This window comes from Scyliorhinus torazame, chromosome 14, assembly GCF_047496885.1.
Source record: "Scyliorhinus torazame isolate Kashiwa2021f chromosome 14, sScyTor2.1, whole genome shotgun sequence".
Lineage (NCBI taxonomy): Eukaryota > Metazoa > Chordata > Chondrichthyes > Carcharhiniformes > Scyliorhinidae > Scyliorhinus > Scyliorhinus torazame.
The window spans coordinates 171006790-171128685 of NC_092720.1; the positions used below are offsets into that span (position 1 = coordinate 171006790).

The window sequence follows — 121896 nt, forward strand, 5'->3', positions numbered from 1 at the left end:
AACAGTGTCTGGGAGAGTGAGACAGGGCCAGGAGGGAGTGAAATTAGTCGGACAGGTTTTAACAGTGTCTGGGAGAGTGAGACAGGGTCAGGAGGGGGTGAAATTAGTCTGACAGGTTTTAACAGTGTCTGGGAGAGTGAGACAGGGTGAGGAGGGAGTGAAATTAGTCTGACAGGTCATAACAGTGTCTGGGAGAGTGAGACAGGGTCAGGAGAGAGTGAAATTAGTCTGACAGGTTTCAACAGTGTCTGGGAGAGTGAGACAGGGTCAGGAGGGAGTGAAATTAGTCTGACAGGTTTCAACAGTGTCTGGGAGGGTGAGACAGGGTCAGGAGGGAGTGAAATTAGTCTGACAGGTTTTAACAGTGTCTGGGAGAGTGAGACAGGGTCAGGAGGGAGTGAGATTAGTCTGACAGGTTTTAACAGTGTCTAGGAGGGTGAGACAGGGTCAGGAGGGAGTGAAATTAGTTTGACAGGTTTTAACAGTGTCTGGGAGAGTGAGCCAGGGTGAGGAGGGAGTGAAATTAGTCTGACAGGTTTTAACAGTGTCTGGGAGGGTGAGACAGGGTCAGGAGGGAGTGAAATTAGTCTGACAGGTTTTAACAGTGTCTGGGAGAGTGAGACAGGGTGAGGAGGGAGTAGAATTGGTCTGACAGGTTTTAACAGTGTCTGGGAGGGTGAGACAGAGTCAGGAGGCAGTGAAATGTGTGACAGGTCTTAACAGTGTCTGGGAGAGTGAGACAGCGTCAGGAGGGAGTGAAATTAGTCTGACAGGTTTTAACAGTGTCTGGGAGGGTGAGACAGGGTCAGGAGGGAGTGAAATTAGTCTGACAGGTTTTAACAGTGTCTGGCAGGGTGCGACTGGGTCAGGAGGGAGTGAAATTAGTCTGACAGGTTTTAACAGTGTCTGGGAGGGTGGGACAGTGTCAGGAGGGAGTGAAATTAGTCTGACAGGTTTTAACAGTGTCTGGGAGGGTGAGGCAGGGTCAGGAGAGAGTGAAATTAGTCTGACAGGTTTCAACAGTGTCTGGGAGAGTGAGACAGGGTCAGGCGGAGAGTGAAATTAGTCTGACAGGTTTTAACAGTGTCTGGGAGAGTGAGACAGGGTCAGGAGGAGAGTGAAATTAGTCTGACAAGTTTTAACAGCGTCTGGGAATGTGAGACGGGGTCAGGAGGGAGTGAAATTAGTCTGACAGGTTTTAACAGTGTCTGGGAGAGTGAGACGGGGTCAGGAGGGAGTGAAATTAGTCTGACAGGTTTTAACAGTGTCTGGGAGAGTGAGACAGGGTCAGGAGGGAGTGAAATTAGTCTGACAGGTTTTAACAGTGTCTGGGAGGGTGAGACAGGGTCAGGAGGGAGTGAAATTAGTCTGACAGGTTTTAACAGTGTCTGGGAGAGTGAGACAGGGTCAGGAAGGAATGAAATTAGTCTGACAGATTTTAACAGTGTCTGGGAGGGTGAGACAGGGTGAGGAGGGAGTGAAATTAGTCTGACAGGTTTTAACAGTGTCTGGGAGGGTGAGACAGGGTCAGGAGGGAGTGAAATTAGTCTGACAGGTTTTAACCGTGTCTGGCAGGGTGAGACAGGGTCAGGAGGGAGTGAAATTAGTCTGACAGGTTTTAACAGTGTCTGGGAGAGTGAGACAGGGTCAGGAGGGAGTGAAATTAGTCTGACAGGTTTTTACAGTGTCTGGGAGGGTGAGACAGGGTCAGGAGGGAGTGAAATTAGTCTGACAGGTTTTAACAGTGTCTGGGAGGGTGAGACAGGGTGAGGAGGAAGTGAAATTAGTCTGACAGGTTTTAACAGTGTCTGGGAGAGTGAGACAGGGTCAGGAGGGAGTGAGATTAGTCTGACTGGTTTTAACAGTGTCTGGGAGAGTGAGACAGAGTCAGGAGGGAGTGAAATTAGTCTGACAGGTTTTAACAGTGTCTGGGAGAGTGAGACATGGTCAGGAGGGAGTGAAATTAGTCTGTCAGGTTTTAACAGTGTCTGGGAGGGTGAGACAGGGTCAGGAGGGAGTGAAATTAGTCTGACAGGTTTTAACAGTGACTGGGAGAGTGAGACAGAGTCAGGAGGGAGTGAAATTAGTCTGACAGGTTTTAACAATGTCTGGGAGAGTGAGACAGGGTCAGGAGGGAGTGAATTAGTCTGACAGGTTTTAACAGTGTCTGGGAGAGTGAGACAGGGTCAGGAGGGAGTGAAATTAGTCTGACAGGTTTTAACAGTGTCTGGGAGAGGTTGACAGGGTCAGCAGGGAGTGAAATTAGTCTGACAGGTTTTAACAGTGTCTGGGAGGGTGAGACAGGGTCAGGAGGGAGTGAAATTAGTCTGACAGGTTTTAACAGTGTCTGGGAGAGTGAGACAGGGTCAGGAGGGAGTGAAATTAGTCTGACAGGTTTTAACAATGTCTGGGAGAGTGAGATAGGGTCAGGAGGGAATGAATTAGTCTGACAGGTTTTAACAGTGTCTGGGAGAGTGAGACAGGGTCAGGAGGGAGTGAAATTAGTCTGACAGGTTTTAACAGTGTCTGGGAGAGTGAGACAGGGTCAGGAAGGAATGAAATTAGTCTGACAGGTTTTAACAGTGTCTGGGAGGGTGAGACAGGGTGAGGAGGGAGTGAAATTAGTCGGACAGGTTTTAACAGTGTCTGGGAGGGTGAGACAGGGTCAGGAGGGAGTGAAATTAGTCAGACAGGTTTTAACAGTGTCTGGGAGAGTGAGACAGGGTCAGGAGGGAGTGAAATTAGTCTGACAGGTTTTAACAGTGTCTGGGAGAGTGAGACAGGGCCAGGAGGGAGTGAAATTAGTCGGACAGGTTTTAACAGTGTCTGGGAGGGTGAGACAGGGTCAGGAAGGAATTAAATTAGTCAGACAGGTTTTAACAGTGTCTGGGAGAGTGAGACAGGGTCAGGAGGGAGTGAAATTAGTCTGACAGGTTTTAACAGTGTCTGGGAGAGTGAGACAGGGCCAGGAGGGAGTGAAATTAGTCGGACAGGTTTTAACAGTGTCTGGGAGAGTGAGACAGGGTCAGGAGGGGGTGAAATTAGTCTGACAGGTTTTAACAGTGTCTGGGAGAGTGAGACAGGGTGAGGAGGGAGTGAAATTAGTCTGACAGGTCATAACAGTGTCTGGGAGAGTGAGACAGGGTCAGGAGAGAGTGAAATTAGTCTGACAGGTTTCAACAGTGTCTGGGAGAGTGAGACAGGGTCAGGAGGGAGTGAAATTAGTCTGACAGGTTTCAACAGTGTCTGGGAGGGTGAGACAGGGTCAGGAGGGAGTGAAATTAGTCTGACAGGTTTTAACAGTGTCTGGGAGAGTGAGACAGGGTCAGGAGGGAGTGAGATTAGTCTGACAGGTTTTAACAGTGTCTAGGAGGGTGAGACAGGGTCAGGAGGGAGTGAAATTAGTTTGACAGGTTTTAACAGTGTCTGGGAGAGTGAGCCAGGGTGAGGAGGGAGTGAAATTAGTCTGACAGGTTTTAACAGTGTCTGGGAGAGTGAGACAGGGTCAGGAGGGAGTGAAATTAGTCTGACAGGTTTTAACAATGTCTGGGAGAGTGAGACAGGGTCAGGAGGGAGTGAAATTAGTCTGACAGGTTTTAACAGTGTCTGGGAGGGTGAGACAGGGTGAGGAGGAAGTGAAATTAGTCTGACAGGTTTTAACAGTGTCTGGGAGAGTGAGACAGGGTCAGGAGGGAGTGAGATTAGTCTGACTGGTTTTAACAGTGTCTGGGAGAGTGAGACAGAGTCAGGAGGGAGTGAAATTAGTCTGACAGGTTTTAACAGTGTCTGGGAGGGTGAGACAGGGTCAGGAGGGAGTGAAATTAGTCTGACAGGTTTTAACAGTGAATGGGAGAGTGAGACAGGGTCAGGAGGGAGTGAAATTAGTCTGACAGGTTTTAACAATGTCTGGGAGAGTGAGACAGGGTCAGGAGGGAGTGAATTAGTCTGACAGGTTTTAACAGTGTCTGGGAGAGTGAGACAGGGTCAGGAGGGAGTGAAATTAGTCTGACAGGTTTTAACAGTGTCTGGGAGAGTGAGACAGGGTCAGGAGGGAGTGAGATTAGTCTGACAGGTTTTAACAGTGTCTAGGAGGGTGAGACAGGGTCAGGAGGGAGTGAAATTAGTTTGACAGGTTTTAACAGTGTCTGGGAGAGTGAGCCAGGGTGAGGAGGGAGTGAAATTAGTCTGACAGGTTTTAACAGTGTCTGGGAGAGTGAGACAGGGTCAGGAGGGAGTGAGATTAGTCTGACTGGTTTTAACAGTGTCTGGGAGAGTGAGACAGAGTCAGGAGGGAGTGAAATTAGTCTGACAGGTTTTAACAGTGTCTGGGAGAGTGAGACATGGTCAGGAGGGAGTGAAATTAGTCTGTCAGGTTTTAACAGTGTCTGGGAGGGTGAGACAGGGTCAGGAGGGAGTGAAATTAGTCTGACAGGTTTTAACAGTGACTGGGAGAGTGAGACAGAGTCAGGAGGGAGTGAAATTAGTCTGACAGGTTTTAACAATGTCTGGGAGAGTGAGACAGGGTCAGGAGGGAGTGAATTAGTCTGACAGGTTTTAACAGTGTCTGGGAGAGTGAGACAGGGTCAGGAGGGAGTGAAATTAGTCTGACAGGTTTTAACAGTGTCTGGGAGAGGTTGACAGGGTCAGCAGGGAGTGAAATTAGTCTGACAGGTTTTAACAGTGTCTGGGAGGGTGAGACAGGGTCAGGAGGGAGTGAAATTAGTCTGACAGGTTTTAACAGTGTCTGGGAGAGTGAGACAGGGTCAGGAGGGAGTGAAATTAGTCTGACAGGTTTTAACAATGTCTGGGAGAGTGAGATAGGGTCAGGAGGGAATGAATTAGTCTGACAGGTTTTAACAGTGTCTGGGAGAGTGAGACAGGGTCAGGAGGGAGTGAAATTAGTCTGACAGGTTTTAACAGTGTCTGGGAGAGTGAGACAGGGTCAGGAAGGAATGAAATTAGTCTGACAGGTTTTAACAGTGTCTGGGAGGGTGAGACAGGGTGAGGAGGGAGTGAAATTAGTCGGACAGGTTTTAACAGTGTCTGGGAGGGTGAGACAGGGTCAGGAGGGAGTGAAATTAGTCAGACAGGTTTTAACAGTGTCTGGGAGAGTGAGACAGGGTCAGGAGGGAGTGAAATTAGTCTGACAGGTTTTAACAGTGTCTGGGAGAGTGAGACAGGGCCAGGAGGGAGTGAAATTAGTCGGACAGGTTTTAACAGTGTCTGGGAGGGTGAGACAGGGTCAGGAAGGAATTAAATTAGTCAGACAGGTTTTAACAGTGTCTGGGAGAGTGAGACAGGGTCAGGAGGGAGTGAAATTAGTCTGACAGGTTTTAACAGTGTCTGGGAGAGTGAGACAGGGCCAGGAGGGAGTGAAATTAGTCGGACAGGTTTTAACAGTGTCTGGGAGAGTGAGACAGGGTCAGGAGGGGGTGAAATTAGTCTGACAGGTTTTAACAGTGTCTGGGAGAGTGAGACAGGGTGAGGAGGGAGTGAAATTAGTCTGACAGGTCATAACAGTGTCTGGGAGAGTGAGACAGGGTCAGGAGAGAGTGAAATTAGTCTGACAGGTTTCAACAGTGTCTGGGAGAGTGAGACAGGGTCAGGAGGGAGTGAAATTAGTCTGACAGGTTTCAACAGTGTCTGGGAGGGTGAGACAGGGTCAGGAGGGAGTGAAATTAGTCTGACAGGTTTTAACAGTGTCTGGGAGAGTGAGACAGGGTCAGGAGGGAGTGAGATTAGTCTGACAGGTTTTAACAGTGTCTAGGAGGGTGAGACAGGGTCAGGAGGGAGTGAAATTAGTTTGACAGGTTTTAACAGTGTCTGGGAGAGTGAGCCAGGGTGAGGAGGGAGTGAAATTAGTCTGACAGGTTTTAACAGTGTCTGGGAGAGTGAGACAGGGTCAGGAGGGAGTGAAATTAGTCTGACAGGTTTTAACAATGTCTGGGAGAGTGAGACAGGGTCAGGAGGGAGTGAAATTAGTCTGACAGGTTTTAACAGTGTCTGGGAGGGTGAGACAGGGTGAGGAGGAAGTGAAATTAGTCTGACAGGTTTTAACAGTGTCTGGGAGAGTGAGACAGGGTCAGGAGGGAGTGAGATTAGTCTGACTGGTTTTAACAGTGTCTGGGAGAGTGAGACAGAGTCAGGAGGGAGTGAAATTAGTCTGACAGGTTTTAACAGTGTCTGGGAGGGTGAGACAGGGTCAGGAGGGAGTGAAATTAGTCTGACAGGTTTTAACAGTGAATGGGAGAGTGAGACAGGGTCAGGAGGGAGTGAAATTAGTCTGACAGGTTTTAACAATGTCTGGGAGAGTGAGACAGGGTCAGGAGGGAGTGAATTAGTCTGACAGGTTTTAACAGTGTCTGGGAGAGTGAGACAGGGTCAGGAGGGAGTGAAATTAGTCTGACAGGTTTTAACAGTGTCTGGGAGAGTGAGACAGGGTCAGGAGGGAGTGAGATTAGTCTGACAGGTTTTAACAGTGTCTAGGAGGGTGAGACAGGGTCAGGAGGGAGTGAAATTAGTTTGACAGGTTTTAACAGTGTCTGGGAGAGTGAGCCAGGGTGAGGAGGGAGTGAAATTAGTCTGACAGGTTTTAACAGTGTCTGGGAGAGTGAGACAGGGTCAGGAGGGAGTGAAATTAGTCTGACAGGTTTTAACAATGTCTGGGAGAGTGAGACAGGGTCAGGAGGGAGTGAAATTAGTCTGACAGGTTTTAACAGTGTCTGGGAGGGTGAGACAGGGTGAGGAGGAAGTGAAATTAGTCTGACAGGTTTTAACAGTGTCTGGGAGAGTGAGACAGGGTCAGGAGGGAGTGAGATTAGTCTGACTGGTTTTAACAGTGTCTGGGAGAGTGAGACAGAGTCAGGAGGGAGTGAAATTAGTCTGACAGGTTTTAACAGTGTCTGGGAGGGTGAGACAGGGTCAGGAGGGAGTGAAATTAGTCTGACAGGTTTTAACAGTGAATGGGAGAGTGAGACAGGGTCAGGAGGGAGTGAAATTAGTCTGACAGGTTTTAACAATGTCTGGGAGAGTGAGACAGGGTCAGGAGGGAGTGAATTAGTCTGACAGGTTTTAACAGTGTCTGGGAGAGTGAGACAGGGTCAGGAGGGAGTGAAATTAGTCTGACAGGTTTTAACAGTGTCTGGGAGAGGTTGACAGGGTCAGCAGGGAGTGAAATTAGTCTGACAGATTTTAACAGTGTCTGGGAGGGTGAGACAGGGTCAGGAGGGAGTGAAATTAGTCTGACAGGTTTTAACAGTGTCTGGGAGAGTGAGACAGGGTCAGGAGGGAGTGAAATTAGTCTGACAGGTTTTAACAATGTCTGGGAGAGTGAGACAGGGTCAGGAGGGAGTGAATTAGTCTGACAGGTTTTAACAGTGTCTGGGAGAGTGAGACAGGGTCAGGACGGAGTGAAATTAATCTGACAGGTTTTAACAGTGTCTGGGAGAGTGAGACAGGGTCAGGACGGAGTGAAATTAGTCTGACAGGTTTTAACAGTGTCTGGGAGGGTGAGACAGGGTCAGGAGGGAGTGAAATTTGTCTGACAGGTTTTAACAGTGTCTGGGGGGGTGAGACAGGGTCAGGAGGGAGTGAAATTAGTTTGACAGATTTTAACAGGGTCTGGGAGAGTGGGACAGGGTCAGGAGGGAGTGAAATTAGTCTGACAGGTTTTAACAGTTTCTGGGAGGGTGAGACAGGGTCAGGAGGGAGTGAAATTAGTCTGACAGGTTTTAACAGTGTCTGGGAGGGTGAGACAGGGTCAGGAGGGAGTGAGATTAGTCTGACAGGTTTTAACAGTGTCTGGGAGAGTGAGACAGGGTCAGGAAGGCAGTGAAATTAGTCTGACAGGTTTTAACAGTGTCTGGGAGGGTGAGACAGGGTCGGGAGGGAGTGAAATTAGTCTGACAGGTTTTAACAGTGTCTGGGAGAGTGAGACAGGGTCAGGAGGGAGTGAAATTAGTCTGACAGGTTTTAACAGTGTCTGGGAGAGTGAGACAGGGTCAGGAGGGAGTGAAATTAGTCTGACATGTTTTAACAGTTTCTGGGAGGGTGAGACAGGGTCAGGAGGGAGTGAAATTAGTCTGACAGGTTTCAGCAGTGTCTGGGAGAGTGTGACAGGGTCAGGAGGGAGTGAAATTAGTCTGACAGGATTTAACAGTGTCTGGGAGGGTGAGACGGGGTCAGGAGGGAGTGAAATTAGTCTGACAGGTTTTAACAGTGTCTGGGAGAGTGAGACAGGGTCAGGAGGGAGTGAAATTAGTCTGACAGGTTTTAACAGTGTCTGGGAGGGTGAGACAGGGTCAGGAGGGAGTGAAATTAGTCTGACAGGTTTTAACAGTGTCTGGGAGAGTGAGACAGGGTCAGGAAGGTATGAAATTAGTCTGACAGGTTTTAACAGTGTCTGGGAGGGTGAGACAGGGTGAGGAGGGAGTGAAATTAGTCGGACAGGTTTTAACAGTGCCTGGGAGGGTGAGACAGGGTCAGGAGGGAGTGAAATTAGTCAGACAGGTTTTAACAGTGTCTGGGAGAGTGAGACAGGGTCAGGAGGGAGTGAAATTAGTCTGACAGGTTTTAACAGTGTCTGGGAGAGTGAGACAGGGCCAGGAGGGAGTGAAATTAGTCGGACAGGTTTTAACAGTGTCTGGGAGGGTGAGACAGGGTCAGGAGGGAGTGAAATTAGTCTGACAGGTTTTAACAGTGTCTGGGAGGGTGAGACAGGGTCAGGAGGGAGTGAAATTAGTCTGACAGGTTTTAACAGTGTCTGGGAGAGTGAGACAGGGTCAGGAAGGAATGAAATTAGTCTGACAGGTTTTAACAGTGTCTGGGAGCGTGAGACAGGGTGAGGAGGGAGTGAAATTAGTCGGACAGGTTTTAACAGTGTCTGGGAGGGTGAGACAGGGTCAGGAGGGAGTGAAATTAGTCAGACAGGTTTTAACAGTGTCTGGGAGAGTGAGACAGGGTCAGGAGGGAGTGAAATTAGTCTGACAGGTTTTAACAGTGTCTGGGAGAGTGAGACAGGGCCAGGAGGGAGTGAAATTAGTCGGACAGGTTTTAACAGTGTCTGGGAGGGTGAGACAGGGTCAGGAGGGAGTGAAATTAGTCAGACAGGTTTTAACAGTATCTGGGAGAGTGAGACAGGGTCAGGAGGGAGTGAAATTAGTCTGACAGGTTTTAACAGTGTCTGGGAGAGTGAGACAGGGCCAGGAGGGAGTGAAATTAGTCTGACAGGTTTTAACAGTGTCTGGGAGAGTGAGACAGGGTCAGGAGGGGGTGAAATTAGTCTGACAGGTTTTAACAGTGTCTGGGAGAGTGAGACAGGTGAGGAGGGAGTGAAATTAGTCTGACAGGTCATAACAGTGTCTGGGAGAGTGAGACAGGGTCAGGAGAGAGTGAAATTAGTCTGACAGGTTTCAACAGTGTCTGGGAGAGTGAGACAGGGTCAGGAGGGAGTGAAATTAGTCTGACAGGTTTCAACAGTGTCTGGGAGGGTGAGACAGGGTCAGGAGGGAGTGAAATTAGTCTGACAGGTTTTAACAGTGTCTGGGAGAGTGAGACAGGGTCAGGAGGGAGTGAGATTAGTCTGACAGGTTTTAACAGTGTCTAGGAGGGTGAGACAGGGTCAGGAGGGAGTGAAATTAGTCTGACAGGTTTTAACAGTGTCTGGGAGAGTGAGACAGGGTCAGGAGGGAGTGAAATTAGTCTGACAGGTTTTAACAGTGTCTGGGAGAGTGAGACAGGGTCAGGAGGGAGTGAAATTAGTCTGACAGGTTTTAACAGTGTCTGGGAGAGTGAGACAGGGTCAGGAGGGAGTGAAATTAGTCTGACAGGTTTTAACAGTGTCTGGGAGAGTGAGACAGGGTCAGGAGGGAGTGAAATTAGTCTGACAGGTTTTAATTGTCTGGGAGGGTGAGACAGGGTCAGGAGGGAGTGAAATTAGTCTGACGGGTTTTAACAGTGTCTGGGAGGGTGAGACAGGGTCAGGAGGGAGTGAAATTAGTCTGACAGGTTTTAACAGTGTCTGGGAGAGTGAGACAGGGTCAGGAGGGAGTGAAATTAGTCTCACAGGTTTTAACAGTGTCTGGGAGAGTGCGACAGGGTTAGGAGGGAGTGAAATTAGTCTGACAGGTTTTAACAGTGTCTGGGAGACTGAGACAGGGTCAGGAGGGAGTTAAATTTGTCTGACAGGTTTTAACAGTGTCTGGGAGAGTGAGACAGGGTCAGGAGGGAGTGAAATTAGTCTGACAGGTTTTAACAGTGTCTGGGAGAGTGGGACAGGGTCAGGAGGGAGTGAAATTAGTCTGACAGGTTTTAACAGTGTCTGGGAGAGTGAGACAGGGTCAGGAGGGAGTGAAATTAGTCTGACAGGTTTTAACAGTGTCTGGGAGGGTGAGACAGGGTCAGGAGGGAGTGAAATTAGTCTGACAGGTTTTAACAGTGTCGGGGAGGGTGAGACAGGGTCAGGAGGGAGTGAAATTAGTCTGACAGGTTTTAACAGTGACTGGGAGAGTGAGACAGAGTCAGGAGGGAGTGAAATTAGTCTGACAGGTTTTAACAATGTCTGGGAGAGTGAGACAGGGTCAGGAGGGAGTGAATTAGTCTGACAGGTTTTAGCAGTGTCTGGGAGAGTGAGACAGGGTCAGGAGGGAGTGAAATTAGTCTGACAGGTTTTAACAGTGTCTGGGAGAGGTTGACAGGGTCAGCAGGGAGTGAAATTAGTCTGACAGGTTTTAACAGTGTCTGGGAGGGTGAGACAGGGTCAGGAGGGAGTGAAATTAGTCTGACAGGTTTTAACAGTGTCTGGGAGAGTGAGACAGGGTCAGGAGGGAGTGAAATTAGTCTGACAGGTTTTAACAATGTCTGGGAGAGTGAGATAGGGTCAGGAGGGAATGAATTAGTCTGACAGGTTTTAACAGTGTCTGGGAGAGTGAGACAGGGTCAGGACGGAGTGAAATTAGTCTGACAGGTTTTAACAGTGTCTGGGAGAGTGAGACAGGGTCAGGACGGAGTGAAATTAGTCTGACAGGTTTTAACAGTGTCTGGGAGGGTGAGACAGGGTCAGGAGGGAGTGAAATTAGTCTGACAGGTTTTAACAGTGTCTGGGGGGGGTGAGACAGGGTCAGGAGGGAGTGAAATTAGTTTGACAGATTTTAACAGGGTCTGGGAGAGTGGGACAGGGTCAGGAGAGAGTGAAATTAGTCTGACAGGTTTTAACAGTTTCTGGGAGGGTGAGACAGGGTCAGGAGGGAGTGAAATTAGTCTGACAGGTTTTAACAGTGTCTGCGAGGGTGAGACAGGGTCAGGAGGGAGTGAGATTAGTCTGACAGGTTTTAACAGTGTCTGGGAGAGTGAGACAGGGTCAGGAAGGCAGTGAAATTAGTCTGACAGGTTTTAACAGTGTCTGGGAGGGTGAGACAGGGTCGGGAGGGAGTGAAATTAGTCTGACAGGTTTTAACAGTGTCTGGGAGAGTGAGACAGGGTCAGGAGGGAGTGAAATTAGTCTGACAGGTTTTAACAGTGTCTGGGAGAGTGAGACAGGGTCAGGAGGGAGTGAAATTAGTCTGACAGGTTTTAACAGTTTCTGGGAGGGTGAGACAGGGTCAGGAGGGAGTGAAATTAGTCTGACAGGTTTCAGCAGTGTCTGGGAGAGTGAGACAGGGTCAGGAGGGAGTGAAATTAGTCTGACAGGATTTAACAGTGTCTGGGAGGGTGAGACGGGGTCAGGAGGGAGTGAAATTAGTCTGACAGGTTTTAACAGTGTCTGGGAGAGTGAGACAGGGTCAGGAGGGAGTGAAATTAGTCTGACAGGTTTTAACAGTGTCTGGGAGAGTGAGACAGGGTCAGGAAGGAATGAAATTAGTCTGACAGGTTTTAACAGTGTCTGGGAGGGTGAGACAGGGTGAGGAGGGAGTGAAATTAGTCGGACAGGTTTTAACAGTGTCTGGGAGGGTGAGACAGGGTCAGGAGGGAGTGAAATTAGTCAGACAGGTTTTAACAGTGTCTGGGAGAGTGAGACAGGGTCAGGAGGGAGTGAAATTAGTCTGACAGGTTTTAACAGTGTCTGGGAGAGTGAGACAGGGCCAGGAGGGAGTGAAATTAGTCGGACAGGTTTTAACAGTGTCTGGGAGGGTGAGACAGGGTCAGGAAGGAATTAAATTAGTCAGACAGGTTTTAACAGTGTCTGGGAGAGTGAGACAGGGTCAGGAGGGAGTGAAATTAGTCTGACAGGTTTTAACAGTGTCTGGGAGAGTGAGACAGGGTCAGGAGGGGGTGAAATTAGTCTGACAGGTTTTAACAGTGTCTGGGAGAGTGAGACAGGGTGAGGAGGGAGTGAAATTAGTCTGACAGGTCATAACAGTGTCTGGGAGAGTGAGACAGGGTCAGGAGAGAGTGAAATTAGTCTGACAGGTTTCAACAGTGTCTGGGAGAGTGAGACAGGGTCAGGAGGGAGTGAAATTAGTCTGACAGGTTTCAACAGTGTCTGGGAGGGTGAGACAGGGTCAGGAGGGAGTGAAATTAGTCTGACAGGTTTTAACAGTGTCTGGGAGAGTGAGACAGGGTCAGGAGGGAGTGAGATTAGTCTGACAGGTTTTAACAGTGTCTAGGAGGGTGAGACAGGGTCAGGAGGGAGTGAAATTAGTTTGACAGGTTTTAACAGTGTCTGGGAGAGTGAGCCAGGGTGAGGAGGGAGTGAAATTAGTCTGACAGGTTTTAACAGTGTCTGGGAGAGTGAGACAGGGTCAGGAGGGAGTGAAATTAGTCTGACAGGTTTTAACAATGTCTGGGAGAGTGAGACAGGGTCAGGAGGGAGTGAAATTAGTCTGACAGGTTTTAACAGTGTCTGGGAGGGTGAGACAGGGTGAGGAGGAAGTGAAATTAGTCTGACAGGTTTTAACAGTGTCTGGGAGAGTGAGACAGGGTCAGGAGGGAGTGAAATTAGTCTGACAGGTTTTAACAGTGTCTGGGAGGGTGAGACAGGGTCAGGAGGGAGTGAAATTAGTCTGACAGGTTTTAACAGTGACTGGGAGAGTGAGACAGGGTCAGGAGGGAGTGAAATTAGTCTGACAGGTTTTAACAATGTCTGGGAGAGTGAGACAGGGTCAGGAGGGAGTGAATTAGTCTGACAGGTTTTAACAGTGTCTGGGAGAGTGAGACAGGGTCAGGAGGGAGTGAAATTAGTCTGACAGGTTTTAACAGTGTCTGGGAGAGGTTGACAGGGTCAGCAGGGAGTGAAATTAGTCTGACAGATTTTAACAGTGTCTGGGAGGGTGAGACAGGGTAAGGAGGGAGTGAAATTAGTCTGACAGGTTTTAACAGTGTCTGGGAGAGTGAGACAGGGTCAGGAGGGAGTGAAATTAGTCTGACAGGTTTTAACAATGTCTGGGAGAGTGAGACAGGGTCAGGAGGGAGTGAATTAGTCTGACAGGTTTTAACAGTGTCTGGGAGAGTGAGACAGGGTCAGGACGGAGTGAAATTAATCTGACAGGTTTTAACAGTGTCTGGGAGAGTGAGACAGGGTCAGGACGGAGTGAAATTAGTCTGACAGGTTTTAACAGTGTCTGGGAGGGTGAGACAGGGTCAGGAGGGAGTGAAATTTGTCTGACAGGTTTTAACAGTGTCTGGGGGGGTGAGACAGGGTCAGGAGGGAGTGAAATTAGTTTGACAGATTTTAACAGGGTCTGGGAGAGTGGGACAGGGTCAGGAGGGAGTGAAATTAGTCTGACAGGTTTTAACAGTTTCTGGGAGGGTGAGACAGGGTCAGGAGGGAGTGAAATTAGTCTGACAGGTTTTAACAGTGTCTGGGAGGGTGAGACAGGGTCAGGAGGGAGTGAGATTAGTCTTACAGGTTTTAACAGTGTCTGGGAGAGTGAGACAGGGTCAGGAAGGCAGTGAAATTAGTCTGACAGGTTTTAACAGTGTCTGGGAGGGTGAGACAGGGTCGGGAGGGAGTGAAATTAGTCTGACAGGTTTTAACAGTGTCTGGGAGAGTGAGACAGGGTCAGGAGGGAGTGAAATTAGTCTGACAGGTTTTAACAGTGTCTGGGAGAGTGAGACAGGGTCAGGAGGGAGTGAAATTAGTCTGACATGTTTTAACAGTTTCTGGGAGGGTGAGACAGGGTCAGGAGGGAGTGAAATTAGTCTGACAGGTTTCAGCAGTGTCTGGGAGAGTGTGACAGGGTCAGGAGGGAGTGAAATTAGTCTGACAGGATTTAACAGTGTCTGGGAGGGTGAGACGGGGTCAGGAGGGAGTGAAATTAGTCTGACAGGTTTTAACAGTGTCTGGGAGAGTGAGACAGGGTCAGGAGGGAGTGAAATTAGTCTGACAGGTTTTAACAGTGTCTGGGAGGGTGAGACAGGGTCAGGAGGGAGTGAAATTAGTCTGACAGGTTTTAACAGTGTCTGGGAGAGTGAGACAGGGTCAGGAAGGAATGAAATTAGTCTGACAGGTTTTAACAGTGTCTGGGAGGGTGAGACAGGGTGAGGAGGGAGTGAAATTAGTCGGACAGGTTTTAACAGTGCCTGGGAGGGTGAGACAGGGTCAGGAGGGAGTGAAATTAGTCAGACAGGTTTTAACAGTGTCTGGGAGAGTGAGACAGGGCCAGGAGGGAGTGAAATTAGTCGGACAGGTTTTAACAGTGTCTGGGAGGGTGAGACAGGGTCAGGAGGGAGTGAAATTAGTCTGACAGGTTTTAACAGTGTCTGGGAGGGTGAGACAGGGTCAGGAGGGAGTGAAATTAGTCTGACAGGTTTTAACAGTGTCTGGGAGAGTGAGACAGGGTCAGGAAGGAATGAAATTAGTCTGACAGGTTTTAACAGTGTCTGGGAGGGTGAGACAGGGTGAGGAGGGAGTGAAATTAGTCGGACAGGTTTTAACAGTGTCTGGGAGGGTGAGACAGGGTCAGGAGGGAGTGAAATTAGTCAGACAGGTTTTAACAGTGTCTGGGAGAGTGAGACAGGGTCAGGAGGGAGTGAAATTAGTCTGACAGGTTTTAACAGTGTCTGGGAGAGTGAGACAGGGCCAGGAGGGAGTGAAATTAGTCGGTCAGGTTTTAACAGTGTCTGGGAGGGTGAGACAGGGTCAGGAGGGAGTGAAATTAGTCAGACAGGTTTTAACAGTATCTGGGAGAGTGAGACAGGGTCAGGAGGGAGTGAAATTAGTCTGACAGGTTTTAACAGTGTCTGGGAGAGTGAGACAGGGCCAGGAGGGAGTGAAATTAGTCTGACAGGTTTTAACAGTGTCTGGGAGAGTGAGACAGGGTCTGGAGGGGGTGAAATTAGTCTGACATGTTTTAACAGTGTCTGGGAGAGTGAGACAGGTGAGGAGGGAGTGAAATTAGTCTGACAGGTCATAACAGTGTCTGGGAGAGTGAGACAGGGTCAGGAGAGAGTGAAATTAGTCTGACAGGTTTCAACAGTGTCTGGGAGAGTGAGACAGGGTCAGGAGGGAGTGAAATTAGTCTGACAGGTTTCAACAGTGTCTGGGAGGGTGAGACAGGGTCAGGAGGGAGTGAAATTAGTCTGACAGGTTTTAACAGTGTCTGGGAGAGTGAGACAGGGTCAGGAGGGAGTGAGATTAGTCTGACAGGTTTTAACAGTGTCTAGGAGGGTGAGACAGGGTCAGGAGGGAGTGAAATTAGTCTGACAGGTTTTAACAGTGTCTGGGAGAGTGAGACAGGGTGAGGAGGGAGTGAAATTAGTCTGACAGGTTTTAACAGTGTCTGGGAGAGTGAGACAGGGTCAGGAGGGAGTGAAATTAGTCTGACAGGTTTTAACAGTGTCTGGGAGAGTGAGACAGGGTCAGGAGGGAGTGAAATTAGTCTGACAGGTTTTAATTGTCTGGGAGGGTGAGACAGGGTCAGGAGGGAGTGAAATTAGTCTGACGGGTTTTAACAGTGTCTGGGAGGGTGAGACAGGGTCAGGAGGGAGTGAAATTAGTCTGACAGGTTTTAACAGTGTCTGGGAGAGTGAGACAGTGTCAGGAGGGAGTGAAATTAGTCTCACAGGTTTTAACAGTGTCTGGGAGAGTGCGACAGGGTTAGGAGGGAGTGAAATTAGTCTGACAGGTTTTAACAGTGTCTGGGAGACTGAGACAGGGTCAGGAGGGAGTTAAATTTGTCTGACAGGTTTTAACAGTGTCTGGGAGAGTGAGACAGGGTCAGGAGGGAGTGAAATTAGTCTGACAGGTTTTAACAGTGTCTGGGAGAGTGGGACAGGGTCAGGAGGGAGTGAAATTAGTCTGACAGGTTTTAACAGTGTTTGGGAGAGTGAGACAGGGTCAGGAGGGAGTGAAATTAGTCTGACAGGTTTTAACAGTGTCTGGGAGGGTGAGACAGGGTCAGGAGGGAGTGAAATTAGTCTGACAGGTTTTAACAGTGTCGGGGAGGGTGAGACAGGGTCAGGAAGGGAGTGATGTCAATGGGAGATAAATTAAAATTTCACTTACTGAATTATGAAGCTTCCGGAACAGGGACACCTGAACCTGAGAAAATAATAACAAAAATGGTATAAAATGTAAAAATCAAGGGAATGATATTTTCTATCCTGGACTAAGGATTCCATCAGTATGGACTAATAAACGGACTCACACATGGTAAATAAGAACAGAGACAGACTGGAGGGTGAGCGAGTGCACTGTGAGGGAGTGGAGGGTGAGAGAGTGCAGTGTGAGGGAGTGGAGGGTGAGAGAGTGCAATGTGAGGGGGTGGAGGGTGAGTGAGTGCACTGTGAGGGAGTGGAGGGTGAGAGAGTGCAGTGTGAGGGAGTGGAGGGTGAGCGAGTGCACTGTGAGGAGTGGAGGGTGAGAGAGTGCACTGTAAGGGAGTGGAGGGTGAGAGAGTGCAGTGTGAGGGAGTGGAGGGTGAGAGAGTGCAGTGTGAGGGAGTGGAGGGTGAGCGAGTGCACTGTGAGGGAGTGGAGGGTGAGAGAGTGCAGTGTGAGGGAGTGGAGTGTGAGAGAGTGCAGTGTGAGGGAGTGGAGGGTGAGCGAGTGCACTGTGAGGGAGTGGAGGGTGAGAGAGTGCAGTGTGAGGGAGTGGAGGGTGAGAGAGTGCAGTTTGAGGGAGTGGAGGGTGAGAGAGTGCAGTGTGAGGGAGTGGAGGGTGAGCGAGTGCACTGTGAGGGAGTGGAGGGTGAGAGAGTGCAGTGTGAGGGAGTGGAGGGTGAGAGAGTGCACTGTGAGGGAGTGGAGGGTGAGAAAGTGCACTATGAGGGAGTGGAGGGTGAGAGAGTGCATTGTGAGGGAGTGGAGGGTGAGAGAGTGCAGTGTGAGGGAGTGGAGGGTGAGAAAGTGCACTGTGAGGGAGTGGAGGGTGAGAGAGTGCAGTGTGAGGGAGTGGAGGGTGAGAGAGTGCAGTGTGAGGGAGTGGAGGGTGAGAGAGTGCAGTGTGAGGGAGTGGAGGGTGAGAGAGTGCAGTGTGAGGGAGTGGAGGGTGAGCGAGTGCACTGTGAGGGAGTGGAGGGTGAGAGAGTGCAGTGTGAGGGAGTGGAGGGTGAGAGAGTGCAGTGTGAGGGAGTGGAGGGTGAGAGAGTGCAGTGTGAGGGAGTGGAGGGTGAGCGAGTGCACTGTGAGGGAGTGGGGGGTGAGCGAGTGCATTGTGAGGGAGTGGAGGGTGAGAGATTGCACTGTGAGGGAGTGGAGGGTGAGAAAGTGCACTGTGAGGGAGTGGAGGGTGAGCGAGTGCATTGTGAGGGAGTGGAGGGTGAGAAAGTGCACTATGAGGGAGTGGGGGGTGAAGGAGTGCACTGTGAGGGAGTGGAGGGCAAGTGAGCGCACTGTGAGGGAGTGGAGGGTGAGAGAGTGCACTGTGAGGGAGTGGAGGGTGAGAGAGTGCACTGTGAGGGAGTGGAGGGTGAGAAAGTGCACTGTGAGGGAGTGGAGGGTGAGAGAGTGCATTGTGAGGGAGTGGAGGGTGAGAGAGTGCACTGTGAGGGAGTGGAGGATGAGAAAGTGCACTGTGAGGGAGTGGAGGGTGAGAGAGTGCATTGTGAGGGAGTGGAGGGTGAGAGAGTGCACTGTGAGGTTGTGGAGGGTGAGCGAGTGCACTGTGATGGAGTGGAGGGTGAGAGAGTGCAGTGTGAGGGAATGGAGGGTGAGAGAGTGCCATGTGAGGGAGTGGAGGGTGAGAGAGTGCACTGTGAGGGAGTGGAGGGTGAGAGAGTGCACTGTGAGAGAGTGGAGGGTGAGAGTGTGCAGTGTGAGGGAGTGGAGGGTGAGGGAGTGCACTGTGAGGGAGTGGAGGGTGAGAGAGTGCAGTGTGGGGGAGTGGAGGGTGAGGGACTGCACTGTGAGGGAGTGGAGGGTGAGAGAGTGCAGAGTGAGGGAGTGGAGGGTGAGAGAGTGCACTGTGAGGGAGTGGAGGGTGAGAGAGTGCAGTGTGAGGGAGTGGAGGGTGAGAGAGTGCACTGTGAGGGAGTGGAGGGTGAGAGAGTGCAGTGTGAGGGAGTGGAGGGTGAGAGAGTGCACTATGAGGTAGTGGAGGGTGAGAGAGTGCACTATGAGGTAGTGGAGGGTGAGAGAGTGCACTGTGAGGGAGTGGAGGGTGAGAGAGTGCATTGTGGGGGACCTGAGGGTGAGGGAGTGAAGTGCAAGGGCCTGGAGGGTGAGGGAGTGGAGGGCAAGGGAATGGAGGGTGAAGGAATGGAGGGTGAGGAAGTAGAGGATAAGGGAGTGTGGATGATGGAGTGGACAGTGAGAGAGTGGAGTGTGAGGGAGTGGAGGGTGAGTGAGATAGAGTGAAGCAGTGAAGGTGGAGAGAGTGGAGGCTGAGGGAGAGGACGGTGATGAAGAGAAATGTCTTCTCTCTGATAGTTGTGAATCTTTGGAACTGATTCTGGATGATCTGGCAGTGAGAACGTTCCGCACTGGGATCCAGTGATTCTGGAGCACTGAGGGGCAGCAAGGAATCGGGGAATGATGTGGGAAAGAAGAATTGGAACCGAGTTGAAGTTAAATCCCTGAAAATCACCGAAGGAAACCATTCTGCCCATCTAGCTGTGCTGTCCCTTTGAGAGAAACATCAGGCGGCATTCCCCCCCCCCCTCACCGGGTTGGAGAATCGCCGTGGCGCCACGCGATTCACGCCACACTGCCCCGACCCCCACACGTGATTCTCCCACCCCCCCCCCCGAAACCAGCGGCGCACGAATCGCGCCGGGCTGCTCAGAGAACCGCAGCGAACGGCGAGCGCTGATTCTCCGACGAGCGGCCAAGCAGCCGCGCGTAAACGGCCTAGTACCGCCAGCGCCGCCCACACCTGGTCGCTGCCGCCGGGTACTCGTCACGAAGGCTTGGGGGGCAGCCTGTGGGGGGGGGGGGGGAGGTAGGCTCTGTTCCCGGGGGGGGGGGAGCCTCCGGAGTGGCCTGGTACGCGATCTGGACCAACCGATCGGCGGGCCAGACTCTGTCGGCGGGCCACCTTTCGTCCGCCGGCAAGCCTGGATGCATCCGCCATGTTTGTGCGGGGCAGCCTGGGGGACGACGGCCACCACGCATGCGCTAGTTGGCAGTCTTTTACGCGGCGCCGGCTCTCTGATGCCGCACCGACGCCCCTGCTGGCCCCACGGAGGGGGGAGAATAGGGGTCTGGGAACGGGCACCGACGCCGGCGTATAACACTCCGGTTTTTACTCCGGCGTCGGCACTTAAGACTCCCGTTGGGAGAATCCCGCCCATCATGCTTTGTCCCTGATTCTCACTTTTTGTCTTTATCCCAGCAATTTCCGCATCTTCAATATCTGTTCAACTCCCTTTTAATATTATTGATGGAATCAGCTTCTACCACATTGCCAGCTGTAACATTCCACATCCCGACATTCCCAGAGTGAGAAACATTTCTCATCTTCTCCTCTCTGGATCACTCATCAATGATTGGAAATCTATAACCACTAGATGTCGATCACTCGGCAGAGAGAATGATTTTTCTCTATCTCCTCTTCAAAACCTATCATCACCCGGACACCCTCAATTCAATTCCCTCTTAACCTTCTCTGTTCCAGGAGAACAGTTTCCAATCTCCCTGTTGCTATTGAGATTCAGTCAGGTTCTTATTGAGGGTGGAATATGGCCCCTTCCTGCTGCTGTTTCTAATCTTCATGTCCCTGACTCTGCGAGTGGAGGGTGAGGGAGTGAAGGGGGAGGGAGAGAAGGGTGAGGGAGTGAAGGGGGAGGGAGTGGACGATGAGGGAATGGAGGGTGAGGGTGTGGAGTGAGAGAGTGGAGGCTGAGGGTGTAGCGCACAATGACTTACGCGAGACGAGAAGCGATGAAGTCGATCTAGGCTTTATTAAGCGAGACTTGTCCCCAGCAGCTCAGCAACAGAATGAGGCTGCGGGGAGAAGCTCGGGCTCTTATACTCCGCCTTCAGGGCGGAGCCAGAAGTCGGCAGATCCAACCAGGACCCGGGACCTGTCAGCCAATAGCATCTCGGCTTCACCGGTCCCACATGACCCCTAATACATACCACCACATTCACCCCTTGTTAAAAAGGAACCCGGCGGGGCGGTGGTTCGCATGGTGGTAGGGGTTTACAAGGCTGGCCCTGGAACAAATTTCGGACTGTGTTAATACAGCTTTAGCCCCACACTGGGCTATGTACAAGTTTGTGAGAACTATTTACAATATGAGCAAAAAAAAATTTTTTTTGTTACAACAACATTCTTGCTTTTCTCGGTGTCATGCGGATTCCACGAGTCGAGCGGGCGGTCTGGTCTTCCTCGTCGATCGCCTCAGCCCCGGTGGTGGTGCAGGTGCTTGCTTGGGCGTTGTCGTCTCCGGGAGCGTTTCGCTGTTTGTTCCTGTTTTACTCCTGGGCGGGCACGGGAGGAGGACCGATCCTCCCGGGAAGGGGGCGGTCGCGGGGTGCGCCGGTGGCAGGGCGTGGATGATCGGTGTCGGGGGTGTGTGTGTGTTGCCGGCGGGCGCCAGGTCCCGCAGGGAGAGCATGTCCTGTCGGCCGTCGGGGTATGCCACGTAGGCGTACTGCGGGTTCGCGTGGAGAAGGTGAACCCTCTCGACCAACGGGTCCGATTTGTGCGCCCGCACATGTTTCCGGAGCAAGATGGGTCCTGGGGCCGCCAGCCAGGTCGGCAGCGACGTTCCGGAGGAGGACTTCCTGGGGAAGACAAGGAGGCGCTCATGAGACGTTTGGTTAGTGGTGGTACACAGTAGCGACCGGATGGAGTGGAGAGTGTCCGGGAGGACCTCCTGCCACCGGGAAACTGGGAGATCCCTGTACCGTAGGGCCAGTAGGACGGTCTTCCAGACCGTGCCGTTCTCCCTCTCTACTTGCCCATACCCCCGGGGGTTGTAGCTGGTCGTCCTGCTCGAGGCTATGCCCTTGCTGAGCAGGAACTGGCTCAGCTCGTCACTCATGAAGGAGGACCCCCTATCGCTATGGATATACGCGGGGCAACCGAACAGTGTGAATATGGTGCCAAGGGCTTTAATGACTATGGCCGCTGTCATGTCGGGGCAGGGGATGGCGAAGGGAAACGGGAGTACTCGTCCACCACGTTCAGGAAGAATGCGTTGCGGTCGGTGGAGGGGAGGGGCCCTTTGAAATCCAAACTGAGGCGTTCAAAGGGGCGGGAAGCCTTGATCAGGTGTGCTCTATCTGGCCTAAAAAAATGCGGTTTGCACTCTGCACAGATGTGGCAGTTCCTGGTGACTGTACGGACCTCCTCCACAGAGTAGGGGAGGTTGCGGGACCTTACGAAATGGTAGAATCGAGTGACCCCCGGGTGGCAGAGGTCCTCGTGGAGGGCTTGGAGGCGGTCTATTTGTGCGTTTTACCGTGTCTGGGTGAATAAAACTTTCAGTGCTCCCGGAGTCGATCAGGCAAGGCGTCTCGTATCCGTTGACCAGCACCGTTGTTGTCGTCGTCTGGAGGGTCCGGGGCCGCGATTGATCCAGTGTCACCGAAGCCAGTCGTGGTAGTAGTGTCATGGCGTCTTCATCGGACCCCGTGGAGCCGTCGATGCTGGGGTCCTTTGTTGTCAACCAAGATGGTGGCGTCCATGAATCGCACGCGGCCGGGGGTGGACAAAATGGCTGCCCCCATGGGTCGCACGTGGTCGGGGGTGGACAAAATGGCTGCCCCCATGAATCGAACGTGGCTGGGGGGTCACAAGATAGCGGCGCCCATCCTCCCCTCGTGGTGCCCGGGACCCAAAATGGCGGCACCCGCGGGTCGCACATGGGGCGCTGGGGGGTGTTTGGGATGTGCTGTCCTCGTTCTTCTCCGGGGATTGCGGAGACCCCCCGGACCGGCACGCTGCCAAGTAATGGCCCTTTTTGCCGCAGCTTTTACAAATAGCTGCGCGGGCCGGGCAGCGCTGCCGAGGGTGTTTCACATGTCCGCAAAAATAGCAGCGGCCCCCCCCCAGGATGGTCTGGCGCTTTAACCACACAAGCTTGCGAGGGGGGGTGGTGCCGGGGAGTTGGTCGCGACGGGGGTTCACGGAGCCCAAGGGGCTGCCGCGCAGTCGGGGCCGTAGGCGCGGGCGTTTTGGGAGGCCACATCAAGGGAGGCTGCAAGGGCCCGTGCCTCTGAGAGTCCTAGCGACTCTCTTTCTAAAAGTCTTTGACGAATTTGGGGAGAGTTCATACCTGCCACAAATGCATCACGAATTAGCAGGTCCGTGTGTTCGATCGCGTTCACCGGCGGGCAGCTGCAGCCTCGTCCCAAAATTAGCAGCGCGCCGTAAAATTCCTCGAGCGATTCTCCGGGAATTTGCCGTCTCGTCGCGAGTTGGTGGCGCGCGTAGACCTGGTTTACGGGCCGAATGTAGATGCCCTTCAGCAATGCGAGCGCCGTCAGGAAATCCTCTGCGTCTTCTATTAGAGAGTAAATTTCCGGGCTTACCCTCGAATGCAGGACTTGCATTTTCTGCTCTTCCGTGATCCGGCCGGGGGCCGTTCGGAGGTAGCGTTCGAAGCATGCTTGCTAGTGTTTGAATACGGCCGCCGAGTTCGCTGCGTGGGGGCTGATCCGCAGGCACTCCGGGGCGATCCGGAGCTCCATAGTCTTTTAAGCTCGCTTAATAAATTGTAGCGCACAATGACTTACGCGACACTAGAAGCGATGAAGTCGATCTAGGCTTTCTTAAGCGAGACTTGTCCCCAGCAGCTCAGCAACAGAATGAGGCTGCGGGGAGAAGCTCGGGCTCTTATACTCCGCCTTCAGGGCGGAGCCAGAAGTCAGCAGATCCAACCAGGACCCGGGACCTGTCAGCCAGTAGCATCTCGGCTTCACCGGTCCCACATGACACCTAATACATACCACCACAGAGGGTGTCCCCTGTGTAACCCTGAGTTACTCCCAGGAGAAGTAAGTTGACAATTTCCAATCCCGTCTATTTGTTTCCCAACAATCTGTCCCTCAGTCACTGACTGGGAGCTGTTGTGTAGATCACACTCGGTGAATCTGCAGAAGTAAAATAAATGTCAGTTAGAATGGGGAATAATCCATTATCAGAGAGTGAGAACACAACAAGTGTGAGGGAATGGAGATTGTGTGAGAAACACTCATTCCCACACTCCCCTCCATCCTTACACTTTATAGAGATCCTGTAGATCTCTTCCATTCCATCCATATTCAGTAGGTGAGGCTGTGAGTGTGTGTGGTGGGTTTAATGATCAATCTTAGATCTGGTCCGGGCTGATCACACAAAGGAAGATCAGACCAGGAACAAGATGTGTTTATACGTGTATCTGTGTGTGGGAATTCAATCAGTTCATTCAACACAGTGTCCTGTGATGTGTTGGGTGTTCTGGTGCACTAACAGGCCAACAATGCTGGAAGTGGTGCAACGCTATTTTATTATCTGTTCAACTATATTAACATACTGTAACTGTGGGTATATGCATTACCAGCTTAACTGTAGACCCTTTCCTATCACTAACTAGGTGAGGCACTCAGCACATGGTGAATGTCTTTGATGCAGGCTGCGTGCTCTGTGCTCAGAGCTGGCTGCTGCTAGAATGAACGGGAAGTCTCCTGTCCCCTGTCTTTATAGTGCGTGTGCTCTCACTGGTGATTGGCTGCGGTGTTATGTGTGCTGGTTGTTCCTACTGCATGTCCATCAGTGTGTGTGTGTGATTGCATCATAATGTACTGATGTATATTATGACATCCCCCCTTTTTACAAAGAATATGTGCTTCTGTGAGAATAAATAACATGTACTGAATGTACCTGACCATGTGTGTGCAGTATTTACATAACTATGTGCATGAGGCTAATCTATATACACGGGAAGGTGCCTGGTGCAGAGAAACAGGGTGTTACACCAACAACAAAACGAATGTTATGTACAAACTAGTGAAACGCTGAAACAGATGACAGAACAGAACAGTGAGTCCAACATTGTAAGGCTCATAAATCAAGTCTTTGAGGTGGGTAACGAATTTGGGGTGACCGTCAGGGTGGCACACCACTCGTCGTCCGGATCAATGCTGTGCACCAACAGCGGCTGGTGCTTTCGATTCGGGGACAGCCTGTTCTTGGTTATGACAGCGACTCAAAAAGGCTCCCTGTCCTGGGAGTCACTGGGCTGCATGAAGTCAGGATTGAACTCGGTGAACGTGGGTTGAATTACCCGAACATTCCTGCGAGGCTGGTTAAATCGTTGCAAGTTGGCAGGCTGAGCTGCTCGACAGCAGGCAGCATAGTGGCCAAGTCTGCCACAGCGTACGCATTGTCGCGATTTTGCAGGGCATTGCCGCTTTAAGTGGGCGGAGCCACAGTTGCCGCACATTGTGACGTCAGTGCGTTCATTGCGCCTCCGCGCATGTGCGGTGCGGTCTTGCATGGTGCGCGCCTGCGCATCGCGTTCCTCCACGTCACCGTCCCCTCGTTTGGCGCGTACAAGCGCGGGAGGCTTCGGAAAGCACGCAAAATGGCCGCCCTCCTCCAGGCTGCGGCCCAGGAGGTGTTCGATCATTTGGACCCGTTCTGCCTCATGGGGCCCTTGCCACGCCGTTTCGGCCGCCTGTATGTGGGAGTACCGGCTGGTGGCGTCCTCATGCAGGACACAGGTCTCGATGGCAGTCGCCAGGGTGAGTTGCTTAACTTTAAGGAACTGCTGACGCAGGGTGTCCGACATGACCCCGAAAACGATCTGGTCGCGTATCATGGAGTCAGAGGTGGGCCCGTAGCCGCAGGACTGCGCGAGGATGCGGAGGTGTGTTAAATAGGATTGGAAAGGCTCGTCCTTACCCTGCAAGCGCTGCTGGAACAGGTACCTTTCAAAGCTTTCGTTGACTTCAACACTGAAGTGTGTATCGAATTTGAGGAGAACCGTCTTGCACTTGGTCTTGTCCTCGTTGTCCGCGAATGTCAGGGAGTTAAAGATGTGGATGGAATGTTGCCCAGCCGTAGAGAGAAGAAGGGCTATCTTACTGGTGTCCGATGCATTCTCCCTGTCCGTGGCCTCGAGGAAGAGCTGGAAGCGCTGTTTAAATATCTTGCAATTTACCCCGAGATTGCCGACGATGCGGAGCGGCGGCAGCGGATTGATGTTCTCCATGCTGCAGGATGCCGGAATGCTGATAGGTTGCAGGTAGGTCTCACACGTGCTAGATTGCGGCCACTCCTTGTACCATGTTGTGTTGGGTGTTCTGGTTCACAAACAAGCCAACAATGCTGGAAATGGTGTAACCCTATTTTATTAACTGTTCAACTATGTTAACATACTGTAAACGTGGGTATAAGCAATACCAGCTTAACTGTGAACCCTTTCCTATCACTAGCTATGGTGAGGCACTCAGCACATGGTGAATGTCTGTGATGCAGGCTGTGAGCTCTGTGCTCTGAGCTGGCTGCTGCTAGAACCAGCAGGAACTCTCCTGTCCCCTGTCTTTATAGTGCGTGTGCTCTCACTGGTGATTGGCTGTGGTGTTCTGTATGCTGGTTGGTCCTACTGCATGTCCATCAGTGTGTGTATGTGATTGCACCATAATGTACTGATGTATATTATGACAAGCAGCTTAGATTAGTGGAGTGTCAACCCACAGCGAACTGTGTACAATACTCAGCAAGTTCAATAAAACAGTGTTGAACCATCTACAGAGTTGGAAGCCTGTTTTCAAGTTATACTGCATCCAATTGCAGTCCGTGTTAATCTAACTTCTATAACACGACAGCCCGAAGTGAGGACATCCCACAATCCGCAGTTTGTTGATGGTCCCCCTTTACAGGCCTTCCCATGCACCCGTGTTCCCCCCCCCCCCCCCTTCCAGGACACCACCCTTCACCCTCGCCAACCTTCCTGAGGATCCTCATACTGGCCCTTCACCCTCCCACCCTCCATACCTCCCTCAGTCCTCTTTTCATGGGCACAGCCTCCCCTCAGGCCCTGACCCTTAGCAGTGCCACCCTGGCAATCTGGCCCTGGCACCCTGGTAGTGCTAATTTGCCAACCTGTTAGTGCCAGGGTACCAGGGGGAAGCCAGGCTTCCACCCTGCCCGATCACTGACCACCCAGGGACCTCCAGTGGCCTTCCCCCCGCCCCCCCACCCCCACCCTCCCCCTCGGGTGCCAATCCACCTGGTCCAAGTTTGTGTTGGCCAGCAATAATTGACACCCAGCTGGGATCTCCCTGGGGAGGCCATTAGTTCCTGGGAGACTGTTAGATCCAATCTCAGCACGCTTATATGGGCTCTGAAAGCCACTTAAATGTGCAAAACTTGGTCCCGCTCATTGTGGGTGGGATCATGATCACGATGCCTCGAGGGATCTGGTTAGATCCCACACGATGTACCAGCCTTTGGGAAGCTCGCAAGTGGCTCTCCCAGGATCTACAGGCCAGTTCAGGAGGGACGCAACTTGTAGTCCGCATTCAAGAAGGTGAAGGTGAAGGTGTTTGTCATGTTGAGACACCAGAACATTCCTCAGTTCTGGAATGAACACCTCTCCCACCAGAGGGTCAACATGGGGCTGATGTGGTCCACATGTCACTGAAGGACACGGAGCCAGTACTTGAACCATTGCAGGTTCCCCACCAGCCGACAGATCAGACCGGGTTTCTCACACACATCCTCCCAGTAACCCCACCATCATCTTCATGGCTGTCCTAATCCCTCACTCACATCAAGAGAGGCTCGGAGATGGTGAGCTGGTGATCTGAGTATCGTCCCAGACTCGGGATACACCTCACATTAACACCCTGAAGGGGCAGCGTGGGGACGGAGCGACAGGGTCACTTCCCCTGCCCTCCCACCCAGGGTGTTGACCCTCCCGTTGGTCTGAATGTCCCTCCCCTTCCCCCTCCAGCTCAGTTAGTGTCTCACATCCCTCCGTGGGCCGGGGCTCAGTGTCCTTTCCAGGTCTCCTTTCCACCCCCTGGGCTGCTGTCACTGAGTCCCCACCACCTCCAGCCGCTGTGTCCAAAGACGGCATCTGTCAGGAGACAACATTGACAATGAGGATTCCTCTTCATTTCTCACATCACAGAAGCTGCTGTGCTCAGACCTGGTCTAAACATTCAGCTGGTGAATCTCCCCTTTCCTCAGTCCAATATCTGCTTGGTCAGCACTCAGTGAAGTATTCCTGATTCCCAGCAGCTGCCTTTCCCTCTCTCCATCCTCATTCCGATCCCTCAGAAAGACCACTCCACCCCCCTCCCCCGGGTAATGAACATAAAAGACGACAGCTTTTTACAAGTGTTATACAGCCTTGAGGTGCCAATTGGTCTCCTCCTTGTGCATATGTTCGTAGTAGAGCTGTTCACACTCACAGGGCGCCATCAAATGGAAACATTTCTTGGACGCAATTTAATAGCTGCTTAAGTGAGAGCTCAATGCGGCTGTTAGATCGCGGGAGATTGGGGCAGAGCAGACTTTAGTAAAATAAGCAGGTTCCGGCCAAGGTAGATTGGAACAAGTTACTGGTGGGAAGATCTACAGAAGAGCAGTGGGGGGTGTTCAAACAGGAAATGGGGAGGGTACAGACCCAACATGTTCTCTCTGGGGTGATAGGACGGAGCAACAAACCCAGAGAACCATGGACGACCAGAGATATTCAGGATACAATGAGAAGGAAGAGAGAGGCTTTTAATAAGTACAAGGGGAGCAAATCAACAGATGCATTAATGGAATACAGAAAGTGCAGGGTGACGTTGAAGGAAGCAACAAGGCTTAAAAGTGTAGAAATCTCCAAGTCCGAACGAATTGTGTCCCAGGTTGCTGTGGGGGGTGAGGGAGGAGATTGCAGGGCCCCTGATCCAAATTTTTACTTCTTCTCTGGCCACGGGAGAGGTGCCAGAGGACTGGAGAACCGCAAATGTGGTCCCACTATTTAAGAACAACTGTTCCAGGTAGTTGAAAGGTTCGTTACAAGGGGACACAAGTTCAAGAGGGGTCAGAGGTTCGGAGGGGATTTGACAAAAAACGTTTTGACCCAGAGGGTGGTGACGGTCTGGAATGCACTGTCTGGGAGGGAGACAGAGGCGGGTTGCCTCACATCCTTTAAAACGTACCTGGGTGAGCACTTGACCTGTCTTAACATTCGAGACTATGGGCCAAGTGCTGGCAAATGGGATTAGGCTTGGCAGATCAGGTGCCTTTCCTGCAGCGGTGCAGACTCGATGGGCCGAAGGGCCTTTTCTGCACTATATTTTTCTGTGTTCCTGATTCTCTTGTAAGCCATGGTTTGGCCACGTTTGGCCAAAATCAAGAACCATGCCGGACTCCGATCCGTTTGCAATCAAACCAGCCCGCTCCGTTGCCGAAATCAGAATGCTGCCGCACTGTGGCAAGAAACCAATAATTACCACTTAAGTCCAATCTCCATATAATTAACTGGAGTGAACCCGATCGAATGGCTTCTCGTGCTCTAACTGCCTCCCCAGCAAGTGGTCACACAGGCGCCGATTAGTGCTCCTTTTTAAAAACGTCGTAAGGGCTGCTACGGGAACCTGAGGAGGTTGGTAGCCATCTTCGCTCACAGGCAAAGAGCCCAGCTGCACTGCAGTTGTTGCCGGCGCTCGGAGTGGGGGGGGGGGGGGGGGGGGGGGCAATGGGGAGGAAGCCTCAATGGTGGTGGGCCGCTTTCGGTGGAGAATGGGGGCGGGGGTTGGCCCAATGCTCCACCATGCCACCACCTGGATCATGTTTACTCGTTATGGGGCCGCCTCAGCCCCTGCTTGTTTGTCTCACTGACCACCCATACCTCTCACTGACCGTGGAGGCCTCTGGCCGCACGGCTGAAGGCTATTGCTAATTGGATATTGGCAACCGTAATTAAGTGAGTACTTTTCACAGTAACTTCATTGCAGTATTAATGTAAGCCTACTTGTGACACTAATAAAGATTATTATTGTGACTTCACACATCCCAAGTGGTTTCCCATGGTTAGGCGTGACATGTAGCATGTGGGAGTTACTGCCTAGCATCGCAATCAGACCCTGATGCCTGGACACTGCGGGAGGCAACACCACAGACGTAGCGGCCAAGATCTAAATAACCAGGGGCTGGGCCCCAACACCAGGAACATTTCCATGACCAGAGGGTGGGTGTGTGAACTGAGGAGGGGAGCAGCGCTCAGTCCAGATCAGGTCACGTGCGGGTGTCTGGGGGACAGGGTCTGGGGTCCGGTGGCAATGGGCCCCCCCCCCACTGCAGCCAGAGGCGTAGGCAGGGCACGTCGACTGGCAGGGGATGTGGGGGGGGGAGTACTAGGGGAACGGAGGATCCTGGTGTGGAAGACACCGCTGGTTGTCTTCCTTAGAGATATCATATGGGACGAATGATATCTTGGACCCTGCGAACGCTGCCCTCGTGGCGGTGCTGTCAGGACAGGCAACCAGATATCGGAGCAGGCAGTGGCAGCAGGGTCCACAGTGGTTCAAGGTGCCGTCCCCACAAGGAGATGGTGCGGCATCTGTGCTATGTCCTTGTGGACTTGGCACCACGTGGAGGAGGACTACACCTGCTCCCGGTGGCCATGACGGTCACCGCAGCCCTGAACATCTATGCCTCAGGATCATTCCAGGGCTCGAGCGGAGACCTCTCGGCATCTCACAAGGTACAGCCCACAGGTGCATCCAAGAGGTCGCGGATGCCCTGTTTGCGCGGGCAACAAACTATCTAAACTTTGAAATAGAGCAGGCCCAACAAGATGATCGGGTAGCAGGATTCTCCTCCATCGACTGGATGCCCCAGGTCCAGGGGGTATTAGATGACACGCATGTTGCCTTGTACGCACCGGGCTGTCGGGGAGTACCGTACATCAACAGGACGAGGTTCCACTCCCTGAATGACCACCACATGAAGATCATGCACGTGTGTGCACGCTTCCCAGGGAGTGCACACGACAGCTACACCTGGGGCAGTCAGACATTCCCAGCCTCTTTGAGGATCAGCCCAGGATGGCCGGTTAGCTCTTGGGGCATAAGGGGTACCGAGTATCTGGCTAATGATGCCTGTATGGAGGCCAGACACCGATGCAACGAGGACAATGCTGCCACTCGGGCTGTCATTGAGCTGTGCATCGGACTCCTCAAAATGCAGGACCGATGCCTCGACCTTTCTGGTGGTGCCCTGCATTGCACCTCCCAGAGTGTCGCCTGCTTTGTGGTGGTCTGCTGTGTCCTCCACAACCTGGCACAGCAGTGGGACAATGTGCTGGAGGTGGAATGGGAGGAATATGTGGCCACTCCGAGGATGAGGATGAAGAAGCACCGGACCAGGAAGTGCTGGAGGACGAGCCTGGGGAGGACCCACCCGACTAGCCAAAGGATGGAGGACAGGCGGCAGTGGCAACGGCGCGGGTCCGGCAAGCCTGGAGGGCCAGGGAGGCCCCCATGCTGGGCCGGATCACATGGGTTGTGACCTCGTCCATCATCCCACCCTCTCCCCTCCCTCCCCCTACTTTCCCTGTCCATACCCCCATTCACCCACCCCCCACCACTCTGTTGCACCCTCCCAGGGTCTGTGTAACATCACTCAGAGTGATGGGACTGTGTTGGCATTGTCAACGTGGCAATATTGAGGGCAGGGGGTGACGATAACCCACTGAGAGCTGCTGGCGTTCCTCCAACTATGATATACTCTGACTCCAGCCTGTCTGCTGAGTGCTCGTTCACACCCATCACCTGCATGGGGTGTGCCTGGGTGATGTGAGGCAGGGGGAAGCAGGGGGAAGGGGGGGCGGGGGGAGCTGGAATCCAGGATCTCCAGGCCTGGGTTGGGAGAGGTGGGGGGAGGCGCTGGGGCAGGGAGCCCACAAGGTGAAAGAAACATTTCTCGAGTGCAACGATTTTTAATGCTGTAAATATCTGTCCCCAACTGCCCCGGCCCCCGGTCCCCAACATGCCCCACTGTGCCCTGTGGGTGCTGGCTCCGAAATGCGCTGTTGTCAGGGGGGTGGAACTTGGGGGAGCTGGTGGCCACCGACGCCTCTCCATAGGGTGGCTCCGGGTTGGCAACCAGCACCCGTCCTCCAGGTCACCGCTCGTTGGGTTTACCTCGGGGCGAAGGAGCAGTCTGGGTTAAGCCCCAGGTGCCCCTGCGTCACCTGGCTCTGCCGGCCCTGGCAGATCCCCATTGTCTGCACCATGGTGTCGACGCCATCGGCGATGCTCCTCAGAGATCGGGAAATGCTCAGGAGCGCTCCGGCAATGCCCATTCCGGCAATGCAGGGGTGAGGTGGCGATGCAGGAGGGGGATAGGGAGATTAGGAGTATGTGGGTGGATGGGGAGTGTGAGGGGGAATGGGGAGTATGCGGGGTGATGGGGTCAGCCTGGGCTGCACTGATGGACATGGGTGCGCCAGGGAACAGTACGGTGCTGGACACTCGCTGGTGGGGGTGGGGTGTCGGCTGGTGGGGCAGTGCCAGGGTGCTGGTGCCAACTCACCCATATGGCCCAGTTGAGGTAATTGATCTTCTTTCGGCACTGATGGTCCTCCTGGCGACGTTCCCCAAGCTGACGGTCACTGCCACTTCCTCCCAGTTGGCACTGGCTGCCTAGCCCCTCAGGGAACAGGCCGTCCTGTCTCGTCTCGGCCTCGTCCAGCAGTCTGGCCTGGTCTGGCCCCCGAATCATCGGGTTGGTCTCCTCAGTGGCCTGGCTGTGACGTGTGTGGGGTCTGCTCTATGGGAGTGGTTAAAGTGCTGTTCTCCATTGTTAGCAGGGAACTGGCGGGCGTAGTCCCGGTGAATCAGCCAGCGGAACCAGCATTTGCGGCATGAAGCCCGTGGGGCCTCATTAAGTGGACCAATTAACTTTTGACACCAGTGACGGCCACGCCGGGAGGAGTGTCGCGATGCTCACGGCAGTTCCCACGCGCTACCACACTTAGAAACATTTTCATGTGTGGTTGTCGCAGGCTGGGCCGGCATTTATTGCCCATCCCTGAGGGCACTTCAGAGTCAGCCACATCGCTGTGGATCTGAAGTCACATGGAGGCCAGGCCAAGTAAGGACGACTAATTTCCTTCCCTAAATGGAATCAGTGATCCAGATCGCACAATTCTGGTCGCCACACTACCAAAAAGATGTGGAGGCTTTGGAGAGGGTGCAGAGGAGGTTTACCAGGATGTTGCCTGGTATGGGGGGTGTTAGCTCTGCGGAGAGGCTGAATAGACTCAGACTGTTTTCATTAGAGCGACGGAGGTTGAGGGGTGACCTGATAGAGGTGTATAAGATTATAAGGGGCATGGATAGAGTGGATGAGCTAGCACTCTCCTAGGATGGAGGGGTCAGTCATCACAGGGCAAAGGTTTAAGGTCTGTGGGGCAAAATTTAGAGCAGACACGCGAGGCAGGGTTTTTGCACAGAGGGTGGTGAGTGCCTGGAACGTGCTGCCAGGAGGTTGAGGAAGCAGATACATTAACGGTGTTCGAAAGGCATCTCGCCAAATACATGGATGGGATGGGTATAGAGGGATACGTCACAAGGAGGTGCTGAGGCTTTTGCCAAGGGTGGTATCATGACCAGTACAGGCTTGGAGGGCCGAAGGGCCTGTTCCCGTGCTGTATTGTTCTTTGTTTGTGTTTTTACGACAGTCGTTTCATGGTCATCATTAGACTTTTAATTCTAGATTTTTATCGAATTCAAATTTCACCACGGCAGTGTTTGAATCCAGGTCCTCAGAGCATGACTCTGGGTCTCTAGATTGCTAGTCTCACAACAATACCACTACGCCACTGCCTCCCTTGCCAAGAAACATCAAGCTAGCCAACAGCCATTCGGGTAGATTGGGGGTTTCAACGGAGAACTCTCTCAGCCGAGGCCGCACTTAGTCCCATTTTCTGCCCTGAGGATCTCCGCTCGCCGGAACTCTTCAGTGCAGGATGGGATCGCGTCCTGATCTCTCGACCCCCTCGACATGACTCTGAACACCCCGGACGGGATCCTCCGCCCCCCCCCCGCCGGGTCGGAGAATCGCCGCTCCGACGCCAGCTGCCGAATTCTCCGGTGCCGGTTTTCGGGTGGGAGCGGGGTTCAGGCCGGGGGCCGTTGGCAGCGCCCCCCCCCCCCCCCCGGCAATTCTCCGGGCCCCGATGGGCCGGGTGGCCACCCGTTTTCAGCCAGTCACGTCGGCGTGAAATGGACATGGTCCATCACGGCAGGACTTGGCTGGTAGGCCATCTACCGGAGTCCTCGGGGTGGGGGGGGCGTGGGAGGGTCCGGCCCCGGGCGGGGGCCCCCACGGTGGCCTGGCCCGCGATCGGGGCCCACCGAACTGCGGGCAGGCCTGTGCCGTGGGGGCACTCTTTCCCTCCGCGCCGGCCTCTGTAGGGCTGGCGCGGAGAAGAAACCTCCTGCGCATGCGCCAGAACACGCTGGCGCTTCTGCGCATGCGTGGGACCACGGCAGCCGTTCGGCGTCGGCCTAGCCCCCAGAAGTGCGGAGGATTCCACAACGTCCGGGTGGCCCGAGTCCGGAGTGGTTCGCGCCGTTCTTGGCGCCAGCATCGGGACATCCCACCAATTGCGGGAGAATCCCTCCCAGTCCCATCTCACCGAAAAGTAGATCCTCGGCACCCGCTGCTCCTGTGCAGGGCACCCTCGGATCCGATCCCTGGCAGGGGAGAAAAGTCAGTCTGGCACCTTGGCACTGCCAGTCTGGCACTGGTTAGATCATGGGAGGACGTTAGATTGGGCTTCCACTTCGCTTATGAGATGGAGAGTGCGCTGAATTGGCTTCAATTAGCTGTGTGTCGCGTCGAGGCATGATCCAGATCCTGCCAAAGGGAGCGGGCCAATTAGATCACAAACTATGCAACGCCCAGCTTTGGGCCTCTCCCATGATCTAACTGGCCCGCCCAGATCCTCGCTGGGTGTAATGAGGCAGCAGTTAAATTACGCCCACAGTCTCTGTGACCTCCTTCCTCACCAAGACACTAACTTTCTGAGGTTCTCCACACTTCTCATTACTGAGAAGCTGGTGACACTTCACCCTCACCTCATTGGGAAATGTGTTGGAGTTTGATTCACTAAAGTTAGGAGACGCCTTCCTCTCCTCTGTCTCTCGCTGTCATCTTCTTTTCTGTGAACAAGTGAATCAATGCTGATGGGAAGCAGTGAATGATGCTGACATTTGGTCTGAACTCAGCCAGTTCACATTGAATTGAACTTTAACAAGTGCCCATTCCAAGAGTCACAAGCTGCTGAGTGAATGAATTAAACCTTTCTTGTGAAATCAGTGAAGAAGAATTCAGGCAAGTCAAACACCAACAATTATTTATTGACTAGAAACCACAATTCTCAGCTCTCGCAGAGAAACATTGATGATATGAATATTAGCAGACTTTCCTACATAAATATATTTTAGTTATAAATGTTATAAAAGGTACATTATACAACAGTTCAAATACAACATTATATAAAGGGGAATTGGAACCGAGTTGAAGAGAAATCCCTGAAAATCACAGAAGCTTTCAGCACAAAAGGAAACCATTCTGTCCACCTAGCTGTACTGGCCCTTTCAGAGAACCATCATGCTTTGTCCCAGATTCCCATTTTCTGTCTTTATCCCGTAATTTCTTCTTACTGAGGGTAGAACATGGACTCTTTGTGCTGCTGTTTCTGATGTTCATCTTCCTGAGTCAGTGACTCCAGGATTGGAAGGTGAGGGAGTGGAGGGTGAATGACTTGAGCAGAAGGGAAGGGAGGATGAGGGTGAGGATGAGGGTGTGGTCGGAGGGAGTGGAGAGTGAGCATGTAGAGTGTGAGCAAGTAGAGGGTGAGGGAATGGTTGGCGATGGTCTCTCCTGTATAACGCTGAGTTATTCCGAGGAAAATGTAATTCTACAACTTTCCAGTCCCGTCTCTTTGATGCCCAACAATCTGTCCCTCAGTCACTGACTGGGAGCTGTTGTGTAGATCACACTCGGTGAATCTGCAGAAGTAAAATAAATGTCGGTTAGAATGGGGAATAATCCATTATCAGAGAGTGAGAACACAACAAATGTGAGGGAATGGAGGTTGTGTGAGAAATTGGGGCAGCATGGTGGCACAGTGGTTAGCACGGCTGCCTCACAGCTCCAGGGGCCTGCGTTCAATTCGGCCTCAAGTGTCTGTGCGGAATTTGAACTTTCTCCCCATGTCTGCGTGGGTCTCCTCCGGGTGCTCCGGTTCCTCCCATAATCTAAAGATGTGCAGCTTAGGTAGATTGGCCGTGCTAAATTGCCCCTTGGTGTCGAAAAGGTTAGGTAGAGGTACTGGGTTACGGAGATAAGGTGGAGGCATGGCCTTAAATAGGGTGCCCCTTTCAAAGGCAAGTGCAGACTCGATGGCCCGAATGGCCTCCTTCTATACTGTAGGGATTCTATGAAATACTCATTCCCACACTCCCCTCCATCCTTACACTTTGTGGAGATCCTGTAGATCTCTTCCATCCCATCCATATTCAGTAGATGAGGATGTGAGTGTGTGTGGTGGGTTTAATGATCAATATTAGATCTGGTCCGGGCTGATCACACAAAGGAAGATCAGACCGGGAACAAGATGTGTTTATCCGTGTATCTGTGTGTGGGAATTAAATCAGCTCATTCAACACAGTGTCCTGTACTCCCAGTACTGGAGATTCCCCACACTCACTGTCCCCTCAGTTCTACATTCCCCTCTCTCTCACTCTCCCCTCTCAGTGTCCTGTATTCCCAGTACTGGAGATTCCCCACACTCACTCTGTCCCCTCAGTTCTACATTCCCCTCTCTCCTCTCCCCTCTCAGTGTCCTGTACTCCCAGTACTGGAGATTCCCCCACACTCACTCTGTCCCCTCAGTTCTACATTCCTCTCTCTCCTCTCCCCTCTCAGTGTCCTGTACTCCCAGTACTGGAGATTCCCCCACACTCACTCTGTCCCCTCAGTTCTACATTCCCCTCTCTCTCACTCTCCCCTCTCAGTGTCCTGTACTCCCAGTACTAGAGATTCCCCCACACTCACTCTGTCCCCTCAGTTCTACATTCCCCTCTCTCTCACTCTCCCTCTCAGGGTCGTGTACTCCCAGTACTGAGATTCCCCCACACTCACTCTGTCCCCTCAGTTCTACATTCCCCTCTCTCTCACTCTCCCCTCTCAGTGACCTGTATTCCCAGTACTGGAGATTCCCCACACTCACTCTGTCCCCTCAATTCTACATTCCCCTCTCTCTCACTCTCCCCTCTCAGTGTCCTGTACTCCCAGTACTGGAGATTCCCCACACTCACTCTGTCCCCTCAGTTCTACATTCCCCTCTCTCTCACTCTCCCCTCTCAGTGTCCTGTACTCCCAGTACTGGAGATTCCCCACACTCACTCTGTCCCCTCAGTTCTACATTCCCCTCCCTCTCACTCTCCCCTCTCAGTGTCCTGTACTCCCAGTACTGGAGATTCCCCACACTCACTCTGTCCCCTCAGTTCTACATTCCCCTCCCTCTCACTCTCCCCTCTCAGTGTCCTGTACTCCCAGTACTGGAGATTCCCCACACTCACTCTGTCCCCTCAGTTCTACATTCCCCTCTCTCTCACTCTCCCCTCTCGGTGTCCTGTACTCCCAGTACTGGAGATTCCCCACACTCACTCTGTCCCCTCAGTTCTACATTCCCCCCTCTCTCGCTCCCCTCTCAGTGTCCTGTACTCCCAGTACTGCAGATTCCCCACACTCACTCTGTCCCCTCAGTTCTACATTCCCCTCTCTCTCACTCTCCCCTCTCAGTGTCCTGTACTCCCAGTACTGGAGATTCCCCACACTCACTCTGTCCCCTCACTTCTACATTCCCCTCTCTCTCACTCTCCCCTCTCAGTGTCCTGTACTCCCAGTACTGGAGATTCCCCACACTCACTCTGTCCCCTCAGTTCTACATTCCCCTCTCTCTCACTCTCCCCTCTGAGTGACCTGTACTCCCAGTACTGGAGATTCCCCCACACTCACTCTGTCCCTCAGCTCGACATTCCCCCCTCTCTCACTCTCCCCTCTCAGTGTCCTGTACTCCCAGTACTGGAGATTCCCCACACTCACTCTGTCCCCTCAGTTCTACATTCCCCTCTCTCTCACTCTCCCCTCTCAGCGTCCTGTACTCCCAGTACTGGAGATTCCCCACACTCACTCTGTCCCCTCAGTTCTACATTCCCCTCTCTCTCACTCTCCCCTCTCAGTGTCCTGTACTCCCAGTACTGGCGATTCCCCCACACTCACTCTGTCCCCTCAGTTCTACATTCCACTCTGATGCACAATCAATTACTCTCGAGACAAGGTGAGTCACATCTAATCGGCTTTAATCAGCTAGAACTGTACCCAGCAGCTTCGATACAGAAAGTGAAGGCTGCTGGAACAGCATGGGTTCTTATACCCCGCCTCTCAGGGCGGGGCTATGTACGTTAGCCAATGGTAGACTCCTAGGTCTAGCCAATGGTCATTCACCTCTCAGGTACTGCAATACCTGGTATTACCACATTCACCCCCTGTTAAAAACGAACCCAGCGGGGTGATGGCCAGCTTTACTGTTGCCTTTTGCATGGTAGGAGTAGGTATGGAGGTACTGTGATGTCGAGGGTAACAGAAGAAGTGTTTATGGTGCAGCAATCAGACGATCGGGTGGCCTGGTCGTCCTTCTGGAGCGTCTGAGTTTCGGCGATGATCCTTGTGGGGGCCCCGGCGGTTGTGGCTCAGGGAACGTGGTGTCTTCCTCCCAGGCTGCTTTGTCACCCCTAGGCTGTTGGGGCGAAAGGTGGGCAGGGGGAGGGGTGCCTGTAGGGGGCGTCGGTGCCTGTTCGGCGCTGGGTAGGGGCGGCGGCAGTACTGACCCTCCGGTCAGGTGCTGCGGAGAGGGTGGGGGCAATGGTGCGGGTGCGTGTGGGGCTCCGGCGGGCGCCAGGTCCCGAAGGGAGACCGTGTCTTGGCGGCCGTCGGGGAACGCTACGTGGGCGTACTGGGGGTTGGCATGCAGCAGGTGGACCCTCTCGACCAACGGGTCCGTCTTGTGTGCCCTCACATGTTTCCGCAGCAGGACGGCTCCGGGTGTCGCTAGCCAGGTGGGGAGCGAGGTCCCGGAGGAGGACTACCTGGGAAAAGCAAGGAGACGTTTGTGAGGTGTCTGGTTTGTGGTAGTACAGAGCAGCGACCGGATGGAGTGAAGGGCCACTGGGAGGACTTCTTGCCATCGCGAGACTGGGAGATTCCTGGACCGAAGGGCCAGCAGGACGGTCTTCCAGACCGTTCCATTCTCCCTTTCTACCTACCTGTTTCCCCGGGGGTTGTAACTGGTCGTCCTGCTGGAGGCGATGCCTTTGCTGAGCAGGAATTGACGCAGTTCGTCGCTCATAAAGAAGGACCCCCTATCACTGTGTATGTATGAGGGGAAACTGAACAGTGTAAAAATACCTTGGAGGGCCTTGATGATGGTGGTTGCGGTCATGTCGGGGTAGGGATGGCGAATGGGAACCGGGAGTACTCGTCAATCACGTTCAGGAAATACGTGTTGCGGTCGGTGGAGGGGAGGGGCCTTTGAAGTCCATGATGAGGCGTTCAAATGGACGGGAAGCCTTTAGCAATTGCGCTCTCTCTGGCCGGTGAAGTGCGGTTTGCACTCCGCGCAGTTTCGGCAGTCCCTGGTGACGGACCTGACCTCCTCGATGGAGTAGGGCAGGTTGCGGGTCTTAATGAAATGAAAGAAACGAGTGACCCCCGGGTGGCAGAGGTCCTCGTGGAGGGCTCGGAGGTGGTCCACTTGCGCGGTGGCACAAGTGCCGCGGGACAGGGCATCAGGAGGCTCGTTCAGCTTCCCGGGACGATACAAGATCTCGTAATTGTAGGTGGAGAGTTCTATCCTCCACCGCAAGATCTTAATCTTGCCCCGCTGCGCATTATCGAACATGAAGGCCACCGACCGTTGGTCGGTGAGGAGAGTGAATCTCCTGCCGCCCAGGTAATGCCTCCAATGTCACACAGCTTCTACTATGGCCTGGGCCTCTTTTTCGACCGAGGAATGGCGAATTTCGGAAGCATGGAGAGTGCGGGAGAAGAAAGCCACGGGCCTGCCTGCTTGGTTGAGGGTGGCCGCCAGAGCTACGTCGGACGCGTCGCTCTCGACCTGGAAGGGGAGGGACTCGTCGATGGCGCGCATCGTGGCTTTTGCGATGTCCGCTTTGACGCAGCAGAAGGCCTGGCGGGCCTCCGTCGACAGGGGGAAGGTTGTGGACTGGATCAGGGGTCGAGCCTTGTCTGCGTAATTAGGGACCCATTGTACATAATAGCTAAAGAAGCCGAGGCAGCGCTTTAGGGCCTGGGGCAGTGAGGGAGGGGGAACTCCATGAGGGGGCATGTGTTCATGGTCGGGGCCTATGACTCCATTTCCAATACGTAGCCTAGGATGGCTAGACGGTCGGTGCTAAACACGCATTTATCCTTATTGTTGGTCAGATTAAGGATTTTCGCGGTCTGGAGAAATTTTCGGAGGTTGGTGTCGTGGTCCTGCTGGTCATGGCCGCAGATGGTGACGTTTTCAAGATACGGGAACGTTGCGCGTAAGTCGTACCGGTCAACCATTCGGTCCATCTCACACTGGAAGACCGAGACCCACTTCGTGACACCGAAGAGAACCCTTAAAAAGTGATAGAGCCACCCATCTGCTTCGAAGGCAGTGTACTGGCGGTCAACATGACGGAGGGGTAGCTGGTGGTAGGCAGACTTGAGATCCACCGTGGAGAAGACTTTGTATTGCGCGATCCTGTTTGCCAGGTCGGCTGTACAGGGGAGAGGGTACGCGTCCAGTTGCGTAAACCTGTTGATGGTCTGGCTGTAGTCTATGACCATCCTATGTTTCTCCCCGGTCTTTACCACCACTACTTGAGCCCTCCAGGGGCTGTTGCTCGCTTCGATAACCCCTTCCTTCAGCAGCCTTTGGACCTCGGACCTGATGAAGGTCCGGTCCTGGGCACTCTACCGTCTGTCCTGGTGGCGACGGGTTTGCAATCCGTGGTGAGGTTCACAAACAGGGAAGGCGGGTCGACCTTAAGGGTCGCGAGGCCGCAGACAGTAAGGGGGGTATAGGGCAGCCAAATTTAAAGGTCGGGCTTTGTAGGTGGCACTGGAAATCCAGCCCAAGAAGGGTGGCTGCACAGAGGTGTGGCAGAACAGGCAGGCGGAAATTGCGGAATTCCCTGCCTTGGACAGTGAGGTTCGCTAGGCAGAACCCCTTTATCTCCACTACGTGTGACCCGGAGGCCAGGGAGATCCGTTAGTTTACGGGATGGGTGACAAGAGAACAGCGCCTTACCGTGTCGGGGTGGACAAAGCTTTCCGTGCTCCCGGAGTCATTCAGGCACGACGTCACGTGGCCGTTGATGGCGATCGTTGTGGTGGCTTTCGCTAGCGTTCCGGGCCGACTCTGATCCAGGGTAACGGAGGCTAGCTGCAGCAAGGGGGAGTTCTGGTCGGGCAGCGTGTAGTCGGCTGTGCTGGGGGCTTGAGGCCCCATCCAAGATGGCGTCAGCCATGGGTTGCACATGGAGTCTGGGGATGCCGAAGATGGCGGCGGCGAGGGACAAAATGGCGGCGCCCACCCATCCAGCATGGTGGCCGGGAGGCAAAATGGCCGTGGCCGTGGGTCGCACGCTGCCTGGGGATAGAAGGGCGGCGGTGGGCCTTAGATGGCAGGGACCGGAAAGAAAGGCTGCTGATAGTCGCTGGAGACCGCGGCCACATCACGGGCCTGGCAGACCGCGACATATTGGCCTTTCTTGCCGCACCCTTTGCAGGTGGCGGTGTGGGCCGGGCAGCGCACGCGCGGATGATTCGCCTGGCCGCAGAAGAAGCAGCGTTGGCTGGCGGTGATAGGGGGCCGTCTTGCCGCGCAGGCCTGCGGGGTTAGCGGGAAAGTCTGGGGAGCTCCCGCGACGGGGTGCCACGCAGCACAGGGGGGCGCCGTGCGTGCGGGGGCAAAAGCCAGTGCGTTTTTGTACGCAACGTCCAATGACCCTGCCAGGGCCCGTGCCTCAGTGAGGCCCAGCGTGTCCATTTCAAGGAGCCTTCGGTGGATGTCGGGGGAAGTCATACCTGCCAGGAAAGCATCCCGAATAAAAGTTCCGTGTGCTCATTCCCCGTAACTGCTGGGCAGCCGCAGTTTCGGCCCCATTAGTACCCGATAGAAGTCTTCCAGTGTTTCTTCTGGGCTCTGCCTACTAGTTGCCAGCAGGTGACGGGCGTAGACCTGGTTTAGTGGACGGATGTAACGTCCTTCTAGCAGCTACATAGCTGCAGCATAGTTCGCCGCCTCTTCGATCAGAGGGTAGATCGCAGGGCTGACCCGCGAGTGTAGAAGGTGCATTTTCTGCCTTTCCGTGGGGGTGTCGGCGGCCGTGTCGAGGTAGCTCTCAAAACACGCCAGCCAATGCTTGGAAATAGCAGTGGAGTTGTCTGCGTGGGGGCTGAGCTGAAGGCACGCCGGCTTGATGCGGAGATCCATCCTTTCAGAAGTAATGGCTGATTAAATTGATGCACAATCAATTACTCTCGAGACATGGTGAGTCATAACTAATCGGCTTTAATCTGCTACAACTGTACCCAGCAGCTTCGATACAGAAAGTGAAGGCTGCTGGGACGGCATTGGTTCTTATACTCCGCCTCTCAGGGCGGAGCTATGTACGTTAGCCAATGGTAGATTCCTAGGTCTAGCCAATGGTCATTCACCTCTCAGGTACTGCAATACCTGGTATTACCACACCATCCCTCTCACTCTCCCCTCTCAGTGTCATGTATTCCCAGTACTGGAGATTCCCCACACTCACTCTGTCCCCTCAGTTCTACATTCCCCTCTCTCTCACTCTCTCCTCTCAGTGTCCTGTACTCCCAGTACTGGAGATTGCACAAACTCACTCTGTCCCCTCAGTTCTAAATTCCCCTCTCTCGTCTCTCCGTGTCCTGTACCCCCAGTACTGGAGATTCCCCACACTCACTCTGTCCCCTCAGTTCTACATTCCCCTCTCTCACTCTCCCCTCTCAGTGTCCTGTACTCCCAGTACTGGAGATTCCCCACACTCACTCTGTCCCCTCTGTTCTACATTCCCCTCTCTCACTCTCCCCTCTCAGTGTCCTGTACTCCCAGTACTGGAGATTCCCCACACTCACTCTGTCCCCTCTGTTCTACATTCCCCTCTCTCACTCTCCCCTCTCAGTGTCCTGTACTCCCAGTACTGGAGATTCCCCACACTCACTCTGGCCCCTCAGTTCTACATTCCCCTCTCTCTCACTCTCCCCTCTCTGTGTCCTGTACTCCCAGTACTGGAGATTCCCCACACTCACTCTGTCCCCTCAGTTCTACATAACCCTCTCTCACTCTCCCCTCTCAGTGTCCTGTACTCTCAGTACTGGAGATTCCCCACACTCACTCTGTCCCCTCAGTTCTACATTCCCCTCTCTCTCACTCTCCCCTCTCAGTGTCCTGTACTCCCAGTACTGGAGATTCCCCACACTCACTCTGTCCCTCAGCTCTACATTCCCCTCTCTCTCACTCTCCCCTCTCAGTGTCATGTATTCCCAGTACTGGAGATTCCCCACACTCACTCTATACCCTCAGTTCTACATTCCCCTCTCTCTCACTCTCCCCTCTCAGTGTCCTGTACTCCCAGTACTGGAGATTCCCCACATTTACTCTGTCCCTTAGTTCTACATTCCCCACTCTCTCACTCTCCCCTCTCAGTGTCCTGTACTCCCAGTACTGGAGATTCCCCACACTCACTCTGTCCCCTCAGTTCTACATTCCCCACTCTCTCACTCTCCCCTCTCAGTGTCCTGTATTCCCAGTACTGGAGATTCCCCACATTCACTCTATCCCCTCAGTTCTACATTCCCCTCTCTCTCACTCTCCCCTCGCTGTGTCCTGTACTCCCAGTACTGGAGATTCCCCACACTCACTCTGTCCCTCAGCTCTACATTCCCCTCTCTCTCACTCTCCCCTCTCAGTGTCATGTATTCCCAGTACTGGAGATTCCCCACACTCACTCTATCCCCTCAGTTCTCCATTCCCCTCTCTCTCACTCTCCCCTCTCTGTGTCCTGTACTCCCAGTACTGGAGATTCCCCACACTCACTCTGTCCCCTCAGTTCTACATTCCCCTCTCTCTCTCACTCTCCCCTCTCAGTGTCCTGTACTCCCAGTATTGGAGATTCCCCACACTCACTCTGTCCCCTCAGTTCTACATTCACTCTCTCTCACTCTCCCCTCTCAGTGTCCTGTACTCCCAGTACTGGAGATTCCCCACACTCACTCTGTCCCCTCTGTTCTACATTCCCCTCTCTCACTCTCCCCTCTCAGTGTCCTGTACTCCCAGTACTGGAGATTCCCCACACTCACTCTGTCCCCTCTGTTCTACATTCCCCTCTCTCACTCTCCCCTCTCAGTGTCCTGTACTCCCAGTACTGGAGATTCCCCACACTCACTCTGGCCCCTCAGTTCTACATTCCCCTCTCTCTCACTCTCCCCTCTCTGTGTCCTGTACTCCCAGTACTGGAGATTCCCCACACTCACTCTGTCCCCTCAGTTCTACATAACCCTCTCTCACTCTCCCCTCTCAGTGTCCTGTACTCTCAGTACTGGAGATTCCCCACACTCACTCTGTCCCCTCAGTTCTACATTCCCCTCTCTCTCACTCTCCCCTCTCAGTGTCCTGTACTCCCAGTACTGGAGATTCCCCACACTCACTCTGTCCCTCAGCTCTACATTCCCCTCTCTCTCACTCTCCCCTCTCAGTGTCATGTATTCCCAGTACTGGAGATTCCCCACACTCACTCTATACCCTCAGTTCTACATTCCCCTCTCTCTCACTCTCCCCTCGCTGTGTCCTGTACTCCCAGTACTGGAGATTCCCCACACTCACTCTGTCCCCTCAGTTCTACATTCCCCTCTCTCTCACTCTCCCCTCTCAGTGTCCTGTACTCCCAGTACTGGAGATTCCCCACACTCACTCTGTCCCCTCAGTTCTACATTCCCCTCTCTCTCACTCTCCCCTCTCAGTGTCCTGTACTCCCAGTACTGGAGATTCCCCACACTCACTCTGTCCCCTCAGTTCTACATTCCCCTCTCTCTCACTCTCCCCTCTCAGTGTCCTGTACTCCCAGTACTGGTGATTCCCCCACACTCACTCTGTCCCCTCAGTTCTACATAACCCTCTCTCACTCTCCCCTCTCAGTGTCCTGTACTCTCAGTACTGGAGATTCCCCACACTCACTCTGTCCCCTCAGTTCTACATTCCCCTCTCTCTCACTCTCCCCTCTCAGTGTCCTGTACTCCCAGTACTGGTGATTCCCCCACACTCACTCTGTCCCCTCAGTTCTACATTCCCCTCTCTCTCACTCTCCCCTCTCAGTGTCCTGTACTCCCAGTACTGGAGATTCCCCACACTCACTCTGTCCCCTCAGTTCTACATTCCCCTCTCTCTCACTCTCCCCTCTCAGTGTCCTGTACTCCCAGTACTGGAGATTCCCCACATTTACTCTGTCCCTTAGTTCTACATTCCCCACTCTCTCACTCTCCCCTCTCAGTGTCCTGTACTCCCAGTACTGGAGATTCCCCACACTCACTCTGTCCCCTCAGTTCTACATTCCCCACTCTCTCACTCTCCCCTCTCAGTGTCATGTATTCCCAGTACTGGAGATTCCCCACACTCACTCTATCCCCTCAGTTCTCCATTCCCCTCTCTCTCACTCTCCCCTCTCTGTGTCCTGTACTCCCAGTACTGGAGATTCCCCACACTCACTCTGTCCCCTCAGTTCTACATTCCCCTCTCTCTCTCACTCTCCCCTCTCAGTGACCTGTACTCCCAGTATTGGAGATTCCCCACACTCACTCTGTCCCCTCAGTTCTACATTCACTCTCTCTCACTCTCCCCTCTCAGTGTCCTGTATTCCCAGTACTGGAGATTCCCCACACTCACTCTGTCCCCTCAGTTCTACATTCCCCTCTCTCTCACTCTCCCCTCTCAGTGTCCTGTACTCCCAGTACTGGAGATTCCCCACACTCACTCTGTCCCTCAGCTCTACATTCCCCACTCTCTCACTCTCCCCTCTCAGTGTCCTGTATTCCCAGTACTGGAGATTCCCCACATTCACTCTATCCCCTCAGTTCTACATTCCCCTCTCTCTCACTCTCCCCTCGCTGTGTCCTGTACTCCCAGTACTGGAGATTCCCCACACTCACTCTGTCCCTCAGCTCGACATTCCCCTCTCTCTCACTCTCCCCTCTCAGTGTCATGTATTCCCAGTACTGGAGATTCCCCACACTCACTCTATCCCCTCAGTTCTCCATTCCCCTCTCTCTCACTCTCCCCTCTCAGTGTCCTGTACTCCCAGTACTGGAGATTCCCCACACTCACTCTATCCCCTCAGTTCTACATTCCCCTCTCTCTCACTCTCCCCTCTCAGTGTCCTGTACTCCCAGTATTGGAGATTCCCCACACTCACTCTGTCCCCTCAGTTCTACATTCCCCTCTCTCTCACTCTCCCCTCTCAGTGTCCTGTATTCCCAGTACTGGAGATTCCCCACACTCACTCTGTCCCCTCAGTTCTATATTCCCCTCTCTCTCACTCTCCCCTCTCAGTGTCCTGTACTCCCAGTACTGGAGATTCCCCACACTCACTCTGTCCCCTCAGTTCTACATTCCCCTCTCTCTCACTCTCCCCTCTCAGTGACCTGTACTCCCAGTATTGGAGATTCCCCACACTCACTCTGTCCCCTCAGTTCTACATTCCCCTCTCTCTCACTCTCCCCTCTCAGTGTCCTGTATTCCCAGTACTGGAGATTCCCCACACTCACTCTGTCCCCTCAGTTCTACATTCCCCTCTCTCTCACTCTCCCCTCTCAGTGTCCTGTACTCCCAATGTGGTAGTATGCATCGGGGTCATGTGGGACTGTGAAGCCGTGATGTCATTGGCTGACAGATCCCGGGTCCTGGTTGGCTGTTGACCTCTAGCTCCGCCCTGAAGGCGGAGTATAAGAACCAGGAGTTCTCCCCCGCAGGCCAGTCTGCTACTGAATTGTGGGGAACAAGTCACGCTTAATAAATTGTAGCGCACAAAGACTCACGAGAGACGAATAGAGATGAAGTCGATGAGGCTTTATTAAGCGTGACTTGTTCCCCGCAGTTCAGTAGCAGACTGGCCTGCGGGGGAGAACTCCTGGTTCTTATACTCCGCCTTCAGGGCGGAGCTAGAGGTCAACAGCCAACCATCTATGGAGCTCAGGATCATCCCGGAATGCCTGAGGATCAGCCCCAATGCAGTGAACTCAGCAGCAGTTTTCAAACACAGGCAGACTTGCTTCGAGGCCTACCTCAGAACGGCCCCCGGCCGGGTCACAGAAGACCAGAAACTACAGGTCCTGCACGCGAGGATAAGCCCGGAAATTTTCCCTCTCATCGAAGACGCTGAGGATTACCAGATGGCGTTCACAGCTCTAAAAAGCTTCTATGTTCGCCCAGTGAACCAGATCTACGCACGCTACCAACTCGCAACGAGACGGCAAAGTCCCGGAGAATCGATAGATGATTTCTACGCCGTGCTACTAATTTTGGGACGGGCCTGCAGCTGCCCGCCGGTAAACGCGATGGAACACACGGACATGTTGATGCGTGATGCTTTTGTTTCTGGTATGAACTCTTCCCAAATTCGCCAAAGACTTTTAGAAAAAGAGTCGCTAGGACTCTCAGAGGCACGGGCCCTTGCAGCCTCACTAGATGTGGCCGCGTGAAACGCCCGCGCCTACGGCCCCGACCGCGCGGCAGCCCCTTGGGCTCCGTGGACCCCCGTTGCGACAAACCACCTCCCCCCCACCCCACAGGCTTGCGCGGTTCAGACGGCAAGTCGTGCCGGGGAGCCCGCTGCTATTTCTGCGGCCAGGCGAAACACCCCCGGCAGCGCTGCCCGGCCCGCGCAGCGATTTGTAAGAGCTGCGGGAAAAAGGGCCATTTCGCGGCTGTGTGCCGGTCCCGGGAGGTCGCCGCTGTCCCCGGCGAACAAGGATTCCTGCGCGCTTCTAACGCTCCCCAACCCCCCCAGCGCCCCATGTACGACCCGCAGGCGCAACCAGTTTGGGTCCCGGCCACCGCTGCCCAGCGCCCCATGTACGACCCGCAGGCGCAACCATTTTGGGTCCCGGCCACCACGAGGGGAGGAGGGGCGCCGCCATCTTGGGATCCCCCAGACCTGAGCGACGCATGGGGACGGCCATTTTGTCCACCCCCGCCGCCATCTTGTGACCCCCCAGCCATGTGCGATGCATGGGGGCGGCCATTTTGTTCACCCCCGCCGCCATCTTGGACGGCAACAACGGACCCCAGTGTCGACGGCTCCACGGGGTTCGAGGAAGACGCTCAAGCACTACGATCACGTCTGGCCTCAATGACGCTGGACCAAACACGGCCCCGGACGCTCCAGACGACGACAACAACGGTGCTGATAAACGGGCACGAGACACCATGCCTGGTCGACTCCGGGAGCACGGAAAGCTTCATCCACCCCGACACGGTAAGACGCTGTTTTTTGACCATCCGTCCCAGTGCGCAAAAGATTTCCCTAGCTGCAGGATCCCACTCCGTACAGATTAAAGGCTTCCGCATAGTGACCCTAACGGTGCAAGGGAGGGAGTTTAAAAACTACAGGCTCTACGTCCTTCCCCAACTCTGCGCGCCCACATTACTGGGATTAGATTTCCAGTGCAACCTACAGAGCCTAACATTTCAATTCGGCGGCCCAATACCCCCACTCACTATCTGCGGCCTCGCAACCCTCAAGGTTGAGCCCCCATCCTTGTTTGCAACTTACCCCGGATTGCAAACCCGTCGCCACTAGGAGCAGACGGTACAGCGCCCAGGACCGGACATTCATTCGGTCCGAAGTCCAGCGGCTACTGAAGGAAGGCATAATCCAGGCCAGCAACAGTCCCTGGAGAGCACAGGTGGTAGTAGTAAAGACAGGGGAGAAGCAAAGGATTTCATAGAATTTACAGTGCAGAAGGAGGCCATTCGGCCCATCGAGTCTGCACCGGCTATTGGAAAGAGCACCCTACCTAAGCCCACACCACCCTATCCCCATAACCCAGTAACCCCACTCAACCAACACTAAGGGCAATTTTGGACACTAAGGGCAATTTTAGCATGGCCAATCCACCTAACCTGCACATCTTTGGACTGTGGGAGGAAACCGGAGCACCCGGAGGAAACCCACGCACACACGGGGAGAACGTGCAGACTCCGCACAGACAGTGATCCAGCCGTGAATCGAACCTGGGACCCTGGAGCTGTGAAGCAATTGCGCTAACCACTATGCTACCGTGCTGCCCATGGTCATAGATTATAGCCAGACCATCAACAGGTACACACAACTAGATGCGTACCCTCTCCCCCGCATATCCGACATGGTCAATCGGATTGCCCAATTTAAGGTCTTCTCCACCGTGGACCTCAAGTCCGCCAAACCATCAGCTCCCCATCCGCCCAAGTGACCGCAAGTACACAGCCTTCGAGGCAGACGTGCGATTATACCACTTCCTAAGGGTCCCATTTGGCGTCACAAACGGGGTCTCGGTCTTCCAACGAGAGATGGACCGAATGGTTGATCAACACGGGTTGCGGGCCACGTTCCCGTACCTCGACAACGTAACCATCTGCGGCCACGATCAGCAGGACCACGACGCCAACCTCCAAAAATTCCTCCAGACCGCTAAAGCCTTGAACCTCACATACAACGAGGACAAGTGCGTGTTTAGCACAAACCGGCTACCCATCTTGGGATATGTAGTGCGCAATGGGATAATAGGCTCCGACCCCGAACGCATGCGCCCCCTCATGGAATTTCCCCTCCCGCACTGCTCAAAAGCCCTAAAACGCTGCCTGGGTTTTTTTTCATATTACGCCCAGTGGGTCCCCCAGTACGCAGACAAGGCCCGCCCCCTAATACAGACCACGACCTTCCCTCTGTCGACAGAGGCTTGCCAGGCCTTCAGCCGCATCAAAGCGGATATCGCAAAGGCCACGATGCGTGCCATCGACGAGTCCCTCCCCTTTCAGGTCGAGAGCGACGCCTCCGATGTAGCTCTAGCGGCCACCCTTAACCAAGCGGGCAGGCCCGTGGCCTTTTTCTCCCGAACCCTCTACGCTTCAGAAATCCGCCACTCCTCAGTGGAAAAGGAAGCCCAAGCCATAGTGGAAGCTGTGCGACATTGGAGGCATTACCTGGCCGGCAGGAGATTCACTCTCCTCACTGACCAACGGTCGGTAGCCTTCATGTTCGATAATGCACAGCGGGGCAAAATTAAGAACGACAAGATCTTAAGGTGGAGGATCGAGCTCTCCACCTTCAACTATGAGATCATGTACCGTCCCGGAAAGCTGAACGAGCCGTCCAACGCCCTATCCCGCGGCACATGTGCCAACGCACAAATTAACCGCCTCCAAACCCTCCACGAGGACCTCTGCCACCCGGGGGTCACTCGGTTCTACCACTTTATAAAGTCCCGCAACCTCCCCTACTCTGTGGAGGAGGTCCGTACAGTCACAAGGAACTGCCGCATCTGCGCAGAGTGCAAACCGCACTTTTTCAGGCCGGATGGTGCACACCTGATCAAGGCTTCCCGTCCCTTTGAACGCCTTAGTCTGGATTTCAAAGGGCCCCTCCCCTCCACCGTCCGCAACATATACTTCCTGAACGTGGTGGACGAGTACTCCCGTTTCCCCTTCGCCATCCCCTGCCCTGACATGACAGCGGCCACAGTCATTAAAGCCCTTAACACCATATTCACACTGTTCGGTTGCCCCGCATACGTCCACCGTGACAGGGTCACCTTTATGAGTGACGAGCTGCGCCAGTTCCTGCTCAACAACGGTATAGCCTCGAGCAGGACGACCAGCTACAACCCCCGGGGGAACGGGCAAGTAGGAGGGAGAACGGCACAGTCTGGAAGACCGTCCTACTGGCCCTACGGTCCAGGGACCTCCCAGTTTCACGGTGGCAGGAGGTCCTCCCGGACGCTCTCCACTCCATCCGGTCACTGCTGTGTACTATCATTAACCAAACGCCTCATGAGCGCCTCCTTGTCTTCCCCAGGAAGTCCTCCTCTGGAACGTCGCTGCCGACCGGGCTGGCGGTCCCAGGACCCATCCTGCTCCGAAAACATGTGCGGGCGCACAAGTCGGACCCGTTGGTGAGAGGGTTCGCCTCCTCCACGCGAACCCGCAGTACGCTTACGTGGAGTACCCCGACGGCCGACAGGACACGGTCTCCCTGCGAGATCTGGCGCCCGCCGGCAACACGCACACCCCCCCGACACCAATCACCCCCTCCCTGCCACCGGCGCACCCCGCGAGCACCCCCTTCCCGGGGGGATCGGTCCTCCTCCCAGGTCCGACCAGAAGTGAAGCGGAAGCAGAAACCGTAAGGCTCCCGGAGACGACAACACGGGAACAAGCACCACCACCGGGGCCAAGGCGATCGACGAGGACGACCAGACCGCCCGACCGACTCATGGCATCGATGTAACACTACTATATTGTGGACTGTAACGAGAACGTTTTCCTTTTTCCCTCTTTTACTGAAAATAGTTCAAAACAAAACAAAAAAACCTCTGTACATGCTGTGATGACATGCAAAAGTTTTCCTCCCAGGACCAGCCTTGTAAACCCTTACCACCATACGAAGCACCACCCCGCCGGGTTCATTTTTAACAACGGGTGAATGTGGTAGTATGCATTAGGGGTCATGTGGGACTGTGAAGCAGTGATGTCATTGGCTGACAGATCCCGGGTCCTGGTTGGCTGTTGACCTCTAGCTCCGCCCTGAAGGCGGAGTATAAGAACCAGGAGTTCTCCCCCGCAGGCCAGTCTGCTACTGAACTGCGGGGAACAAGTCACGCTTAATAAAGCCTCATCGACTTCATCTCTATTCGTCTCTCATGAGTCTTTGTGCGCTACACCCAGTACCGGAGATTTCCCACACTCACTCTGTCCCCTCAGTTCTACATTCCCCTCTCTCTCACTCTCCCCTCTCAGTGTCCTGTACTCCCAGTACTGGAGATTCCCCACACTCACTCTGTCCCCTCAGTTCTACATTCCCCTCTCTCTCACTCTCCCCTCTCAGTGTCCTGTACACACAGTACTGGAGATTCCCCACACTCACTCTGTCCCCTCAGTTCTACATTCCCCTCTCTCACTCTCCCCTCTCAGTGTCATGTATTCCCAGTACTGGAGATTCCCCACACTCACTCTATCCCCTCAGTTCTACATTCCCCTCATCCTCACTCTCCCCTCTCTGTGTCCTGTACTCCCAGTACTGGAGATTCCCCACACTCGCTCTGTCCCCTCAGTTCTACATTCCCCTCTCTCTCACTCTCCCCTCTCAGTGACCTGTACTCCCAGTACTGGAGATTCCCCACACTCACTCTGTCCCCTCAGTTCTACATTCCCCTCACTCGTCTATCAGTGTCCTGTACCCCCAGTACTGGAGATTCCCCACACTCACTCGGTCCCCTCAGTTCTACATTCCCCTCTCTCGACTCTCAGTGTCCTGTACCCCCAGTACTGGAGATTCCCCACACTCACTCTGTCCCCTCAGTTCTACATTACCCTCTCTCACTCTCCCCTCTCAGTGTCCTGTATTCCCAGTACTGGAGAATCCCCCACACTCACTCTGTCCCCTCAGTTCTACATTCCCCTCTCTCTCTCTCTCCCCTCTCAGTATCCTGTACTCCCAGTACTGGAGATTCCCCACACTCACTCTGTCCCCTCAGTTCTACATTCCCCTCTCTCTCACTCTCCCCTCTCAGTATCCTGTACTCCCAGTACTGGACATTCCCCACACACTCTGTCTCCTCAGTTCTACATTCCCCTCTCTCTCACTCTCCCCTCTCAGTGTCCTGTACTCCCAGTATTGTGGATTCCCCACACTCACTCTGTCTCCTCAGTTCTACATTCCCCTCTCTCTCACTCTCCCCTCTCAGTGTCCTGTACTCCCAGTACTGGAGATTCCCCACACTCACTCTGTCTCCTCAGTTCTACATTCCCCTCTCTCTCACTCTCCCCTCTCAGTGTCCTGTATTCCCAGTGCTGGAGATTCCCCCACACTCACTCTGTCCCCTCAGTTCTACATTCCCCTCTCTCTCACTCTCCCCTCTCAGTGTCCTGTACTCCCAGTATTGTGGATTCCCCACACTCACTCTGTCCCCTCAGTTCTACATTCCCCTCTCTCTCACTCTCCCCTCTCAGTGACCTGTACTCCCAGTATTGGAGATTCCCCACACTCACTCTGTCCCCTCAGTTCTACATTCCCCTCTCTCTCACTCTCCCCTCTCAGTGTCTTGTATTCCCAGTACTGGAGATTCCCCACACTCACTCTGTCCCCTCAGTTCTACATTCCCCTCTCTCTCACTCTCCCCTCTCAGTGACCTGTACTCCCAGTATTGGAGATTCCCCACACTCACTCTGTCCCCTCAGTTCTACATTCCCCTCTCTCTCACTCTCCTCTCTCAGTGTCCTGTACTCCCAGTACTGGAGATTCCGCACACTCACTCTGTCCCCTCAGTTCTACATTCCCCTCTCTCTCACTCTCCCCTCTCAGTGTCCTGTACTCCCAGTACTGGAGATTCCCCACACTCACTCTGTCCCCTCAGTTCTACATTCCCCTCTCTCTCACTCTCCCCTCTCCGTGTCCTGTACTCCCAGTACTGGAGATTCCCCACACTCACTCTGTCCCCTCTGTTCTACATTCCCCTCTCTCACTCTCCCCTCTCAGTGTCCTGTACACCCAGTACTGGAGATTCCCCACACTCACTCTGTCCCCTCAGTTCTACATTCCCCTCTCTCTCACTCTCCCCTCTCAGTGTCCTGTACACCCAGTACTGGAGATTCCCCACATTCACTCTGTCCCCTCAGTTCTACATTCCACTCTCTCTCACTCTCCCCTCTCAGTGTCCTGTACTCCCAGTACTGGAGATTCCCCACACTCACTCTGTCCCCTCAGTTCTACATTCCCCTCCCTCTCACTCTCCCCTCTCAGTGTCCTGGACTCCCAGTACTGGAGATTCCCCACACTCACTCTGTCCCCTCAGTTCTACATTCCCCTCTCTCTCACTCTCCTCTCTCAGTGTCCTGTACTCCCAGTACTGGAGATTCCCCACACTCACTCTGTCCCCTCAGTTCTACATTCCCCTCCCTCTCACTCTCCCCTCTCAGTGTCCTGGACTCCCAGTACTGGAGATTCCTCACACTCACACTGTCCCCTCAGTTCTACATTCCCCTCTCTCTCACTCTCCTCTCTCAGTGTCCTGTACTCCCAGTACTGGAGATTCCGCACACTCACTCTGTCCCCTCAGTTCTACATTCCCCTCTCTCTCACTCTCCCCTCTCAGTGTCCTGTACTCCCAGTACTGGAGATTCCCCACACTCACTCTGTCCCCTCAGTTCTACATTCCCCTCTCTCTCACTCTCCCCTCTCCGTGTCCTGTACTCCCAGTACTGGAGATTCCCCACACTCACTCTGTCCCCTCTGTTCTACATTCCCCTCTCTCACTCTCCCCTCTCAGTGTCCTGTACACCCAGTACTGGAGATTCCCCACACTCACTCTGTCCCCTCAGTTCTACATTCCCCTCTCTCTCACTCTCCCCTCTCAGTGTCCTGTACACCCAGTACTGGAGATTCCCCACATTCACTCTGTCCCCTCAGTTCTACATTCCACTCTCTCTCACTCTCCCCTCTCAGTGTCCTGTACTCCCAGTACTGGAGATTCCCCACACTCACTCTGTCCCCTCAGTTCTACATTCCCCTCCCTCTCACTCTCCCCTCTCAGTGTCCTGGACTCCCAGTACTGGAGATTCCCCACACTCACTCTGTCCCCTCAGTTCTACATTCCCCTCTCTCTCACTCTCCTCTCTCAGTGTCCTGTACTCCCAGTACTGGAGATTCCCCACACTCACTCTGTCCCCTCAGTTCTACATTCCCCTCCCTCTCACTCTCCCCTCTCAGTGTCCTGGACTCCCAGTACTGGAGATTCCTCACACTCACACTGTCCCCTCAGTTCTACATTCCGCTCTCCTGGACTCTTACCTCTCCGATGTCTTTTCCAGATGATTATTCCGATTATGCCGAATATAACAGTCAGTGCTAGGATCACTGATCCGACTCTAATTCCAAGATGGGAGCGTCCCCCACTGTTTTCCAGGATTTCTGAAACACATGTGAATAATGTGAGGAGTGTATCCCTGTTCCCGGATCCATTCCCAGTTCTGTGTTAATTGGGGACAATTTGAACTGAAGTCGCCCATTGGGAAGTGATGGGATTGGTTGAAACGTTGGTTTTACACTCGCCCGATTTCACTCTCCAGTGAAGTCACTGAAGATTCCCATTGATGGGAGTGTCAAATCCGTGTTGTCCCAATCCCGTGGGTTACCTTCCCGGCCAGTTCAGTTCTAATTCCCACCAATGTCTCTGTGTCCTGTCCTTGCTCATTCTCCAGGGTTACATTGTACGGCCCAGGAGGCAGCATCACTGATGGTTTTCACATCAAACTTCAAAGGGATGAGGAATAAACTGACCACAGGAAACTGGGCAGAGCTGATAATGAGGAAAACGACAGAGAAACAGAGCAAACGCTTCAAAAGAAGCACTTGGTACAACCCAACAGCAGAACTTAGTCCTAAATGACTGCACACGGAATAAGGGAGAGAATCCAACTCAAAGAAAAGGCTGAACAAATGTCCAGCGATTGAGTTCCAGGCACTTAGACAAGAATCAGCTGAACACAGTGGTTAGCACTGCTGCCACACAGCGCCAGGGACCCGAGTTTAATTCCGGCCTTGGGTGACTGGGTTTGCACTTCCTCCCCGTGTCTGTGTGAGTTTCCTCCGGGAACTCCAGTTTCCTCCCACAGTCCAAAGATGTTCAGTTTAGGTGGATTTGCCTCGCTAAATTGCCCCTTAGTGCCCAAAGTACGGGTGCGATCACAGGGACGGGAAGCGGGCCTCGGTAGGGTCAGTGGAGACATGATGAGCTGAATGGCCTCGTTCTGTACTGTAGGGGTTCTAGAACTTGCTGGGAAGGTGGGCTTGAATGATCAGTTCCAGTTCTCATTCCTCATACTCATGAATGGAACTGAGGGCTAAATAATCTATTATCTCATTGAATGGTAAAACAGACTGAATAAACTGCACCTGTTCATATTTTGCATGTAGACGTACACACACAAACACACACACAGTTGCATGCACATACATAATCACACACAAACACATATATCCAGTCCAGTTCCTTACCCCACTGATGGACCTTGGGCTCTGCCAGGCTGCTGTGTTCAATTTGACAGGAGTATTGATCCTCATCCCCAGCATTTATTTCAATCTCTTTCTGGATCTGATGGCTCCCATCGTGGTTCGGTCGAACCCCCGAGGATAGTGTCTCAGATATTACCTCTCCATTCCTGAGCCAGGTCACCTCGATGTCTACAGGATAAAACCCAGTGACCAGGCAGGAGAGAGTGAGCGGCTTGTACTGACTATTGGGCTCACTTCTGGAGATGAAGACTTCAGGCTGAACTGTAACGGGAAAGGGTGAAAACACAAACAATAGACAGACACTGAATGGAATGGGAGAACGGTTTGATAGATCAGTGAAGTTAGATCAGAACATGGATCAAACTGAAATCAATACCTTTCCGTTCAAAATAATCCTTTCCAGCTTCTAAATATTCATTTAAATGCTGAACATGAACTTCTTCCAGATATGCTTTCCAGTGCTTGTTCCAGGATTGATCCGAATCCCATTTCTCTTTGGTCTTCACTGCGATGGGATTAGATGCGACCCATCTCATTCTGTCTGGTTCTAAACTAATATAGTCCTTTCCATCAAATCCAACTCTCATCGACCTCCTAATGGAGCCGTCTTCAGTGACCTCGACAGACCACATCCATTGAAGAATGTGGATTCCTATCAGTGACCAAACAGGGATCAATAATCAATATTGAATAGTTAATAGACCATCACAAACGTACTGATCAGAGGGGAAGGTGTCTGAATCATCCCAGATTTCACAAAGGAAGTTTTACCCATCAGCCACTTTTCTTGCCGTTTGATCCCATTCCCACCTCATTAATTATTCATCCCTGGGGAACACACCGGATCGCTGGTGGGCCCACTCAGCTTCTCCTGGCCCATCATCATCTCAGGCCTTCAGTAAACCTGATGCCATATTTAAAGGGTGCTCCTGCTCAGAGCTATCTCTCTATGCAATAGGAAGCTGCTGGAACATCATGGCGGCCAAGGGTAAGAACATGCAGCCCCCAAATTTAGCGACGCCTCCTTCATGCCCACTGAGCATTGCAGACACCCACCGGAACTCCTCTACCCGCGCGAAGGCGAAGACCATCCAAGAAGGTCACTAATCCAGCAGGGGAGGGGTGGCAATGCTGGTCAGTGCCAACGAACTCCATTAGAGGACAGACATCCAGTGATGAAAGAGAATGGTCAATCTCCTCCGTCCTGTCAGTGCTGCATTATAGCCGTGTTAAAGCTCTATTGTAGATGTGCTACAGCTGTTTCAGAGCTGCAGTGTCCTGTGGTCAGTGCTGGGAGATGGACTAAGTGCAGTGTCCCAGGGGTCAGTGCTGGGAGATGGACTGAGTGCAGTGAGCCAGGGGTCAGTGCTGGGAGATGGACTGAGTGCAGTGTCCCAGGGGTCAGTGCTGGGGGATGGACTGAGTTCAGTGTCCCAGGGGTCAGTGCTGGGAGATGGACTGAGTGCAGTAAGCCAGAGGTCAGTGCTGGGAGATGGACTGAGTGCAGTGAGCCAGGGGTCAGTGCTGGGAGATGGACTGAGTGCAGTGAGCCAGGGGTCAGTGCTGGGAGATGGACTGAGTGCAGTAAGCCAGAGGTCAGTGCTGGGAGATGGACTGAGTGCAGTGAGCCAGGGGTCAGTGCTGGGAGATGGACTGAGTGCAGTGTCCCAGGGGTCAGTGCTGGGAGATGGACTGAGTGCAGTGTCCCAGGGGTCAGTGCTGGGAGATGGACTGAGTGCAGTGTCCCAGGGGTCAGTGCTGGGAGATGGACTGAGTGCTGTGAGCCAGGGGTCAGTGCTGGGGGATGGACTGAGTGCAGTGAGCCAGGGGTCAGTGCTGGGAGATGGACTGAGTTCAGTGTCCCAGGGGTCAGTGCTGGGAGATGGACTGAGTGCGGTGTCCCAGGGGTCAGTGCTGGGAGATGGACTGAGTGCTGTGAGCCAGGGGTCAGTGCTGGGGGATGGACTGAGTGCAGTGTCCCAGGGGTCAGTGCTGGGAAATGGACTGAGTGCTGTGAGCCAGGGGTCAGTGCTGGGGGATGGACTGAGTGCAGTGTCCCAGGGGTCAGTGCTGGGAAATGGACTGAGTGCAGTGTCCCAGGGGTCAGTGCTGGTAGATGGACTGAGTGCAGTGAGCCAGGGGTCAGTGCTGGGAGATGGACTGAGTGCAGTGTCCCAGGGGTCAGTGCTGGGAGATGGACTGAGTGCAGTGTCCCAGGGGTCAGTGCTGGGAGATGGACTGAGTGCAGTGTCCCAGGGGTCAGTGCTGGGAGATGGACTGAGTGCAGTGTCCCAGGGGTCAGTGCTAGGAGATGGACTGAGTGCAGTGAGCCAGGGGTCAGTGCTGGGAGATGGACTGAGTGCAGTGAGCCAGGGGTCTGCACTGGGAGATGGACTGAGTGCAGTGAGCCAGGGGTCAGTGCTGGGAGGTGCACTGAGTGCAGTGTCCCAGGGGTCAGTGCTGGGAGATGGACTGAGTGCAGTGAGCCAGGGGTCAGTGCTGGGAGATGGACTGAGTGCAGTGTCCCAGGGGTCAGTGCTGGGAGATGGACTGAGTGCAGTGAGCCAGGGGTCTGCACTGGTGGATGGACTGAGTGCAGTGAGCCAGGGGTCAGTGCTGGGAGATGGACTGAGTGCAGTGTCCCAGGGTCCAGTGCTGGGGGATGGACTGAGTGCAGTGAGCCAGGGGTCAGTGCTGGGAGATGGACTGAGTGCAGTGTCCCAGGGGTCAGTGCTGGGAGATGGACTGAGTGCAGTGAGCCAGGGGTCGGTGCTGGGAGATGGACTGAGTGCAGTGTCCCAGGGGTCAGTGCGGGGAGATGGACTGAGTGCAGTGTCCCAGGGGTCAGTGCTGGGAGATGGACTGAGTGCAGTGAGCCAGGGGTCAGTGCTGGGAGATGGACTGAGTGCAGTGTCCCAGGGGTCAGTGCTGGGAGAGGGACTGAGTGCAGTGTCCCAGGGGTCAGTGCTGGGAGAGGGACTGAGTGCAGTGTCCCAGGGGTCAGTGCTGGGAGATAGACAGAGTGCAGTGTCCCAGGGGTCAGTGCTGGGAGATGGACTGAGTGCAGTGTCCCAGGGGTCAGTGCTGGGAGATGGACTGAGTGCAGTGAGCCAGGGGTCAGTGCTGGGAGATGGATTGGTGCAGTGTCCCAGGGGTCAGTGCTGGGAGATGGACTGAGTGCAGTGTCCCAGGGGTCAGTGCTGGGAGATGGACTGAGTGCAGTGTCCCAGGGGTTAGTGCTGGGAGATGGACTGAGTGCAGTGAGCCAGGGCTCAATGCTGGGAGATGGACTGAGTGCAGTGTCCCAGGGGTCAGTGCTGGGGGATGGACTGAGTGCAGTGTCCCAGGGGTCCGTGCTTGAAGATGGTGTCCTTGTGTGTTTGAACAAAAACACAGTCAATCTACCCAGAAAGAATTTGCAGCAAAAAGCAATCTCTGTATCTCTGTCACCGGAACAACATTTAGCAGAAGCGACTATTTTTTTTGATAAAATAATTTTTATTAAAGGTTTTCATAAACTATCAATAACAAAATGAGAAAGAAAAAAGAACCCAACAGGGTTAAGTACAAAACACAATCTAAAAAAGCAAACCCGCCAAACCCCTCCCCCCCATACCTAAATAATAAATTAACATTAACACCCCGACTTAACACAACAGGTGTATACACCCCCTCAGACCCTCCAGTGTAAATAACAAAAACAAAAATAAAGTAACCCCACCCCCCGAGCTGCTGCTGCCATTGACCAATGTCTAGCGTTCTGCCAGAAAGTCTAGGAACGGTTGCCACCGCCTAAAGAACCCTTGTACCGACCCTCTCAAGGCGAATTTCACCCTCTCCAATTTAATGAACCCTGCCATATCGCTGATCCAGGATTCCATGCTTGGGGGCCTCGTATCTTTCCACTGAAGGAGAATCCTTCGCCTGGCTACCAGGGACGCAAAGGCCAGAATTCCGGCCTCTTTCGCCTCCTGAACTCCCGGCTCCTCTGCCACCCCAAATATTGCGAGCCCCCAGCCCGGTTTGACCCTGGATCCTACCACTCTCGACACCGTCCTCGCTACGCCCTTCCAAAAGTCCTCCAGCGCTGGGCATGCCCAGAACATATGGGTGTGATTTGCTGGGCTCCCTGAGCACCTAACACACCTGTCCTCACCCCCAAAGAACCTGCTCATCCTTGTCCCGGTCATGTGTGCTCTGTGCAGCACCTTAAACTGTATGAGGCTGAGCCTCGCGCACGAAGAGGAAGAGTTCACCCTCCCTCGGGCATCTGCCCACGTCCCCTCTTCGATTTCCTCTCCTAACTCCTCCTCCCACTTACCTTTCAACTCCACCACCGAGGCCTCCTCCTCCTCCTGCATCACCTGGTAAGTTTCCGAGATCTTCCCCAATCCCACCCACCCCCCCAAGAGCACCCTGTCCTGTACTGTGTGTGGCAGTAGCCGTGGGAATTCCATCACCTGCCGTCTGGCAAACGCCCTTACCTGTAAGAACCTGAAAGTGTTCCCCGGGGGGGAGCCCGTACTTCTCCACCAGCTCACCCAAGCTCGCGAACTTCCTGTCCACAAACAGATCCCCCAGCTTTCGTATGCCTGCCCTGTGCCACCCCGAAAACCCTCCACCTGTTCTTCCTGGGGCGAACCGGTGGTTCCCCCGTAATGGGGTCCACGCCGAGGCCCTAACTTCCCCCCTGTGCCGCCTCCACTGCCCCCAAATTTTGAGGGCCGCCACCACCACCGGGCTCGTGGTATACCTCCTTGGAGGGAGCGGCAGCGGCGCCGTTGCCAGCGCCCCTAGTCTCGTACCCACACAGGACGCCGTCTCCAGCCTCTTCCATGCAGCCCCCTCCCCCTCCATCACCCACTTGCGCACTATTGTCGCATTGGCGGCCCAGTAGTACCCACAGAGGTTGGGCAGCGCCAGCCCCCCCCCATCTCTACTTCGCTCCAGGAACACCCTTCTCACCCTCGGAGTCCCTCGCGCCCACACAAACCCCATTATACTCCTGTTAACCCGCCTGAAAAAAGCCTTCGGGATAAACACGGGGAGGCACTGGAACAGGAACAAAAACCTTGGAAGCACCGTCATTTTGATTGACTGCACCCTACCCGCCAGGGACAGCGGCAACGCGTCCCACCTCTTGAACTCCTCCTCCATTTGCTCCACCAGCCTTGTAAATTTAAGCCTATGCAGGGCCCCCCAGCTCCTGGCCACCTGGACCCCCAAATATCTGAAACTCCTCTCCGCCCTTTTTAATGGGAGCTCGCCAATCCCCCTCTCCTGGTCCCCTAGCTGAACTACGAACAGCTCGCTCTTCCCCATATTGAGCTTGTACCCCGAAAAGTCCCCGAATTCCCTAAGCATCCTCATTACCTCTGGCATTCCTCCCTCCGGGTCCGCCACATACAGCAGCAGGTCGTCCGCATAGAGCGGCACCCTATGCTCCTCCCCACCCCGCACCAACCCCCTCTAGTTCCTCGACTCTCTCAGTGCCATAGCCAGGGGTTCAATCGCCAGTGCGAAGAGCAGGGGGGACAGGGGACACCCCTGTCTCGTCCCTCGGTGCAACCGAAAGTACTCGGACCTCCTCCTATTTGTGGCCACACTCGCCATCGGGACCTCATACAACAGCCTAACCCACCTGACAAATCCCTCCCCAAACCCGAACCTCTTCAGCACCTCCCACAGGTACCCCCACTCTACCCGATCGAAGGCTTTCTCAGCGTCCATCACCACCACTATCTCCGCCTCCCCCTCCCTCGCCGGCATCATGATAACGTTCAAAACCCTCCGCACATTCGCGTTCAACTGTCTCCCCTTCACAAACCCCGTCTGGTCTTCATGGATGATCTGCAGCACACAATCCTCAATCCTCGTGGCTAAGACCTTCGCCAGCACTTTGGCATCTACATTTAGCAAGGAAATCGGTCTGTAAGACCCACATTGCAGGGGATCCTTGCCCCGCTTCAGGATTAAGGAGATCAGTGCCCGGGACATCGTCGGGGGTAAAGCCCCCCCCCCCCCCTCCCTTGACTCATTGAAGGTCCTAACTAACAGCGGGCCCAACAGGTCCATATATTTTTTATAGAACTCGACCGGGAAACCGTGCGACCCCGGTGCCTTCCCCGCCTGCATGCTTCCTATCCCTTTGATCAGCTCCTCCAGCCCAATCGGGGCCCCCAGTCCCACCACCAGTCCCTCTTCCACCTTTAGAAACCTCAGTTGGTCCAGGAAACGGGCCATCCCTCCCTCCTCCAGTGGGGGCTCGGATCGGTACAATTCCTCGTAGAAGTCCCTGAAGACCCCATTGATGCCAACCCCACTCCGCACCACGCTCCCTCCCCTGTCCTTAACTCCCCCGATCTCCCGAGCTGCGTCCCGCTTCCGAAGCTGATGCGCCAGCATCCGGCTTGCCTTTTCCCCATACTCACAGACTGCCCCCTGGGCCTTCCTTCACTGCACCTCCGCCTTCCTGGTGGTCACCCCAAGTACTATATCTAATTGTTTCTGGGAAACATACAATATGTTTTTACTAAGCTACTTCCTGTGGTAACAAATTCCACAGGCTGACCACTCTCTGGGTGAAGAACATTCCCCTCATCTCTGTCCAAAATGGTCTTCCCCAAATTCTAAGAATGTGACCTTTAGTTCTGGACATCCCCACTGTTTGGGGCTGTTTAGCACAGGGCTAAATCGCTGGCTTTGAAAGCAAATCAAGGCAGACCAGCAGCACGGTTCAATTCCCGTAACAGGCGCCGGAATGTGGCGACTAGGGGCTTTTCACAGTAACTTCATTGAAGCCTACTTGTGACAATAAGCGATTTTCATTCATTTCATTTCATTTCATTTTCATTCATTCATTTCACCATCGGGAACATCCTTCTTGCATCTATCCGGTTTAGTCCTGTTAGAATTTGGAGGTTTCAATACAGTTCCCCCTCATTCTTCTGAACTCCAGTGAATACAATCAGGATTGACTCAATCTTTCCTCATACTTCCATCCTGCCTTCCCTAGAATCAGTCTGCTAAACCTTCACTGCACTCCCTACATAGCAACAAGATCCTTCCTCAGACATGGAGACCAAAACTGCACACAATATTCCAGGTGTGGCCTCACCGAGACATCCCTGCTCCTGTACTTGAATCCTCTCACAATTAATGCCATCATACCATTTACCTTGTTTACCACCTGCTGCACCTGCACGCTTACCTTCAGTGACTGGTGTACGAGAACACCCAGGTTTCTTTGCACATTCCTTAACCTAATTGATCCCCTCATTCTGCCATCCCGGTTTTGCTACCAATGTGGATAACCTCACATTTCTCAAAATTATACTGCACCAGCCATTAATTTGCCCACTCACTCAACTTGTCCAAATCACACTGAAGGATCTCTGCATCCTCCTCACAGCTCACCCTCCCACCCAATTTTGTGTCATCTGCAAAGTTGGAAGACTGATTTGTATATTTTTTTACTTTTACCTGGATCTTGAAGTTCTCATTTCTAATCAGTGTGAGTATTGTGTTTGTATTAATTTCCCAGGATTTTACTAATAAACTCATTCGTTCTTTGATTTGAGAAAGCCTGCTTAAATTGGCCCCTTCTAAAAAGTAAATATATTTGGACAGAGAAAGGTATCTACGGGTGAAGGGATTCCTTTACAATTAACCTTGTTGTGACCAACCAAGGTTCGGTGTAATAAAGGAGAGCTCATTAATTTGTCCCCAGCCGGGGGCATAACAAAATTGAGGCCTAATTTGCGAAGGTGACAAGTTAGGGGACATTGCTCGGGGACAGGCTGTGACATGGGGTAAAGTGACACGTTTCTACATGACAGAATTTACCAGATGTCTCGTTTACCATCTTCATTGCTGCATTCAGATTCTCCTTTGCCGTGTTTGAATGTTCGATGTCCGAATCGGTGCTATCATCCCAGAATTCCTTATCGAAAAATTCTGCTATGAACTGCTGCCTGGGGATGCAGCGACGGATATTACTGTCATAGTAGCCAGTTTGGACACCATTCACCATCGCTGCACTAATCACCTCAGGAAAATCTTTAATCCCAGAGACGACAGTGTATATCACAGTGTGTGTGTTCATATCTGTAATAGAAACAGTCAACGGGACTGGTTAACAAACATCAATTTGATCATCAGAATAATCTAGCTGGACGTCACTGACCAAAATAATAGCAGAAAACTGCGAAAAGCACAGTAAATGAGTTAGTGTCTGAAAAACAATTAAAGTGACAGGTTAATAAACATTTGCACACACTACCAGCTGATCAAAGTGAGGTCCATCCTCACAGTGACAATCTCCAATAATCCACCATTTTATTACAATGTCAGAATCCTGTTAGGATCTCCGCTGTCCTTCACATAACTTTTTAATCTCCCCTTTATAAATGCTCACTGGGATGTTGGTGGTCTGAGATAACCTGACCTATTCAACCATGAGGGCATCACAGCTGATCCTGGGGTGGGTGAAACATGGATTATCCTTCTCGTCCCCGCAGTGTTTCGAAGACGTTAGACCAGGGGTGATGAAGCTGTTTTGCTTCTCCCAATCAATGTCAAATGGTCAAAATCCTGGAACTCCCTCCCTACCAGCACAGTGGGTGTACCTACAACACATGGACTGCAGCGGTTCAAGAAGGCAGCTCACCACTACCTTCTCCAGGGTGATTCGGGATGTGAATAAAAATGCTGTGTTAACCAGTGAAGTGTCCACGCAGTGAAAGAATAAAAGAATGTGAAACATTTTCTGTCTGTGTTCAGTGTCTTGAAACAGGAGGAGATCATTGAGCCTCCTTTGCTCTATAATCCTCAATATCCTGACCTTGGAAAAATCTATCAATCACAAGACACGAATATTCCGGTTTAAATTTCACTCCCAGCCTTGGCTCACCGGAAACACCCTCACCTCTGACTCAGAATGTTCTGGATTAAACTCCCATTCCAGAGACTTGATGACAGGAACTAGGCTGCACACTCAGTGTGTTACTGACAGAATGCTGCACTGTCACAGGATCAGTCCCGAGGGAGAGCTGCCCTCTCAGATTCATGTAAAGACCTTGGGACACTATTTCAAAGCAGAGCACGGTGATTATAAACTGGATCCATATTGATCCCTGAGACATCATTAATGTTGAATGTCTAATCACAGGGACATCGCTGTCTGTGGGATTGTGCTGTGCACAGAATTAGCTGCCGTGTTTCCTGAACCACAACAGTGACTGCTCCACAAAAATTATTTCATTGGTTTGAAAGAGCTTTGGCTCGTCCTGATGTTGTGAAAGATCAAAGTCTTTCTCTGCTCACTTTCTCTGTCCCAGCTTTTGTAAATAAACATTGTAAACTTTAGAACCTAACAGCATTATTCCCAAATCAAGCTCATGGATTTTAATTTGTTCTGTACCGCTGATATGTCATCTTCTTTCCCTGCAGTGATAAAGGATCCAAAATTCTTGGTTAATAAATCTTCCATGTTTTGTACAGCCCTGTCTGTTTTTAATTGTTCTGTGTTTCTCAGAATCACTCATTTAATGTTAATATAATTATATAAACTTTCATGATTTGTCTTTATATTACCTGAACCTTTGCGCCAATATCCCTTGTGCAAACCTCAATTTAATCCTTCTGTTCCTTTGTTGTTCGCTCTATTTCTGGAACTTTTTTCCCCCCTCGTCTCTGTATTTGTGTGAACCATTTCCTGAATCTTTACACTCCACTTCCCGGACTTTGGCTGCCTGACTGCAGACGTTTGCTGCTCTTTAGGGGAATGTTTTGGTCTTGTCCTGTACTAAATACCCCCTTAAATACTCCATACTGTTTCTCTGTAGGTGCATCTGACAGCTGGGCCTAGTTTAACAGGTTCATCTCCATTCTCCTTCCTTGGCAGTCACAGCCTTTTACTAAACTTAATTCCTCGGTTTGAATCTTTCTCCACCTCGAGCTAAATATCAAACTCCACCATGGGATGTTCACTGTTTCAGAATTGTTCCCTTTGCTGCCCTGATTTAAATTAATTATGGTTCATTTCCTCGTTTCCAAATCGAGTGCAGCCTGCTAACTTGTTACTTTATAAAACATATTGAAAACTGCTCAGGAAACACGATAGAAATACACCGTCTTCACAGCCAGACGTCTTTTACTTCTCCCAATCGATGTGAAAATTAAAACTGTCCATTTGAACCATTTTCCATTTGTTCCCAGTTTCCTCTGATCCGTGTGTTGTGAACATAGAAACTGGGAGCAGGAGTAGGCCACTCGGCCCCTCGAGCTGCTGCACCTTTTGATAAGATCAAGGCTGATCAGATTGTGTCCTAACTCTACTTTCCTGACTACCCCACCCCCAAACCATCACCCCCTTCCCACCATACATTCTTGACTCTCTTATCTTTTTTAAAAAAAAATTATTCTCCTTTTTCACATTTTCTCCCACATTTACATCCATCAACAATAAACAATAATCAGCAAGATATATCAGTCCCCATAATAACAACGATCCCATCCGCCCACCAACCCCCAAAACCTCAACCCGCATGTTTACATAAACAAATGACAAAAAGGAATCAGGGATTACCCGTAGTCAACCTTAATCTTACACAGCTCCCCCCCCCCCCCCCCCCCCCCACACCCCACCGCAGGTCTCCAGCTCCTCCCGTCCACTGCCTCTTGTAAAACCCCTCCTCCCAACCTCGGTTCCTTCCCCCCAACTTTCCACTCCGGCTAGACCACTCGGACCCTGTTCTGCCAGGCTCCGATGGCCGCAGCCCCTCCCCCCACCTCACTCCCGTCACTGGCCGGCTTAAACCGGCCAGCGTGGAGGCCCCCCGCCCGGGTCCCTTTCCCACTTGTCCAGCCCTAGGAAAGCCCAAAGATCCCCTTTTAGCACACAAACCCCGCCTATCCACCTACACCCCAAAGAACTCTCATTTCGAGTGAAAGTCCCATCCCTTCCCTTGTCCAAATATATACCGTACGAAGTCTGTGCTCACCCCAGTCCAACGCCGGCATCTCCACATCAAATATATACCACATTAGCTAATTTAATCTCTACACCCGTGCGCAGTGATACAAAAAAGAAGAAAATACAGTCATGAGGTTACATCGGCACATGGCCATTTCTCAATTTCCCAGTTCTGCCACAGTCCTTCTGCTTTCGCAAACTCCTCCGCTGCTTCCGCCATTCCAAAATAAAAGTCCCTGAGCTTGTAAGTCACCCTCAGCTTCGCTGGATTTACAATGCCGCACTGCACCTTGCTAATGTACAGTGCCCTCTTCACCCGGTTGAAGGCAGCCCGCCTCCTTGCCAGCTCCACCGTAAAGTCCTGGTATACACGTATACCAGCTCCAGCCCACTGCACCACCCGCTTCTGCTTGGCCCAGCTCAGGACCTTCTCCTTCACCCTGTACCTACGGAAGCACAGAGTCACTGCCCTCGGCGGCTCACTCGCCTTTGGTACAGGCCTCCACAACCGATGAGCCCAATCCAGTTCATATCGGGAGGGATCCTCCCCCTCCCGCAATAATTTTGCCAGCATCGCGGCAAAATACTTAGTCAGCTTCGGTCCTTCAACTCCTTCAGGCAGCCCCACAATCCTCAAATTCTGTCGCCTGGATCTGTTTTCCAGGTCTTCCATTTTTCCTCGCAGATCCTTGTTAGTATCCATCACCTTCCGCATCTCTTTCCCCATCGAGGCAAGTTGATCACTGTGCTGCAATAGCGTCTCCTCCACTTCCTTCATAGATTATCATAGAATTTACAGTGCAGAAGGAGGCCATTCGGCCCATCGAGTCTGCACGGCTCTTGGAAAGAGCACCCTACCCAAGGTCAACACCTCTATAAGACATAGGAGCGGAAGTAAGGCCATTCGGCCCATCGAGTCCACTCCACCATTCATGGCTGATTTCAACTCCATTTACCCGCGCTCTCTCCATAGCCCTTAATTCCTTGAGAAATCAAGAATTTATCAACTTCTGTCTTAAAGACACTCAACGTCCCAGCCTCCACCGCCCTCTGTGGCAATGAATTCCACAGATCCACCACTCTCTGGCTGAAGAAATTTCTCCTCATCTCTGTCCTAAAGTGACTCCCTTTTTATTCTAAGGCTGTGCCCCCGGGTCCTAGTCTCCCCTGCTAATGGAAACAAATTCCCTACATCCACCCTATCTAAGCCATTCATTATCTTGTAAGTTTCTATTAGATCTCCCCTCAACCTCCTAAACTCCAATGAATATAGTCCCAGGATCCTCAGACGTTCATCGTATGTTAGGCCTACCATTCCTGGGATCATCCGTGTGAATCTCCGCTGGACCCGCTCCAGTGCCAGTATGTCCTTCCTGAGGTGTGGGGCCCAAAATTGCTCACAGTATTCTAAATGGGGCCTAACTAATGCTTTATAAAGCTTCAGAAGTACATCCCTGCTTTTATATTCCAAGCCTCTTGAGATAAATGACAACATTGCATTTGCTTTCTTAATTACGGACTCAACCTGCAAGTTTACCTTCAGAGAATCCTGGACTAGGACTCCCAAGTCCCTTTGCACTTCAGCATTATGAATTTTGTCACCGTTTAGAAAATAGTCCATGCCTCTATTCTTTTTTCCAAAGTGCAAGACCTCGCACTTGCCCACGTTGAATTGCATCAGCCATTTCTTGGACCACTCTCCTAAACTGTCTAAATCTTTCTGCAGCCTCCCCACCTCCTCCATACTACCTGCCCCTCCACCTATCTTCGTATCATCGGCAAATTTAGTCAGAATGCCCTCAGTCCCGTCATCTAGATCGTTAATATATAAAGAGAACAGCTGTGGCCCCAACACTGAACCCTGCGGGACACCACTCGTCACCGGTTGCCATTCCGAAAAAGAACCATTTATCCCAACTCTCTGCCTTCTGCCTGACAGCCAATCGTCAATCCATGTTAGCACGTTGCCTCGAATACCACGGGCCCTTATTTAACTCAGCAGTCTCCCGTGAGGCACCTTATCAAAGGCCTTTTGGAAGTCAAGATAGATAACATCCATTGGCTCTCCTTGTTATCTCTTCAAAGAACTCTAACAGGTTTGTCAGGCACGACCTCCCCTTACTAAATCCATGCTGACTTGTCCTAATCCGACCCTGCACTTCCAAGAATTTAGAAATCTCGTCCTTAACAATGGATTCTAGAATCTTGCCAACAACCGAGGTTAGGCGAATTGGCCTATAATTTTCCATCTTTTTCCTTGTTCCCTTCTTGAACAGGGGGGTTACAACAGCGAGTTTCCAATCCTCTGGGACTTTCCCTGACTCCAGTGACTTTTGAAAGATCATAACTAACGCCTCCACTATTTCTTCAGCTATCTCCTTTAGAACTCTAGGATGTAGCCCATCTGGGCCTGGAGATTTATCAATTTATAGACCTCTTAGTTTCTCTAGCACTTTCTCCTTTGTGATGGCTACCATATTCAACTCTGCCCCCTGACTCTCCTGAATTGTTGGGATATTACTCATGTCTTCTACTGTGAAGACTGACTCGAAGTACTTATTTAGTTCCTCAGCTATTTCCTTGTCTCCCATCACTAGATTACCAGCGTCATTTTGGAGCGGCCCAATGTCTACTTTTGCCTCCCGTTTGTTTTTAATGTATTTAAAGAAACTTTTACTATCATTCCTAATGTTACTGGCTAGCCTACCTTCATATTTGATCCTCTCTTTCCTTATTTCTCTCTTTGTTATCCTCTGTTTGTTTTTGTAGACTTTCCCAATCTTCTGATTCCCACTACTCTTTGCCACATTATAGGCTTTCTCTTTTGCTTTGATGCATTCCCTAACTTCCTTTGTCAGCCATGGCTGCCTAATCCCCCCTCTGATAACCTTTCTTTTCTTTGGGATGAACCTCTGTACTGTGTCCTCAATTACTCCCAGAAACTCCTGCCATTGCTGTTCTACTGTCTTTCCCACTAGGCTCTGCTCCCAGTCGATTTTCATCAGTTCTTCCCTCATGCCCCTGTAGTTACCTTTATTTAACTGTAACACCTTTACATCTGATTCTACCTTCTTTCTTTCAAATTGGAGATTGAATTCGACCATATTATGATCACTGCCTCCTAAGTGCTCCCTTACTTTAAGATCTTTAATCAAGTCTGGCTCATTACACAACACTAAGTCCAGAATGGCCTGTTCCCTCGTGGGCTCCATCACAAGCTGTTCCAAAAAGCCCTCCTGTAAACATTCAATGAATTCCCTTTCCTTGGGTCCACTGGCAGCATTATTTACCCAGTCCACCTGCATATTGAAGTCGCTGTCCGCAGCCGGGCCAACGGTTCTCCGGCCCGAATGGGCCAAGCGGCCGCGCGGAAAAGGCAGTGGCCGGCCGGTGCCGTCCACACCTGCTCACACCCGGCGGGAACTCTGGTCGCAGGGTCGGGGGGCAGCCTGTGGGGGGGAGGGGGCTCCGTCCCCAGGGGGGGGCCTCCGATAGGGCCTGGCCCGCGATCGGAGTACACCGATCGGCGAGCCGGCCTCTCCCTCCCCGGGCCTACTTTACTGCGCGCATACCCCTGAACCACTGCGCCATGTTACGTTGGGGCCGGCACTTTCAGTGAAGCCACTGCACATGCGTGGGTTGGCGCGGTGCCCAGTTGGCGCCGGGAAGGGAGGCTGGAGCGGCGTGAACCGCTCCAGAGTCGTGCTGAATCGGTAGTCCCCGGGGCCAGTTCACGCCGTCGGAAACGCCGTCGATGGGGAGAAGCCCACCCTGTATCCCCCAATTCTAGTTTCTCCCACAAAAAGAAACATCCGCTCAGAATCCATCCTCTCAACTCCCCGAAGCATATTATGGCTGAGATTCTCCAATTCGCGGCCAAGTTCTGACGCCGGCGTGAAAAACAACGGGAACCACTCCAGCGTCAACGGTCCTCAATTGTCAGGTATTCACCCCTTCCTAAAGGGAAAGGTCGGCGCAGGAGTGGTCTTCGCTGCTCCAACTGGTGCAGCACGGCCGGTGCAAGTTTGCGCATGCACGTGGCTTCCCGTCTCCGCGCCGGCCCCCGGGCAATATGGCGGAGCCCAACAGGGGCCCGGCGCGAAGGATCATAGGCCCCCACGGAACCAGCCCGCCCGCCGATCGGTGGGCCCCAATCGCGGGCCAGGCCACCATGGAGGCCGCCCCCCCCCCCCTGGGATCGGATCACCCCGCTCCCTCCCACCTGGACGTCTCCCACAGACAGAACGTCCAGGTCCCGCCATGTGGGACCATGCGTGACTCGTGCCGGCGGGACTCAGCCGATCTCGGCGGGCACTCGACACGTCGAGGCCCGGAGAATCGCTGGGGGGGGCTGCTTTCAACAGCCCCCGACCGGCGTGACAGCGATCCTGCGGGCACCGGAGAATCGGTGCCGGAGAATCGGCGTGCCAGCGTCGGGGCGGCGTGGCTCGATTCTCGAGCCCCCCCCCGGGGATTTTCTGACCTGCCGCGGGGTCGGAGGATCACAGCCTACATGTTTCAATAAGATCACCTCAGACTCCATAGCTCCAATGGATACAGGCGCGATCGTTCCTCGGAAGACAACTGTAATGACCTCCAATTGGCATTATTGGTTGGCCAATTGGAGTATGAGCTCCCTCAATGATAGTTCATTGAGGGGGCCCATATAAGCACCTGTGTAGGCTTTGTGAGGGAGTTTTAAGTTGACTGGAATGCTAGCAGCACTGTTTGGAGCTGCTCTTGTATATAAGTTACTGCAAATAAATACTGGTGTGGTGACGGAACCCCTGCCTCCTGTGGATAATTACAGTGGCGACGAGGTAAACAAAGAACCTTGCGGAGACCAGCTGCCGCACTCGGAGGGTAAGCCTTGCTCTTTCAAAAATGCCTCTTTTTGGGAAGTTGGATGCATTCGACCCGACTATTGAGGACTGGTCCCAGTATGTGGAGAGAATGTGTTACTTTTTCCAGGCCAATGAGATAACGGAGGACAGAAGGAAACGGGTTATACTGCTGTCGGCGTGCGGTCCCTCAGCCTTCACCATCATACGTAGTCTCACTTACCCCGATACGCCGGACACGATACCTTTCCAAGAATTAACAAAATTGGTGGAAGAGCACTATGACCCAAAACCACCCCTCTTTTTGCGTAGGTACAGATTCTACACAATCTCGGGAAGACAGAGAGTCAGTCACGAATTTCTTGACCCGCCTGAGAAGGCGGATGGAAAAATGTGAGTTTGGCCCGACACTAAATGAAATGCTTCGGGACTGGTTAGTGTGTGGCATAAATGACCTCCAAATACAGAAGTGCCTGTTGGCGGAAACGCAGCTAGACTGCAGGCGGGCGTTACAGCTCGCACTGTCCTGAGAAAAGGCAGCAAGTGGGGCACAGGAACTACAGGGCACGCCAATGGAGGTAGATTCCTGGGAGAGGGACAACCACAATGGGTCCAGCTACCAGATAGCCGCCCTCAGGAAAAGCCTGAGGAACAGAGGGCCAAAGAAAAACCCCAGAACTGCCGCCAAGTCTGCTAGGACTAACTGGAGACAAAGGGAACTACCGGCTGAGGCTCCCCCAACAGAGAAGGACCGTTTCTGGCACCAGACAGAGTGGGGTAACAGCATCAGAAACCCTAGAAGGAGGTGGCAAAAGAAGAATAGCAGGTGGAGACGCAGGGAAGTACACAACGTAGATGCCCCATCCTCCTCCGAAGGGGAACAGTAATATAATACGAAGACGAAGAAAGCAGAACCTATTAAGATTACCCCACAGGTGAACAGCCGGCCGACAATAATGGAAATAGCACAGGTGCGGCCGTATCAGTAATGGGAGTGGCAGCATTTAAAAAAATCAAAGATGGACTCCAGCCACTAACCCTAACAAAAACATCGGCGAAACTTAAAACCTACACGGGGGAACTCCTGGAAGTTCTAGGCACGACTCATGTACCCGTGGAATATGACAAACAATTGCTCAGATTACCATTGACGATAGTAGAGGGCTCCGGACTGAATTTAATAGGACGGAACTGGCTGAAAGACCTAAACTTAGATTGGATGAAAGTTTTCCAGAGTGGAAGCGGGCAGTTGAGTGGAGTACTCCAAAAATACCCGGAGGTCTTCCAAGAAAGTTTTGGGGAAAGTTTAGGCGCCAAAGCAACTTTGCACGTGGACCCAGAAGGCCTTCCGAAATTTTGTAAGGCCAGGCCGGTACCTTTTGCATTAAGGAAGAAAGTAGATGTCGAAATAGAAAGGTTACGGCGCGACGGCATTATCAGACCAGTACAGTTCTCGGAATGGGCAGCGCCGGTGGTACCAATTTTGAAGCCAGACGGCTCGATACGTCTCTGTGGAGATTTCAAACAGACGGTAAACAAATACGCACTGCTGGACAAATACCCGATCTCGAAAATAGACGACCTATATGCCAAATTGGCAGGTGGGCTTTTGTTCACGAAACTGGACATGAGCCACGCCTACCTGCAGTTAAAACTGGACAAGGACTCCCAGAAGTTCGCTGCGATCAACACCCTGAAGGGACTTTTTCGTTATACTAGGCTACCCTTTGGAGTGTCATCAGCCTGCGCTATATTCCAGCGTACGATGGAAAATATTCTGCAGGGACTACCGCAGGTGGCGATTTATTTGGTCGATGTCTTAATCACGGGTAGGACAAACAGGGAACACTTAAGGAACCTGGAGGAAGTGCTCAGGCATTTCGCAAAGGCAGGCGTACGGCTGAAAAGAGACAAATGTGTTTTTCTGGCCCCACAAGTGACGTATCTGGGATATAAAGCAGACGAGTCGGGCTTACACCCATTGGAAGACAGAGTAAGGGCAATAAAAGAAGCCCCAGCTCCCACCACGGTCCAGGAGCTACGATCATTTCTAGGATTGGTAACATATTATGGCAAATTTATTGAAAATCGGGCGTCCATCCTAGAACCCCTCCACCAGCTACTAAAAAAGGGACAAGAATGGAAATGGTCCGCCCGCCAAAACCGAGCATTTAGGGACATTAAGGAACAGCTGTCATCCGAAAATGTCCTAGAGCATTATGACCCAAGGAAGGAGTTGGTGGTCACGTGTGACGCATCACCTTATGGGGTAGGAGCCGTCTTAGGCCATAGAGGAAGGAATGGGGAAGAACGGCCAATAGCCTATGCTTCGAGGACCTTGGCGATGGCTGAGAGAAAGTACGCCCAAATCGAGAAGGAAGGACTGGCGGTGATATTTGCAGTAAAAAAATTTCACCAGTATCTGTACGGGCGGAAATTCACCATTGTGACGGACCATAAGCCGTTATTAGGGTTATTAAAAGAAGACAAGTCAATACCCCCCGATTGCATCAGCTAGAATCCAACGCTGGGCGTTGCTACTGGCGGCGTATAGATACGTTCTGGAGCACAGACCGGGAACGCGAGTAGCAAATGCAGATGCTTTGAGCAGACTTCCCCTCCCAGACACCCCGCCGCTAATACCGAAAGTAGAGGAGACAGTAATGACTCTAAATTTTTTAGACACCCTACCAGTGGATGCACAACAGATTCAGTTGTGGACGCAAAAAGACCCAGTTTTAGCCAAGATGAAGCATTTACTGCTAACAGGGGAACTGGAGAGACCAGTGGAGCCCCAGATACACCCATACTGGAGCAGAAGGGACCAAATAACCGTAGAAGACGGTATCCTATTATGGGGAGCCTGGGTAATAGTCCCAGCTCAGGACCGTCGGGTAATCTTAACCGAGTTACATCACGGACACCCAGGGGTGTCTAAAATTAAGATGCTAGCTCGAAGCTACGTTTGGTGGCCGGGATTGGACACAGACATAGCAGCCTTGGTACGTCGGTGCCAGGAGTGCCAACAGGGGCAAAGAGTGCCACCAGCTGCGCCACTGCACCTGTGGGAATGGCCAGGCAGACCGTGGACCCGCCTGCATATTGACCACGCCGGCCCTTTCATGGGCTCAATGTTTTTGGTGATAGTGGACGCCCACTCCAAATGGTTGGATGTCCACCGGGTAAAAGCGACAAGCACAGCATCGACAATTGAAAAGCTCAGGGCCTCTTTTGCAACACATGGACTTCCGGAGGTATTGGTGTCGGACAACGGAACGGCATTCACAAGTGGGGAATTTGGAAAATTCCTAAAGGGAAACCGAGTCCGCCACATCAAAACGGCCCCTTACCATCCAGCGTCCAATGGCCTGGCAGAGAGAGCGGTCCAGACACTAAAAGCGGGACTCGAGAAGCGGCCGGCAGCGTCAATGGACACAAAGCTCTCCCGCTGGCTGTTTGATTACAGGACCACACCGCATTCCACAACGGGCATACCGCCAGTTGAACTCTTAACGGGAAGGCGGCTGCGAACGAGGCCGAGTCTCCTTTTCCCAAATTTAACGGGGAAAGTGGAGAAACAACAGGAGGTCCAACGCAGGGGGCATGATAATAGTCGGCAGCAGAGACATTTCCAGGTGGGAGCACCGGTTTGGGTCAAGAATTATGGGAATGGACCAACGTGGGTCAAAGGCGCGGTAGAGTCCCAAACAGGGCCCATATCATATAAAGTTTTGATAGGAGGTAAGGTGCTGAAGAAACACCTAGACCCAATAAGGGCAGCGGAACCACACCTGGAGGCAGTCGAAGCAGGACCGCCTCAAGCTGGGATAGCTCAGACTGGAAAGATACCCACACCCCAGCCCCGAGCAATTTCTCCAGACCCCGTCATCCAGTTGTCAGAGTCGGAGATGGACACATTCGACGAGGCCGCCGCGACACCTCTCCCCGAGGAGGAAGTACAACTTCCAAGGAGGTTGTCAAGGAAAAGACGGGCACCTTTTTGGTACACCCCACCCATGCTGGAGAACGACCCGGCGGACGACACAGAGGTGACAGGCCCGGACAGGAAGAGCAGGAAGAAGCTCCGAGGAATGCCAGCTGGCAGGAATTCCTCGGACCTTTGGGGGGGGGGGGGGGGGGTAATGACCTCCAATTGGCATTATTGGTTGGCCAATTGGAGTATGAGCACCCTCAATGATAGCTCATTGAGGGGGCCCATATAAGCACCTATGTAGGCTTTGTGAGGCAGTCTTAGGTTGACTGGAATGCTAGCAGCACTGTTTGGAGCTGCTCTTGTATATAGTTATTGCAAATAAATACTGGTGTGGTGACGGAACCCCTGCCTCCTGTGGATTATTACAACAACCCACTTCATTCCGGGAACCAGCCCTTCGTGTTTCTACCTGTCCCAAACACAAATCCCATCAGAGTCTGACACACTGTGCGGACTTCAATGGTGTCAGATATCAGGCTGGCTGGATAACAGGCGTCTGATCAAATATCACCCATTTCAAACTCTCCCCAAAAGATTCACATTAACCCCAGAGAGAGAGAGAGTGAGAGTGAGAATGGAAGAGTGAATTCTGTACTTACCGGGAGAGACCCAGGAAAAACACAGGGAGATGGAGAAAAGGATCAGGAACATTCTGGAATTCCACTGTTCCTGTTCAATGACCGGGAATAAAACTCTCGAAGGAGGAAACAACTTTATAGACTGGCGAAAACAAGAAAAATAACAAAAGGTTTATCCAGACTCCATTTTACTGTCTGATTTAAACTTTGATCATTTCCTGAATGCTGAACCAGAGGATGGCTGATTGGTTAATCTCAGAAAAACAGCCAATTAAAGAGATAAACAGTCGGGCTGTCACTAGTTACCAGGAAGATCAAACTCAGACAGGTTGGGATTCAGCCTGAAAAACAATTAATCTCTGTACAGCACCTTTCACAAACTGAAACCTCCCCTCGGGCAGTATTTATAAAACAAAGATTGACCCTGAGAGACACACACAGGCCAATGGCCAAAAACTATCTCACAGTAGTTATTCAGGAGTGTTTTCCAGAGAGGCTGCAGTGAGGTGGAGGGAGGGAGTTGCAGAGTGAAGGACCGAGGCTGCTGAAGACACAGTCCCCAGTGTGGGCCAATTATAATCCCAGATACCGAGATATCAGAATTAGAGGATCGCAGAGGTCACACAGAGTTTGTGGAGCTGGAGGAGATTACAAAAACAGGAAGGGGCAAAGATATGGAGGGTTTATAATTTCTTTAACAAGTATTTTTATTGAAGTTTTTCATTTTAACAAATAACCCACAAAACTACAGGAAAGCTACAGCTCAGCAAATATGTCTCGACGTACATGGAGAGGGAGGGGAACAGCAACAAGGCTGACTCAATATAATTATTGGACTAAACTTGGTGCCTCTATACGCACCACCAGAGAACAAGGGAGACAAGGATGAGGCCATGAAAACATGGTAAAAGTTTCACCCCTTCCCATACAGCGATTGTCCACAACCGGCACGAGAATTCGGGATAGGTTCATCACGCCATGTTCGGATGGGCCCGGTACATACCTCCCTCAACACCAGCAACATCAGAGGCACCAATGACACACTGTAACCCCCTCCCCTCGGATACCAGACCCGGCTGTACCCCTGCAGGAGCAAATCAAGGATTCTTTACCCCGTCATAACGAAAGTAACAAAGTAAATTTGTGAGAACTCCAGTTCCAGGAGGATTTTTTACATAAACCACAAGATGCAACATAATCCCAATCTCAGGCAGAGTTTAGAACGATCATCAGTCCACATATTTGTACAGAGAGGACCGGGAGCTATAGATTCAGATTATAGACAGTATGGTCAGCTCCTCCCAACAACTTCATCCCAACAGGAAAGTAGAAAACAGGAAAACTACCAAGGGCGGAGGGTCTCCATACAAACACGGGTCCGTATTCCTCTGGCACAAACCCAACACCAAATGAAGAAGAGACAAGGCTGCTTGTTCAGACTAGGCAACGTCCCAGCCATAAGGGGGGGGGGGGGGCAAAGAGGGCAACAGGATATCGAGCACCAAGCTGGACCCGGCTCAACCCCACACCCTCGAGCACTACGGTGTCAGTGAACCAGACACTCAAAACACATTAAAACTCTGCCTCTCAGGGTATCCCCAATGAGTGCCTTCGAGAAGGGATGTCTTAAAAAAACATCAGGGGACAACAGGATACCAGCCACAGCACCGGGCCTAATCTGGCACAAACTTAAACAAAGGAGCCAGTACCCCCAGCACGCCCAGCACACGTCAAGACCTACCACCTAGCCAGCCCCACCCTTCACTAACCACATCCAGGGCTGCGCACCAACCCCACCGACACCAGAGAAATCACATCTGCCTCAACTGAGGAGACACCACTACTGAAGAGAAGGAGAATCATCAAGCACCCATTAATTGGATGTCTTGGGAGGGAGCTGAGTGTGGCTATCCCCCCCCTCCCCTCCGCCCCCTCCCCCTCCCCCCCACCGATATGATAAAGGAAACCCAAAAGACAGAAACAGGGCCCATAACAGCATGGAATGCCTGAGTTAGCCCAAGGACATCAGATACAGACCAGCACAAGGAGGATACTAGGGACCGGGGAGCACTGCCTCAAGAGAGACAAAAACACTGTGTCCCCATGGAAGACCCAACTACAACGAGGAGGATTCTCAAGAAACCATTATATAGGATCACTTAAAGGAGGGCACTTAACTAGCCCCATCAAACCTACGGCCAAACTGAAGAAGGGCTCTGTAATATCTTGGAAGGTGTAGTGACTGTAGTGATCTCTGTATATCAATATACATGATCAATGTATGTAAATGTAGTACAGTAATTTCAACACTAGATGCCTCACTGTCAGATGGTGTAAGAATGACTTTCCCGCTCTTTCTCAGGGAGTGAGCTTTAGGATAGTGAACAGACAAGACATAGAATAGCTAGAGAGAGAGAAGTTATGTTATTTCATTATTACATTGTATAGTTAGTTAGTTACCTTCATTGTTTTTATTTCTTTTACTAGTTGAGTATTGAGTACAGGGGACTCACAATTATTATTTATATTACTCAATAAATAGTTCATCTTTTACAAGAAGACTATTGGTCATTTCATCAACTCGGCTGGTTCAAAGAGTAATATATATATTACGTAAAGTAATTTAACATTGGTACCAGAGTAATTAAAGCTTTTAAGAAAGACTAGTGAAGATTTAGAATCAACAGAAAGAAAAAAATAAAATAAAAATAAAAAATCGGAATCCACTATTCGACTATAGAAGTCATCGCAACATCGAAAACTTAGATAAAAACAACCTCGCAATTGACCAAATTCAAGCACCAAGACATCTTAAGACCACTGGTAATTTAAATTTGAATTTGAAATTGTTCAAACAACAGTTTCAACTCTATTTAGAAGCTAGTGACTTAAGTGCTGCACCAGAAGCTCGAAGAATTACTTTACTTCTGTCCCTGGCAGGACAGCAAGCAATTGAAATCTTTAATTTCTTTAATTTTAATGCTGGTGAAGATAAAACAAAATTTGATCAAGTTATGGCAAAGTTCGATGAACATTGCAAAATGCAGACCAATGAGATTTTAGAACGATTAAACTTTCACAGAAGATTTCAAGAAGTTGGTGAACCGGTGAATAATATCATCACAAATCTCAAACTCTTCGCTAAAACATGTAACTATGCAGATTTACATGATTCGCCTGTAAGAGATCAAATTGTGTATGGCATACTTGATGATTCTGTCAGAGAAGCACTAATTCGTCAAAATTATTTAACTTTACAAATCGCGATTGACAAATGCATATCCATGGAACAGACCAAAAGTCAGTATTTAGCATTTTATCTCAAGGAAAAAAGCATAAATCTCTACCACGAAGCAGAGAAAATCAAAATGGTGTCGCAGGACAAAGCAGAAGACTGTGAGGAACTGAAGCTATCTTTCACAAGCATTTTCGGGCTCTGCACATGCGCGTTACGCACAGACAGCGAAGTCTGCGCATGCACGTACGTCACAAATACGTCAAGACGACAACGTGATTACGAGTCACAGGTGTGGCTGTGGGAAACTGTCCTGCTTTGGTAAACGCTGTTTAAAGTGTGAGAAGTTAAACCACTATGCTTCTCAGTGTTAGTCATCCGCAAGTTACATTCCTCCTGTACACAAAAAATACTACAAAGTGAGAGTTGTGGACAAACAAGAAGAAATCAATGCACAAGAAGATTTCACGGAAGTTGATGATATTTTCTCATTAGAAAATATTTTCTTCATTGGTGTAGTTGAATCATCAATCAAGAATGATCTGCAAGCAAGCAAGAATCTTCTTAAAGCAACAAAGCCAGCTCATCAAGAATACGAACAGGATCTTTAAGCAACGAAAGATCAAAGAGTCAATATCGTTAGCAATGAATGGATGACTACTGTGTACATTATCACAATTTCAATTACTTTCAAACTGGATACCAGCGCCTCGGCGAATCTCTTGAATTCCAAGGACCTGTCCAAGATAAAAAGTCATTATGAAATGATACCTTCAGAATGCTCATTACATGATTATAATGGCAATCCCATTTTCTCTCATGGTTCATGTTACCCGAGACCCGAGTGTTACAAACAGGGACATTCAAAAACAAGTAAGGTTTGAAATAGTGAATGATACTTATTCATCTTTACTTGGAGCTCAAACCTGCAAAGATTTGCAGCTCATACAAAGAATTTTTCTGAATACCTGTCAATCAACTTCACTCACAGATGACATTCAACAACTCTTACAGGAATACCCTGATGTATTTCAAGGTATGGGTACGTTACCTTTTCAGTACAAAATTCAACTGAAGAAGGATGCCAAATCGGTAATCCATCCACCTAGATGTCTTAAAGACACTCCTCTTAAAGACAGACTAATGGCTGAACTGTCAAGACTGCAAGTTCAAGGTATCATATCGAAGATTACTCAACCTACTGACTGGGTTAGCTCCCGAGTCTGCATAAAAAAACCTACAGGTGAAATAAGAAGCTGTATGGATCCAAAGTATCTCAATCAAAGAATCAAGAGAGAACATTATCCAATACCGATGAAAGATGATATCACAGCAGAGATTGCCAATGCTATTTACCAAGCTTGATGCATCTCAAGGGTTATGGCAAATACAACTAGAAGACTCCAGTAAACTTCTCTGTATTTTTAATACATCTTTCGGAAGGTACTATTTTAATAGGATGCCTTTTGCAATTATATCCGCTTCCGAAATTTTTCATAGAACGATGGAACAAATGACCGTGAACATAGAAGGTGTTCAGATTTATGTTGACAACATCATCGTCTGGTCAACAACACCTGAAGAGCATATCAAACGTCTTCTGGAAGTATTCAAAAGGATTCATGAATATGGTGTTAGGTTAAACAAAGCCAAATGCATGTTTGCCGCCTCCTCTTTAAAATTCTTAGTTGACAATATCACAGCTGAAGGATTTAAACCAGATCAGGATAAAGTGCAAGCTATTAAGGCAATGCAAATTCCTAATGACAAGAAGGCAGTCTTACGCTTTCTTGGATTTGTCAACTTTCTTGGAAAGTTCATTTCAAATCTATCCGCGAGAACAACTGCTCTACGTCAATTGATTAGAAAGAACACAGAATTCACCTGGACTGAAAAACATACTGAAGAATGGACAGATTTAAAACAACAATTGATACAAGCTCTGTGCTTATCATTTTTTGATCCTACAAGACCAACTAAAATCTGAACCGGTGCAAGTAAAAATGGCTTAGGTGCTGTTTTACTTCAATAAGACCATTTCAATAATTGCACTCCTATTGCCTATGCATCAAGATCCATGACTGAGACTGAGTGTAGGTATGCTCAAATTGAAAAGGAGTGTCTCGGGCTAGTTACGGGGATTTCCAAATTCCACAACTATGTCTCTGGTCTACTCAAATTCACAGTAGAAACTGACCATCGCCCACTAGTACACATTATTGAACAATACTTGAAGTCTGGGAGTCATATCATTCAACGTCTGATGATGAAATGAAGAAGATATGATTTCACACTAAAAGACACACCAGGTAAAGAATTAGTAATTGCTGATACTTTATCTAGGTCAGTCAACACTGAAGTTTTACAAGAAGAATCGATAAATGATGTTGATTCTCAATTGAAATTCTTCAGAGTTACTTCCTGTCTCTGATATCAAATTTCAACAAATTTGCATTGAAACACTGAAAGATGCTACTTTGATGAAAGTCATACATCATCTTCAACAAGGATGGCCTAAAGGTAATCGTCCGCAATATCAATCCATCCAGTCAGAACTGACTATTGGAGATGGTATACTGCTGAGACAAGATCGCATTGTGATTCCACAAAGCATGAGGTCTGAAATGCCTTTGAGACTTCATGAGGGTCATTTAGGCATTGAAAAATGCAAACGTCGTGCCAGACAATCGATCTATTAGCCAGATAGCAACAATGATATCTCGGACATGATATCATCATGTTCAACGTGTCAGTCACATCAAAATCATCAATGCAAAGAACCACTGCAACCACATGATCTAGTAACATCGCCATGGATCAAGGTTGGTGCTGATCTCTTTCATTTATTTGGTAAGGACTATCTCGTAGTTATTGACTATTTTCCCAATTTTCCTAAACTAGTGAAATTGAACGACTTCACATCCAATACTGTCATAAAGGCATGCAAGGAAATATTTGCCAGGCATGGTATTCCTCTTATCATCACGTTTGACAATGGTCCTTGTTTCTCAAGTCATGAATGGCAAGATTTCTCATTGAAGTACAATTTTCAACATGTTACTTCAAGCCCTCATTTTCCACAGTCCAATGGAAAAGCAGAGAAAGGCGTTCATATTATGGAACAGCTACTTAGCAAATCAAAGGATTCACAATCTGATTTTTATCTAGCTTTACTCAATTACAGAACATCACCTCTATCAACAGGATTATCTCAAATGTTATACAACAGAATGTTGAGGGCAATTTTACCTCTGTTACATTTTCCTGTACTGAACAACATTACATTGTGAAGAAAATTCAACAACAGAAAATGAGTCATAAAAGATATTTTGATCTACATTCAAAAGAATTGTCGACTCTATCTGAGAATTATACTGTTAGATTAAGACTTCCTGAAGGAGGTTGGTCTGACATTGCTCGAATAATTAGGCAATTTTCTCCACGATCTTATCTGATAAGAACTTCAGATGGAAACATTCTGAGAAGAAATAGAAGAGATCTACTTCAAGTCACAGATACTGCGAAGAACTGTCCGGGAGAGCCCGTCCTCAACCCCATAATTCATACACTGTGTCCTGATTGGCCGAATGGGTCACAGACCCTCTGAAACCCTGCGACTACATTCCTCCCCTTTAAGTCCCTTATTCACACAAACCATCAAAAGTTAAACTATTTACATTAAACATCACATAGGAATTCTTTAGCACAGCCCATTATAAAGTCAGTCTGTCAGGGGATTTCCTCTCCCATTTGGAATCACACAGCTCAACAGGAGATGCCTCAACAGCCGAGGCAGATTCAGTTTCACTCCCAGAAATGGGACTTCCATCTTGTAAAAGTGCATCAGTGCCGATCACGTCTCCAATTCCCACAGGAACACTCCTCAACCCTTCCTCAGGCTGACTTGTTTCCATACTACTTTCAACACAACAACATCACTGGGGGGTGTACTCAGAGTGGACTGCCCTGCCGGTTCTCTCGGTGACTCCCTTCTGCTCAAGTAATCCAGATGTTTCTTCAGTCTTTTACCTTAAACTTTGGCTTCATAAAATACCGGGCCCTTCCTGGCCACGACAACACCTGGAACCCAACTGTGACCCATCCCAAAATGTTTACCGTATACTAGATCATCCAGCTCGAATGTTCTCTTGGGCTTTGTCAAATCATGGTGTTTCTCTGCTTTGTCTCCACTCTCCCTGACCACATTTGGAAGCACCAGGTCCAACCTGGTCCGATTCAGCAACTGGACCGGAATTACTCCGGTGGTCCAAAGACGTGCAGGTTAGGTGGATTGGCCATGATAAATTGCCCTTCGTGACCAAAACAAAAAGGTTAGGAGAGGTTATTGCGTTACGGGGATAGGGTGGAAGTGAGGGCTTAAGTAGGTCGGTGCAGACTTGATAGGCCGAATGGCCTCCTTCTGCACAGTATGTTCTATGATCTATGGTTGTGTGGGGCGTCGTTCTATCGGTAATAAGAAAACATGCTAACTTGGTCTGCAGGGATTCCGGTGGTTGCTTTGTCATGGCTGTTTTAAAGGTTTGTATAGCCCTCTCCACCAATCCACTCAAGGAGGGAGGTTACGGGCGGTACACAAATGATTAATGCCATTTGACAACATGAAATGCTGGAACCCCTCGCTGATAAATGCTGCCCCATTGTCCAAAACCAATTCCTCCGGCAAACCATGGTTGGTGAAGGTTTGCCTTAACTTTTCCACTGTTGCTAAAGATGTGGACTTCAATTCATAGATGTCTAGACATTTTGAATGTGCATCCATATAAGTAGGAACATGGTGCCCATGAATGGACCTGAAAAATCAGCTTGGAATCACACTCACGGCCTACCTGGTCACTGCCAAGGGTGTGTCGGGGCTGTTGGTGGTAATTTCTGTTCTACCAGGCACTGTAGCAGTGTTTAATCATGCTTTTTTCAAAAATCAAACTAACTTTATTTAAAAACAGTATTTACCCTGAAATTAACTCAATAACATTTACTAAAGTTTCCCAAGATTCCTTATACTACCCTTAAAGATGACTTTGGTTTAGCCGTAGGTCCGATTCTCTGAGTCTCTCAGGTCCATCGTTGCGAAGGTGGGTCTCACACGCTGTTTTCTTCCGCCTCTGGTCAGATGTCGCGATTGCCTCTGCATGAAGTCTTAGCTTGTTTATCCATACTTTCTATGTCTGTGTCTAACACGGGCCACCACACATAACTGCGAACCAACATTGAACATTCCTGGGTGGGCAATGTGTAATTTCCCCAGTAATGTTTCCTGCTAGCTGTGGGGATGACCATTCTCGTTCCTCACAGAAGGACGCAGTTTGTTCTTCCTTCTTTGAAATAGTTTTATTTGTTCGGACATTCCCTGGTAACACCAGCCATTAAGAACCGTCCCTGGACAATACTGGATCCTTCTGAGGACAATATTTGACCTGTTGTGACGCCACGGGTAGTGTCGAGGAAATTCCAGGCAAGGACAATTTCTTGTGGGCGGGGGGGGGCGTACTTCCCGCCAGTGGGAGACAGCTCAAAGCGTCTGCGTTTGATATTTGTGTCCCTGGACTGTGCTGGACAGTATATTTATAAGTGACTGTCAATAAAGCCCAACGCTATTGGAGGGATGGCTTTATCTTTTCGAAATAAACCGAACAGGGGTTTATGATCAGTATTTACGGTGAAATGCTGTCCGTAAACATATTGGTGGAATTTCTTTATCCCCAAGATTACGGCAAACCCCTCTTTCTCAATCTGTAATTGTGCCATTTCTGCATCAGTTAGGGTTCTTGAAGCATAGACCAAAGGCTCTTTCTAACTCGTCCTCCCTTTTATGTGACAAGACAGCTCCAATTCAATAAGGAGATGTGTCACAAGTGAGAATGATTTCTATGGGTCAAAATGGATTAAAATGCAGAACAACAGAAGGACTTGCTTCACTTGTCTGAAGGCTTGGTTTGCCGTGTCTTCCAGAACCATCTCTGGTGTTTTTTTAATAATCATGTGGCGGTGCCACTTTGTGGACAAATTTGGAATAAACCTTCCGTAATATTTTCCATTCCAAGAAATGATTTTAACTCTGACACATTCTTTGGGGCTGGTGCTTGTTTAATGACCCAAACGTTACCTTCCATCGGGTACAACACTTGTGCATTTTCTCTAAACCCTCAATACGTCACTTCTTTTGCCTTAAAGGTGCACTTCTCTCTCTTTAATCTCACTCCAAATGACAGTCTGGTGGACTGGTATCGGCCCTTATGTGTGTTGTCAGTGACAAACTCTCTGGATGCCTCATCCAGCTCCAGCTGCTGGTGTGTATGACTCATGTCTAACTCAGAGTAAGGTACCCCTCCGGCTGGCTTGGTGTACAGCTACTCTATGTTAGATATCCGATACCTGTCCACTTGACTGACCGTTACTTTATATTCCCACATATTTGCACAGTCTTACCTGGATTCAGTATGGACACAATGGGAGCTTCCCACTCGGTGAACTGCACATACAAATTTTCTAACCGTCTAAATTCAGTTTCCACCTTCTGACACAGGGAATAGGACAAGGGTTTTTCTCTGTAAAATTTGGTGTAAACTCTGGACGTACATGAATTTTGGCTTTCAAGCGATGTATTTTGCCTCGTTCTTCTCGAAATACCTCCTGATATCTCCGGAGGACATCATGTAGATCCCCTTCATTCATTTTGAACATTTCTAGCCAATTCAATTTTATTTGCTGAAGCCCATCTCATCCGATCAAACTTGACCCTGAACTACAATTAAAGGGAGTTGGGCAGACTGCAGCCTGTAACTAACAGGTGCTGCAGTTGTTTCCAAAATCCATACGCCCTCACCCGTACACATCATCAGCCAGATCTCTCAAAGTTTCCATCGGGCGAAAGATAGACAAGTCTCCTGGCCCTGATGGAATGTTGGCGAGACATCTGGATTGAAATTGCCTCATTGGGCAGACGCAGCATGGCTTCATGAAAGGCAGGTCATGTTTAACTAATTTATTGTAATTCTTTGATGATATTATGAGCATGGTGGACAGTGGGGAACCGGTGGATGTGGTGTATTGGATTTCCAGAAGGCATTCATCAAGGTGTCGCACAAAAGGCTGTTGTAGAAGATAAGGGTGCATGGTGTTCCAGGTAATGCATTAGCATAGATAGAGGATTAACTGACAGAAAACAAAGAGTGGGGATAAATGGATGTTTTTCTGGTTGGCGATCAGTGGCTAGTGGTGTGCCTCGATTTGTGATTTGGCATTGGGGCCCAAGTGAATGTGTCAAAGTTCGCAGATGGCACTGGGATAAGTAGTAGAGTAAAGTGTGCAGAGGCCATTGAAAGTCTGCAGACGGCTATAGATAGTTTAAGTGGGTGGGCAAGGATCTGGCAGATGGAGTACAATATTGGTAAATGTGAGGTCATCCATTTTGATAGGAATAACAGCAAACTGGACTTTTATTTAAATGTAACAAAATTGCAGTATGCTGCTGTGCAGAAGGACCTAGGTGTCCTTGTGTGTGAATCGCAAATAATTGGTTTGCAGGTGCAACAGTTAATTTGGAAGGCAAATGGAATTTTGTCCTTGATTGCTAGAGGGATAGAATTTAAAAGCAGGGAGGTTATGTTGCTGCTGTATAGGGTGCTGGTGAGGCTACACCTGGAGTACTGTGTGCAGGTTTAGTCTCCTTACTTGATAAAGGATGTACTAGCACTGGAGTGGGTGCAGAGGAGATTCACTAGGTTGATTCCGGAGTTGAGCGGATTGGCTTCTGAGGAGAGACTGAGTAGACTGGGATTATAATCATTGGAATTTTGAAGAATGAGGGGGAATCTTATGGAAACAAATAAAATTAGGAAGGAACAGATAAAATGGAAGCAGGGAGGTTGTTCCCACTGGCAGGTGAAACTGGAACTCGGGGCATAGCCTCAAAATAAGATACAGAACTGAGTTAGGGAGGAACTTCTTCACCCAAAGGGTCGTGAATCAGTGGAATCTGTGTAATTCCCTGCCCAGTTAAGCAGTTGGGGCTATCTTGTTAAATGTTTTTAAGGCAAAGATAGATTGATTTTTGAACAGAAAAGGAATAAAAAGTTACAATGAATGGATGGGTAAGTGGAGCTGAGTCCACAAAAAGAGCAGCCATGATGTTATTGAATGGTGGAGCAGGCTCGAGGGACCATATGGCCTACTCCGGCTCCTAGTTCTCATGTTCTTATGTTATTGAATGAATTTAGCAGGTTGGGATCCTGGGGCGAAATTCTCCCCCAACGGTGCGATGTCCGCCGACTGGCGCCAAAAACGGCACCAATCAGACGGGCATCGCGCCGGCCCAAAGGTGCGGAATGCTCCGCATCTTTGGCGGCCTAGCCCTAACATTGAGGGGCTAGGCCGACGCCGGAGAGATTTCCGCCCCGCCAGCTGGCGGAAATGGCGTTTGTTGCCCCGCCAGCTGGCGCGGAAATGCGGCGCACAGTTGGAGGAATCTTCAGGGATGCTTTTTCCCTTGCACTTTCTTATCTTCAACAACTTGTTTGGGTCGAGTGATTAAGTGCGGGAGCGGCAGCGGCCGCTGTCAGTTTCCCGCGCATGCGCAGTGGGGAGAGTCTCTTCCGCCTCCGCCATGGTGGAGGCCGTGGCGGAGGCGGAAGGGAAAGAGTGCCCCCACGGCACAGGCCCGCCCGCGGATCGGTGGGCCCCGATCGCGGGCCAGACCACCGTGGGGGCACCCCCCGGGGTCAGATCGCCCCGCGCCCCCCCCAGGTCCCCGGAGCCCGCCCACGCCACCTGGTCCCGCCGGTAAATACCAGGTTTGATTTACACGGGCGGGACAGGCAATATCTGGGCGGGACTTCGGCCCATCTGGGCCGGAGAATCCAGCGGGAGGTCCCGCCAACCGGCGCGGCCCGATTCCCGCCCCCGCCCAATCTCCGGTACCGGAGACTTCGGCGGGGGAGGGGGCGGGATTCACGGCAGCCAACGGCCATTCTCCGACCCAGCGGGTGGTCGGAGAATGACGCCCCTGATTCTTCAAGTGAGACTTTCTCAAGTAGCGTTTCCATCCAATTTTAGCAATATGGCACCCCGCACAGTTGGAGGAATCTTCAGGGATGCTTTTTCCCTCGCACTTTCTTATCTTCAACAACTTGTTTGGGTCGAGTGATTAACCTGAACTGTGTAAATGTAGTGAGGAAACTCAAGAGAGCCACATTTTATATTGATGGAAACCAGTCTATTTTGAACTTTATCTCAAGTGAAATCAAATGTTCTATAATACAACTTAATACATTTTATAACTAATATGTATTTGTGGAGAGAAAAACAATTCTGGATTTGTTCAATGTTTCACGACAATATTGATCATTGTGGTTTGTAATCATTAAATAATTATCAGTGTTCATCTTTCCTGATTTCACAAGAAAGGTTTAATTAATTCATTCAGCAGCTTGTGACTCTTGGAATGGACACTTGTTGAGGTTCAATTCAATGTGAACTGGCTGAGTTCAGACCAAATGTCAGCATCATTCACTGCTTCCCATCAGCATTGATTCACTTGTTTAGAGAAAAGATGACAGCGAGAGACAGAGGAGAGGAAGATGTCTCCTAACTTTAGTGAATCAAACTTTAACACATTTCCCAATGAGGTGAGGGTGAAGTGTCACCAGCTTCTCAGTAATGAGAAGCGCTGGGCGTCAGGCTGACGCAGTGGTTAGCACTGCTGCCTTCCAGCGGCGAGGACCCTGGTTCAATCCTGGTCCTGGGCCACTGTCCGTGTGGAGTTTGCACATTCTCCCACGTCGGCATGGGTCTCACCCCCACATCCCAAGGATGTGCAGGATAGGATTGGCCACGCGAAGTTGCCCCGTAATTTAAAAAAAGTAATGAAAAGTGTAGAGAACCTCAGTAAGTTAGTGTCTTGGTGAGGAAGGAAGTCACAGAGACTATGAGTGTGAACAGCTCCAGGTGCGAACATATGACCAAGGAGTAGGCCACTCGGCCCCTCGAGCTTGCATAACACTCGGAAACTTTTTGTCTTTCATCTGTTATATTCTACAATCTGACTCCAACAATCTCTCCTGTGATTTACCTTGGACACACAGATGCAGCTCCACAGAAATATAAATCATACACTGATCATCACACCACCCTGTCCAGACACTCCACATAAGAAAGCCCACCTGTAATATCCTGCACGTGACCTACGGGGTGGGAATGATTGACTTTCCTCGTTCCTTGCAGAGTATGAGCTCTCGCACAAGGGGCAGGCGATTCCTATTAATCATTGTATAATAGGTCGGACTGTAAAACACCAGCTAATAGAGGAACCCGGTGGGGATCTACTGGGCAGTATACATAACCATATTGTAAATAAATCAGTTCATTATTTCACTTGGCTTGGGCTCCAGTGACCTTATTAAACTGGCGATTAAATTGGTTTGGTGTCGACTCTGCAACCTACTTGGCTGAGCCACCCCCCTAATGTTATGGACCCAAGTTGGAAACCCACCTATTTCGCTACACAGCTGTTCGGGCATGCCTCTGAGGGAGGAGCTGGCCAGAGTTGATTGGAAGGGGAGCCTAGCAGGGAAGACAGTGGAACAGCAGTGGCAGGAGATTTTGGGGCGTTATTCGGGAGGCACAACAGAAATTCATCCCGAGGAGGAGGAATCATGCCAAGGGGAGGACAAGGCAACCATGGTTGACAAGAGAAGACAAAGACAGCATAAAAGTAAAAGAAAAAGCATACAATGTGGCGAAGATTAGTGGGAAACCAGAGGATTGGGAAGCCTTAAACGCGAGCAGAGGACAACTAAAAACCAATCGGGGAAGAAGATGAAATATGAGTGCAATCTAGCTAGTATTGGTAAGATTTTAGAGTCCATTATTAAATATGAGATTGCGGAGTACTTGGAAGTGCATGATAAAATAGGACTGAGTCAGCACGGCTTCGTCAAGGAGAGGTCATGTCTGACAAATCTGTTAGGGTTTTTTGACGAGGTAACAAGGATGTTAGACAAAGGAGAACCAGTGGATGTGATCTATTTAGATTTTGAGAAGGCCTTTGACAAGGGTCCACAAATGGGACCTCTCCAGTCTGGTGGAGGTGAAAAGAGTCATACAAAGATGGAACTCGCTCACTCCTTTGCTGTCCATAAGGGTACAGAGGGTCAAAATAAATGTGCTGCTGGGTTCCTCTTCATCTCCAAATCATTCCTCACCAGGGCCAACAAACTAATCACGGGCTTCGTCTGGCAGGGGGCGGGGGTGGGGGCGAAATAGTTCCTAGTGGACGTAAGTCTATTTTTCAAAGACGGCGGTAAGTGGGAGGACTAGCTCTACCAAAACCGTCTATTCTACCACTGGGCGGCCAATGCAGAGAGGGTGAGGGAGCCGGAGGCAGACTGGATCCATATGGAATCCTGCCACCAACGAACGGGGCACAGCTGAGAAATACGCGGCTGGTGGCCCGGAGAATGTAGCCCAGAATGCTATTTATTTCACATGTCTGTTTAGAGTGTGATGTTTGATAATATCCGGGAGAGTTCATTACCCGGGGAGGAGGTGGAGTGGTCTTTCTGAAGGATCGGAATGAGGATGGAGCAAGGGTCAGGCAGCTGCTGGGACTCAGGAATGCTTCAGAGGGAAGTGAGACACTAACTGAACTGGAGGGGGAAGGGGAGGGACATTCAGACCAACAGGAGGGTCAGCACCCTGGGTGGGAGGGCAGGGGAAGTGACTCTGTCACTCGGTCTTTGGGGTGTTAATGTGGGGAGTGTCCGGAGTCTGGATGCAGCTTCTCCTCAGCAGCTCCCCAGTGAGCAATTATCAGCTGCTGGACAGGTCTCTGCCACTAGAGGGGGCAGGACACGGGTACGGGGAAGATGCAGGGGGCATTAGGGGGGCAACTCTTGCAGAGTGGACGTCTTTATCTCCCCCCCCTGCCCACTTTGTGACAGAGACCCTCAGGCTCATACAGCGGGGATTTTTAATGTTTAATTTTGACGAAATGTTTATTTTCTCTTATTTAATGAGAATTCTATCTCTAAATTATGAATTGTCTATGTTCTGTTTGAGGTTGTTGTATTTATGCTTCAACCAGGAGTCATTCTAAATGATTTCAACAGTTTTCAAAGTAGAAAAATATCTCATCAACACAAATGTTCTGAAATGTATTGGACATTTTCCTGAGATTTCCATTGTTCAGCAATGACTATCACAAAGTTGTACAATGTCTATTTGCTGCTGTAATAAAATCTCTCTTGTTTCACTCTCCATCCACACTGTTCTTTCCTCTGATTTCCTCGGGGGAGGGAGTGGGGTTTTCTCACTCTCAATGTCCAAATCTACCAGCTCCCAGCTGCTCTGCAGCCTGCCTGACAGCTGCAGTCGGCGTTTCCTCAGCTTCTCCATGAGGCCTGACTCCAGGGACATCCATGTTGGCATCCTCCATTCCATCCATTTCCGGAACAATCTGCAACTGGATTGTCCTCTCCACCCACTCACATGTTAAATATCCTTCAATCTTCAGTCAGGTAACATTTGATCAAGTAACATTTGATCAACATGATTTACACTTAATGATTTCTAAAGTCAGATCAAACATGTCAAATTATATTAAATTGCATCAGATGATGTTTGCCCAGAAGTCATAAGCATTTAAAACGTTTTAATAACTTGTTCATGTGTGGAATGCATATAAAATCTAAAATATTTAATTATCAACAATCTGTCCCTCAGTCACTGACTGGGAGCTGTTGTGTAGATCACACTCGGCGAATCTGCAGAAGTAAAATAAATGTCGGTTAGAATGGGGAATAATCCATTATCAGAGAGTGAGAACACAGTAAGTGTGAGGGAATGGAGATTGTGTGAGAAACACTCATTCCCACACTCCCCTCCATCCTTACACTTTATAGAGATCCTGTAGATCTCTTCCATTCCATCCATATTCAGTAGGTGAGGATGTGAGTGTGTGTGGTGGGTTTAATGATCAATATTAGACCTGGTCTGGGCTGATCACACAAAGGAAGATCAGACCAGGAACAAGATGTGTTTATACATGTATCTGTGTGTGGGAATTAAATCAGCTTATTCAACACAGTGTTCTGTACTCCCAGTACTGGAGATTCCCCACACTCACTGTCCCCTCAGTTCTACATTCCCCTCTCTCTCACTCTCCCCTCTCAGTGTCCTGTACTCCCAGTACTGGAGATTCCCCCACACTCACTGTCCCCTCAGTTCTACATTCCCCTCTCTCTCGCTCTCCCCTCTCAGTGTCCTGTACTCCCAATACTGGAGATTCCCCACACTCACTCTGTCCCCTCAGTGCTACATTCCCCTCTCTCTCACTCTCCCCTCGCTGTGTCCTGTACTCCCAGCACTGGAGATTCCCCCACACTCACTCTGTCCCCTCAGTTCTACATTCCCCTCTCTCTCACTCTCCCCTCACAGTGTCCTGTACTCCAAGTTCTGGAGATTCCCCACACTCACTCTGTCCCCTCAGTTCTACATTCCCCTCTCTCTCACTCTCCCCTCTGTGTCCTCTACTCCCAGTACTGGAGATTCCCCACACTCACTCTGTCCCCTCAGTTCTACATTCCCCTCTCTCTCACTCTCCCCTCTCAGTGTCCTGTACTCCCAGTACTGGAGATTCCCCCACACTCACTCTGTCCCCTCAGTTCTACATTCCCCTCTCTCTCACTCTCCTCTCTCAGGGTTTTGTACTCCCAGTACTGGAGATTCCCCACACTCACTCTGTCCCCGCAGTTCTACATTCCCCTCTCTCTCACTCTCCCCACTCAGTGTCCTGTACTCCCAGTACTGGAGATTCCCCACACTCACTCTGTCCCCTCAGTTCTACATTCCCCTCTCTCTCACTCTCCCCTCTCAGTGTCGTGTACTCCCAGTACTGGAGATTCCCCCACACTCACTCTGTCCCCTCAGTTCTACATTCCCCTCTCTCTCACTCTCCCCTCTCAGGGTTTTGTACTCCTAGTACTGGAGATTCCCCACACTCACTCCGTCCCCTCAGTTCGACATTCCCCTCTCTCTCACTCTCTCCTCTCAGTGCCCTGTCCTTCCAGTACTGGAGATTCCCCACACTCACTCCGTCCCCTCAGTTCTACATTCCCCTCTCTCTCACTCTCCCCTCTCAGTGTCCTGTACTCCCAGTATTGGAGATTCCCCACACTCACTCTGTCCCCTCAGTTCTACATTCCCCTCTCTCTCACTCTCCCCTCTCAGGGTTTTGTACTCCTAGTACTGGAGATTCCCCACACTCACTCCGTCCCCTCAGTTCGACATTCCCCTCTCTCTCACTCTCCCCTCTCAGTGCCCTGTCCTTCCAGTACTGGAGATTCCCCACACTCACTCTGTCCCCACAGTTCTACATTCCCCTCTCTCTCACTCTCCCCTCTCAGTGTCCTGTACTCCCAGTACTGGGGATTCCCCCACACTCACTCTGTCCCCTCAGTTCCATGTTCCAATCTCTCGGATTCTTACCTCTTCGATGTATGTACCCGATGATCATTCCAATTATTCCGAATGTAACAGCCAGTGCCAGGATCAGTGGGACCATTATAATTACAAGTTGATGGTGTCGCACACTGTTATCCGGTATTTCTGAAACATTGGAAAAGGATCAGGATTTTCTCCTTGTACCCGGACTCCTTACCTTCTGGAATTCCACCTGGACCAGGTCCACAGACACTCCCTTATCCGCCTGTGAGGTGAGTCAGACAAGAGCTCCCCTCCACAAATCCATCTCCTAATATCTGCCAATTCTTGTGCGATCCACCCAATGGGGACAGAGTCCTGGAACGCACAATTAGCCGGGTGTTGCCTGGTGCTCGGAGGGTCGTGCAGCACCCAACTATCAAATGCCCATTGGGGCGAACGGGGCCCACAGCGGGGATTGCATGGCTCAGGCCGTACTTAGCCCCATTCCCTGTACTGAGGTACTCGGCTCTCCGGAACGCCTCAGATCATGGAAAGATCCTGACCCCATTTTCAATTCCCATCTCTTGAGCCCCAATTCAACCCCCAAACCCCTCCCAATCCCGAGTCATGTATACGAGGGTCCTGGGCAATGCCAGGCTGGCACCAGTAGTGCCAAGACACCACCCTACCCAGTGGGAATGTATCTGGGTGTCTCTGAAACCCTGGGAGACCCCCACGAGTGCTATTCCATCTAGTCTCCATTTGTGGGGACCAGCACTGAACAACTCTCGTCTGAGGTCGCCAAGGTTAGGGGGTTAGATTTCGGGAACGCATATTAAAGTGTGACTAGGGGGCAGCACGGTGGCGCAGTGGATTAGCACTGTTGCCTCACGGCGCCGAGGTCCCAGGTTCAATCCCGGCTCTGGGTCACTGTCCGTGTGGAGTTTGCATATTCTCCCCGTGTTTGAGTGGGCTTTGCCCCCACAACCCAAAAATGTGCAAGCTAGGTGGATTGGCCACGCTAAATTGCCCCTTAATTGGAAAGGCGTGGGGGGGTAGACCCCGTGGGTGATACCCCGCGGCATCTACCGGTTGTGCCGCGCTGCATTTCGGACGCAATGCAGCCGGTAGATCTCGGCCAAAGGGTCGGGAATTTAATCTCTGGACATATGTGAAGCCTTTTCTTTGAGCTGGATTCTCTCAGTTCTGAGGACAGGTTATATAAAGCGGACATGTCCTCAGAACTGAGAGAATCCAGTATTGTATTTCCTTGTGTTTAACAGGGTGAAGGAGGATCTGATCCAGATGTTTAAAATGATAAAGGGAGTCGATAGGGTCGATACAGAGAAACTATTTTCCCTGGTGGTGGAATCTGGAACAAGAGAGCATCATCTTCACATTAGGCTGAGGACATTGAGGAGTGAGATCAGGAAGCAATTCCTCACAAAAAGGGCAGTGGAAATCTGGAACTCTCTCCACCAAAAGGCTGTGGGATCTGGGGATTAACGGACATCTTCCAGACTGAGATAGAGAGAGTTTTATTGGGTCAGAGCAGCGAGAGATATGGAGCAATAGTGGCTAAATGGAGCTGAGGGACAGATCAGTCAGGATGTGAATGAATGGTGGAACAGAGTCAAGGGGCTGAATGGCCTCATCCTGTTACACACACAAATATCCAGTCCAGTTCCTTACCCCACTGATGGAGCTTGGGCTCTGCCAGGCTGCTGTGTTGAATTTGACAGGAGTATTGATCCTCATCCCCAGCATTTATTTCAATCTCTTTCTGGATCTGATGGCTCCCATCGTGGTTCGGTCGAACCCCCGAGGATAGTGTCTCAGACATTACCTCTCCATTCCTTAGCCAGGTCACCTCGATGTCTACAGGATAAAACCCAGTGACCAGGCAGGAGAGAGTGAGCGGCTTGTACTGACTATTGGGCTCACTTCTGGAGATGAAGACTTCAGGCTGAACTGTAACGGGAAAGGGTGAAAACACAAACAATAGACAGACACTGAATGGAATGGGAGACCGGTTTGATAGATCAGTGAAGTTAGATCAGAACATGGATCAAAACTGAAATCAATACCTTTCCGTCCAAAATACTCCTTTGAAGCTTCTAAATATCTGTTTAAATTCTGGACACCTACTACTTCCATACTCCACTCCCAATATTTGTTCCAGGATTGATCCAAATCCCATTTCTCTTTGGTCTTCACTGCGATGTGATTGGATGCGACCCATCTCATTCTGTCTGGTTCTAAACTAATATAATCCTTTCCATCAAATCCAACTCTCATCGATCTCTTCATGGAGCCGTCTTCAGTGACCTCGACAATCGTTATCCATTGATAAATGTGGATTCCTGTCAGAGAGTGAATGAGCAATGTTCAGTGAACTGATCATTAAAGTGAAGAACGTACATTGCTTGTTGGCAAAACCTGAACCCATGGAATAAGATAGGCAGCAGCAGGATGTAAACTGAACTGGATAAGAGGTAGAAATCAGAGTTAAGAATATAAGATGATGCAGCAAGTAGGCTACATACATCCTCAAACATACTGCACCATTCAATATGATGATGACTGAACTTCATTTTCCCATCCTCTCCCAATGGATATTGTTACCAAGGCCTGGTCAGATCCCAACAGTGGCTAAGATACGAGAACAGAACCTCAATGTATTTTTGATTAGTTTTACTGTGCGGAAAGATCGATTCGCTCCAGGAGTGATTGCATAAGAAATGGGGCTTGGTTATTTTTTACAAACAAAAACTTTATTAAAACAAAAGAAACAATATTTAAACTTTTAACCTTCAAACCTGGAAAGAACTTGTATCTTTTAGCAGCAACACACAATATTGCATTGAACAGCATTTAAAATGAACTTACAGCTCTCAACTCCACTTATACAGGCAGGCAACAAAGATACTTGCATGTACAGATTATATTCCTGTTGCTCGAGTAGCTGTAGCTCCTGCAGACCCCTTTCTGAAAGCCTGTCTCTCTGGCAGCGTTTTATGACCTCTCTTGGTGGCTTTCCAAATCCTTCTGTCTCCATCTGTTCAAAAATAATTATTTTCTCTTGCTCAGCTCTGTTCAGCATCTCAAACCATGGTTCTGTCCTGGGGTGTCCAGACTTGAACTCACCATTGCTATCTGGACTTTTGATTGCCCGGTCCCGTTTCAACAAATAAATAGGACCATGCTATGAATATGCAATTAACCTCCAACTTACAGACAAAAGAGGCAATCAGGCTCTGTAATGGGCTAATAGCTGGTCAGGTCAGAGTCTCCCTATCATAACAATATCTTCCATCACACTGCTGATTTGTGCCTTGTAGATGGTGGACAGGCTTTGGAGAGTCAGGAGGTGAGTTACTTGCTGCTCTTTTAGCCACAACATGTATATGGCTAGTCCAGCTCAGTTTCTGATCAATGGTAACCCTCAGGCTGTTATTACTGGGGAGTCAGTAATGGTAATGCCGTTGAATGCCAAATAGGAAATAGTTGGATTCTCACTTGTAGGAAATGGTCATTGCCTGGCACTTGTGTGGTGCAAAAGTAACTTGCCACTTGTGAGCCCAAGACTAGATGCTATCCAGGTTTTGCTACATTTGGACATGGACTGTTTCAGCATTTGAGGAGTAGTGAATGGTGCTGAATATTGTGCAGTCATCAGCCAACATCCCCACTCCTAATCTTACGATGGAAGGAAGATCACTGATGAAGCTGCTGGCAGTGGTTCGACCTAGAACACTATCACAAGGAACTTCTGCAGTGATGCTCTGGAACGGAGATGACTAACCTCCAACAAACACAACTATCTTCCTTTGTGCTGGGTATGATTCCAAACAGTGTCTTCTGCTATTTCTTGGTATCACGTGGAGGCCCCGCCTTCTGAACCTTGCCCCTCGTCTGAGATGTGGTGACCCGGAGGTTAAATCACTATCAGTCAGCTCTCCCCCTCAAAAGGGAAAGCAGCCTATGATCATCTGGAACAATCTGACTTTACTAACGCTAATTTCACTGACTGCTTCAGCCCTCATTAACATGTTCTGTACAGTGCATCATAAGGACATGGTGACACGAAATTCATATTCCCGCAGAAATATTCAATTCTTACAACCCAGATAAACTGCACGATCTTTTCCATTCTGTCAAAGAAGTCGAAGACTTTTTCCTGCCCGACTGCATGACGTTACTTAAACTAATAGGCGAGATCTTCCTGCTGTTCACCTCGGCGGGATCTTTTGGTCCCACCAATGGCAGACCTACGCCATGGGTTTCCCGGCGGTGAGGGGTGCATTCAACGGAAAACCCCTTTGGCAACAGCGGGAGCAGAAGATCCAGCCACTAGCCGATGGCGAGCTTCCTCTGCCGCCATGAAACACATGGCAGGTTGCATGGAAAAGTCCGTCCTCGGATTTCATAAAGACGTGCAATTGGGTTCTCTTTTATCAACAGCCGCCTGAGAAACAACAAGGAATAGTTGAACGACATCATTCTTCACTGGTAGTGAGAAGAGTTAGAGCCCTCAGGTATCTGTGTGTGGCACAATTTGTGCGGCACAATGGCACAGTAGTTGCTTCATTGTTGCTTCACAGCGCCAGGGACCCGGGTTCAATTTCCGGCTTGGGTCACTGTCTGGGCATATTCTGCACGTTCTCCCCGTGTCTGCATGGGTTTCCTCCCACAAATCCCGAAAGACGTGCTGCTAGGTGAATTGGACATTCTGAATTCTCCATCAGAGCACAGGTACCGGAGTGTGGCGACGAGGGGATTTTTACAGTAACTTCATTGCAGTGTTAATGTAAGCCTCCTTGTAACACTATTAAAGATTATTATTATTAAGAGGCCAGAGCACAGAGATTGAATGCAGTTGCATCTGTGTTTTCCTTGATCGACAAATCTGAAGATTCCATTGATTGTTGCTTCTCACGACAATATATTTCCGATATCAATGATGCAACACAACTTTATCACAATATTTCAATCCCTCAACAATCTGAAAAAGCACCAAGATAGGGTGCAATAATAGACAAGTAGACAAATGACAAGATTAAAGTCAATGGAAAAGTCTTTTCAGCATCATGTGCCATGTAAAACAGGTTACTGATTCACTAGGAGTTCATTCCGCACTCCCGTCCTGGTAATTTTGCCTCACAAAGGCTGTTCAATAAACTTCCATTAACAACAAAATAAACAGAACACCAGACTCTGTTCGCAAGCTAATTATGGATGACAAAGGCCAAACAGCCCAGCTCATCTCATCCATCAAATTACATGCAAACCTGTGTATTAGGAGCAGGAGTAGGCCATTCGGTCCCTCAGGACTGCTCTCTCATTTGATATTGTTGCCCACATTACAGCAGTGACTGCTACAACTCAAAAGTACTCAATTAGTTGGAGGCCCAATGCTGATTCTCTCAGGATAATTAATGACATAGCAATCAACTGATGTTAGGAAAGTGGCTACAAAGGAATCACTACAGTTACAAAACATTGCAACTCTGTAGCAGATACAACCCTACCAATCATACTTTTCTGGTACCACAATATACCATAAATGGCATCTGCCCATTTTACACTCACGACATTATCCCCAGGATTTGGCAATAAGACGTGAGCCAGCAGTTCAGTAAAAATTGTTGATCTGAATTTTCCTGAGAAGATTCATACATGGTACAAAAACTCAGTAAGGCCTGAACTCAAGAACAGGATTTCTTCCCTTTCCCCGAAGCTGCCATGCAATTTGCATTGTACACTGTGAATTTACAGTCAATCTGGGGTGAACCTAAGACCGTGCAAAGATTTATAAAATCTTTCTTTCGGTAATCTCAGGGTGAAAAACAGGGCTTTATTTCCCAGATTTTTTAAGGATAATAAACAGGGTGAGAGGGGAGTCAACATCCTGTTTTACATCAATCTCCATGTTCAGTTCCTTACATTTATATTGATGAGTCCAAGATTCTCGAGCCTCTGGTACACCCACACAGAATGTTATCAGAATTGTGTCTCCTTTGGACATAGTGACAATTTAGAAACTGCTGTTTATACACTACTTTAAATACAAATAGGAATTTTGAGGCAGCGTACCAGGTTTAATTTTGTTGTGCTAAATCTTTAAGTGATGACCCACCCCAAACCCCCAGCCCACCTCACATATTATACCCCTCTGCCCCATAAAACCCCAACCCCTCACCTCAACCCTCATCCACCACTCCTCGCGAAGGTCCCATTAGATCACGCGAGGCGTGGCGAGCTGGTATAGAACATAGAACATAGAAAATACAGCACAGAACAGGCCCTTCGGCCCACAATGTTGTGCCGAACCTTTGTCCTAGATTAATCATAGATTATCATTGAATTTACAGTGCAGAAGGAGGCCATTCGGCCCATTGAGTCTGCACCGGCTCTTGGAAAGAGCACCCTACCCAAACTCAACACCTCCACCCAACACCAAGGGCAATTTTGGACACTAAGGGCAATTTATCATTGGCCAATTCACCTAACCTGCACATCTTTGGACTGTGGGAGGAAACCGGAGCACCCGGAGGAAACCCACGCAGACACGGGGAGGACGTGCAGACTCCGCACAGACAGTGACCCAAGCCGGAATCGAACCTGGGACCCTGGAGCTGTGAAGCAATTGTGCTGTCCACAATGCTACCGTGCTGCCCTTATTGTATATCCCGGAAGAGACCTCTCCCGTCACCGACTTTCCTAGTCGCTCCCCATTTCAGGCGGGACGTGGCCAGTAGATCACACCCAGAGCTTCTGACGTGTTCCCAAATCCAGTATCATTCAACGGTTAATCACTATAACATTGATGCAGTGAATGCACAACCACAATTCCACTCTCTTCAGTTAGTGCGGCAGTACAAATGGTTAATCAGTCATGGTGTGAGCAGGAATATCACAATCTCCTCCCACATGCACTTGTGCTCAGTCGTGTTAATATGTTGATAATTCTCCTCACATTCCCCATCCACGAGTGACTGCTTCTGTCCTCGATAATCTTCAATCCCTTATCTCACGGAGAGATTTCTTGCAGAGATTCCCATTCCCCTTTCACACTGTCTCCTGGATTCATATTGTCCGTTCTGTAATCCTGGAGAAGATCAATCTCACCCCATATATATCAATACACATTGAGACACAAGAAGTCAGCAAATTCCCAAAAGGTTGCCCTTTCCTGGACGATCTCAACCGTCTCACCATATTCTCAACTTGTTCATTCACAAACCCATCTCTTCATCTTCATCAACGTCAACACAACTTTGTAACAGTCTCAATCAGAATAGGGAGGAGGAACAGACGAACCCTCCATGTCCTTGATTCATGGTCCCACTGTACACCCCAGTGTCACAGTCTACAGTATGACTGTGGCTGGGTACCTGTCTGACACACATTAAACAGGAGAGTTACTGGGAGATTCCACATCGCTGATCTTACCGGATGTCTGGTTTGTGTTCTTCATCATTATACTCAGACTCTCCCCCGCCATGTCGGATTGTTTGTTGCTGAGATCAGTGAGACGCTCCCAGAATTCCTCATTGATAGTGTCTGCCACAGTTTGCAGCCTGGGGATAGTCCGTCGACTGTTACTGTCATGATAATTAACTTGAACTCCATTGATCATCGCAGCTTTTGAAACCTGGGGAAAACCTCTGATTCCGGAGACCGCCGTGTATATCACAGTCAATGAGTTAGTGTCTGTAAAACAAACAATTAAAGAGCAGCTCAGTGAACATAGAACATAGAACATTACAGCGCAGTACAGGCCCTTCGGCCCTCGATGTTGCGCCGACCTGTGAAACCACTCTAAAGTCCATCTACACTATTCCCTTATCGTCCATATGTCTATCCAATGACCGTTTGAATTCCCTTAGTGTTGGCGAGTCCACTACTGTTGCAGGCAGGGCATTCCACGCCCTTACTACTCTCTGAGTAACGAACCTACCTCTGACATCTGTCTTATATCTATCTCCCCTCAATTTAAAGCTATGTCCACTCGTGCTAGACATCACCATCCGAGGAAAAAGGCTCTCACTGTCCACCCTATCCAATCCTCTGATCATCTTGTATGCCTCAATTAAGTCACCTCTTAACCTTCTTCTCTCTAACGAAAACAGCCTCAAGTCCCTCAGCCTTTCCTCATAAGATTTTCCCTCCATACCAGGCAACATTCTGGTAAATCTCCTCTGCACCCTTTCCAATGCTTCCACATCCTTCCTATAATGCGGCGACCAGAATTGCACGCAATACTCCAAATGCGGCTGCACCAGAGTGTTGTATAGCTGCAACATGACATCATGGCTCCGAAACTCAATCCCTCTACCAATAAAAGCTAACACACCGTACGCCTTCTTAACAACCCTCTCAACCTGGGTGGCAACTTTCAGGGATCTATGTACATAGACACCGAGATCTCTCTGCTCATCCACACTACCAAGAATCTGACATTAGCCCAGTACTCTGTCTTCCTGTTATTCCTTCCAAAATGAATCACCTCACACTTTTCTGCATTAAACTACATTTGCCACCTCTCAGCCCAGCGCTGCTGCTTATCTATGTCCCTTTGTAATTTGTAACATCCTTCCGTACTGTCCACAACTCCACCGACTTTAGTGTCATCTGCAAATTTACTCACCCATCCTTCTACGCCCTCCTCCAGGTCATTTATAAAAATGACAAACAGCAGTGGCCCCAAAACAGATCCTTGTGGTACACCACTAGTAACTGGACTCCAGTCTGAACATTTCCCATCAACCACCACCCTTTCTCTTCTTCCAGCTAGCCAATTTCTGATCCAAACTGCTAAATCACCCTGAATCCCATGCCTCCGTATTTTCTGCAGTAACCTACCGTGGGGAACCTTATCAAATGCTTTACTGAAATCCATATACACCACATCAACTGCTTAACCCTCATCCACCTGTTTGGTCACCTTCTCAAAGAACTCAATAAGGTTTGTGAGGCACGACCTACCCTTCACAAAACCGTGTTGACTATCTCTGTTGCAAAACCGTGTTGACTATCTCAGGTCACAACAGTTGCAAAGATTCCGGGGATAAAGAACTGTAGCTGTGAGGATTGATTGGAGAGGTTGGGTCTGTTTTATTTGGAGAAATGAAGGCTGAGAGGAAACCTGATGTAGGTAATCAAGATGCTGAGGGGCACGGACAGGGTAAAGAGTGGAAAATGTTCTCACTCAAGAGAACATCAAGAATGAGAGGGCACGGATTGAAAATAATGGACAAAAGGAGTAGAAGTGATGTGAGGAAAATGCTTTCACCCAGAGGGTGGTTGACGTCTGGAATGAACTTCCTGAGGGGGTGCTGGAGGTTTTATTGAGGTGTACAAAAGGAAATTGGAATTCTATCTGAAAAGAAAGAATGGACAAGATTACAAGGATAAGGCAGGGGAGTGGGACTAGGTACAATGTACTTTCAGAGAGCCTGTTCAGACTCGATGGGTCAAATGGCCTTCTTCTGCACTGTAAAGATTCTGTGACACACACTGTTACGGACAGGGTGAGAGAATTTCTGAAATCTCAGTTCCCTTCCCAACCTTCTGTAATCAGTGAACCTTTAACAACAACAGGTGTGGACAATCTATACAAGCAGCAGCAAGCTTCTTGTGAGTTTAAAGAAAGAAAGATGGTTTCATAATTTACCACTCACCATGAAATGCACTCACTCTAGAGGGAATACAAATAGACTCAAGCAAAGTCTAGTTAAAGAAAATAATGCAAGTTTACATGTTATCAGCAAAAGGAACAGTTCATAACTCATGTGATTCTCATGCTCTGGAAAATATGCATTGTAGTTGTGATGAAAAGATGTCCTCACACCTGAAGATATATAGTTTGGGTGAATCAACAGTTGAAGACGAATATCACAGTCATTGCCAGGGTTCTCTCAAGGGCAGCACGGTGACACAGTGGTTAGCACTGCTGCCTCACAGCGCCAGGGACCCGAGTTCAATTCCGGCCTTGAGTGACTGTCTGTGTGGAGTTTGCACTTGCTCTCTGTGTCTGCGTGGGTTTTGTCCGGGTGCTCTGATTTCTTCCCACAGTCCAAAGATGTGCAGGTTAGGTGGGGTTACGGGGGTAGGGCAGGTGGGTAGGATGCTCTTTCAGAGGGTCAATGCAGACTCGACAAGCTGAATGGCCACCTTCTGTAGGAATTCTATGTTTCTAGGTCAGTTTCCAAAGATTTGCAGGTTTGTGGGGTTACAGGGACATGGTGGGGGAGTGGGCCCAGGTAGAATGCTCTTTTGTCGGGTCAGTGCAGACTCGATGGGCAGAACATCCTCATTCTGCACTGTAGGGATTCTATGGTTCTATGACTTTCTGCAGGTCACAAAGCTTATAGTCTCAGTACCGGGAGTTCAGTCTGCTGTATTATTGTCCTGAAGTGGCACAGGATTGGAGACCTTACATTATAGCCTCCGGGTCTAAAGGCATTGATGTTATTGTCCTTTCTATCCTAGCTTTCTGCAGACAGCATTTAGAGATTAAAAGGAGACAAACATGGCTCCTTTCTCACAATTCCTTTTTGAAATTGTGGTCACATTGGGACAATCAGCCACATCCTGGTTTATTGTTTTCACACATTCATCCTGAGGAGGTTATAATGATGATCTTCCTTATTTCAAAAAAGGCCCATTCAAATCGGCAATGTCTTTCGATGGTCTCAGCATTAGTGTGGTTGGCAGCTGTTTACCAGTGATAGAACATTTTGTCTATTAGACAGTGAGTCACTTTTTAAATTCCCAGGGCAGGTCATCTGACCTTGAGTGATCGATCACCTTTGTAGCACATTGCTCACTTTTTAAAGGGAATGCCAACTCCTAAATATCCACATTGGATAAAGCTCGTGCAGGAGGCAACATCTGTCATGGATTGAAGATTGGCTAACAGGCAGAGAGCAGGAATAAGCGGGTCATTCTCATGTAGACAGGCTGTGGCTAGTGGGGTACCGTAAGAATCAGTACTTAGGGCCCAGCTGGTCACAATATATATCAATGATTTGCATAAGGAGATGAAATATAATATTTCCAAGTTTGCAGGTGACTCAAAGTTAGGTGGGGATGTACATTGTGAGGAAGATGTAAAATGGCTACAGGAGGATTTAGACAGACCGAGTGAATGGGCAAGAACATGGCAGATGGAATATAATGTGGAATAAAGTGAGGTCATCCATTTTGGTCGAAGTAACAGATGTGCAGAGTATTTCCTAAATGTTAAGAAATTAGAAAGTGTAGACGTACAAAGTCACTGAAGGCTAGCGTACAGGTGCAGCACGCTATGAGGAAGGCAAAGGGAGTCGTACGGTGGTACAGAGGTTAGCACTGCTGCCTCACAGCGCCAGGGATCCAGGTTCGATCCCGACCTCGGGTTACTGTCTGTGTGGAGTTTGCACTTTCTCCCCGTGTCTGCGTGGGTTTCCTCCGGGTGCTCCGGTTTCCTCTCACAGTCCAAAGATGTGCAGGTTAGGTGCATTGGTCATGCTAAATTGCCCCTTAGTGTGCAAAAAGGTTAGGTGGGGTTACGGGGATAAGGCAGGGGTGTGGGTGAATTGCTCTTTTGAAGGGAGTGCGCAAACTGGGCTGAATGGCCTCCTTCTGCACTATAGGGAATTCTATGAATGTTAGCATTGAGCGCAAGAGGATTTGAGTACAGGAGTAGTGATGATTTGCTTCAACGGTATCGGAGCTTAGACTCCACCGGGAGTACTGTGCAGCTTTGGTCAGCCTATCTCACAAAGGATATTATTGCCACAGACAAAGAGCTGTGAAGATTAGCCAGACTTGTTCCGGGGATGGTGGGACTGGTCTAATAAAGAGAGATGGGAAAACTGGGCCTGTATTTCCTGAGCCACTCGGGATCGTGGGGAGGAGAAATTTCTGCACACAGAGGGTTGTGAATTTTTAGAATTCCCTACCCCAGAGGGTTATGGAGCTTCAGTCATTTAGTGTGCGTAAAGTAGAGATTGATAGATTTCTGATTGACAATAATGTGGAGGGATTTTGGGCATAAAAGACATTGAAGTGTCTGATCAGCCACGATCGTATTAAATGGCAGTCAGGCTCGACGGGCTAATGACCTCCTCTTGTTACTATATTCCCTGTGTTCCTCTATTGAAAGTTAGGAATATAACATGTATGTACTGGGCTCACACCCCCCCACTGCTGGGGAATAATGAAACTGGGATTACAATTCCTTCCATTGTTTCTCTTGGAACCATGAAGAGCTCAACCCACTATCTCCACTCATTCATGATATAGCTGGATCGCAGGTGGGAGTGATGCCTACTGTGGTTGATAAGCCAGTGGAAAATCAGACAACTGAAGTGTTGAAGGACGAATATCTTGGGATTTTTCCGGATTGTGTAGTAACAAGATTGCAAAGTCACAGGTTAAGACAAGAGGAGAAATCAAAGAGTGAAGATAAAGTTGAAGTGCAATTATCAGAAACGATTTTTGATCAGATGGTTGGAAAAGAACAAGAACAGGTGGAGATGAGGCGGCTATTCTTAGTTCAGGAAAATTGGCGGAGTTACAAAAGAAAGATATAGAAATAAAACGGATGTATCAGAAAGCGTACACGGAAGAGGAATCTGAGTGCATACCAGAATGTTAGTACCGTAAAAATGATGTCTTGATGAGAAAATGGACTTACATATTCAGTCATTGGAAATTGATTTTCTTTTTACATGATTACCGCACGACACTGAACTAAATCCCTTTCTTCACCCCCCCTTATAATGCATCATGCATGAGTGACCTTTCTCAAGATGAATCTGATTTTATTAATAAAGATGAAAAATGGGCAGAGGTTCATCAAGTGGTACTGCCAGCAGGGTATAGAAAGGAGGTGATGCGAGTAGCACATGAGGTACCAGTGGGAGGTCATTTGGGAATAAGGAAAACCCAAGCTAAAATCCAAAAACATTTTTATTGGCCTGGACTACATAAAGATGTAGTTACATTTTGTTGATCATGTCACACATGGCAAGTGATAGGGAAACCTCAAGCAGTGATAAAACCAATGCTCCGAATAACTATTCCAGCATTTGAGGAACCTTTTACAAGAGTCTTAATTGATTACGTAGGTCCGCTTCCTAAAACGAAAAGTGGGAATCAATATCTTTTGACTATAATGGATGTGTCTACTAGGTTTCCAGAGGCCATTCCAGTACGTAATATTACAGCTAAAAAGATTGTGGAGGAGTTACTTAAATTCTTTACTATATATGGACTACCCACAGAAATACAATTGGATCAAGGATCAAATTTACCTCAATGTTACTCAAGGAAGTTAAGGATAGCTTAGGAATAAAACAATTTAAATCAATTGTGTACCATCCAGAATCACAGGCAGCATTCGGAAGGGGGCATCAGACATTAAAGACAATGTTGAGGGCTTATTGTCAAGATTATCCAGAGGATTGGGATAAAGGAATTCCATTCGTACTGTTTGCAATTAGGGATGCACGTAATGAGTCAACCAAATGCAGTCCTTTTGAACTAAATGTTGGTCATGAGGTAAGAGGACTACTTAAATTGATTAAGGAAAAATTAGTGAGTGAACAGTCGTAACTTACATTATTGGATTACATGTCAAATTTTAGGGAACGATTAAATAGAGCAGGTGAATTGGCTAGACAACATTTAAAAGTTGCACAACATGTGATGAAATGGGCAGCAGATAAGAAAGCAAAAGTTCGTAATTTTGCCAGTGGAGATAAAGTTTTAGTATTGTTACCAGTGGTAGGTGAACCTTTAAAAGCAATATTTTGTGGACCTTATCAGATTGAAAGGAAATTAAGTGAGGTGAATTGTGTGGTAAGAATGCCGGATAGAAGGAAAACTCACCGAGTGTGTCATGTGACTATGCTTAAAAGGTACTTTGAAAGGGAAGGAGGGCAAAAGGAGGTTTTAATGATTCTAACTCAAAGTGAAGAACCAAATCCAGATGACTCTGAATTTGGCATCCCTCAAATTAAATTGGAAAACAAGGATGTTCTTAAAAATTGGGATAAATTGTTGAGTTACCTTCCAAAGGAAAAACAAACTGACTTTAAGAGTTATTGATATCACATGGGCAGGTTTATGGAGATAAGTTGGGAAGTACTAAAATGGTTATACATGATGTAGATGTGGGAAATGCTGTTCCAATTAAATAACATCCATATAGACTTAACCCTTTAAAACTGGCACAGGTTAACAAAGAAATTGAAAGTATGCTTAAAAATGGCATAATTAAAGTGGGTTGCAGCTGGGTTGCAGTGGGGCTGGTTTAGCAAGGGGATGGTTTAACACAGAGGGCTAAACAGCTGGCTTGTAATGCAGAACAAGGCCAGCAGCGCGGGTTTAATTCCCATACCGGCCCCCCCAAACAGGCGCCGGAATGTGGCAACTAGGGACTTTTCACAGTAACTTCATTGAAGCCTACTTGTTACAATAAGCAATTATTATTATTATTTCTCCCCAATTCACTTTCATGTGTTGGAGCCAGTCGCGCCCCATTAAGTTTGGACCCTGACGACCTACGCCGACAAGTGGGAGCTGGGTCGACTGCCGCCCATATGCCACCAGAGACACCGTGGTCCCCTTGACTTTTAGCACCTCTCCTGTGTAAGTGGCTAACTAAGCCACAGTGTTCTTCAACCTCAATGTCTGGACCCAGTCTTGCAAGTAATGATAAACCTGGTCCTTTGTAACAGTCGTTGGAGCCCCGGTGTCTACTTCCATCTTTAAAGGAGGTCCGTTGATAAGTAGTACTGAGGTTATTGGAGCTGCTCTGCCAATGTCAATGTAGTTCATCGTCAACACGTTCCACTCAGTTCACTAGTATTCCTCCACACTGTGAACAGCTGCCAGTTTTATTCCCCTTCCTGAGCCGGGCAGGCTTGGCTGGTCTCTGCATCTATGCCTCAAGTGACCTCTTTTACCGCACCAAAAACACTCAGCCTCGCGGAAGCTGCACCCGCCTGGGAGCTAGCTTCCTCCACAATGAAAAAACTCGTTGAAACTTGGCCTCGGATCAAGCTGGTGGGTCCTGCCCCAGCTCCCTCTGTGGGTGCATCTTCCCCTATCTGCACCGTAAGCTTCATTCCTGGTGCTGCTACTTGCTCTAACTGATGGACTTCACCCTGAGGGACGTTTTGCAATTCCTGTGTGCCTTTCTCAGCCCCCTCCATGAATAAAGCTATTTCCATTGCCCCTTTTAGGTCCAGTTCCGGCCCCGCCAGCAACCTCTGAATCCCTGGGTTATTCACCCCACACACCAGCCTGTCGTGTGACAAATCACTCAGGGACATCCCAAAAGCACAATATTCCACCAACGTCCTGAAGCCGGGAATAAAACCCACAACGGATTGACCTGGGGCCTCCCCATTGAATTGAACTTATCCTGCTGAAGGATGATAGAGGGCTTCAGGTGTTAATGACCTTTAACTAATTCCACGAGGCCATGAAATGATTTTGAATCAGGTGCCTCGGAGCCGGTCAAGCTTCTTATTAGACTGTCGGTCTGGGTGCCACAGGCCGTAATTAAATAGTTTTTTGCCTTTTGTCCCGTTCTATGCCGTTTATTCTCAAAAAGAAGCGTATACGCTCCACAGATTGCACCCAATCTTCCTCAGCATTCAGACTCACAGAAAAGCTGTGGCTAGTATTTGGTAACTAATTAAACATAATAACTTAATTATAATTTAGAGGGATATCTAAGCCAGAGATCGGAGAGTACTATAGTTAGCTATCGCATTTCTATTAGAAATCTAGTGCTAGGAAACAGATAGTGACAGTAACTTTGAAATTTTTTTTAAAATATTTTTTTTTAAAAAGACAAATTTTAATTTTAATTTTAATTAATTGACGCAATGTCAGTTAGAGGGGTGCTGTGCTCTGACTGTGAGATGTGGCAGGTCCGGGAGGCTTCCAGCGTCCCGGATGGCTTCATCTGCAGAAAGTGCACCCAACTGGAGCTCCTCACAGACCGCATGGTTCGGTTGGAGCAGCAATTGGATGCACTTAGGAGCATGCAGGTGGCGGAAAGCGTCATAGATCGCAGTTATGTAAATGTGGTCACACCCAAGGTGCAGGCAGAGAAATGGGTGACCACCAGAAAGGGCAGGCAGTCAGTGCAGGAATCCCCTGTGGTTGTCCCCCTCTCGAACAGATATACCCCTTTGGATACTGTTGGGGGGGATAGCCTATCAGGGGAAAACAGCAGCAGCCAGAGCAGTGGCACCACGGCTGGCTCTGATGTTCAGAAGGGAGGGTCAAAGCGCAGAAGAGTAATAGTAATAGGGGACTCTATAGTCAGGGGCACAGATAGGCGCTTCTGTGGACGTGAAAGAGACTCCAGGATGGTATGTTGCCTCCCTGGTGCCAGGGTCCAGGATGTCTCCGAACGGGTAGAGGGCATCCTGAAGGGGGTGGGCAAACAGGCAGAGGTCGTTGTACATATTGGTGCTAACGACATAGGCAGGAAGGGGCATGAGGTCCTGTAGCAGGAGTTCAGGGAGCTAGGCAGAAAGTTAAAAGACAGGACCTCGAGGGTTGTAATCTCGGGATTACTCCCTGTGCCACGTGCCAGTGAGGCTAGAAATAGGAAGATAGAGCAGCTAAACACGTGGCTAAACAGCTGGTGTAGGAGGGAGGGTTTCCATTATCTGGACCACTGGGAGCTCTTCCGGGGCAGGTGTGACCTGTATAAGAAGGACGGGTTGCATCTAAACCGGAGAGGCATAAATATCCTGGCCGCGAGGTTTGCTAGTGTCACACGGGAGGGTTTAAACTAGTATGGCAGGGGGGTGGGCACGGGAGCAATAGGTCAGAAGGTGAGAGCATTGAGGGAGAACTAGGGAATAGGGACAGTGTGGCTCTGAGGCAGAGCAGACAGGGAGAAGTTGCTGAACACAGCGGGTCTGGTGGCCTGAAGTGCATATGTTTTAATGCAAGGAGCATTACGGGTAAGGCAGATGAACTTAGAGCTTGGATTAGTACTTGGAACTATGATGTTGTTGCCATTACAGAGACCTGGTTGAGGGAAGGGCAGGATTGGCAGCTAAGCGTTCCAGGATTTAGATGTTTCAGGCGGGATAGAGGGGGATGTAAAAGGGGAGGCGGAGTTGCGCTACTTGTTCGGGAGAATATCACAGCTGTACTGCGAGAGGACACCTCAGAGGGCAGTGAGGCTATATGGGTAGAGATCAGGAATAAGAAGGGTGCAGTCACAATGTTGGGGGTATACTTCAGGCCTCCCAACAGCCAGCGGGAGATAGAGGAGCAGATAGGTAGACAGATTTTGGAAAAGAGTAAAAACAACAGGGTTGTGGTGATGGGAGACTTCAACTTCCCCAATATTGACTGGGACTCACTTAGTGCCAGGGGCTTAGACGGGGCGGAGTTTGTAAGGAGCATCCAGGAGGGCTTCTTAAAACAATATGTAGACAGTCCAACTAGGGAAGGGGCGGTACTGGACCTGGTATTGGGGAATGAGCCCGGCCAGGTGGTAGATGTTTCAGTAGGGGAGCATTTCGGTAACAGTGACCACAATTCAGTAAGTTTTAAAGTACTGGTGGACAAGGATAAGAGTGGTCCGAGGATGAATGTGCTAAATTGGGGGAAGGCTAATTATAACAATATTAGGCGGGAACTGAAGAACATAGATTGGGGGCGGATGTTTGAGGGCAAATCAACATCTGACATGTGGGAGGCTTTCAAGTGGCAGTTGAAAGGAATACAGGACCGGCATGTTCCTGTGAGGAAGAAAGATAAATACGGCAATTTTCGGGAACCTTGGATGACGAGTGATATTGTAGGCCTCGTCAAAAAGAAAAAGGAGGCATTTGTCAGGGCTAAAAGGCTGGGAACAGACGAAGCCTGCGTGGAATATAAGGAAAGTAGGAAGGAACTTAAGCAAGGAGTCAGGAGGGCTAGAAGGGGTTACGAAAAGTCATTGGCAAATAGGGTTAAGGAAAATCCCAAGGCTTTTTACACGTACATAAAAAGCAAGATGGTAGCCAGGGAAAGGGTTGGCCCACTGAAGGATAGGCAAGGGACTCTATGTGTGGAGCCAGAGGAAATAGGCGAGGTACTAAATGAATACTTTGCCTCAGTATTCACCAAAGAGAAGGAATTGGTAGATGTAGAGTCTGGAGAAGGGGGTGTAGATAGCCTGGGTCACATTGTGATCCAAAAAGATGAGGTGTTGGGTGTCTTAAAAAATATTAAGGTAGATAAGTCCCCAGGGCCTGATGGGATCTACCCCAGAATACTGAAGGAGGCTGGAGAGGAAATTGCTGAGGCCTTGACAGAAATCTTTGGATCCTCGCTGTCTTCAGGGGATGTCCCGGAGGACTGGAGAATAGCCAATGTTGTTCCTCTGTTGAAGAAGGGTAGCAAGGATAATCCCGGGAACTACAGGCCGGTGAGCCTTACTTCAGTGGTAGGGAAATTACTGGAGAGAATTCTTCGAGACAGGATCTACTCCCATTTGGAAGCAAATGGACGTATTAGTGAGAGGCAGCACGGTTTTGTGAAGGGGAGGTCGTGTCTCACTAACTTGATAGAGTTTTTCGAGGAGGTCACTAAGATGTTTGATGCAGGTAGGGCAGTAGATGTTGTCTATATGGACTTCAGTAAGGCCTTTGACAAGGTCCCTCATGGTAGACTATTACAAAAGGTGAAGTCACATGGGATCAGGGGTGAGCTGGCAAGGTGGATACAGAACTGGCTAGGCCATAGAAGGCAGAGGGTAGCAATGGAGGGATGCTTTTCTAATTGGAGGGCTGTGACCAGTGGTGTTCCACAGGGATTAGTGCTGGGACCTTTGCTCTTTGTAGTATATATAAATGATTTGGAGGAAAATGTAACTGATCTGATTAGTAAGTTTGCAGACGACACAAAGGTTGGTGGAATTGCGGATAGCGATGAGGACTGTCTGAGGATACAGCAGGATTTAGATTGTCTGGAGACTTGGGCGGAGAGATGGCAGATGGAGTTTAATCCGGACAAATGTGAGGTAATGCATTTTGGAAGGTCTAATGCAGGTAGGGAATATACAGTGAATGGTAGAACCCTCAAGAGTATTGAAAGTCAAAGAGATCTAGGAGTACAGGTCCACAGGTCATTGAAAGGGGCAACACAGGTGGAGAAGGTAGTCAAGAAGGCATACGGCATGCTTGCCTTCATTGGCCGGGGCATTGAGTATAAGAATTGGCAAGTCATGTTGCAGCTGTATAGAACCTTAGTTAGGCCACACTTGGAGTATAGTGTTCAATTCTGGTCGCCACACTACCAGAAGGATGTGGAGGCTTTAGAGAGGGTGCAGAAGAGATTTACCAGAATGTTGCCTGGTATGGAGGGCATTAGCTATGAGGAGCGGTTGAATAAACTCGGTTTGTTCTCACTGGAACGAAGGAGGTTGAGGGGAGACCTGATAGAGGTATACAAAATTATGAGGGGCATAGACAGAGTGGATAGTCAGAGGCTTTTCCCCAGGGTAGAGGGGTCAATTACTAAGGGGCACAGGTTTAAGGTGAGAGGGGCAAGGTTTAGAGTAGATGTACGAGGCAAGTTTTTTACGCAGAGGGTAGTGGGTGCCTGGAACTCGCTACCGGAGGAGGTAGTGGAAGCAGGGACGATAGGGACATTTAAGGGGCATCTTGACAAATATATGAATAGGATGGGAATAGAAGGATACGGACCCAGGAAGTGTCGAAGATTGTAGTTTAGTCGGGCAGCATGGTCGGCACGGGCTTGGAGGGCCGAAGGGCCTGTTCCTGTGCTGTACGTTTCTTTGTTTGTTCTTTGTTCTTTGACTCAAGTTTACCAAAAAGCAGCATGCTGGTGCTGCTTGCACCGGGCCCTGGAAATAACTAGGAACCAGGCCTGGAAAAACTACAGTGTCCATCCCACAATCAGGTCCTTCTACCTTCGTCGCCAATGTAATAACAGGAACTCCAGGTGACCACCAGCAGATAACAGCAACAGACACTTTATTCATTGGCAGAAGCTATTCACAAAAAGTATGAAGGCACATTACAATACCAGCCAGCTACTCCCAACTCTTCTCCCGGGTGGGATCTGTTCTGCAGATTTTAAAGGCCTCCAGCCTGCTGGAATCACACGTGATTTGCCCTAATAGGCCGGGCGTCACGTGGTCTCGAGGTTTGCCAAGGCCTCGGTCGAGGAGGTCACGTGACCCCCGCTGTTCTCTGCAGCATGGGTTTGGGTTTAAATAAATGAGTTATTTTATAATATTGATTTAGTCAATAGACATTTAAAGAATGTATTCAATCTCACCAACAGTCTATACTGGACTGTCCTGACAGACGGGCGACCCGCCATTAGATTAATGAATGAACGGTTTATTCAAGCAAGAAACTACAGGCAGAGTGAGAAAAAAACTACCATGTTCCAAGACTCCAAACTCCTAACTAACTGGGAAACTCACGCTCTGCCCCCCAGGGTGATGCGCTAAGCGTCAAGAACCACAAAGACATGTGAGACTTTAACTCAGGCTTTAATATACTACATGGGAGGCTTACCCGACACAGACGACCCCAGACAGAATGGGGCCGGTCCCAGAAGAGGGTTCTTATACTAACTCCCGGGGGAGTGGCTAAGGCGGAGCTCTCCGTGGTCAGGTCGGGTTACCTACCGGTGACCGAACCTCTGCAGAGCTACAGTCGAACCTCTGCAGAGCTACAGTACAATACACAGTGTTACAGGGCCACGTTACGCACAACTATTATATGCTATGCACAATGGTAGGGAAGTACAGTGGTGTATCACCACACAGGGTTCATGCACTCTTGACCCCATTGGCTGGTTTAGTCACAAGACCCTCTGGGAATGCGCCCATTTCAAGGGGCACACGACCATGTACCCATAGTGGATACTGGGTGAGCTGGTGTAACAGGAAAGGGGGCAGGGCGTGGGTCGGCATGGGCTGGCATTAATTTAGTTCAGGATCGAAAAAGGACCATGGGAGTCTGCATGAAGAGAATTGTTTGGTACAGAGGGTATAAATAGTCATGGGGCTGGGGAATGGGGCCTTTGCCCCAGGCTTCTGTGATCCGGGTGTTTCTACATCCTGCTGTCAGGAGAGCTGGACACAAATCCCATCAGAGTCTGACACGCTGTGCTGACTTCAATGGTGTCAGATATCAGGCTGGCTGGATAACAGGCGTCTGATCAAATATCACCCATTTCAAACTCTCCCCAAAAGATTCACATTAACCCCAGAGAGAGAGAGAGAGAATGGAAGAGTGAATTCTGTACTTACCGGGAGAGACCCGGGAAAAACACAGGGAGATGGAGAAAAGGATCAGGAACATTCTGGAATTCCACTGTTCCTGTTCCAATCAGTGACTGGGAATCAAACTCTCTGAGGAGGAACTTACAGACCAGAGAAACCATTAAACCAGCGAGTCCACGGAGCCCCCATTTTACTGTTTACATTGAACCCTCAACCTTCCTGAAGGCACACTAATGGAGAGGTTAGCTGATTGGTTCATCATGGAAAATTACCCAATTAAAAGAAAAGCAGTCACTTGTCACTAGTTACCAGGAAGATTAAAGTCACACAGATTGAAATTCTGAATGGGAAACAGACTATTCAGGAATACAGTTCATCCTGGTGGCAGGGAGCAGGGATTGTAAAAATTCCTGACTGGCCATGTGCCTCAGGGGAAAGTGGCTGCAAATGACTGGGGTTGGGGCGTTTAGGGACCGGAAACAGGCCAAGTGACCTGAGGATGAGGTCGGAGGAAGGCACAAGGGCTGCCAAGTGCAGAAATAGGGGACTTGATTCTCTGCACCCCAACGCTGAAATTGCGGCCAGCGCCAGGGCAGGGAATCCAATTTGAACGGTGCCAGTTCGCCGATTATCTGGGCACCCGAAAGCGGCGTTACCGGGGAGTACGCCGTGCCGCAGTGCGTCATTGCCAGAGGCCTACTCTGACATTCTCCGCCCCCGACTGGCCGAGTTCCCAACGGCGTGGAATTAACCTGCTATTGCCAGTCGGGATACACGTGTGGCGGCTGCGGAGTCGGGGCAGGCCGATCAGAGACTGGGGGGGGGGGGGGGGGGGGGGGGCGGGGGCCTTATAGGCAGCCGGGGAATGCTTGTGCAGGGTTTGAGGGTCGGGCGTGCGGCCGATCAGGGGGTCTCTTTCTTGGGTCTGGCTCCGCGGTCCGAGTCCACCATGAAGCACGGCGCGGTCGCTGGAGGCCGCCGCTGTGCACATGCACGGCCTCAGACCCGGAAGTGCGGGTTGCGCAAGTGCAGCAAAAGCTGTGAGATCTACTCCGAGTCTCTGCTAGCCCCCTGCAGGGCTATGAATTTGTGTCACTCTTTTACAGGATTTTCAGGAATAAAACTCCATGGAGATTCTGTTAAAGGCACCTCTGTCGATCTTGCCGGCTCGGTACTTATTACGGGCCAGGGTTTAGAGAACCCCAAAGTATATCATGGAGTTCACCTGACCCATAACTTTAAACAGATTTGATGTGGAGGTTCACCTGAGGAAGGAGCAGCGCTCTGAAAGCTAGTGACATCAAAACAAACCTGTTGGACTTTAGCCTGGTGTTGTAAGACTTCGTACTTTAAATAGATTGTGGTTGTGGGGAGCATAAGGGTCTACTTTACAGGCGTGATGCAACAGAGAACTAAAAGTATTTTAAAATAAAACACAATGTATATTCTATGAATCCAGTTAATATTTTTAAACACACACAGTAAACATCTTAGCAACCAACAAATCAAATACTCCTCCCAAAGAATACAGGACTCTATAAGTAACCCTATCTTTCCTTGCAACATCCATGTCAATACCCTCTTTAACACAGAGATCAGTTTTAAATTCTCTTCTGAGAGCAGTTATCACTTTGAAATCACCAAATGAACACTCTTTAGCTTGTAGAGAGGTCTATGCACATCTGATGGCTTTCACTGCAGCTCTTCTCTCTGAAAACGAAACTAAAACGCACTCCGCTGTCCACTTAAACTTGCTACGCTTCTTTCGGAAGTCCGTCAGTGGAGCCACCACAATGCTAAAATTTGGCTCAAATGTCCGGTAAAATCCACTCAGGCCAAGAAATTGCAATATTTCCTTTTGTGTCGAGAGTATCGGAAACTCCCCAATAACTTTTGTTTTTACATCCCGTGGGACCAGTCGACCCTGTCCGATTGTATGGCCAAGGAAAGTGACTTGGGCTTTTCCAAATTCACTTTTGGCTAGGTTTACCATCAAATCCGCCTCCTGAAGTTGATCGAATAATTCCATCAGATGTTTTAAATGTTCTTTCCATGTCTGGCTGAAAATTACCAGATCGTCGATGTATACCGCACAATTGGATAATCCTGAAACAACTTTGTTAGTTAACCGTTGAAATTGGCTGTGGTGTTTTTCATGCAAAATGGCTTAACTTTGAATTGGTATATACCATCTGGTGTCACAAAAGCTGAAATCTCCTTTGCCCTTTCGGATAAAGGTACCTGCCAGTAACCTTTAAGTAAATCCAGTTTGGAAATAAAAGCTGATTGCCCCACCTTCTCAATGCAATCCTCAAACATGGGATAGGATAAGAGTCCGTTCTTCTAACTGCATTAACCTTTCTATAGTCCACACATAACCATTGGGTACCATCCGGTTTTGGTATCATCAATATGGGCGAGCTCCATTGGCTGTAACGCACTTCAATTATGCCATATTTAAGCATACTTTCAATCTCTTTGTTAACCTGTGCCAATTTTAAAGGGTTAAGTCTATGTGGATGTTGTTTAATTGGAACAGCATTTCCCACATCTACATCATGTATAGCCATTTTAGTACTTCACAAACCTGCCCATGTGACATCAATAACTCTTTCAGATTTGCCTTAAGGGGATCGGTGGAAGGGTTTTTCAGGCAGTGGCAATCGTTCTTGGACTTCCTGGCAGAACGGTAGACAATGGTCAGCAGCAGCAGCAGCCCCGGGGGGGGGGGGGGGATCTATTTTATTTTTGTTTGTCTATACTGGGGGATCTGAGGGGGTGTATATATTTGCTATGCTTGCTATGTGTTTCGGCAGGTGTTAATTTATTATTTATGTATGGGGGAGGGGGGCACTGGGTTATTTTGTTTTGTTTGGTATTTAATTCTATTGGGTTCCTTTTACATTTTGTTGTTGATATTTTGTGAAAACTTTAATAAAAAATTTTTTTTTTTTTAATAACTCTTTCGGGTCAGTTTGTTTTTCCTCTGGAAGATAACAACAATTTATCCCAATTTTGAAGAACATCCTTGTTTTCCAATTTAATTTGAGATATGTCAAATTCAAAGTCATCTGGATTTGATTCGTCACTTTGAATTAGAATCATTGAAACCTCCTCCTTTTGCACTCCTTCCCTTTCAAATACCTTTTAAACATATTCACATGACACACTCGGTGAGTTTTCCTTCTTTTTGGCGTCCTTACCGCATAATTTACCTCACTTAATTTCCTTTCAATCTGATAAGGTCCACAAAACCTTGCTTTTAAAGGTTCACCTACCACTGGTAACAATAAAACTTAATGTCCACTGGCAAAACTACGAACTTTGGATTTCTTGTCCGCTGCCCGTTTTATCACATGTTGTGCAATTTTTAAATGCTGTCCAGCCAATTCACCTGCTCTATTAAATTGTTCCCTAAAATTTGACATGTAATCCAATAACGTAAGTTCCGATTTCTCACTTACCAATTTTTCCTTAATCAATTTAAGTGGTCCCCTTACCTCATGACCAAAAATTAGTTCAAAAGGACTAAATTTGGTTGACTCATTAGGTGCATCCCTTCTTGCAAAACAGTACGAATGGAATTCCTTCATCCCAATCCTCTGGATAATCTTGACAATACGCTCTCAGCATTGTCTTTAATGTCTGATGCCACCTTTCGAACGCTCCCTGCCGTTCTGGATGGTACGCAGTTGATATAAATTGTTTTATTCCTAAGCTATCCATAATTTCCTTGAATAACCTTGGGGTAAAATGTGATCTTTGATCCAATTGTATTTCTGTGGATAGTCCATATCGAGTAAAGAATTTAAGTAACTTCTCCACAATCTTTTCAGCTGTAATATTGCGTACTGGAATGGCCTCTGGAAACCTAGTAGACACATCCATTATAGTCAAAAGATATTGATTCCCACTTTTCGTTTAGGAAGCTGTCCAACGCAATCAATTAAGACCCTTGTCTTAACTGCTGGAATGGGTATTAAGGGCGTTGGTTTTATCACTGCTTGAGGTTTCCCTATCACTTGGCATGTGTGACATGATCAACAAAATGTAACTACATCTTTATGTAGTCCAGGCCAATAAAAATGTTTTTGGATTTTAGCTTGGGTTTTCCTTTCTCCCAAATGACCTCCCACTGGTACCTCATGTGCAACTCGCAACAACTTCTTTCTATACTCTACCTGCAATACCACTTGATGAACTTCTGCCCACTTTTCATCCGCCAGCAGATGTAAAGGTCTCCATTTTCTCATCGAGACATCACTTTTACAGTATTAACACTCTGATAGACACTCAGATTCCTCTTCTGTGTATGCTTTCTGATACATCTGTTTTATTTCTATATCTTTCTGTTGTAATTCCGCCGATTTTCATGAACTAAAAATATCCGCCTCATCTTTCAACCACCTGATCAAAAATCGTTTCTGATAATTGAACTTCAATTTCATCTTCACACTTTGATTTCTCCTCTTGTCTTAACCTGTGACTTTGTGACATTGTTACTACACAATCCGGAAAAATCCCAGGATGTTCGTCCTTCAACACTTCAGGGGCGTCATTCTCCGACCCCCCGCCGGGTCGGAGAATGGCCGTTGGCCGCCGTGAATCCCGCCCCTGCCCCCGCCGAAGTCTCCAAAGGGAGAAAAGTCGGCGGGGCGTTAATGGCGCCGCTGCCGCGGAGAATGTCACGGGTCTGCGCAAGGCAGCCGATTTTCAGCCTGCCGATATTCTCCCTTCCGGATGGGCCGAAGTCCAGTCGGCGTGATGACCGTTCACGTCGACGTGAATCAAACCTCCTTTTCATCGGCGTGACCCGGTGCTCCAGGCTCACGCCGACCAGCGAGGAGGTGAGTGACGGCCTGGGGGGTTGGCTCTGGGCAGGAAATGGCGTGGCCGCAGACTGATTGCGTGAGGAGAGGTGTGTCTCGGCTTGTGTGTGTGTGTGTGCGGCGGGAGGGGGGGTGGTTAGAGTAGGCTGGACTCCGGGGGAGTGCCGGGAGGGGGTCCGTGCTGGGGTGGAGGTTGGGGGTTGGGGAGGGGGTCCGTGCCGGGGTGGAGGTTGGGGGGGGGGTCCGTGCTGGGGTGGAGGTTGGGGGTTGGGGGGGTCCGTGCTGGGGTGGAGGTTGGGGGTTGGGGAGGGGGTCCGTGCCGGGGTGGAGGTTGGGGGGGGGGTCCGTGCTGGGGTGGAGGTTGGGGGTTGGAGGGGTCCGTGCTGGGGTGGAGGTTGGGGAGGGGGTCCGTGCTGGGGTGGAGGTTGGGGGTTGGGGAGGGGGTCCGTGCCGGGGTGGAGGTTGGGGGGGGTCGTGCTGGGGTGGAGGTTGGGGGTTGGGGGGGGTCCGTGCTGGGGTGGAGGTTGGGGAGGGGGTCCGTGCCGGGGTGGAGGTTGGGGGGGGGGGGTCCGTGCTGGTGTGGATGTTGGGGGTTGCGGGGGGGTCCGTGCTGGGGTGGAGGTTGGGGGTTGGGGGGGTCCGTGCTGGGGTGGAGGTTGGGGAGGGGGTCCGTGCCGGGGTGGAGGTTGGGGGGGGGTCCGTGCCGGGGTGGAGGTTGGGGGTTGGGGAGGGGGTCCGTGCCGGGGTGGAGGTTGGGGGGGGTCCGTGCTGGGGTGGAGGTTGGGGGTTCGGGGGGGTCCGTGCTGGGGTGGAGGTTGGGGAGGGGGTCCGTGCCGGGGTGGAGGTTGGGGGGGGGGGTCCGTGCTGGGGTGGATGTTGGGGGTTGGGGGGGGTCCGTGCTGGGGTGGAGGTTGGGGGTTGGGGGGGGTCTGTGCTGGGGTGGAGGTTGGGGAGGGGGTCCGTGCCGGGGTGGAGGTTGGGGGGGGGGTCCGTGCCGGGGTGGAGGTTGGGGGTTGGGGGGGGTCCGTGCTGGGGTGGAGGTTGAGGAGGGGGTCCGAGCCGGGGTGGGTGATGGGAGGGCAAATGAGTTGGTCCACCTGGCCAGGTGCCAGCCTCCAACAGTTGGACCCATGCGGTCCATGCCACCTGGCTGGGGGGAGGAGGGGATATGGGCAATGATGACATGTCGTCGTTCCCCTCCCCCCCACCAGGCCGTCATGTTTTCAGACCATCCAGCGATGTTGGCCGCCGTGGTGGCAGCCGCTCATGTCTATGTTGCCCTGGATGAGGAGGAGGAGGAGGAGTGTGCCAGAGAGGCGGCGCAGGCTGCCGCAGAGGGGCAGGCGGCAGCCGCCCAGGCTGGAGGGACACCTGACCGACAGGACGAGGAGGGGGAGGAGGACGTCGCGGCCCCACGGCAATGGAGGCACCCGAGGGCGCCCCGTGTGTACCGGCCCCGGCAGTCATACCAGGACCTCACGGACCGGGAATGCAGGAGGAGACTCCGGATGAGCCGGGAAACCGTGGCACACATCTGCCACCTGCTGGCAAACCTGTCACCGCGTGGCACTGGCGGGGGACACCCTCTCCCCGTGTCCGTCAAGGTTACGGTGGCCCTGAACTTTTATGCAACGGGGTCATTCCAGGCACCGAGTAGGGACCTGTCCGGCATATCGCAGACATCGGTGCATCGGTGCATCCGGGCAGTGACAGATGCCCTTTATGCCATGGCGCACCGCTACATCCGCTTCCCCGTGGACCGGGCCAGCCAAGATGCCCGGGCCGTGGGCTTCTCTGCCGTTGCCGGGTTCCCATGGTCCAGGGCGCGATCGATGGGATGCACGTCGCCGTGCGGCCACCTGCAGAGAACAGGGCCGTGTTCACTAATAGGAAGGGGACCTATTCAATGAACGTACAGGTGGTCTGCGACCACCGCATGATGATCCTGCACGTCTGCGCCCGTCACCCAGGCAGTGTACACGACTCATTCATGTTGT

General features: G+C 50.3%; 1 protein-coding gene across 1 annotated transcript; it reads right to left on the reverse strand.

Moving 5' to 3' along the window:
- Nucleotides 1-34662: 34662 nt before the first annotated feature.
- LOC140389075 (uncharacterized) lies at nt 34663-115302 on the reverse strand. The gene is made up of 11 exons (XM_072473236.1): nt 115098-115302; nt 101243-101503; nt 95875-96150; nt 95480-95758; nt 93851-93970; nt 92095-92127; nt 63571-63831; nt 56102-56377; nt 55708-55986; nt 54502-54621; nt 34663-35337 (listed from the first exon to the last, which is right to left on the reverse strand). Exons 1-11 carry the CDS (start codon nt 115147-115149, stop codon nt 35297-35299), a joined length of 1998 nt encoding a protein of 665 aa, XP_072329337.1. The 5' UTR covers nt 115150-115302; the 3' UTR covers nt 34663-35296.
- Nucleotides 115303-121896: the final 6594 nt, after the last annotated feature.

Excerpts from the sequence above, each read along its gene's own strand:
- LOC140389075 (XM_072473236.1), bottom strand. The coding sequence starts at position 115,149 with ATGTTCCTGATCCTTTTCTCCATCTCCCTGTGTTTTTCCCGGGTCTCT. Across the intron at positions 93,971-95,479 it reads GCCCAAGCTCCATCAGTGGG|AAATACCGGATAACAGTGTG; the intron begins GTAAGGAACTGG and ends CCAATGTTTCAG. Across the intron at positions 92,128-93,850 it reads CGGGTACATACATCGAAGAG|ATTCGCCGAGTGTGATCTAC; the intron begins GTAAGAATCCGA and ends TTACTTCTGCAG.